This window comes from Corvus moneduloides, chromosome 9, assembly GCF_009650955.1.
Source record: "Corvus moneduloides isolate bCorMon1 chromosome 9, bCorMon1.pri, whole genome shotgun sequence".
Lineage (NCBI taxonomy): Eukaryota > Metazoa > Chordata > Aves > Passeriformes > Corvidae > Corvus > Corvus moneduloides.
Window position 1 is genome coordinate 9588073 of NC_045484.1, and position 144179 is coordinate 9732251.

General features: G+C 39.5%; 3 protein-coding genes and 1 long non-coding RNA gene across 15 annotated transcripts in view; 2 read left to right on the plus strand and 2 right to left on the minus strand.

Annotated features, from left to right (window-relative positions):
- Positions 1-7058: 7058 nt before the first annotated feature.
- Positions 7059-18391, minus strand: ATP6V1G3 (ATPase H+ transporting V1 subunit G3). The gene is made up of 3 exons (XM_032118592.1): positions 18121-18391; positions 10685-10785; positions 7059-7500 (listed from the first exon to the last, which is right to left on the minus strand). Exons 1-3 carry the CDS (start codon positions 18200-18202, stop codon positions 7327-7329), a joined length of 357 nt encoding a protein of 118 aa, XP_031974483.1. The 5' UTR covers positions 18203-18391; the 3' UTR covers positions 7059-7326.
- Positions 18392-26727: 8336 nt separating this feature from the next.
- LOC116448102 lies at positions 26728-38330 on the plus strand. Its single transcript, XR_004241808.1, has 5 exons — positions 26728-26815; positions 31930-32062; positions 35390-35487; positions 36137-36228; positions 37917-38330. It is a non-coding gene; the product is annotated as an uncharacterized LOC116448102 (long non-coding RNA).
- Positions 38331-41883: 3553 nt separating this feature from the next.
- On the plus strand, positions 41884-103187 carry PTPRC (protein tyrosine phosphatase receptor type C). Of its 4 annotated transcripts, XM_032118120.1 has the most exons (31): positions 41884-41983; positions 42069-42186; positions 77013-77039; positions 77482-77631; positions 78422-78508; positions 79840-79872; positions 80094-80315; positions 80863-80991; positions 81806-81958; positions 82604-82738; positions 83917-84075; positions 86498-86694; positions 88363-88423; positions 89119-89227; positions 90785-90816; positions 91942-92057; positions 92597-92687; positions 92784-92860; positions 93090-93126; positions 93560-93657; positions 94509-94634; positions 96087-96244; positions 96719-96854; positions 97406-97555; positions 97992-98082; positions 98410-98543; positions 99388-99522; positions 99847-99969; positions 100397-100575; positions 101252-101387; positions 101933-103187. In XM_032118120.1, exons 2-31 carry the CDS (start codon positions 42120-42122, stop codon positions 102203-102205), a joined length of 3621 nt encoding a protein of 1206 aa, XP_031974011.1. In that variant the 5' UTR covers positions 41884-41983; positions 42069-42119; the 3' UTR covers positions 102206-103187. The 4 variants fall into 4 exon arrangements, with proteins under 4 accessions (XP_031974011.1, XP_031974012.1, XP_031974014.1 ...); XM_032118121.1 differs by lacking the exon at positions 77482-77631 and having other exon boundaries at positions 41885-41983; XM_032118123.1 differs by lacking the exons at positions 77482-77631; positions 78422-78508 and having other exon boundaries at positions 41885-41983.
- A 39042-nt stretch (positions 103188-142229) lies between these two features.
- Positions 142230-144179, minus strand: part of LOC116448143 — a 192386-nt gene continuing 190436 nt past the window's right edge. For 6 of the 9 annotated variants that reach the window (XR_004241824.1, XR_004241823.1, XR_004241822.1 and 3 more), the window contains one exon: positions 142230-143756. Coding sequence is in view for 1 of the 9 variants with exons in the window: in XM_032118212.1 (XP_031974103.1) it covers positions 143715-143756 (42 nt within the window). In the remaining 8 variants the exon portion in view is untranslated. The remainder of the gene's footprint in view (positions 143757-144179) is intronic. The other 3 variants (XR_004241827.1, XR_004241825.1, XR_004241826.1) reach the window with 3 other exon arrangements.

Below are 144179 nucleotides of genomic sequence, written 5' to 3' on the forward strand. Positions count from 1 at the left end.
CATTTTTGTTAATGCTTTGAATTTTAATTGCATGCTGTCTTAACTAGTACACATTTAATCTTACCTTTTCCATGTGGTAATAGAGAATGAATCTCAAATTTAATTTAAAAGCTGGACAAGATTTTGAGGAATGCTGGCATCCATGTTCGTACGTAGGATACAAGTTTGCTCTCCATTTCAAGGAGAGGAAAGATATTTTCACTCTGAAGTACATCAGGGACTTGATTTTACTATCCACAAAGCAATTAATAACATATTAGTATATATGACTGCATTCAATGTTTGCTGACAAGTCCACATGCTTCTGCGTAGAACATATTTTCTTCTGAATACGACATCTTTCTTAACCACCAAAGAGTATAAATATTGGTCTTAGTGCTTGAACGAGTCACATCTCAAACAAGTGAATCATTTCTAAACACCATGCTTTACTGTGGAATTACTGAATTTCTGTGCAGATCAAAGCTGTGACAAATTTTCATGTTTCACTGAACATGGCTGTATCCATTTGTTCTGTTCAAGCAGACTGTGGTCCAGAGGGTATTACGGTGTGTTTCAGAATGAGTTCTCTTTATTAAAGGTATTCTCACTGAAAATAATAGAGCAGCACAATTTTAAGCTTGAGCTGATTGAAAAACTTTTCATGGGAAGTTCTCTCAGAAAGTACCAATTTTCCTGAGAGGCACCCCCACTTTGAGCTTCTCTTTAGTTCCCCGGTGTACCCTTCAGCCTTTGTCATTGACAGTGGGCTATTTTGGGCAGTGAAGTGACTGCACACAGACCTGGCACAAACTGTGACCATGCACATCATCTTTCTTGTGCCTTGTTAGGCTAGCAACCCCCTCCATCACAAGGTGTTCATCTTACTGAATCTAGTTTCAGATAGGAGCAATAGCATCAGCAGAGCAGCAGACGTGCTGGGATATTGTGGAACAGCATAGCACAGAAAGTGCCAGAGACAGATGCAGCACTCACAGATTTTCACTAAACTGTGTTGTTTGCTACTCTGTTGGTATTATCTGACTTCCAGTGATTGCCAGCAGCTGACAGTCAAGTCTTCAGTGGTTTTCTCACAATAGTTCTACAATAAACAAAAGTTTGGAAGGAACATTTCTAGGAAACCTTTAATTGCTTTGGAGATTATTCTCCTCAGTCAGGTCTAAAATCCTTTATGGTGAATATTGGCTCTTTTATGCAGCAATTAAGTGGAAACTGATTAATCATTCAGGCTTAAATTTGACACAAACAAGTAGGAAAGTAGTTTTTGTTTATTTTTCCAAGGTAGGTAAATAATTATGATCAGAACCAGAAACTGAATGAATAATGAAAATTACTTTAAATTCTTGAAAATAAAGGATACATATGGGATGTATTTATGCTCATATATATGTATCAGTCAAAATTGTACAAGTTAGTAGGAGCTGGAAATGGGTGTACTTATGGAAATGGGTAAAGAGTCTGCAAACCCTCTTCACCTTGGAGTAAATTATTGTCTCAATGTCACTTTTGTGGGTGACTTGTTTAAAACCAAGAGAAAAGTGCTGAATGGAAAAGGCATTAGGGAAAATGCTCTGAATGGATTTAGCAGCCTGTGCCATGAGAAACATTACCCATAGCACATACAGACAGAGCAGTTAAGTGTTAATAGGAAACAATACTTTAGTTTTTTTCCTTGCAACTGATCTTAGTAGCTATGTTGTTAAGAAGTGTTAATCTGTTATAAGACACAATTATTTAATTTATTAAACCTTCTTTGCTACTGCTAACACCTGGGAAACCATGAGTAAGAGGTAAAACGTATCCTCCTGATGCTTGGGGAGCCATGTTTTTGGAGAGTCAAGGGTGTGGTTATGGGCTGGTAGAACAGCAGTGTTGGTGTGAGGTGCAGGGCAGACACCCTTGGAGAAGAATTCATGGCAGGAGCAATTCTGAGCACCCACCGTGCCCTGGCAGTCTTTCCTTGCTGCAATGTCTCACTTCTGCACTCGGAGCTGCCACCACACTTCACCTTTATTTCATTTTAAGCACAGGTATGAGTCATCCCACTGCCAGCAATGGGATTGCTCATTTCCCATGAGTAAGTCTGCATGGAAAGGAGACCAACACAAAATGCTAGATTTATTTGCCAAAGACACATACATGGTTACATTACATTTATGTTCTATATCTGGCTTTAGCTATCTGTCTCTTTTCTACAATAAATCAGTTCCACAGGATTGTTAAATAAATATTTACATGAAATATATAGAGAAGGTTATACAAATTAGGTTATATTGGCATTGATGATCTGTTTTATATTAATATTTATGCTCTTTGGTTTGTTTCAACAGAATTCAATTATAAATACTGTGTTTCTTAAAGCAAGGTCTACTTAATAGCAAGTTTTAAGGTCATTTTTCTGGCATATTTTGTGGAAAGCTTGTTTTTGGAGCACAGCTCTGCTCAAAAATCCTGTATTTCCAAAAGTGATATGGAAATTTGGTAGCATATTGGAGTCTGATGTCCCTGGAATTAAATCAGATCTGGGGCCAGAAGAAGTTTCAGGAATCACCCAGGGTCAGGTAGTTCAGTTGTGGCATATCTTTCATAAAAGCAATGAGGAATCGCGGTAAGTTAATAAGCTTGCAAGTCATCAGATTTTCCACATGCAGTCATGTAGTGCAAGTGCAATAGAGTGTATTAATAGTACTCCAATGTAACATTTTCCAAGTGTTTTGTAGTAGTACTGGTTGGGTCATGCACTTCTAACAAGCGTTAACATTCCTTGGGGAAGACTTAGGGTATGAAGTGCCTTATGCTACCATAAAATGTGGAATAATCAAATCTGTGAAGGACAGGCCACAGCAAAGCTGACAGGAATATATGACACTCGTGTATTGTGTAACAGGCATTCCCTCGATTTCAATGATGAGCTGGAGGAAATTATTTTGAAGTATATGCATTGTATACATGAAGCAGAACATAACTTTACATAATGCTCAATTTTCCTACTTAATCAACATGTGGCTGTGGGGGGTTCCTGGAACAGAAAAGACCTGCAATTGCTGCTGTCACCCCAAAACCTTTGCCCGGTATCTTTTCCTCCCCTTATGTTTATTTTCAATAGCACCTGGCTCCTCACTGAGTTGTTGGGCAATCAGGATCATGTTTTTTGCCCTAGGGCATGGAGAAGATGATGATGAGATGCCACATTCCCATGGGTTAGTCTTCTGGTGAGGACATCCTAGAGTACTAGCGTGACTTCTGGCTGAGACTGAAGAAGAATTGTGTCTAGATAACATTTGATTAGTCTGCATGCTGCTATTTTGAGAAAAAACTAAATCCATAGCTGAAAGATGCATCTAATTAAGAGAAATTGCAGTTGAACAGAATGTATTTTCATTAATGGACCACAGAGGCAAGGTTCATTCTTTCTAAGAACTGTTACTGTTGACATGTCTTCATTGATGGCAGTATTACCTGCCTGTCAGTATTGCTAATATCCATTGCTACTGCAAATGATGGAAGGTATAATTTAATAGCCTAACAATGTCTTAATATTTCAGCCCCAGACTCAGTCTGCTCTCTGACCCTGCCTAAATTTGAGCCCAAAGTTTAACACAGCCCCCTGCTCCAGGGGCGATGCTCAACACATAGTTACATCCTAACACATAGTCATCTTTCCCACTTTGTCTGTGGTGGCTCCTGAGCTCTGCAACAGCAGGTCATCCTGCCCCAACTTACAGGGAAACATTCCTCACAGCCCCGGAGCTACAAAATCTTTTAAGTCATGGACCGAAATGTTTGTTCTGTTAAAACTTCACACACACACACTTATACCCTACATATGTTGATTTACAAGAACAACTTATGTTTTACAGATTGTATGAACTTCCAAGTATGTTTTAATATGGAAAAATTTCAGTTAATATCATAATCCATGTAATGGATTAACATCTGGTTCTGATTTCCTAAACCTCGGCTTTCAAACTCTTCAGAAATTAATGGGAAAGTCAGTAGACAGCTTCAACATAGAGCATAGTATTAATTCTTCATGTCTTGTTTCATTTTACTTTATTTAGACTTGAAAGATATTCTGTCCTACTGGCATGAGTTCAGAGATCTTCCCTCATCACCCATGAATGGGAACCACATCACTAGGTCCTCATATATTATAACTCAGAGGAGAATTTTGAGGGAGAACAGCCAGAGAAATTCAGCCCAATCCTTGCCATGAGTTGTATAAAAGAATTCTTGTACTTTCCACTGGTATGGCCTTTTCCACTAGTTGTTATTTGAGATACTTTAATCAGTGGATTTAGAATTTATTGATTAAAACTGCTCTTTATTTCCAGACAGAAAAGCCTTGTTAACCCCTCTCTTGTAAGCCAGTGAAGAATTGGGCCAATCTAAGAAACTCAAGTTTGTTGTTTCAGTCCTAATATCTCACACTGGAAGTTTTACAGTTGATTTCAATGGTAATTTTGAAACAAAAGAGAAGGATTTATACTGGTATGAGTGCTATCTATATGTGGCTTTTTATTTCTTAAAATATGTTTGTGTTGTGGTATGTGAGAGTTGTCATTTTATTTGGCAACTGCGTTGGTGCATATTAGGTAATAAATAATTAGTGCCAGGGCACTGTGAGGACTGGGGCCTCCCTTGGGTGTGGGAATATCCCCAGGAGTTGAAAGGACATTTGTAATCATCTCCGGTAGATGACTGCCAATTCAGTCATCTTTTAAGCATTTAAAAACATTTTGAAATTACGCATCCTTCTTTTTCTTTTGCATGGAACAATTATTTGCCATTACCATGAGTATGTAACTGTCACATACAAGGTGTTTTGAGCACTGATAAATTCAGCATTTATTGGTACCTCGATATTCCATTGCTGCAGCTGGTACTTCACACTCTTCCTTTAAAACCCCAGTATCTTGCCAAATTCTATAAAGTCTAATTTGACCCTTACCTCTGTACATCTAAAAGTAATGGTATGACCAATTTTTTTCTGTCCAGAAGGACTGAATGTAGAAGAGAGTATTTACTCAGTGCTAAAGCTCTCAGATTTATATGTCAAGATCAAAGACCTCATCATATCAAATTCATTCCTTTTTCATGAGCTGTAGCCATGGACTAGCCAGAGTTCAAGAACATAATCATGTCCAAAAAAGTTTGAGAACCTAAGACTCAGAGTGTACCTTAGGTATGCAGATGATAACAAGGATACAGGCAGGACATAGCTGTGACTGCAGGACAGAGGATATTTAAATAAGAGATGTGTGTGTGCCCCTTAGGACCAGAAGGGTACAGACAGCCTTAAAAGCTTTGTAAGAGAAGTAGTTGGTGACAATAGACAGATTTTGTCAAGAATGAGGGAGAGAGGGATTGTCATAAAATGAAGTAGGGTAACAAGGAAGACAAACCTTTATTTCATGTAACTTGGGTGGCTGCCTCCTGAGAAGCTGCTGTTCTATTTTGCTGCCCACCAGGCTGTGGCAATTCTGCTCTCACCATACAGGGGGGTGTGTGTTTTATCCCACACAGCTGGCAATGGAAGTCCCATTGCTTTAGTTCTGCAGCTGAACCTGCAACATTTCTGTATGTTTAGAAGTAATAGCTGGAGGCAAGAGTGCTGAGGTAGCCCAGAGGGAAAGGAAAACAGTCCTGAGCACTGCAGTGAGACCCTGTGAGGTGTTAGTGCCCACCTTGGTGACTGCTTAAGTTCACAGAAGATCTGTGTTTCACAGCTGAGTGCTGCACTGGGACTGCAGCCATGGCTCAAGCTGGAGGCACGTGCCCCCGGGCAATGAGGCAGTCCTGACTGCCCCAAGCTGTGCAGGAAGGTGCCTGCATTGGGTCCTGCACACAGGCTGGGACTGGAGTGCCTTCATCCCCTCAGTAAATCAAAACCTATCGCAGCTTGGTTCAAAGCGCTCCTAAATAAATGAGCCTTTCAGCCGGTGTCAATAGGATTTCCAGTTTCTTTCCCAATCCTCAGCATCCTTGGGTTCCCAGAGAATATAATCAAGCACAGGAGACTGTAACAATCAGGGCTTGGAGATTATGTAGTATCCAGGCACAGCCTTGAGGAGTCATGTTTGCTGACATTAGGTTGACTACAGCTTTACGGTCATTTTACACATGACAGCATGTCAGCTGTGTAAACCTTGCTGGAACAGGAGATTGCCTGTGACTAGCTGCTGTGAAATTGAAATGATTTGTCTGCGTCTATGTGGACTGAAAATCATGGCTATTGTTTGCTAGTCATTGCAATTTCTCAAGCTTCTTTTCTAATTTGGTGTAATTTTGTAGTGGAGACAAGGCATTAAAGGAGCTCATGGTGCCAGGTGTGTGTCAGATCCCCACTTCATCGGTGCCTCCCATCAGCTTCATCCCATCAGACTGAACGAGCTTCACCTTGAGAACACAGATCATATTGTATTTTCCTAACTTCAGCAGAATTTATTCCAAGGGAAATCTGTGCTATTGCAGAGGAAAGTATTACCCAAGGTCGCTTAGAGAAGTGAGCTGTAGCTGATGTGATTTCTGGTGAACAACCTGTGGATTCAGGTACCATTTAGCATAACTGGTGTAGAGTTTGAGCCCCTGGATTCCTGAGCTTTCAGGGTAACTGTACAGATAATAATGGAAGTGCCATTCTGTGCTTTGCACCATAGCAATTTTGTTAATAATGACTATGCCTGTTCTCATTCTTCAGACTTAACAAAGCTATATAAATTTTGTGGTGTAGTTAAATATTAGGACAATACTTTGAGTATGGCTTTTAAGCATAATTTTGTACAAGTTAACTATATTTTGCTTTAAATTACCATAGAAAAATTGAAAATGTTTTGACTTATATTTTTGACCAAAATCTACAGGGTTCCTGTGTGGTTCATAACCTGACCACTCCATGTATCACAGGGAAAGCAGAAATGTTCTATTCTAAGTTTTTGTGATATTCTATTTCATGTAACTTGAAGTACAGTAAAGATTGGGATAAACAGACTTTATGCAACGTAACATCCAAGTACAGAACATTTTAGAAGACAAAAGGAACAAAGACTCCCACTGAAAACCTGCTAGTGTCAAAGAATCATTTATTCTGCTGTTGTTGATTTGCCCCTGTCTAAATGACAGGGGCTTAGCTACAGGAAACAATATTCCAACAAATGCTTGTGATATCCTGGATAATTCCTGTCACATCAAAAGCCTGTGTGGAATGGTGTGCTTTTGGCTTTCGTGCTCTTTTTTTCTCACACATATAGAAACAATACATGAGGAAGTATTTATGCCTATGAAGAAAGAAGGCTACTTTTTACGAACACAGCACATCATTGAATCTTAAACCACAGGTCTGAAGTTTGGGTGAATTTCAGGGCTGATGTCACATATTGTGCTCAAGAGCTTTTTCATCATGCTCTCCATGTTCCTGTGGTAGCTGCTTGTGAGGTTTCGGATGGCTTCTGTTGTTTGCTCTTCTATTTTGGCAGAGAAGTTACCTTGGGAGCCCATTACCTGAAAAAGCAGAAGACCTCTGAGCAAAATGAGAGGCTATATATGACCATGTTTATTGTACTTTTCTTCATCGTGTAGCACAAGCATAACACAAACACACCACAGAGCTTCCGAACAGTAAGGGTATGATCTGGGTTGAGCTGTGTGCATAAAAACAGGATTAAAAGCAACTCTCATATGCTCATTAGCAATGGGAATCTCCCCATGCAATGAAAGTTTCCCAGCTCCCTGAGGGAAAATGTTGTGTGTGTTTTGTCTTTTATATGGCTCATTTTAATTTGTTTTCTATTTTAATGACTAGTCAGCTAAGTTCTATCACCGTGTGCTTCATTTGGCCTCACTGAGAATGCCTGTGAGTGCAGCTAAGGACCAAACATGGAAAAACCTTCCTGAAAATGCATAATTACAGTTTCAGAGTACTTGAAATGTCTTCAGCAGTTAGTGATGTATAACCCTCAACAGGCCTCAGACAAGGTCTTTTAATGTTACATTTTCTTATCTGGCGAAATACCAGACAGCTTCTGGCACAGTTAATATCAGGACATTCGCTTAGAATTTAATTGACTCTAGACTCACTGAACATTTTAGCAAGGTTATGTTATAAACAGATGCACACGTTCCAAATCTGTGACTTTGCTCCCTCCTCCCTCACTGCCCCAACATCCCTTGAATTCTTCCCTTATGGAAAAGTCCTTCAGATACCAGCAGAGAAATTGGTTTCCAGCTAAAGAATTCCATGTGGAGAGAAGAAGACATTTCTGCATGCTGGCAGAATAAGAAAGGAATAAGTAACATATTGTTCTTGTTCCTGCCGTGGTTCTCTGGGGTGGACTAGCAGGTGGAGCTAACCTGTGATATATTAGTGGGGTACCTACAGCATGACCAGAAACAGGGGAGGGGTCATTAACTCTATTTTCCATCTGGTTTTAGCCCAACTTAGTCCTTAGAAGAAGGAAAAGCATCTTTTGCACAAGCCACTTACCCTGTTGCATTTACCAGTACCTGTCAATGTAGTGAGGCATTTGTCCATAATCCACACGTAAAACACTTTTCAATTTGGAAGAAATGTCGGTTGTAGACATAATACTAAGTATTGGGAAAAGATTATAGTTTTCCATAATAGATATTTTTAGCTGACACTTTATTTTATCTTTTAGACAAGTTGCAAGGGTCATGTGTGGGAAAGGTTGTACAGCTTAGACTGAATTTATGGAGCTGATTTTTTCCACTGGGGAAAAGAACTTTCTAGAGATCCCAGATGGTTGCATGTTATCCAGCTACTAAATACTTTTGAAATGTCTCAAGAAAAGTATTATAATTTTAAGAAGAGCCTCCACAGACCTGCTCTCTCAGCTCATGCTAATATTGTAACTTGAGATAGTAAATTCTTACTCTATGTGTTTTTCCCTCTTTTTCTGCTTCTGAATTTGAAGACCTTTTTCTTGCAGAATGAAGGCAATGCTCTGCATAGTTTATGATTTCTGCTGACCTTGAAGGTCTGTCCCTTATTTTGCCCATACAGGTTTTGCACTAGTGTAATTTCAAAGCTGCTAAAATACTACATTGGCTCAGAAACCACAAAATTCAGAACTAGGCTGCACATCTCCAGAGTGAAAACCCCATGAACTTTAGCAAAATTTGTTTGAGATCCAGGCTAAAAATTTTGCATGTTTTGAAAAAATATTTTGCATATTATCATTCTGACCTCTATCGTTATTTTTCTGTTGCTGTTGTTAATTCTGGATGGATATGAAGCATCTCATAGTATGAGAAAATTTGCTCCAGTTTGGATACAAGCAACACAAAGTAAGAAGAAGAATGGCTTTAAAGGAGACTGTGACAAAGAATTAAAAATACCTGTGTCCAAATACCTGGGAAAGTAAACTGATCCGGGCGTCAGAGTTCCCTCTGCACCGGCTCTGCTGAAGCTCCTGACTGCCTAGCAGACACAGGTTAATAATGATGGCATTTGTCTGGGTAGATAAATGTTTGACATAATGGATCAGGGAACATGGAGGAGGACTGCAATGATCTTGAACAACGCCCTGTCATTCAAGGAGCAATATGTGCTCTGTCCTGCTCAGGTGAAATGTTCAGTCGACAAACAGTGGCCTTTCCTGCAGCTTTAATTTTGCTTGTGACAAAAAAATTGAGTTCACAACAAAGCAACATCTTTACTTTTCTGCTATCAAGACCTAGAACAAGAAGTCTGGCTTGACTGAGAAGATGAACAAATTTTAGAGGTGTTACTTTATTTTGGTGTCAGTATACATCTGAAATTGTACATTTGAGACTGTTCTACCTGGCCTGCCTGTGTGACGGTGTGTCTGGGGGCTGGCAGGGTATGGTAGAGACTTTGTGTGTACAGATGTTCTTAAGGGTTGTGATCCCTGCTGGAAAATGTTTTATAGGAAGTGTGACTGAAATGACAGATTTGTAAAACAGATTTTATTTGACCTCTTAGGCTTTTTTTTCTTTTTGTGGCTGTTTTGCACAAGTACTTTCCTTGCCTTTGCATGATACAAGCTGGGGGAAAAAACAAGACCAAAAATGTAAGAGAAAGGTCACCAGGTAAAAAGGGAATGGTTTGTGAACTTTGATGGAAATGCTAGGGAAAAATGCAAGATGCCATAAATGTATAAAACAGCTTTATTCAGATATGAAAATATCCGTCAGATCACTTTTACTATAGAAACATAGTGAAAAACTCCAAGGTTTTGGTGATTTCAGTTGATAAAGGATGCAGTCTTGTATGTAATTAAAAGAGACAGCTGAAGTGGAACAGAAATGGAAAGAAACATTTTAAACCTTTGCTTTTACTGACACATCCACTTTACTGAATCCCCCAGTTTCAGGACAGGAACTAGGTCTGTCTGTGGTTGTAGAAAGAGGACCCAAAAGTAATTTTCCTTAAGGGACATATGTCTTCAAAGCATAAGCATGAACCAAACATGCAATCTGGACAATTTTAGTGGTGAAAGTCCACAATTTGTTCTACAAATGCATTCAAAGCCTGTGAAAAAGTCCAAATGAAGCATATACACACTTTAGATGGAATCCCTGTGTTTAATCAGTATGACCACACTGGTTTGCAGGAGTCTCCATGTAATACTGTTGGAAGCAATTTGGTTTACCATTGAGCAGATTGGTACAAGAAAAGAACATATGCAGGTTTCTAACTTACACTTGTTTCCTTGTTTCTAAATTCCTTCTCCCTCTGTAGTCTGTAGTGGTCTATCTCGGCTGTGGCTTCTTCCTTGGCCTGCTTCAGCCTTTTACCCTTTCCTAGAGGGGCAAGAAAGAGGCACTTATTTCATACCATCACTGTATCCCCAAAGATGAATCTCTCTAAATAGGAGGTGTTTAGCTGGCAGAGTAGAACACTGACTTTGCTGAAAGTCTTGTCCATCAGATTTATTTGCACAAGAATGGTCAGAAAAGACAAAGTGATTTAATTAGAATACTTTTTGACTGCTAGCCAGTCATGCAAGTACCCATCTTCTGAGACCAACTTCCTGTGCAGAAGCACACAACAACTGAAGAGCTTCTTGGTTTGCTGAGAACAGAAGTTTTTTTGCAACTACACGTCTTCTCGCAACACAAATGCTTTTTTTCTAATCACAGATTGGTGTTTAAATAAATATCTATCTTTTCTTCATCAGCAATAGTAGCAGCCAGATAACAGATTTTAGTTGTCATGGATGGGAAAAGACGTTATTCTGTAAGATTTCCTGTATTGATTGGTTGCCAGAATCCCTTCATCCCACACCAACTGGATTCTGCTTAGAGCTGGCAGATTTCCAAAATACTGCAAGATATGTCTTAACCACTACCAAACTGAGTTGCAACTTTCAGGCTTTGTCCTTCTCTTCCCCCACCCTTTTCCACTAACCTTTGTTAAATGCAGAGGTGAGTGATTAAGAGGAGGAGGTCAATGGCATTCTCTGCCAGTATACAGAAACTATGAAAGGGATTAAATTTTTTTTTTCTTTTCATTTTAAACTAGAAGGTGGTCTGTAAGGCGACATTTTAGGGTGAAGTGGAAACCAGAGTCTTCCTCCTCACCAGGCTTGTTTACATACCTAATTTTGTTTGCTGTGAATAGTTACTTTGTTTTAGGTAAAACACTATGGGCTTGTCAAATCAAGAGCACATAAGTAATTTCAGGACTGGGCATAAGGTACTTTCTGGATCTAGTTGGGTTGTCATGTAAAGTATAAGAGTAAATGGTTTGATGGAAATGTGATGTTTAAGGTTTTACATGAAGGAGCTGGTGAGCATGTCATAAAACCCCCATGGGCTTCTCTGTCGTTTATAAAGTCAGTAAAGTTGCATGGATCTCCTCAGGATTCTGCTACACTACCTTGTGAGGAAAAAGTAATTTTCTAACTGTAAACCTCTTGTATGGAATTTGATATGTTATACTTGAGACATCTGGGCTGGTGCTGATTTTTGGGGTCTCTTTCTGCTGCACAGCTAGAATTTTAGGAGGGGGGGAATAAGCTTGCTCCCTTTCTTAACAGGAGCAGTATCTTCAGTGGCTGAAAAACTGCTTAGTTGCTTAAATTAGGATATCACAAGAATGAGAGAGTGGCGGCCTAGGCAGCTGAATGAGCCATCTTGATCTCATGTGGCACATTGATTTATTTACTTACTGTAACAACCTATTTAACATCACTGAGCAATAAGAACCTTTGTATTTTTTTTTTTTTTTGAGCTTTCAATTCAAGCACAGAAGACAAAAGATACCTTTTCTGCTTTCCTGAAATCCTAGGGAACATTCTCTGCCTCGGCTAGGAAGAGGAACATAAATATTTCTGATTTGTTTCCTCCGAGCCGTTCCACTGGATTGGTTACACCAGAGCTGGGCTTCTGAAGCCTTATCAGGTGTATCATATAACAACTTGCTTCCACTGAGCATGGCACAATGAGGAAGCTGAAGCTTGGGAGGAAGACTGTTTGTTCTAATACATCTGAGATTCTGCAAAAGCCTGCGCAAAATACCTGATTCAGCAGGAAATGACTTCACCAGTTGATGGCTCCTTCCAAAATAATTATCTGCAGATGGGTGAGTAGAAGCAGAGAGATGCATGAAATGTGGATTACCTTTTAAGTCTTGATTCCTAGACTGTTGGCTTTTGTGGGTGTGCTTATTGTGGAACCTCGGGGGTGGCACTGTATACAGGCTTTTTACAGGAAGGAGCAGCCTGCTGGGGAACTAGATAGCTTTACTGACCCCCAGTCTATCAGTGCAGGGCTCTCTTGTGTGGTAAATTATATTTCTCAGAGTCCTTCTGCCACTGAGCTACTGTGCTTATGCATAAAGGGGAGAGAGGCTGTTTAAAACCTAGTGGGTACTTTTCTAGTTTGTATTTCTTTGATAAAGGCTGATTTCTCCCAGCTTCTACCACTCACTGTATGAAGTATTGGGACCAGGATGAGTGAACTGACAGATCTGTGTAAGAGCCTGACGTTAAGTCTGGACAACAAAATTTGGAACCAGGTTTAGGTCTGTATTTTGAAGTTTCCCTTATTCTCCTTTCCAAATTTGGAGCTGATCAGCCTTTTGTAGAGTTTCCACTCTGTAGGAGTGGAGCCGGGGGGTGATTCTCTGGAGCTGGCAGTCGGGGGGAGTGACTACGATGAAGCTTTGCCAATTTCACCAGCTGAGGAACTGTATCTCTATAGCAAATTAAATTATTTCAAAATCAGTGGGATTTTAATTTCAAATTCCATCTGGGGGGCCATCTGTAGTAAATATGTTGCATATTTGGCCACCAGATAGATAAATATATCCATTTAAAATGTACAAAATGGAAAGAGATTTACTGTAAAACAACAGTTCCCTTGCCTCTGACAATGTAGATGGTGAACCGAGGAGTACATACATACATACGTGTCAGCTCTTGACAGTGCTCTGGAGTAAGCACAATACATAGGGTGTCACCGTAGGGTGGCAGCCATTTCATTTTTCCATGATGCCTTAAGAATTGGTACAGCAGGAACCTGCTGCTTCCTATTTAATTAAGTGGAAAAGCTGTGAGTAAATTACTGCTAGTTCAACAACATTGTGGACAGAATCGGCAACTGCCAACATATGCGATGGTGCATATGCTGCACCTGATTAAGTTAAGCACAAACTAGAGCTTAACCTGCTGTTCCACTAGAGACAAACCAAAATTAATTAATCAGTCTGTTGTTAACCACTTGTCTGCTACCATAGCTGTGCAATACAGGACTGCCTTTTCAAAGCCTTACTGATCTGCTGGGTTGGGCTCTCTGCAGAGCACAGCCAGGCTGAAATCAACCCTGACACACTGAAGGGTGGAAGACACTGAAATTCAGCCAAAATCGTGCAAAAAGAGGGCAAGAAATACAGGAGGATGGGCAAACCAGCCTGGCCCAATGACATTTCCTCCAGGATCATAGAGGTGAGGTGCAGAAAGCCCCAAGTTTGAAGAGATTTTTGCCGCAAAGGTCACGCTGTGGGGACCAGGTTTGCTGCTGGCCCTCTGTCCCTCTTTCCCGACTTGAATATGGGCAGCAGCAAAGCAGCTGTGCTATGCATGATTTCCTTGTCCACAGCCTATAAAAAAATTCTTAGGCATTGTGTTAAACTGGCCCAATCCTAAAAAGCTTGCTGTGACTAGCCAGTCCTGTATGGGATTTTCTTGCCCAACATGGGAAGGTGTTATTAGCATGGAGAAAGGCTATATTCTTCTTTCTAGGTATTTCTATGATGTTAATGAAACACCTTGCTCTGGTTAGATCCACAAGAACTGGTGTCTTTTAGGTTGTTCGAGTTTTTTAGATCTTGCAAGAAAGACAGTAGGAGGCAAAAATGTTGCATTCTAATTTGTTCAAACACTAAGTTATCTTACTTTCCAAAACTGCAATGCTAAAATGGGTGTTGGTTTTCAAACATATCATCTAGGCTGAATTTCTGCATAGAAATCAAGTCATTTGAAGAAGTTGCCAAAAATTAATCATGTTTTCTTAAAATAGAACAGTTGTCTTTGCTAAATTGCCTGGAAAATGGGATTTGGGGATGTGCATTCTGAAAAAACTATTTTGTACTTTTAATAGAATAGAGGCAGCTAAGCATTATGTACAGCTTTCTCAGTAGATAAAATATGTCTTGGATATTATCCAAGAGAGTTCCATGGATATAATTCTGTTTACAATATCTTACTTTGATTAATTTTGTTTTAATATGATTCCTATTATCTTTCATCTGAGTTTTCTTTTTATTAGGCATGAGAAATTCAAGGGAAGACATAAAAATCTATAGGAGAACAAGTTTTGCTAAGCCCAGTGTTCACAACACATTTGTTCCCCTTGTTTTACCCAAAAGGATTTTCAGGAATTGATGTCTTGGCACTGCTAATGCTCGGTTATTTCCAGGATCCAAATTGTGCTTAAAGTAAAAATGATAGATAAAGCAGCACCATGCTCAAAAGGCCAAAGGATTGCAGACTGGTTTGGCTTGTGTTTAATAAATTTAATAATTTCAGCCTTGCACATGTGCATTTACTAATTAATTAATTAAACTACTAATAATTTTTCAGGTATAAATGATATCAGCTAATGACATCATGCCAGGATAAAGGGTATTGAGCAAGAAGTATGAAAAAGCATGTACAGAGGAGCTTTAGCACTATATTTTTGCTTTGTGTGTATCAATTTAATTTTATTTGCTAATTTTTTTCAGTTACTTAAAGTGGCTTTTGCATTATGAACTGCACATATGTCAGCAAAACCTAGGCCCATTACCTGTTTATATACAATATTATGCGTGTTCACACTACATTTTGATTGGTTATGTGAGTATCAACTGTAAACACCGAAGGCTTTGCATCAGGGAGTTCTGCTAGTCACATTTCCTTGCAAATGCCTTTTCTGGGTGTGTCTCGTGAACAGCCTGCCAGCTGATGTCCCCGTCTTAGCACAGCAGCCAGACTCGGGCACAGTGGTGGTGTGCAGTTCCTGTTTGCGGTGACGAAGGAGGTCATAGGGCTGGGGCAGCAGTGGCACGGCTGGAAGGGTTCAGTGCTTTCCCTGGCAGCCCAGACCTGCAGAGAACAGGCCCTGAGCAGCAGCTGCTGATCCACACTGGTCCTGGGTGGATCTGAGCTGGCTGTTCGGGGGTGAGGTAGCACGTCCTCCCGTGTTTCACCCAGACGTGTGTGCACAGGTCAACCAATCGCACTGCACAGATCTGTTGCATTTCATACATTTCCTTTTGGCTTCGCTTTTATGCTCAAACTCTGCAGTCCTTTGTTTTGATCTAACTGCAGAATCAATGTGGGGAAGAGACTGCTGAAGTAATCCCAATTTAGCATAGCCAGATTTGCCTCTCAAAGAATCCCTTTTGTCCTTGTCCCACAGTATTTTAAATTATGCTGGCATAGTCAGTTACCTAAGGTGGTGTAGTGACATTGCTATAAAAAATACTGAAATTAGGGACAACATGGAAATTTTAAACTTTATTTTGTAGCTTCACTGCAATTCTTGCAATGTTGAATATAATGGTTGTAGAGATTACCTATAGTGCGTGGTTTAGCACAAAATCCAGGGTGGATTTATTTATTTGTTTGCCCTTGATATGGTCTACCTAGGAATAAAATCTTTCTGAAATTCTTGAGGTTTTTCATCGGATCACACTGAACTGCTGAGGCTGGAAGGATCCTATGGGATACACTTCCTGATGGGAGCAATGGCAGCTTGATTGAGGCCATATCCAGTGGGTTTTGAACGTCTGAGAATGGAGATTCCCCAGCCTCTGGGCAGCCTGTTCCTCCCTCACAGTCATTGAGTTGTTTTCTTATGTTTAAATTTGTGAATTGATATTTTAATTTTCCTTAACAATTTTTGTAAATACAAGAAAATTCTGGCCTTAAAAGTAGTAGAAAAGAAAGCCATAGTGATGATTTATTTTCACTATAAATAATTTTACTGATAGCAAAATTCTTAATAGCTGTTTTTCTGTAGCTGGTTAATAACTCCTACCAGTGTGTTAGTGTTGAGGTAAGCATTGGTAGGGGTTTAATTCAAGTTTCTGACTCAGAGGGCTCTGAAGATACTTTATCTGTATGAAACCTTGTGCTTATCACAAGCACTCCAAGTGAGGATGAGGTGCTGACAAGGGAGTGTGTCTTTTGCAGAGTAGAGTAAATGCATCCATAACTGTGTCTGGATTCTGCAAGACATTCAGCTTTGGTCATCACTTTTATGCTATAATGATTCTTTTCAGTTTTGGAGTTCCTTAATTTATGAAGCTTCCTTTTAACTGCCTGTTAAAGGAAAAGCTAAAGTGACTCTTCTGGTTTTAAAAACAAACCCAAATGAAATTAAGGAAAAAAAACCCCTCTAAACCTAAAAGGAAAGGGTAATTCACTTCAAGATATCACAGTTAAAGGCCTGATTCTGCAGTCCGTGTTCAGGCCAAACTCCCTCTCCCTCCACTGGGGCTATGCCTTTCTGGATCATGTGCTCTCTGGGTAGGAGGAGCAGTGTGTTTCCTCTGCCCTGCATGAGAAGGGAAAAACCTCCCAGAGCTCCTGGTTTGGCCGTATAAGAGGTCAAAACACTACTTAACTATCCATTGCTTTCAAGTTTCTGCCTGAGAGAGTTCTGTTTTATGAAGGTGAGGGGATTTGTTTTAATCTCTGTTGTGTCTGCAAGGCACAGGCAGTGGCTGGGTGCTTAGGGAGGGGACTTGCCTTTCTACTTATTTTTGTGTGCTGCTGTACAAATTGATAAAAATTAATGAGCACACAACAATGCTGATTCATGTGTAGAAGGAATATGGAAACTACACAAATTACTCTGTTTAGCTTCCATTCCTCCCTGGAAAACAACATATATTCCTTTAATCACACTCTTGCTCCACATGACATCATTGTCGTGCATTTTCTTCGCATTCTGCAGCACAGCGTTATTTCCTGCTGCTGGTTTCTAAAGCAAGATCACTCCAGAAAACAGTACTAATGTTTCAGGGCTAGTGCAGGTCAATGACTCACGTGGTTGTTACCTGCACTCAGGAGAATAATTACTTGTACCATGTAATAAAACTTCTGTGAATGATCTATTACAGTACTGAGAGTGCTCGAGATTTTACCTGATTTTGATCACTGTCCCAAAGTCTCCCCTTAGTTTTCATATACATTCTTGAAGCCCAGCTTCAACTAGGAGACAAGTTACTGAATTTTGCAAGTAAAGAGGAACACTGAAAAATTTTAGCAAGACCTATAAAGAAAAATAAAGAGTTTGGAGTCTGGTCCTCCAGAACTGGCAGCCAAAGGCACACAGGATTTTAGTTTAAATAGCAAGGCAGTAATGACATTATTGGCATTGAGATGAAGGAAGAACAAATGCAGCTGACAGGATGAATATAACAAAGAAAATCTTTTTTAATGTAGTAAGGCACATGTACATGTACACACAAGCACATGGGATTCTAAGCAAACTCTGAACGTTCACGTTTGAGTAAATGCCTGGCTGCAGTCAAGGCGCAGCACTAGTACATGTACACAGATGAAGTAATCTTTTTCTGTGAGCTACTGTAATTCTGAAGGGCTTGCATTTGAGAAGTACAGTAAAACCAGGCCAGCTACTTACTTTTTTTGGCTTCCTCCAGTTTGTCCTTGGCACGTTTTTCTGCCTGCAAAAGCTGCTGGATTCCCTGAGACTGGCTGGTCATGCTGATTGCTGGGGCTGGTGAACTTCTGTGGAGACTGGAGCTCAGAGGGAGTTTTATACAGCTGCCAGGCTCTTCCTTGTGTTTTTTGTTCTGTGTGTTATTGCAACAAGCTTCCAGATTGTACCAACCCAGCCAGCTGTGCCTGGATTGCTGCTGGGAGCACAGATCTGGGAGTGCAGTCGGAAAAACACAGCAGTGAGGCTGAAAGGAATGTTCTCCTCTCTTCAGGGTCACAGAGAACTTGAAGTGTCTGATTAACACACTAGGGGAAAAAAAGAACTCTTCAAATGGCTTGTAGTTTAATGGGGAATTTTTTCTTTTTTAGAATCTTATTTCTGAAGCAGAATACAGTTAATCTTGTCTAGGAACTGAGGGGAAAAGAATATTTTCTTGGCATTTCCTTTTAATAACAGTTCCCCTCAAAGTGAAGAATCAGGCTCAGTCAACAATTGATTTTGGTTGAACACCAAGAACTGCTTGTAGGCTTCTGTTTAATGTTACTTCTTAACACTACTCATTGGGGTTTTCACTTTAAAAAAATCTTCAATAGGAATTAATTCATTGGGGACTAAAGATTAAAAAAGCATGTGGTGAGTATGTGCCTTGTAATGTGCCATGATGGAAGTGAGTGGACATGAGATGGAGTGAGAAGCTGTGGGCTTAGCTCTAAGATCCGGACTCTTGGAAGGTATAAATGGTGGGCTAGGTTTTACTTTCAAGTCATAACACACGCAACAGTCAAATGAATGCCTGAGCATGGCTGCAAAGGCACATCCCATTCCCTACAGAAGGAAGAGTTTTGTGAGCTACTGCATGAATAAGCAGCATGCTCATATTCTGAATCCTCATAAAAAAACCCAACAAATCCCCCTTGTTACAGATACTTCAGCCATTGCACAGGAGAGGGACATGCCAAGTTGCATGATTAAAATAGATTTATTTTTGTAAAACATTACCTCTTAGCATGACTAAAGTATATTTATTAGAAGTTCTTGACAGAGCTCTGCCAGGACTGGAGATCACCTTCTGATGTAAATGTTCTTTTCCTGCTGCAGTTTAATATACATAGTTACATATTTATCTGCGTAGATATGATTTCTGCATAGATTATAATTAAAATATGTTTATATAAAAATTATTTAGTGCTCTCTGTTAATGGTTCTTATTGTAGTGCCCTTTCTTTCCTGGGGCTTCCCAGGGCAGCCGTGTCTCGCAGCTTCCTTGCTGTGCTAGACTTTTACCTGATCCTGATGAGGAAATATGTGCAATTGGTATGAAGTCTCTTTTTCCCTCCCAAATAGTTGTAGGTTTGAGAGAAAATGGAAGGAGAAGCCTCTTGCCCTATTGCTGTCTTCAGTAGTGCTCTGAATGTCGGTAGCACTGAGACTTGGAAAAGGACTTTGGTTTCTATTCTGTGATATTGCAAAGTCAAATTTCACTCAAGCTCTGCCTTTCTTACAGTGTATTAATCACTGAGTTAATTTCTTCATCCAGAAGCTGTGTGAGATGCTTGCTTGTCTCCAGCACTGAAACCAGGGGTTCACTCTCACTCCAGGAGAGCAGACATGGCACTGCTTTTAGAAGATTTTAATGTATAACCTTGAAGTTTATTTTATTCAGACATAGAAGAAGTAGTGATGATCAATTCTACAGAAAATTTGGAAACTGTAGGGTTAGGAAGCCATTTGCCACTGGGCCTCAGCTACAAGTGATATTACTGGCAAAGAAAAGCAGAAGTGGAAAATGAAAGTAAAAAATGAAGAGATCTGGTTTACTTGGGGCAGGAAACTTGGGCTCAGAACTTTAAAGCAGAAGTTACTTAAAAATTAAATAGGAAGTGGAAATGTCAGGCTCGTCTCAGACATCAAACGTATATTCCAGGCAAAGGGTCTTGTCAAGCAAATCTCATTGCTGCGAGAAATGTTACAGAACTACTGGCAAATTAAACTGTTTCAGTTTCTGGATTTAGCTGACAGCATTATGGGTGAGACCCTTTGAATTTTCAGAGCAGTTCTCAATGCTATAATTATATTATGTGGGCCTCATTAATGATCTGAATTTTGATATTTACAATCTGTTAACTAATATTTCTCATAAAATAGTTCTATATGATGAATTTTTATGGGAAAAAGATCCAATCTTCAAGAGATTATGAAGCTCTTCCATTGTGAAAATATTAATGTATTTCTTAAGCAGATCATTTGAGCTGCATATGTCACAGTTCACACTTTCAATATTTTTATGAATTAAAAAAAATCTCAGTTTATAATTTTCCTTGTGACTGGTTTCCATACAGTGTGGTGGGATGCCATGCTGGCCCTCCTCGTGGCATCAGGCAGGTACTAGTGCACATCTGCAGGGGAGAAGATGATTATTTTGGCTGGTGCTTATATACATTTTCTTAGACTCCACATGAAGTACTGCCACTTAGAACTAATTTCAAAGCTTGTCTGATGATGTTTGTGATGACCTCAGACTATGCTGACATGGCACTTCTGTGTATCCCACCTCATGGATAATTCATTAAAATAAATTAAGTTAAACCACTGACTGGCCAAACAGGCTCCTACTTCATCACACAAACCAGTAAGAAACTTCTCTGTGTCATAGTTGCTGGCTTTCTTTCCAAGTCAGCTCCAGACTCATTTAGTTAGAAAAGAAAAGCCGATGTGGGGACTGGTAATGGGGGCAGGAGAGGTGTTACCAAAGTGAGAGAGGGCAGAGAAAAGGGGTTTGGGTTTTGTTTTTTTAAAGTGTCCTTTTTCTTCTCAGCATTTTGTCTCTCTATCTTGGCCTCCAGAATTTCCTGAGCCTTTTTTCGTTATCCTCGCTGACAGAAAGGGAAAAATAGGCTCAGTTCTGGTGTTCTTACTGCCTCAAAGCAAAGCTGTAGAACAAGAGCTCTTGAAGAGTGCTACAAGGGATGAGAGACCCTGCTGAGCTTTCCCTGCTCACCCACAGCTTGAACAGCAGAAACACTCTAAATCAGGTATTTTGAGTTTAGATGGAGGCTGTGTAGCTGCTGTTTTATCTCTGCAGTGGGAAGGCCAGGGCCAGTGGCTGAATTCACCCGGGGTAATTCAGATTATTTTATTTGGAAAAAATCTGCTTGCTGTAACACAGATTGAGCTTTATCTAGCATGAGTTTACCACCTTCTCAATCCACCTGCTACTGAGCAGTAAAGGTAGTGCTGTGGCATCCTTTTATTGTGGTTTAAGTGTGCACAGACTCTCCTGCATGTAGGAGGGCAGCAGGCAGAGTTTCCACTGAAACGTGTTTAACTTGAAGGTCTCCCATGCATTTTCTCTGTGGCTGTATTTCCCAAGGCATACAATTTTTTAATCACTTTTTAAAAAATTATGAACCGAATTATTTCCAAATGAGCTGCTAGAACTGCTAAGTAGCACACTCTGTTCAGGCTACAGCTTCAAAGCAGCGACATTGATTCACTGATAAAGCCTTAAGATCAGCAGTGTGTCAGGCAGGGCAGCTGGCTCGGGTGCTTTTCTGGGTCTGTGTGCCTTTTGTTTTGCTGCTCTAGAAAGGCCTAAGCAAGGAAAAGCAGGGTGCACACCTGCATGACTTCCTGCAGCACAGTGGGAGCTGTTCCTCTGATGAAAATGGAGCACCTTCAAATGCAGTAAGATCTGTCATGCTGAGAAAGAATGATGGGCTCCTGTTAGCATTAATAGCAAAAGGTCTTTGTACACAAACTGAAAAGTATGCGGTGAAAACCATCATACATATCTGAAAATCCTGGCCTTTTCTCTCTGAATTCAAAAACCCTGTTTGCTTACATTAGAAGAAAAAGCTATGAACTTTGTACTGAAGTTGTAATTATGTCTACAAGCTAAGATTCTTGCTAGTGTTTTCTGAAACGGACAGTTTCACTCTGTTGACATCACCACAGTTGACCTCAGCAGCCTGAGTTTCACCTGTAGGCCTGAAAAATATGGGAACAAAAAGGTATGCAAAGATGAATAAATATTAAAATATTGCTAGAGGGAGCTTGCTGCCACACTGTCTGGGTGAGCTTATTGACTGCTGGCCAAGTCTGCAACACAGCCCCAGCTTCAGCTGGTGTAGCGCTCTGATGACCCTGTATTAAACACCTCCTTTAAACCAGCTCATATTTTTTCCTAAATTTGGTTTGTGTCTTAATGGAAGTAATTATTTTTGCAACTATGGGGAGTTTAGCATTCAGAGAAAGCCAGTGTGAGCTGTGTGTTTAATTACTTTTCCTAAAGATCTCTTCAACTTCCAGGAGAAAAATTAAGAATAAAAAAAGTGCCCTTTTTTTTTTTCACTACTCATGTGATAATTCAGGTAGAGTAAATGTCAATTTTAAAAAAGTGCAAAAGAAAAAGCAGCAGCAGAAGAAAGCCATAGTTTCTATGGCTCTAACTTTCAGGTTAACTTACAATTTAACTGTCATTATGGTTGTGCTTATTTCCTATTCTCAGTGTATGGTGTGATCACTCCACCCAGCAGATCACATACTCCCCCACAGTGGCATAGGGGAGAGAATCAGAAGGGCAACAGTGAGAAAACTTGTGGGTCAAGGTATGAAAGCAGTTTTAAAAATGAGGGGAAAGGGTAGGGGAAAGTAAAGCGATGCAAAGGAAGTCGCTTCTCACCTCCCACAAGCAGACCAATGCCTAGTCAGCCTCCAAACAGGGGTTCTGTGGAAAGGCTCAGTCCCCAGTTCTGTGGCTGAGCCTGGCCCTGCATGACACACAGCACCCATTTGGTCAGCCTGCGTTGCTGTCCTGGCTGTGCCCACTCCCAGCCTCCTGCCAGCCCCAGCCTGCACCTGTGGGGGACAGAGCTGAGGAGCAGAGAAAGAAAGCCTTGACACCCTGCAAGCCCTGCTCAGCAATACCTCAAACACTGGGGTTCTATCAGCACAATTTTAAAATTGTGCTATCAGCAAGGTGGCAACGTGCAGGCTGTGATGAAGCAATTAACTCCATTGCAGCCAGCCTCAGCACAGAGTGTCATTTCAAATAGTTCTCTCTCTTTTCTTTTCCCAGTGCAGATATTTGCTATCTTCTTTCCGGCTCTTCTGCACTACAATAGTGCCTCCTCCCTTATTACATCCTCTCTATGATTTTCACATGGCTGCCTTTCCCAAAAGAAGTTTGTAGCTTCACCCATGTATTTGCGCACTCAGGCAGGCAGGGAGGGGAAGTGGGGAGCCATATAAGTATATTTTGAACTGTGTAGGCTAACCAACAACTCACACGCATGTCACAGCTCTACATTCACTTGAAGAAAACTGAGTGTAGTATATCAGAAAATTTCAGCTGTCTCAAATTAGACTTAACAAGATCAACACAGATACCACAAATAAAATAGTTAAACTTTGCAGCCTAGAGGAGCTGAACCTGTGGTTCTCTGCGTTGTACTTAAGTACTGCTGCTTTGCATAAAGCTCAAGGTGGTTTGATCAGTTTTCTGACTTTTAATAAAATCTTAATTTTCTACTCAGTCAAATGAATTGTATTTCATTCCAACTCTGAGCGACACCAGCTTAAGCTGAAAGTGAAAAAAAAGAATAAGAATTTCCTTTCTTGTAGTGAAAATATTAATACTTCAATAGGAAGAAGGAAAGCTTTATTTGGAAAGGTAAGACAGAAAACCTGGGGTGGAAAAAATTACAAATACTGGCAACCTGTCTCTTAAGACTAGAGCAGAAGTTGCCTCAGCTAAGATAGTCCCTGTAAATTTTCTTGATGTTATTCTGATCCAGTTCTGAAGGTGAATGAGGTGTTTTTGTCCTTACTTTGTAGAATCTACTTTTAATTAGTGTTCCTAAACACTAACATGTACATGTAATTATGTTAGTACATGTGTGCATTGAGATTTAAAAAGCTCTACTTCACCACTTTCCAGTGCTCTCTAGGTTTTTTGGTGTAATTAAAAAAATAAAAATAGAACTTTTCCTCCCTTCATAAAAGAAATCAGAACGTTAACTAATTTTAGCTTATCCACCACTTTACATCATGTCTCTGGTATTTCTGTTCTCTGTTTCTCTTGCTTGTCATGTGGCTGTGAGAGTAGTGAGTCTTGTGTCTCAGGCAGTTCCTCATTTTAGAGGGGGAAGGAGTTTTTTTGTCAAGCCTTTGCGCAGTTTAAACACTTCCCCCCCCTTTTTTTTGCCATTCTCTTGGTAGCTAGTAGGGTCTTGGGTTTTCCTCTGCAGAAGATAATTCTGATGGTGAGGATCTCTGTATGTTTTAATGTGGAGCATTTGTCCCTCTTACAGGCTTGAACAGAAGGTCAGAATGCACTGTTAGGTTTACTTTTCTTCAAACACTTCACTTGCCAGTAACGTCAGAGCTGAGGGAAGCTAAGCACCATTACAGTGTGTTAAACACGTCCCGAGTTCTGGCGCCAGGCCCCTCCGGCAGCCTGGCTGCCCACATGGCTGCGTGCCGGGCGGTGGCCGTGCCTCACGCCTTGCCTTCCCCGCCTGAGCAGCCTTCCCGCTTTGTCCCACAGAGCTCCCCTCCCCTGGGGCTGCCCTTCTGGGGAGGAGGAGGGGAGGGAAGGCGGCCAGAGGTGCGCTCTGGGCCTGGGTCCAGGTGGTGGGACTGGGGTGGGAGCTGGAGGGAGCCGCCGCGGGGAAGCTGGGCCCTCATAACACCTCCCCGGGCCTCAGCTCCAAACCATGCCTTAGGCCCGGGCTTGTTTGGAATGCTCCTTGACGTGGGATGGGAAACAACAGGAGTGGTGATCCAAAGATAGGTCAGAGGTGGTTAGCGTCATTGTCCTGGAAGTGTAATAGACTGAAAAGGTGCATTTCTGACAAGAATTATGCTTATAATGGTGAACCATGGAGCATGGGCCAACATGGGAGAGCTCCCTGTGGGCCTCCCTCACAGCTCCTGTGTGGGGATGTTGGCTCTATATTTTTGTGGTTATTGCACAGAAGTTCTAAGGGTCAAACTTTGTCTGGGAGAACAAAGAGGAGCAAAAGATTGTACAGAAGAATATCTTGGAAGATCCTTGTCTATCCCAGGGAATATTTTCTGGCCCTGCAGAGCCACGGGATTTCTGGTATCACGCAGCATTTAAAGTAGAGCCTCACTTCTATCTGTGCCATTCTGAAGTCATAGCAAGAATGAGGTGAATAACTTTAAAAAATATATTTCTAATATGAAATGGAACTTCATTTACATGCAGTTAATGTTAATAGGAAAAGTTTGCTCTAGTAAATATGTGGTCTGAAAGGAGCTGCTGGAATCAACAATAAAGGCAAATTATTATCATTTTGGCAGTTCTGAGCAGCTGCCTGTTTCATCTTTGAAATAAATGCCTGGAAAGATTTTTTTTTTTTTTTTTTTAGAGAAAAAATTGGAATTAGGCTACTATGAAAGCACAAAAGTATTCTCTCTATTTCTGTCTGAAGATATTGTGAATATTTGCATTGCTCTTTTTTGACACTATGGGTAACAGCAGAAGCAGCATGGATTAAACCTTTCTCACAGAGCATGGCATAGGCTATAATAGAAGTCTCTCAAAAGAAAAAATCATTGCTTTGAAAAACCTCAAAAGATACATTAAAAAAAAGAAGCTTCATGCTTATGGGTATGGTAACCCTTGATAAAAGGCTGCACAGTCTTGGCTCTCAAAACACTCTTGAAATTAAATTAAATCCATTGAAATTCTTTAGTAGAGGCCTAAGAAGTAATAGCCTTTATTGTGTCAGTGTGCCCTACTGGATCTTTCCCTTCAAAGCCACCTGAGATCCTACTCTTAATAGCAGAAATGACTGTAGATATATGTCCCAGAATTCACAACATTACAGCAGTTCATCTGTCCATTTCACTTGTCCCCCTTTTCAAGGAAGGGGTGAACGCTGTATGCAAAGTACTGAGTCTCAGAAACTACTCTTTTTCTGCCTCTCTCTGGCAACTTGACTCCTCTTTGCCTTCAGAACAAAACCAGGTCTGCTTTTATGAAATAAGCTGTGATAGTATGAGCAGCCATTCTTGCATTTTGCCCATGCCAGCAGCTCCCTCTCAGCGCTGACACCCAGGGCCTCATGTTGAGTCTGACCTCCAGGCAGGCTTCTGCCCCAGCTGCAGGTGTAGCCCTGCCAGCCCTTTTGCTGGCTCCAACAGCCGTGTCTTTAATGAATCCCACATGGGAAGAAGAGGGACAGACATGGTGATGAAAGACGAGGCTTTCTCCTTGCGAGCTTCAGTGAGGTGCGGGGGCAGGCACTCACCTGTATATGTCAAATAAATGTTGTGCTACAGTGTCAAGCATTGTGGATGTTGTGCAAACTGCCTGTAATAACAACAGGTTGATATAGTTTTCATAATGTGCATATTATGTCCCATGTATTCCAGAAAAAAGCCCCAAAAGAAATGTGTGCTATTACCCTGGCGACTGCTCTGAAGCATAATGGTAAAGCACTATCATTTCCTTGAAATTTCCAAGTATAAATTACCTTCTGTCATTTTAATATCTTTGATATCAGTGTTTTCTTCTGAATCTCTCACATTTCTGTTTTTGCAGTTCTGCAGTATGTGAAACACTTATAAGTATTGATGATACTGAAGAAATAACAAGGCTCTACAGCATAGAAACCTGTGACAATAGGTATGTGAATTAGAGTGGGAGGGGAGCTGACGGTAAGAAGTTCAGAAACCTGACTCTTTACAGTAACATTGACTTCCTCTATATGAATTTTTGTTGTTTTGAAGGTTAGATATATAAAGGGATGAGTTGGCTGTGGGAACTTTCCCCTTCCTCAGACAGTATCTGATAAGGTTGTTACCAACAAATCAAAGGTTTGTGTGAAATATGCTTATGCCTGTGTGTTATCCTGTTATTTGGCTTACAGATCTTCATAGCAGCTTTGAAAACTACCTTGTCAAAGAATCTGTTTGTTTTAGAAAACTGACCTGAAAAATAATTTTGCAAGGGTAACCCCCAGAGTTCTCTGCAGGAACATGATTTGAGCACATTGACTGGCACTTGAGAATGAAAATGTTTTAGTTCCACATCTACCAGCAGTTTGCTTGACCTCTGAGGCAGTAGAGTAGTGGTGCAGCAAAGAGGCATCCTCAGCCCCCAGGGTCAAAAGCTGTGGGAGCTATGGCATGACAGGGGCTCTACTGCACAGTCTGTGGACAGCCTGTGTCCTGGCCTGGAGAGAATACAGAGATGACCCAGCCCTTTGCTGCACCCCATGATGTCTCTCAGGTTGTCTAACAGCTGCAGGTAGCAGTGGGGAAAATGTGATGGAGTTTCATTTCTAAGGACTGTTCAAGGCATATAAAGAGGAAAAACTGCTGCATACATCTAGGCTGTAACTGCTACAGTTAGTGTACCCTAGCTTGCACCAATATCCTTGTGGGAAAATGGAGAGGCCTTATAGGCTGTATTTCTTCCCCTGTAATCATCAAGAGCTTATTTAAATGTTTTCAGGCTCATGGTTTGGTCATGTTACTGAATCACAGCCTCTGCACAGAGACCACACAGCAGCAGACTTTAAAATTCGAGCAAAGGAAAGTCTAAGTATTAGGAAATGGCTTGAAGATTTCATTGCATTTACTGCAGTGATTACACAGACTCTGAAAGTTCAGTTTTAGTAGTAGGTGAGTGGCAGTAGGTTCTGTGTTGGAGGAAACCCTCATATTGAAAAGAGTATTTCACAACAGAAGTGTTTCAGGTTCCCATACAAATGGGAAACAGTTAGGATCACTCCAGAGTGGCATAAATGGAAGCCTTTGCCTTGGTTTTGAAATTGTAAGGTAAAAAATTTCAGAATTCACCATCCAAGTGTCCACAAGAAGCAATGTTGCTTCAGAGTCCTAGAATTTCAGTGCTATCTAGTTAATTATGCTGAGAATAATTAGGAAATGCTTGTGTCTGTAATCTCCTTAGTCAGCTATGTAGATTTTGCAGCTAAGAGCCTTGATTTTTTCATAGCTTTTGTATGCTGGGCATGATGTGTAGAAAAACTGATTTTTATATTTTTTGCTCTTCAAATATGCAACATGATTTTAAACAGTCTCAAGCATTCAGCCAGAGTGATTGATTAATTGGGAACTGATTGATGGTCAGTAATATATTTGAATTATTTAAGATAGTTTTAAAAATGAATAAAAATGAGCTCCCATACAAAAATACCAGACATTGTACCACGTTTTGCAGTGTGGAATTTTTTTTTTTTTTCAGTCAATACTGGAGTTATGGAAGTCAGGGAAGAATCTTCAGTGGAAATGTGGTGGTTGGTGTGTGCATGTGCTCAAGCATGCATGTCCACAGCAATGTTGATGAAAAGCTCTACCTGTCCTACTCTGTTACAGAAATACTTTTCAAGTCTCTCCCCTTCTCTCTGAAACATCTCCAGGATGATTGCAGAGATAAGGAGAAACGTAAAGGTGGGATTCAGAAGGCAAAAGTTGTGCATAAACTAGAAGGGAAAATTTAAAAAAAAAATAAAATAAGAACACCCCAAACAAAATAAATGCATTGATCACTTTGAACAACCCAGCTAGACCCTGCTGCTTATGTGTGTCTTCTAGCTTTTCTACCCCTCTCTTTCTGAAATATAATTTTAATAAGTTCACAAAGCTGTTTTGAAACATGCAGCAATAAGGCATCATGGAGTCCTATTAGCTGATGATAGCAAAGAGTGTGTTGGTTTCAATGTATTATAACCAAAAAGAAGAAGGAAGGGACAGGCTTTTAATCTGGATAGCTCTGTATGGAATGGTGCATGAATATACATGCATATATATGTGTCTGTATAGGAACATATTTATAGTCATAGAAATATCAGAAAAAGCTGCTCAAACACATGGTAATAGGTCTTTAGTGTTTATTTGGTGCGTTTTAAATACAATTTTTCTTTCATATGGACTGCATTTCCAAGTTCCTTTTCTTTCTGTCCTTCACCTCACTGGAGCATTCAATTTCTTTGCACGTAAGACCAGCATGAGGTCTGTAAAATTGCTTTTTTTTCAGTAAGAACTACAGGATTTGGCCTATAGTTTTAGTGTAGATGAAAGAAATAATGAATTTCTTTGAAAAAAAACCCAAGGAAAATCGGGACCATTTTGTTCAATACTACATCACTGTTTCCAGTAATTGCCTTGTACAGTTTGCAAGTCTTTCCACTTTATGTAAATACATTAACTTCTGAAAATCCCTTATAGCTGTGAGGTGGGGCCTTTTGAAGGAGGTGTTCTTTTGAAGGTTTGAGGGTCTCTTAAACATACATTTTCTTTCTTCAAAGTAAATCTTGTAGACTCCCTGTCACAAATCCTTCTTGTTAGGAATTCTGCTTGAAGAACTGTTTGAATTTCAATATCAAGTATTTCAAACAAATACATCTAATGCCTCAATACATTTTTCTTATGGTCAGTCAGTGGCCCTAAATAAGAAAGGGAACCTCTGATAATTTGAATTCTATTCCTAGCAACCCTTTGAAGAAAAGAATAAAATAAAATCTGAGGTTTTTTATAGTTACTCCTGAAAACCAAGAAAGGGGAAGTAACTGTAAAGTTCCAATTTTTGAAGCTGCTTTCTGTGCTTCATTTTGTTTTCCCATTCCCTATATTTTTGTAAGTAAGATGAGTGAGAGTTGAAAAACTCTGAAACAGAAAATAATGCAATACCTTAAAGGTAGGTTTTGGTCTTGACTCCTAAACAGAAGAAGTAATTAAGTACAGGCATCTATTTCATTATCAGTTTAAGCCATCAAGTGAATAATAGTTGTATTTGAATTTTCTGTAGTGAAAGCCTGTTCTAGCAAATTTTAATGATTGCAGGACAAGTGATCTGATTTACACATCATGAAGGAGTGAGGATATAAGACTTCAAAGCATTTACCTCTGAATTTTTATTGCAGTTAAGAATGGCTGTTTTCCTTGAGATAAATTTGAAAATTTTGAAATGTTATAATGCAACGATTGTGTAGGCTACAAATAAAGAAAAAGAAAAGGTATTTGTAAAATTTGGATATGAAGAAAAACAATATCATACTCTCAAGAAATTTGCATAATAAAAGTCAGAATTTTGCTCAGTGTCTCTGCATCTATGGATGTGAGAAAGTACATACCTTATCTTGGTTTAAAAGCCTTTAGCTATGACAATTAGGGAAGCATATAGATTTCTTGAATCTGGTTTATGTTATGAGATTACTACAGTCCAAGGACACCTACTTGTTAAGAAAGCCAGAAGTGAACTTTATTCTTTAAGTCCAACCTCATTTTACAGTCAGGGTCTTCAGGAAGTAAAATCATAAATCTGGAATGTTATAAAATATTTTCCCATAATTCAAGGTCAGGTTATAAATCTAAGTTACCATGTCTCTTGCTAGGTATGTATTTACTCTAGTTCTTAGAGCTGAAAGCTTCCAAGAAGTGACCCTTTAAATGCTATTGACATTAATTTTAGCAGCAAATTTGAACACTACCCTTGCTGAGCTGGGCAGAATGAGTTGCTTAAAACAAGTATATGCTCAAAGGTTTTTGTGTAGCATGGAACACAAAACACATAAAGGATCTTCTTTGCCTGATAACCCTTCCATCTAAAAATGACAACTATTCTGCGACTTCATCCATCCTTACATACTCATGTACATGTTCCTATATGTCCCTACAGATACACTGAGAATCCTGCATACCATTGCCCTTTTGGAACACTCCTTTGGACTTCACAAATGCGTTAGAGGCGAGGGTAGGGCACAGCAGCCTGACCTCTAGATGGAGTTGGATGTAGTAGAGCACAGTGCATTGTACCAGTGTCCATGCTTTCTCTGCTGAGATTATTACCAGCATCTTGCTTGCAGACCTCTCAGTGACCACTTCTTGCTTCATGATCTGCTTTTCTCCTCTGCTCTCCTCCCTCTCCTCTCCTTCCCTCCCACACACAGTTACATTGCTTGACCAGAACATGTGCGCTGCACAGAGCTGAGTGCCAAAGGGTGCATTTCCCTGAGCACTGGTATGGTCAGGGGACAGCTGGGGAAAAAAGAAAGACTCTGTCAGTGCTCGTCCCCAGCTTAGGAGAAGGACAACACAGATATCTGCACTAGCAATGTATTTCTTACAATGAGGAAAATGTCTGAATTATTCCAAATAATCCTGCAGAGATGGCCATAAAGTGACAGCTATATGTTTTTAAACAGAGAAAACTCAGCCTCACACTTCAGCAGGTAAGGGGAGGAAGAGTTACTGGTAACTGTGTACACCAGAGGTATATTAAAATATGTGGTTCAACTACAAGCCAAGACACACTGAGACATAAAATGTATCCCATCAAATATACTGCCAGAAAGTGTTATTGGGAGGGCTGTGTAATGGACCATTTTGCTCCATACAGTGTGTTCAAGTCCTGTCTTGTTAAATGGGAGCTATGGACAAGCTGAAAGATAAGCTGGGAGCCAGGGAGCTCAAGAGATGTACTCTCAGTACTCAGACTGGACAGAACTTCAAATGTCTGCACACATCTGCAACCTCTCCCCTGCCCCAGAGCAGGGTTTGTTGGTCCTGCAGCACCTGGGAGTCAGTGTCATCTATGCTTTAGTTCAGTGCAAGCTTCAGATCACCCCATGTATTGTGACAAGAGCTAAGAAACCAGCTTATCAATTGAGAAAAACCTCAGGCATCTGACTCAAAAAGTTTTGCTGAATCTTTAATGTAGTCCTTAGATGAGAATATGGATGGTATTTATCTGTCTCTGTACTTTTCTACTTTCAGTAAGAAAGTGCTGGCACCTGTGGCAGCTAGATTGGTGAAAAGGAGCTTGGTACCTCTGACGTACAGAATGAAATCTGAGATATTAGATTGCTTGTCCCCAAAGGACCAATCTTTTTATCCAAACAATCCAAAGGTAAGAAGACATGCACTCACCTGAAGTGTTTCACTATGTTAAATTGAGGCTGGGGATTGAGGACCAGCATATCAACACTGCTGTTTTCAGCTCCCAGAGTATTCCTCACTTCAGGGACCAGCAGTGGGCTGCATCAAAATGCCTTAGCTAATTTCCAGAAAGCCTATCTATGAAGAGAGCTACCAGAGACAACATAAATGTAATTGTGGCTTCACTGATGTAGCTTGAATTTCACTTAGCTGGAAAAGAAGGTTATATTCAGGCCCTCAGTTATAAATTTTGTGGCTCTGCACCATTTCTGGGCCTTGGTAATTATCATACAGGAACCAGAAAGTGAAACCAGCTTGGAAAAGTGAGAGCAGCGTTGGTTTATGGGCCAAGCTGAGGCAAGAGCAAAAAGCAGCAGTCAGAAATTTTTATTGTTTTACAGTTATAGCTTTATTTGGTCTAGTAGTCCAAATCTGTCAGTCCTGAAAAACACTGCTGGTGATCTTTCACAACAGTAAAGGTATTAAATATGTCTAATGATGCAGTTAAATAAAACTTGTTTCCACTGCATACATTTTTGATAAATACAGCATGAAAAATAATATCAGTATTTTAAGTGGGTATTTTCTGGGATTCAAGATAATCTATTTGACAGGGCTTTGGGGTTTTGGTTTTCCTTATGAGCTCTTACTTGTTCGATAAAGAGTCGTAGGAGATTTTGAACATCGGTAGATAGTTTATAAAACTGATTTCACATAGTTTAACTATTGTAGATTATGAAAACCAAAGTATTTCCCCCCTTAATTAATCTGACTGTTAATGAAAGCATAAAACTGTTTAAAATAGGTAAATAAATATAGATGCATGACCTTCAGAGAGATCACATGGTTATATGGACGTACAAAGAATATGTACATTTTCAGCTTGCTCAACTTTCTAATACGAGCTAGGACATGTATAAAACCCAGGCTTTCTCAAAGCTACTTTTTCTACTTCCTGTTACCTCTTGGCATGGAGCAGTGGCCACAGTGGAAGCAGCAGAGAAAAGCTCTTCCCACCTTGTTTTTGAACTTCTCTTTTCTCACCCTGCTTGTGTTCCTCATGCAAAAATATGCATGGAACTTGTTTTCCTCAGGACTGGTATTGTGGCACCCAAAAATTGTAGTAGTATGTGAAAGGTATTTCCAGCTAGAATGGCATGTATGTAAGTCTGACCTTACAGATTCATGATTCAAGAAGGTGAAGAGTCTGCAAAGAGCAGTGAGACAGTTCAGGATTTTTTTCAGGCTAATGTGGGAAATCTGGAGAAAGGAAGGTTCTGAGAGCAAGGAATAGCACGAAAGATTTTTGGATCAGGGACAGAGGAGAGCAGGCATGTCTTGTTTTGTTTGCTGTCATCTGTCTTTAAATTGTTCCTGTTTATGGTAGAAGAAGAAAAGGAAAATGAACAGGTTATTTGCTTTTCTTAGGCAAACTTATTTGTGAATCTGTATTTTTCCATGGTGATTGGTCTCCTCCACCTAAAATGACTATGTGCTGATGGAGAGGGTAAAGTGTCTCAGAAAATTCACCCCTCCAGAATGTGTCTCCATTGATCAGTGTGGAGCAACTTTCTGAACCTCGGTAAACTGAAAATTAAGCTGGGATATCAAACTAATATGAGGTTCAGATTGCTTAGTATAGCTTTGTCTGAAGGAAAAGCCTTAATTTTTGTTTACCAGGCTACAGGCTTGACAGACTGACTTTGCTCTAGGAACCAGCATTGTGTTTTTGGTTTGCATCAAAATCAGTTTTAAATAATGCCTCTATATTTTAACACAGAATTTCATAAACTCTAAAGAGGATCTTCTTATGAGAAGAAGAGAAAAACAGACAGAGCCTCTTGCTAAATAATTGTTGCATGAGGTTTCATCTTCTGTGATATTTCCTAACTTACTAAGTGTAGGAAGTAACACTTGCTGTAAGGCAGAAAGAGGATGTGCAAATATTTTATGCTGATCTGGGGAGTGAGAGCATATTACCAAATTAGTATATCAGCCTGAGCTTGGTATGGGAAAAATGAGCTATTCTTGATAATAATTTATATTGCCAACATTTTATAACTTTTCAGAGTAAAACTTAAGAAACAGTAGTGATACTAGGGTTTTTTGGGGTTTTTTTGTTTGTTCAGGTTTTTTTGTTTGTTTTTTTGGGTTTGGATTTTGTTTTTGACAGAGACGAGATTTTTGCCAGTGCACACATGAGCACATTATAAAATAGTTGTTGTGAAATTGTGGTATTTCTTACTGTCCTGTTTTATGAGACATGTGAAAGGGGTATTTTTTTCTTGAAATAAATGAATCTGATACTGATTTGCTCCTGTTGTGATTCAGGTGTTTACACACTCTGAGAATTCCAGGTGTTTGTGGAATACCACAACATGGACTGTTTCAGCATGATGGATTACCAGCTTGCCCCCCTCCCCTTCCACCATCCTTTTTTGGCTATTTTTGGCTCTTCCATTGTATGGTATGCACAGACTGTATGTGTTTATAAGGCCTCAGCAATGTGTTCCTTGGGCTTCCTGACCCAGTTAAAATAGCCAATTTGTGCTAAATGTCTTGGAATGTTTATTACAAAATATTCTAAGGTGAAATAGAAATTAGCTATAAAACCCATATTACAAACCAAATCCATTTATTTCAGTGTTTGTCTTCCCAATGCTGTCTTTTCTCTTACCTGTCATAAATCACTCAAGTATTTGCTTAACTCTGCCAAAATTTGTCTACTGTTTACATGATTGTTACTTTAAAAGTGTATTTCCAATATTTTTGCACCTTTGTTAGCTGACTCTAATTATGCCCATTAACAAGAAGTGATAGAGAAATATTGGAAATGGAATGAATGACTTTTGCATAACTCTTTTTCTTTAAAGAAGTTTAGAATTTGCTGCCTTTGCTAAATATTTTATTGTTTTTGTAGTGTGAGATTAAACCAAGACATCCAGTGCATCTTTGGACAGATTTATTTTTTTCAGAGTATCAGCACTATGAACTTGTCACATTTTAAGATGGCTTATAGTGTGTGTGAATCAAATAAACTGAGTTGCTTAGAGGCATGGAAACTGAGGGAGGGAGGGAGGGGGACGTAGACCCTGATGCACAAAGTAAATACATCAGTGGAATCAGCTTGGTTTCCTAAGTGTTTCAAATTCAAAGATGGTTATTGCAAGTTTGGATTATAGAAATCTTCTAGACTCTTTTAGCTTTTGAGCAGTAGTTTCTTGACAAGCCCCTGAGGAAGAAGTAATGCCTGCCACATGCTTACCTTTGGAGACATCTCTCTAACCCTTTTGGACAGCCCCAGAGAGAAAACTCATGTCACAATGAGAAGAAGGGCAGGAGATGGGCTATCAGAAGATGACCGACAGCATCACTGTGAGCAGACCAGCCTTCTAGGTAAAGATTTGTGCTTTATGCTTATAAATACCTTGCTCAAAGGCATTTTTGTGCTTCTATACCATAACGACTACAATCAGCTGTGGGACTTCATTTCCATCCAAAACATCATAGTTGGGATGTTAGAAAAACATTTGCTATAGAGTAATCCTGTGTTTTATTGGAAAAATGCACACAAGTACTCTTGAATATAAGTGTTGTCATCTGACAGATAGTAAAACACCAGGACAACTTGTAGAGCACAGCTAATAGGGTATGACAATAAATCTGGCATCCTAGGTGGGAAACAGTCTGGGTGGAAGCAGGATGCAGTGCTAGAAGCAAAGAATACAGAAGTTAATATTACAGAAGGTACCTGGTTGGGAAAAACAGAAAAGGGGACAGAGAACTTGTTGTAAGCGCAGTTACAACAAGAACTCTCAGAAGGCAAGCTGCTCTGCTCGTTTACAACAGAGACCAGCAAGCAGTTAGCTGAGAGGTAGCATGTGGTAGGAACATAGCCTGAAACATGGGTTCAGTAGCCTACCCTGACCCTGGTCCTGGCCTGCTTCAGCTGAAGTTGAGCCTTAAAAAAAACATAAAAAAAAAGAAAAGCCCACCCTGTGTGTTAGCTTCAGAATAAACAGACAGGTCTTTAAATTTGCTACAGAGCACACAGGAAGCAATGTTCAAGAGATAAGCGAATGTCCAGTGATCTGCAATGAAACCAGAATGGAAACACTTTGGAAAAGACTGCTTCTTGTAAGCACTTTCTTCTTTTTCTGTGTGGGCTCTTTTGTGTTGGCAGGTGCCACTATTGCTTTGATTCGTATTCTGTCAGGCCTTCTGCAAACATGGCGCAATTGTGACTTTATGGTGCAGGTAAGACAGCATTTACTGCAGAGTGTTAGGCAGTAGAGTATAATTCTGCATATAATTTGGGAAAATTAACCAGCAGACACAGATTAGCTAATACCAAGCCATCAGCAAGCAAGTAACCAGTTTTGCTGAAGGCAGGGTGGATTTGGTGAAGGTGATAGGGGAGACCCTGCACAGAGGGAGCTGTTTAGTACCTCCAGCTGGGGTGGTATCCCTGAGTTTCAGCCTGATTCTCAGAGAACAGTGCCCTGCCTGGCATTGTGCTCACTGCCCTTTAAAATTGTGGTTCTTCATTTGCTGAGACAATCTCATGAGTGCCTATACAACCTAAGAAGTTATACTAGGAAATGAAAATTGGGGGGGGAGGGGCGGAGGGGAAACAGAATCGGACTAAGAGAAGGAAAAATCTGCCACTGTTGAAGAGCTCTTCTGAATTAGATTTCAACAAGGAGTGGGTAGCAAATATTCAATTAATTGTCATCCCTCCTTTTCATTTTCCCTTTCCAAGTGAATGATGGAAGGATACAAAGAAAATACACTGTGGGTAAAAGTGTTTATTTGATGTTTTATAGCGTAAAATGATCTCATTCATTGTGCAATATCTGAACACCTTATACAAAGGTAAATCCTGAGCCGTTCTCAGCATCCAGTACTCATCCAAGTTCAGGAGGAGGAGCAGATGTTCAGCACAAATCTAAAAAATCTCAGGGCTTATGGGTATGCTGACACTGTTTAAGGGTAGCAAATTCTAGGTGGGCATGTTAAAAGGAGCTACTAATTTCACAGTAACTGAGCCCAGTGTTATCCTGGGCTCAGTGTAAGCAAGAAGTAGGTGCCTGGCACTTCCAAGAGCTTCTCGTAGACTTATTGCTCATTTTGGGCCAGATTGTGAACAGTGCCTCAGGGATACCAGAATATGTTCTCTGTCCTGAGCAGGTACAGCACAGATCATGCAGGCAACATATGAAGTGAAGATGTCAAATCATCATTGCCTGAGGGTTGATAGCAGCAGAGCAGTATGCTTGCACAAAGAGCTCTATTGTTTACTCTTGACCTTAAAATAATTTGATCCAATATGACACATCAAGTAGAAATGTTTTCTTTCTTCGGGAAATAGTTCTTGGCAATTGAAAACAAGTCTGAAAAAGTATGTGCAAAATAGATCCCTTAGCAAATGTTCAGTGAAATATTAAGACTGTTATAAGATATATTCTCTAGCATGAGCAATGTTTTCACAGTAAGACTGTCAAATTAATTTTACTGGATAAAATGCATAATGCAGGTTTAAACAGAGCTTAACAGAGTTAAACAGAGTTGCCCTTAGGATGAATTTACCCTGTGTCCCTTAGTGTTCGCAAGAGCGTGCGCCCTCAGTTTCTGTAGAACTGCTTAATTCTGTTATGCAGTGTGCTGAGTATCGGTGTAACTGAGCTGAGTCATATGAGATGATTTCAATGCAGGGGAGAGTTTGCAAAACAAAGTCTGCATTACTTTAAATTCAAAAATTGTATGGAGTATGTGGAGAATTTAATTTTTATTTAGTTACATGCTTTGTATTTTATTCTTTCAAGGCCTCTGAACAAAAGGAAAACACAGGTGAGTTCTTGAGAATACATTTATTGAGAAAACTAATACACATACCACATTTTGTAAACACATTGACACAAAACAGCTTTAGGTTTAGGTACCACTGGAGAACACCATTGCCTGAATTAACCCTCACCCTCCATGCTATTAAACCCTCAAAAACCCAAAATACATCCCAGTTAAAATTCTTGGTGATTATGCTAAGTGAAACCATACTGACTTTGATAACCTGGACTTGGAAGTTGTGTTGTGCGAGGAAGATGAATGCTGCAGTGTTATCTGGCTAAACTCTCAGGGAAATGAACACAGGGTGAAACTGAGCAGCACGAAATCATATGAAGAGAAAAAAAAATGGAGTGTGGTTTCACTGGCATATTTCCATCATGGTTCCTATGGCATTAAACCCAGTGAGCACCAGAAATGATTGGTTTTGGGTGGCACAGGCCCCATAGGTGTCAGTGTGCAGGGGAAGTGTGGCTATTGATATCTGATGGCAGATACAGGGTGGGCCAATCTTTGGGGGCAGCCTGTGACAATCCAGCCTGAGACACAAATTTATTTGGCTTGTGGCTATATGAAGTTGCTGTTCATACCCTGATTACTGCTACTGTTGCCTTCCTTTATCCAGTCTGTTTCCTCCTGGCTCAGTAGCACCAGGCAGAGGTAGGGAATGGTTTGGGGAATGCTCTTTGGAGTAGGAAAGGGGAATCTCAAAATAATTTTACATGGTTGAAGAGTTCAAGCTCTCCTTGCCTTTAGGGTAAATAGTAGTGAGTTTTATGGCTGTTCTCTACTTTCCTCTGCCCTTCACTGGAATAGGAAGCAGCTCCTTGGCTTCTCCCCAAAGAATAGTAAGGTATTTTTTAGCTGCATTATCATATGGTGGCTTTGTTCTGGGGCAGAAATGTCATGCATGTGCTTGCCCCTTCCCTCTGTCACACATTGTAATCTGATGCCTTTGAGCGGCACAGCTTACAAAACAGAGTTACAGAAACACCTCTTGGTAGAAAGCAAGTTAGCAGTGACTGTGGGGGCTATTAGAGATCTGGGTGTCTCTCAGCAAGCTCTGAGACTGTTCGGGGTCTGAGCGGAGCTTTTGCACTGTCTAACGTGTCACTGGGCACCTTCAGCGGTTTTGTCTGATGTCTTATGAGAGCCTATGTACAGAGACGGGCGGGTGTAGCGTTTATTGCTTCATAACAATATTTGCAACTCATCTGGAGAAACGCTTTGCTTCTTTCTTCTTTGAATTAACTTTCTTTTCCTCTATATTTCAAGGGCTCTTTCCTTTAAATTTTTGGTAGGAGGAAGGAGGCATGGATTTGTTATCTTTTCCAAAGCCTTCAGATGCAAATTGAAAGCAAAATTGATTATTATTTGGGACTTATATTTTTAAAATTTTATTGCAGTTGTAATACAATTGCCCTTTGAGCTGGTTTTTAATAGCACAGAATAGGAGATATTCATGATAATTTATCAAATCTGTATTTCAAGACAGGTGAATCAGACAAGGAAATATTTGCATCTTATACTGTTTGGTTGGTTTTTTGGAGGTATTGTGGCTCTTTTTATAGCTTACAAAAGAGAGAGACTTCCAAAGAGATGGGTAACTTAAGCAGCTGCACATTTTTAATGTCATTTTAGAAATCCTTGTTAATACAAGTGGATGGTTCTGGCTTTGATTCTTTCCAGCACAGGGGAAGTATACTGCTGTAGTTACATACTGACATAATTATTTTGGCCAATTAAAAATGCAGGGTCTCTCCTGAGAAAGGATTTATTTTAACAGACGATTGTTTAATGTGCAAGTAGAATAAATTAATCGTCTCCCATTCCCTCAAAAGTAAAAGTTTGGGTGTAACCTTGGGAAAGGAGACTGTGGTTCATGTTTGGGAAAAGACTTCACATGTTCTAATAGAATCATAGGATGTTAAGGGTTGGAAGGGGCCTTAAAGATCATCTAGTCCCAACCTCCCTGCCATGGGCAGGGACACCTCCCACTAAACCAGGTTGCCCAAGGCCTTATCCAATCTGGCCTTGAATGCTGCCAGTGTTTGAACATCCACAACTTCCCTAGACAACTTGTTCCTGTGTTCCACCACTTTTACAGTAAAGAATTTCTTCCTAATGTCTACCCTATATTTCCCTTCTTTCAGCTTGAACTTACTACTCCTCGTCCTGTCGCTACAGTTCCTGATGAAGAGTCCCTCTCCAGCTTCCCTCTAGGCCCCTTCAGATACTGGAAGGTTGCGATGAGGTCTCCACATGACCTTTTCCAGGCTGAACAGGCCCAGCTTTCCCAGCCTGTTTTCATAGGGAAGGTACTCCAATCCTCTTACCAACTTCATGGCCATCCTCTGGACTTGCTCCAACAATTCTGTGTGCTTCTTAGGTAAATTTGTAACTTTGGTCATCAATCTTAACAGTTGATGGTTTATGGTTAGCAGTATACCTAGAATGGCGTGATCACTACAGTGTGTGATGTTCTCCCCTAATAATAGATAGGGTATGTTGCAATATTTCAGTGCTGTGGAAGCTCTGTCAATATCACACAGCCAGAAAAGATCCACTCTGCAGGAATTTGTCTTGGGGTCGCAGCTTGAGGAGTTGAGTGGAGGTGGTATAAAACTGCTGGGGAAGGTCAGGTAGGAATGGAGCCAGGTTTTTTTGAGAACCTTTAGGAGAGATTCTCCACAGGATGCCATGCACTCCGCTCATCAGATGGCACACTTCAGCCATGCTGTTATCCTGGTTTTGTCTAAGATAAAAGGGACTGAGATGTCGGTGCTGCAAGCAACGTATAACTAGTCTGAATTTAATTTGTGACAACTCCAGGATGATGAAGTTATTTTATATCAAAATTGGAGTCTCTGGAATGTCAGAGCAATGTCATTGTATTACTTTTGTTCTGAACATATTTACAATATAATTATTATTACAGCCACATTGTATAGAGACATACTGCTTAATGGAATCTAAGATTTTGGCCTGTAGGACTTGACTCAAAATTGTAGAAGATGTGTTTAATCTTATGAGGAGTTTGATTCACACAGGTAATTTGTGAATTAATATGTGAATTTGTGCAACTTTTTCCTGTGTGATACTTAGGTTTCTGAAGGACTTATGAATAGGCAGCACAAAAGTATTCTCTTCCCTTCTTTACCTGTCTTATGACAGGGTTCTGCTGGTTCTTTTAGAACCTCAGAAATCTTAAATAAGAGAAGAAATCCCAACATTTCTTCCCCTTTTAGTCTACTATATAAGGGGCATTTGTTACCAAGTTGTTGAGAACTTCCTCAGTGCATGCAGTCAGGGAAGATGTCTTTTGTGTACCTTGCATCAAGTCCATGAAAGTGACAACAATCCTCCGGCAAAATCATGGTTAAGAATGGTATTGAGTTCTCTAATTCTAAACATTATAGAAAACAGAATTAGACTGCCTCTATCCATTTGTTGTGTATTGCTGTCATACCCAGAAAGACATCCTTGTAGAAAGATTCAGAAATATATCCCACAGAATCACAAAATATTTAGGATTAGAAGGGACTCCTAGAGAACAAGTTCAGCTCCATGTTGAAAGGGTTTTCATTTAATCATCAGTTACTTCACCTGAGGATGCATCTTTTTATGAAGGCCTTGTTGTCAGAACAAGTGTTTTCATGACTCGTGGTTAGGGTTTCTCTTCCTCTCAACAGAAATCTCAAGAAACATACATAACATATAAGGGAATCAGTGAATGTGTGCAGTAGAAAAGTGCATATGAAGAGAAAAAATGACTTGGCTAAATCCAGTCCTGTGAAAAGTGAAATCTTGTGTAGCTCCTAAATACAAAGAAAGAAATAGCTGAAAATAATCTATTTTAGTTGAATTAAGGAAGCTAAGTATTACTGCAGGAACTTAAGAAAAACCCCTTTGACTTCCTGGAAACTGAAAGAAGTTTTTTTGAAGAAGTAATTGTCTCTGACATCACTGAAGTGCATTGCGAGTTTGCGAGTGGTTAGTTAGGGTTACAGAGGAAGCAACTCCTTCACAGATAAGCAGACAGTGCAATGTATGTGCCTAGTTAGTCTCCTTTTGGGTTCAAGTTTGGTGAAGAAATTCTTTGGCAGACAGATAACATTTATTTTGCTTTCCAGAGAGAGACACATGCTGTTTCATAAGGATACACCTGATTTCCAGAAATAACCATGTTTTTGTGGCTTAAACTCTTAGCATTTGGTGTTGCATTTCTGGGACAGGATGCTTTTCTCAAAGGTAGGTCACAACTGATATTTTTTTCTCTCATTTTGATCCCTCAATATCCTCTGTAGATGTAAAACCAATGAAAAGCTTTGTAAAGTGGAGAAATATATTCTTGGTTCAGAAATTAGAATACAATTGTATGCAATGGTGTAAGAACCTAGGTCAGGAAGACTGACACATCATGTACTAGGCTAAAATGTCTTCTGCGTGGTCCTATGTGAGAGTTACACAAACCATTTAAAAAGCCCCACACATTTGTAGCTGTATTTGAAAAAGAATACATTTAGGTCTCTTATGTGAACCTGTTCAATGTAGTTTTTATGTTTAGCTTCATCTCATGATGCAATACTTTGTTTTCTGTGTTTAAATCCTTCAAGAAAAAATCTTCCCATCAATGTTAGCCACTCCCTGATCACAGAATCTGCTTACAGTTCCTCAAGTTTTGATTTTTTTACTGCAGGAGGATTAGTAAAAAATTCTAGAAGTTGTAAACTAATCTCTACAATTGGTAAATTACTTATTTTGTAAAATAGACGTTATTTATTTATTTTGTAAAAATTGCCCCTTAAATAGTCTTTGGAACATTTAATTACCTCACTGCAGGTGAATTTGTTGCTTGACTTTTTTTACTTCTATGAGAGAAAGAACCCAAGAGGACAAACTTGCAAAACATGTTAGATGTGACAGATAAAGAGAGTAGCAAGAAAAGCAATTAATCTCGAGGTAATACTTAATAAAAATACAAAAAAGTATCCATGTGCAGGAAAATATTTTTTCATCAGTAGAAAATGCAACATTTTATGCATATGTATCTTCCATCAGTTTAGCTAGTAATGTAATTTGGGATAGTTGACGGCAGACACAAAAACTTTTCTCTAGAGTAACGTTGACCCTAAAAAGTGGCTTGAAATATTTTTTCTGAAATGGCAGCGAGTTATATTCAGGGCTGAAATCTCTTTTCATTTACATTGAATTTATTCATGCTTCTACCCTCCTGTCACTATAGTAACTCCAGGTTTATACTGATGTAAGCAACAAAATGATCTGCCTTTAGTTGATAACCAGCTAAGAAGAGCGTTTGAAGCCTGAACATTAGCTCTCTTGTCCCTCAAAGTCCCTGAACAGAGACAGCACTGCATAAATCTGGTTGATAGCTGCTGGATATTATAAGAAAACAAGTGAATGCTGCACTGTAGAGGAAAAGAACAAAATCTCTTGCTTTTCCTGTCCTTTTTTTTTATCTGCTGTCCTACTTTCCATTTTATAAGTCCTTCTGAGACTTCCCACTGCTACCTTTTCTTCAGAAAAGGCAGGCTACTGTCTGCTCTCTCAGCCACCTCCACAGTCAGTCAACATGTTAGCTGACAGAGAGGGCTGGAAGACCGATAAATGGGTAATAGCATTTTATTTCAAGTAATAGTTATTTTTCCCTGTTCACACACAGTAGACTAACTTGAGCCAGTTCCTCTTTACATTTACTAAACTGAAGAGCCTTAAGGAAATGATATTTTCACTCCTCTCTACTACACTTAAAGCAATTAAATCTCATGCTGTAGTATCAAGTACACAACTTCATAGACCTTGTTTTTATGATGTTTGGCACAGAGATTGCTTCTCCTGTCAGGGTGACAGAACCATTATACTCCATATTTGCTGTGCAGATTGCTCTGCCTTGTGGCCAAGGGAGACTGGGCAGTCTCCCAGGGAGGGGTTTGTTAATGGAGGAGCAGCACTTCGAAAGGGTGTTCTTGGTTCTATGGCAATCAGTTTTCAGGCACTTGATTGTAAGTGTTGGGTGGGCACTGGGACTTCTATTGTTATTACTAAAATTATTTTCCAATATATCATATTGGATACTCTTGTATCTAGTGATTTTGAAAACTTAGCAGAAGAAATTTTAAGGTTGTCTGACTTCCTCCACAAGCTCAGACATCCTATAGAACACCACTTATTTCCTGTAATCATCACGCCACTTTTAGGAGCATCAAACTACATTAAACCAAACAAAATAGAAGAACTTAGAGCCTGCACAAAGGCCTTTTCAACTCTTTAAATCCTTCAAATAAAAAGCATGAATCCAGCTAATTTTTCTGATAAGGAAAAGAGACATGTAGTGGTAACCAAACACCCCAAAAACCTGAAAAATGCCCCAAAGCCCTCCCCCAAAAACCCCTAACCCAAGCCAAAAAAGTCAGAGAAACACCTTTGCTTCATTTTAGGAATAAGAAATGCTAGCAGAACAAGCACTGTTTCCATTAGATCATTATTTCAAGTTCCCCCTTCCTTCACAAAAGTATTAGCAATCTGACAGCTTTCAAAAGCTTTCACCCACTTCTGAGCCACTTCCTTTATTTCAGGAAACTAAATAATTGCTTGCTGGTTTTGGGTGTGAATGGTTTCTTTCCAGCTTAAAAGTATCAAGCTTCAGCAGGCACACTGTGCTGGTTTTGTGTGGGATAGTGTTAATTTTGGACACAGCTAGCATGGGACTCTGTTTCGGGTTTGTGCTGAAAACCGGGTTGATAATACACGGATTTCTTCTGTATCCCATACTGTTTATGTCCCATGCTGTCCAATACAACATTAACCACTACCTGACTTCCCATCCTTTGGTATAATACACAGATATTATTCCCTTAGCCTATCAACCACTGCAAAGTGTGCATAAAATGTCCACCACCTGCGCACGGAGTCCATTTAGTCCAGGACTGTGGGCTCCATGTTGTCATACTCAGGACAGGAGAGGTGGTTTGTTTCGTGGTTGTTGTGCACCAAAGCCAGCTCTGTTGGCGTTCCTGCTGTGCTTGCTCTGCTTCCTGTAAGGCTTCTCCTCCATTGGTTTGGGTGGTTCTTGTTATAGTATTTCCTATAATATGCAACTCAAATCATGGGTTACAACAATTTAAAGGTATTTCTATTACAATCTCTTACCCACTCCCTATCGGGTTTAACAGTGCAATGAACTCATCCCCTTGCCCTTATTCCAGCTTGGATTTATCCATAGGCAGCAGGCCCTTAGGGTTGTACCTGCTCCAAGCAGAGCCTTGTCTATGAGCCAGTCTCTTCAGGGACACACCAGCTGCTGCATGGATTTATGCACAGCCATAGTTGTGCCACAGTGGCTCTGAGGGGCAGCTGTTCCAGCACGGCCCTGTCCATGGGCCTCAGTGCCCTCAGAAACAGATCCACTCCAGCACGGACTCACCCACAGCCACCATCCCCGCAGAAAGCAAACCTGCCCAACACGGCCTCGCCCCTGGCTGCAGTCCCTGCAGGGTGTTCCTGCTCTGCTGTGGGTTTATCCATGGCCACATGATTTCACGTCCTCCAGCACAGCTTCATGAACAGCCACAGGTGCTTCAAGGTGTGCCTGCTGCAGCACCCACCTGTCCTTGGGCCATGACACCTTCAGGGGTGCACCTGCTGTGGCACTGACACAGCCACAGCCACTTCAAGATGTACCTGCTCTGCCATGGACTTATTAATGGCTAAATAAACTTCAGGATATCCTGCTCCTACGTGGACTCCTCCACAGGTTGCAGTCCCTTTGACTTCAGTTCACACTGGAGTTCTGGAGTGTCCAGTACAGCAGCACAGAAACAGCAGTGATTCCCTGGCCATGTTCCAGTCCCTGTGCATCCTCATGGCTGTCCTCAAAATGTTCCCAGGCATTGCAGAGTGAGGGGATCAGCAGCACAACAGCAGGGAAAGCAAAAAGCAGCCACTGATGAGCACTACACTAACGAACTGTAAAGCATCAAGCCCAGGGCAAGCACAGGAGTCTGCCCAAAGCAGCCAAAGAGCCACAAAGGCTGTAAATTCCATCTAACACATTCCAATCAGATCTGTTGTTATCTGAAACCCTTTGAGCCCTACATTGGGTGCCAAAGAGGGCTGCTGTGGTTTAACCCCAGCTGGTAACAGCCCCACACAGCTGCATGCTCACTGCCTCCTGGTGGGACTGGGGAGACAATTGGAAGGGTAAAAGTGAGAAAAATCAGGGGCTGAGATAAAAAACGTTTTGTGGGTAAAGAAAAACAAGGAATTAATTCACTGCTTCCCCTGGGCAGGCAGGTGTTCAGACATCCCCAGGAAAGCAGGTCTCTATCACTTGTAATTGTGACTTGGGAACAAAAATGCCATCACTCTGAATGTCCCCACTTCCTCCTTCCTTCAGCTCCATATACTGAGCACGATGCCATATGGAATATCCCTTTAGGCAGGTGGGTTACCTGTCCCAACTGTGTCCTCTCCCAACTTGTTGTGCACCCACAACCTCCTCACTCAGTGGGGTGTTACAAGAAGTAGGAAAAGCCTTGACTGTGTAAGCACTGCACAGCAGTAATGAAAACATCCCAGGATTATTATTTGGATTCATCACAAATCCAAAGATAGCCCCATGATAGATAATGTGAAGAAAATTAACTCTACCCCAGCCAAAAGCAGCACATGCATGAAATCTGGCCGTGCAGTCTCCATGCCCAACAGCTGTGCAAGTTTCCAGTTGGAAGTGTTACATTTTCTTTGCAGAGAGATCAGCATAGCTCATCCTATGGCTCCAATTTTCTGTGAGAATCTTTTTCACAGATCAGTCTATCGCCTTGGAAAGAGTCTGGCCAACCTAATTTTTTAAGTAGTGGAACTTAGTAATATTGGTTTGTTTCATGAGTAGGATAAAGTACAAGGGGAATTGCGCTGGCAGGAGAATGTATATTAAGGTAGAAGAAAGCAAACGCTTTAGAGCATCACCACTGATGTTGTCCTCTTATGGATGCCCCAGTGCAGGTTCTGTTTAGGACTGTTCCTTTTTGTTATAGCGGTGCATTTGAGGATTTCTGAAATGCATACCCTAGAGTCCTGCACTCAGGGACCTCTTAATCATTTACAACAAATTGCCTGCTTTACACATTGTGCACCACCCCAGTACTTTATTCCCAATGAACTGAGGCAGGGAGTTGGTGTGCACACAGGTGGCCTGCAGTTCTGCTCGCTCCCTGGGCTGGCCAGACACAAGCAACTGCTAAACTGGAAGCAGTTTAGTTTCATTATGGTGTCATACCTAAGCTACAACCCAGATACAAGTTGGTTGGAGCTCAGCAGCACTCTGGCTGAACTGCTTGGATTCTGGACTGAAATTAGATACTGATTTGGACTAAATATATGATTTTCTTTACTCATTCACCTAAACCTGTGCAAACGTAACAAGCAGATGGCTGAATGGTTGATGTGCTATCAGTATGTCTGTTGATGCAGACAGTACAAGAGACATTGGTTCTGGACTAATGGGTCTTCCTTACATAGTATGGAAAAGACATGTTCTACTCATTTTTATTCACTCACATCAGTATGTTGATATACTAAGAGTATTTTACCAGTGTAGACCTAAAGCCAAAAATACTGCCATGCAGAGACCAGTTCTAAAGAAAGTCCAGCTCTTGGTGGCTTGGTATTTGGAACTACTTCCTTTAGTTTTAATTTGGTGAATTTATATTTATATATTTAGGTTCTGAAGAACAAATCAACAGCAAATGTGTTAGAAACACTGCAGATATAATTAAATAAGGCAGAAGAAATGGGGGGAGGAAACAGGATGAAGTGACTTTCCAAAATGTGTCAAGTGTCAGGAATCAAGCTCTGTTTTTCTGACTCCCATGACCTATCTGCAAAACTGCTTGTTGGTCTGGTAGCCTGTGTATGCATTAAACAAGCAGCAGTCTCCACACTGAAGATGCGGGTATATTGTACATATTCTGTTTTCTTTGCTGTGCAGCTGCATTGTGGTATTTAGTGTATCATGCTGAGAGTTAGGGAAGAACACCAAGTCATGGAAATGTTCTGTCCTCTGTTTAAATTCTCAATCTACTTGAAGAGTTAATATTCATAAGCATAAATCTGGTCCACTAGAAAGGCAGAAGAAATTAACCCCACAGTGACCTCTCTGCATCATGGCTTGACTTTTTGTACATAGTCAACTACCCGGTGTGGTTAGCCCAAGTGTCTCTGCACCGCCCTGTGCAGGGCAAACTTGCCCTGAGTCATTCCCCCTTCTTTGGGAGGCTGTTCCTCCTCTGCTGCCAGTCCCAGGGTGAGAGCTAAAGCAGGGAGAGCGCAGCACGGGGGTAGAACCCAAGACAGCAGAGGAATGAGAAGTGCTGCAAGAAGGTGTGAAGTGCTGGGCAAGGCTTGCTAGCAAGAGTTCAGCTCTGGGCTGTGAGATCCTCTGAACGCCCAGCAGAGCACCCGTGTTACAGGAGTGCAGTGGCTTAGGCAGGGCTGGGCTGGGTGTTTGTGCCTGCTCAGAACAGATGGGCTCACTGAGCTGGCTGCTGGCACTGTCACTGCCAGCGCTGCCTGCAAGACAGCGACTGTTCCCGAGCTCTGCTGCTTTCTGCATCATCCCGAGATACCCATCGTCACACTGATTTATCTTAAATCATATGTAACTAGAAATCAAGCAATTTTTTCTTTCAGACAGACTTACGAAGTACATCCAGTATATTTTGGAGGAAGTAGTTGACTCTCTTCAAAGCTCAGTTTAAGCCCTGAAGCACTTCTGTGGAAAAAAAAAAAAAAAAGGTGAAAAGTTTTAAAGACTGGCAAAACTCTGGCTTCCTCCTGTAAATATCAAGATTAAAATAACAGATAGTTACGAAAGTTGTTTATTTCCCTGCAACTTGACTGTTCTTTCAGCCTTCACGTCCTGATATATTTCCAGGCTAGCCATACACTTGCAAACAGATCTTTTTCACTGGTGTTTCAGTAACTGTTACAGCATTTTATCTATTTCGAGGCTTTTTTTCCCTTTCAAGTAAAGCAGTTTGGGGCCTTCAATGCCAGGATTTTAGAAACTAGCTGTGAGCACTTCAGTGCTAGCTTATATTATCCATAGTGTTGTATAGCTAACAGGATCCACTTCTTTTCTTTTATACCACTACTTTGCAGTACTGTTCTTGCAGTTATTCCCTCTGTGTCAGTGCCTTCTCGGCTGGCCTGCTTGCTTAGGTTTCTATTCTCTAGTTTCAAAGACTTCTCTTACAATCTGTCTGTTCTTCATTCATAATCCCACTGCCTCGCAAAGAGCTCTAGAGGTACCTTTTGTAGAGCATGAATGACTTTTTTGTTGTTTCAAAAATGTGGGCTCCATGGAGGAATATTTTTAATTGCCTTTTGAAACAGATTCTTTTCCTAACAGTAAGAGAAATAATAAAAATAGCTGTCTAATAGAGAAATGAAGCCATACAATGAAGCTTTTTGTAAAATATGTAAGGAAATAGTAGTTCATTAAATGAAGCATATATGTCCTATATGAGTTGAAAGATTTTTATACTCAGAAAAATATATAATACAGAACCTTAGCTGAGATGTTACAAAAATATAGGGCTAGTGATGCCTTTCCGGGTAATCATATATATTGAAAACTTTGAATTGAATATCCAACATAGTATTAAGCCCTGAACTGTTTCCAGAGGCTTGTCAGTTAAGACTATGTAGGTGAAAAATAGGGTAAGATAAATGGCAAAGCCGAGTCAGGCTTCTAGAATAAGATCTAAGAGACAGAAGTCAGCTGCAGTCTAGGTTGTCTTAGAAACTTCTGGTGTGAAGTGTTGCTTTCATTTCTCCAGACCTCAGTTTCATCATCTGTCAAACTGAAGATAGTAACACTTACCTTTTGGAAAAATGTAGAGTCCTAATTCCTTAAATATTTACAGGTATGCCTGTGTCTCGCAACATGTAAACTACCAGCAATTAATGTGGTGAAACTGGCTGTACATTAAAGTATCTTGGGTAGTGTGAGCAAAGAAAGCAAAAGTATGGAGCAAATGACTTGTTCATAAATTTCTACCTTTTTCTCAGTCCCAAAGCACAGGTGTTGTCAATGGGGAGCTGATACTTTTGTGCTGAGTAAGAACGACCCATACTGTGCTTAACTTCAGCAAATCTGAAATTCTGTAAAACACGATCACATCAACTGTAGTCTCTATTTTACCCATTATTGGGTGAAATGTGGGTGAAATAACTGAAGCTGATAAATAAGTTCTTGAGACACTAGAACAGGACCACCAGCCTTTTACTTCCTGTGTCTGTGGATGAGCTGAAGTGTGCTAAACAGATCACAGCTGCAAAGGTTTCATGTTATCCTCCACATTTAAGGGTAAATACAATAGGAAGCCTGTCTAGTAAATGAGACGTTTTTGGAGTCTCAGTGGTAGTAGTTATAAACCTAAGCACCTGCTCTAGAGAAGTGCAGGCCAAGCCGACTTTGTCAGCATATGATTTAAAATCTTATGCTCACATAATCAAAGGAAATATGACCAGTGCTGCTACTGCAGCAGTTTGATTAACCTCTTAAGATAGACTTTTGATGCCTAAAATGAATGCAAAATCATGTGTGTATACACCTTAAAGAAATCTTCCAGTTTTAGTGAGTTTTGGATAGAGTATCTGGAGGATTTCTTAATTCATATCACACTTTCTTGGAAAAATTTAAATGATGAAACATATATTTTTAAAATTATGTGATTTTTTTTTTTTTTTTTTTAATTTGGTCCCTGATGGCAGTAAGAAATTATTGCCCTAGGTCGCGTATACCAAGGAACCTCCTCCCAAAATACAGTGTGTGACTGTTCATGCCTGTGCAGTATGTGTGAGTGGAAGGGTAACATTTGGGATACTTCAGACTGCCTAACAAGTACAGAAAAAAAGCTTGACTTCATTTGCAGCTTCATTAATGCTTCTGTGCTCAACTGTGCTGCCTCAACAAAAGTGAAAGATCTTTCTACATCCTCCACACACCTGCAGTCTGGTGTATTAGTCTGAGGTAAGAAAGATTTGGGGGAAAGATGTGAAAGAGCAGAAAGAAATATGTAGCATTTCTGATTTTGCTGTCTTTGGTAATAAAATGACTTAGAAATAAATGTTTCTGAGAGACATCCAATACTCTTGCTCTTAGAAAAAAAATGGAGGAATAATAACAGCTTAAGCCAGTGACAGCTTCCTATCTAGAGTTTAGAATAGGTTTACAGTGGAATGGTGCTGAATATGAGGGAGGCAGCTCAAGGAAATGAATGTGAAATATATAGAGAGTTATTTAACCTTGACGGTAACAGTAACGGATCAAGGTTTTATAACACTCAGACATGAAACTTTCATAAAATCCAGTGTTGCTTGGCCTGCCAAATTTAGCATTTTATACTTTTCTGCAGACTGGTTGGTTTGGCCATGAGGATTTTGAAGTGATAAAGTAGTTAAGTTTTAATATGTAGTAAAACATTATTTATAGAGGTATACGGTTATGGAACTCACCTACAGATGCCTTTTGAATCAACACAGAATGCATTAAATTAATTAGAAATCATAGAACAGTTCAGGAGAAAAGGTCACACAAAAATTGCAAGATATATGGATCAATTATTCCAAAAGTTAATAAAAAAGCAACAGCTGTGTTTATCTTCCTGGTGCAATTAATGCTGGGCTCAATGGCCTGCTAAGATGCAGTTGTGCACTGTCCTGAATAAATAGAAAAAATTTTGGTGCAGTAGCTGGTTAAAGATTTTGTGTTAACATTGGAAAGAAAACCATTTACAATGTGGATGTCAACAAGTGTGTTGTCATTGCAGGAGGATGCCTTAAATGGCAAGGGAAGGACTGCTTGCACAGCTTCTAAAAACCACACTCCTCACCAAGCAAGGAAGACATTTTCATAACAAAATGCATGCCAGAAATGCCGTTTTTAGCTGCTCTCTCTGCAGCTGATGCTCTCTGTTTCTCTTCACAATAGAATTGCTGCTCACCTGAGTCTCACCTCAGTGGTGATGTCAGTGGAAAGTTTGAAAAAGCTTTCAAGTATCTTACAGAATTTATTTTTCCTTTCTGGTTTTGTTGGTTTGGGATTTTTTCTGTTTTGGTTCTTTTTTTTTTTTCCCCCCCTTTAAACCTACTGGGGGTCTTCAAACTCCAAGATCTGATTTCCTGTTAGCTGCCCTGAGAAAGCTGTTTGGAGGAGATATCCCTGGCTTTGACTGTAAGCTCCAAAACATTTGGGAACTGTTTTTACACAGAAATGAAAAGAAAATGGTCAGATTTTCAGAGGACTTTCATGTGTTGGTCACTGAGACAATGTGAAAAACTGTAGTGTGCAGCTGCAAGTTAATATTTTCTGAAACTTTTCCTGAAGTTGTGAATACTAAATACCTGAAAAGTCAGGAAGGAGCTGCTCCTCTGTTTGGATGTGACCGTCTTACTTCTGTGTTTGTAGAAGGGTTATTTGCTGTAGTTGTGGTCAATCATTCTTGCTGGGCCAGGTGCTGGACAAATGTAGGAATGAAGTATGGTCTTGTCCTCAAAGGATTTCTGATCTGATTTTGAACAGTGTGGATATTTCTTAAAAGGAAATGCTCTAGAGGTGAGAGAAACACTGACAATGGAAAAAGTGATAGCAGTATATGTGGCCAGCCAGAGAAATTGCATAATCCTGTGTGCTATTTATTTCCTTTTCTGAGAAAGGGACATACAACTCCTTATTCAAAGCAACGTGCAATAAATTATTCCCGGGATTCAAATTAAACTCTCCTACAGGAGTCCAAGTATTGCAGGTATCATCACATTGTACTCTTACAACTTTTATACATGTCAACAACTAGTGCAAGTAATCCTGGAAGGTAACTCCTAATGATAAAACTACTGTGGGTGAAAACTTACCGTGCTCCAAAGCTCCTCTCTTGGTATATGGAAACAATAAAAATCAGGTCACATCCAAAGGCACTATATTTATTTGCAATTATTATTTTCTCCAGCTGTTTAATCCTTTCATTAACATATTGGATTCTCCCACCAGTGAGTGAAATACAGTAAACAAATAACAGAATGTGTAGATGATGTGTTACAAACATCCACACACATTTACTCTCTTGTATGGGAGAGCATGTAATCCCACCCTCCTGATTCTCAGTTCTTGTAGCTGTTCCTCTGCCTGCAGGAGATGAGCTAACATGAACAGCATCTGGATTTGGAAGAGAGGGACCACATTCTGTTCAGTACAGTGCAAAAAAATTTTAGGTTGCCCTCAACATTCTCATATCTCAGTGGCCATAAATAGTAATAACAATAATAAATTAATTTTGACATGTAATTGACCTATCTGATTTATTTAGACTGAAAAGAAAAAATCACATTTCCTGAATATCACATGGTGAACTCGGTAGATAAAAGCTCTGGAGATTGCCTGCAATAATTCAAGTGTGATCTGGATCCATAATACAGTACAGAATATTTTTTTAAATATTTACTGAACATTTCAGAGGGTTGAGGGGTTTTGGTTTTGTTTTGTTGGTTTTTGTGGAATTGATGGTTTTTAATTTGCTGTGCTGGATTTCAGGGTCATAAGGACTTTTGGGTTCTAGATGGCTGCAAGTTTGAGTGAAAAGGTTTTGTTGTGAAATGCTAAGGGTTTGGAATGGCTGTTTGCAAATGCAGTAGCTGGTCATAAGATACAGCTTTAAGCAGAGCCTTGAATGGAACTGTATTTTGTAATGTGTGTATAATAACTGTTTATTAATATCATCTTTCTGTAAAATCTGAGCTCTGCCTGTCCTGGCAGCCTTTCCTTGAGATAATGAGTAACCATAGGGGGGAGGAAGCAGGTACAGTAACACTAAACACTTTTTAAAAATCACTTTAAATCTCTAAGGTAGTCTTTGAAGAGCACTGCAGATACTGATAGAGTGGTAAGTCTGATGTATGGCTGATACCAGATCTTTGCAGTGGTGGTGGATGCAATCAGCATCTTCAATGAAAGAAGTTCTTCAGAACTTCAGAAAGAGGTTCTTCCTCTACTTGATTCTCTTTTCTGTGAAGAGAATGAAAATCCATTCAATGTGTTACACCTATGTTGCTCAGTGTACAGTTCAGGCCATATTTACAGAATTGCTATTGAAAACTTTCTACAGCTAGAAATGTTAGTTTCTTTTTGAGCTTTTTGATGCTGCTGCTTATCTTCTCTAGGCTAAGTGCTATGCACATACAGAGTCTCATATTTGTGATGACAAAATGGCCCAAAGAGAAGATCAGTCTGTTAATTGGAAAGATTAATCTACGACAAGCACCCTACTCTTTAAAGCACCTCTTGCTTCAGTTAATCTGCAGTTTTGAAAGGTTACCACCTCTGTGAATCAGATTGGTATAATTAAGAACCTGTTAAATGCAGACCAATTATTAATGATTGCTGCATGTAAAATTTAGTATGAGTAGATTTTGTAACATCATACAAGAATTCTGTGGTGAGTACTGGAATGTAATCCTGTTACCTAAACCTCCATTTTACTACCTAGCTGTGAGATCTCTGTTTTCTCATGGTTCTCTGCCTCCCTAATTCCATGGCTCATGCACAGAATGAGCTCTGCAGGTGAAAGGTATCCTCACCACATGCTCTGGAGCTGTGTTCTATGCTGGACCAAACCAGAAGTCTGCAATCGAAGAATGAAACATCTCTGTGAATATTTGTCTGTGTTAGGAAAGGAAAAGAACTAGGGCTTTGCAGTGGCAGTGCAAATGGTATTTGCCAGCTCTTGAATAATTGCCTTTGCTCCCTGGACAATGACTTTTGGAACAACTTGTGTATGTGTGATTTTATTATAAAAAGTCATTGTACATGGTACATGCTGTGACTTTCCAGGCTGTAATTCTGTGCTGAAGTTCTTCTGCCAGTTCATCTCTTTGCAGAAGCTTAGTGCCAAAGCTACCACATCCCCTGTACCTCTTGACCAAGGGCATCCCATTGGTAACTGTCTTTCCTACTTACTTCTGAGGATGACAATTGTTTCTGTTGTCTTTATGACCATGAAAATGACTTGTATCATGTTGGTGTTATCGTTATTTTTGTATTTTCAATATTACTGTCAAAATGCACATTGCATTTGTTGATGTTATTTATTTGCAAAGCCCTTGCAAAAGACTTAAAATGTTCCTTTATGAGACCTTCCTGATTCTTGCACAAAGGACTGAAATATCTTAAAGTAGTTGCCACATTAAAGGTAAATCACATGAATATTAAGAATATTTTTAACAATCTTCACTAGATCTGTATTTCTACAGGAAATGTGGAATTACAGTTTTCAGAATGTTTTAAGTTTCAGTTTGGACAAAGGGCAGTATAATTCCCATTTAATGGAGCATAGAATTGAGATGGAAGTAGGAAAAACATCTTCTGAAAAATCACTGCACTGTCTCTGTTTTGAGCTGTAGGCTTTATTTTTATTTTATTTTTTTGGACAGTGGATGTTGGTAGGAAACATATTGCAAAATATTGTATAGAAATATTTAATATTTTTGCCCAAGTATAAGAAAAGTTTGAAGAAAGAAAACTGATTTGCTGACTATTTCAGGTCTTTCTAAGATTAATTCAAGTAAATTTTGTGTTACTGCCGTAATGCCAAGATAAGAATTTAATAGTAAAAGAAAATATTTTAGTTTCTTTGAGTCATGTTAGGATCCCTGCAGCACAAACTGATTTCAGTCAAGTGTCTTTGTATTCTTTGCTGAGGAATATGACAGATTTTTTTTTTTTAGTGAACATTTTGAGGATCACTTAGGGTCCTAAATCCCTTATCTGTTTTGGAAATTGTGACCTTTGTAATGGCTTAAAATGAATGTGCTGACTTATTGATAACTTGTAGGGGCAACTGCAGTCCTGATGCTAAAACAAATGGCATGGTTTTCCTTCCCAGTAAATCATGGGGTTTCTTTCTCATTAAAGGAGTAAATTAGTACTGCAGGCACAATCACAGGTCTAAAGAGGATGAAAACCTGCTGGCTTATCTCCAGTATTTCTTCAGTGATAGCATTCCCCCCACCTCTTTTCTCTACTCTTTTTTGTCTTTTTTCTTTTCTAGAACTAGTGCTCAGTGTCCCATGCTCATACTTTCTTATAGCTGCCAGAACTAGTGCAGAAGTCTAGTTAGCCCTTACTGACTGATTTGCTGCTCAGCCTCTTGTCTCCTGCCAGCAACTCCAAAGCCAGGGAAGAGCTGACTGGGGGGACACAGTGGAACAAGCTGCCCAATCTGCTACGATTGTAATTCTGAGCATGCTTGGAAACAGTCATGGAAATAATGCACTTCATTTTCTTAGTGATTATATCTGATCCATTTTGAGGGAAAAGCACTAACACTCTTGAACTGATTCATCAAGATAGGTAGCATCTTCATCTCTAGATGAGTATGGAAAATTACCTGACCTTTGATGGATATTTTGATAAAAGCAGACACACAGACCTAGGCACAGTTTCCAGGAAGTGTAGGCAGAATACTGCCATTCTTCCAGTCTAAGAAAGAGTATAGGCAATTCTTACAGGTGTGGGGGAGGAATTCTGCTCGGAGAAATTATTGTAGTGTCTCTTCAGAAGATTCTTACCTGGAGAAGCTTTCAAACTATGTGAGAGTTTTGCCAAGACAAAATAGCTTGACTTTAAAATCAATGTTAATAAGGTCTTACTGTTTTACTTATTTAAATCTGTTCTATTGGGAAAGCAGAGTTATTCACTAGTTTAAACTTGGTCAAATTCAATTGGATTTCTTATAGTGAAACTAAACTACATCATTATCAGACCAGACACACAAGGCTTGATCTCTTGGCCACCCCATAGACATCATTCAGGATTCACAAACCATGAACGGGCTGCCAGTTTTTACAGTGTGGGGGTTTAGTATGCAAGTAGAAACACAAGATTCTTCTAAAGGATTTAGAATAGACTCCTGCTTTCAGGAATGTACCAAACCTTGATTATTTCACACACATATCAGTGGGTTTGAGTGAAAAATAATGTTAGTGACGGTCACTTTCATATTTTAGGTGAGACAAAGAAATGTGATTTCCTTAAGAGACCTATAAACCATTTTTTAAATGACAGTATTACCTTGCAAAATATTTGTTTCATTAGAGGGAAAAGTTTGCAGAAACCAGACCAAAATTTGTTTTAGTAAGTGCTGCTAAACATTATTTATCAAAGGAAATGCAAAAGAAAAGAGCCTTGAGACACCTGTTCATCATATCAAATTGTCACCTCATAGAGCTGATATAAAATATGTCTACTTCATAAATGGACTTCAGTGCACCTTCATAAATATCTTACTGTTCCACAGAGATCAGAACACTTCAGCAAACAAAAGTTATTATTTCTGTGTTAAATGGAAACATTCAGATAGCTGACTTCTGAAAGGTCACTTGGAAAGCTGCTAAACAAAAAGAAATACTCAACCTTTTGGTGAGTAAGAAGCAAAAGAAAAAAGATCAGAAATTAAGACTAAACAAGGAGCATTTTTTAATCCAAACATTGAAGTTGATTGGTTGTGACTGTAATTTCATAAAGGAAGTCACATACTTTGTAGCAAACTGAAGCAAAAAGCCATATTGAACAACCCAAACCAAGAGTCTAACACTGCTTATTGTATGAAATGAACCATTAATTTAATGAACACTGTTGGTCAATCAGCAGCATGGTAGGAGGCCTGGAAATCACATCAGACGGTTGCAGAAATCCTGGGCTAACCTTCTTCATAAAGTACTTGTCATCCAAGCAAAGGGTGGACACAAGAACTCAATACGATATTTAGCAAAGACTACTGCAGGAGGACTTGATGGCATTAATCCTTCTTCCTGGGAGAGAATTCCTGTCAGAAATTTTTCCACAGAAAATTTCTACCTAATTCCAATCAGAGGTATCAAATTGAGCACAAGTAAAAGGGTCGCTTGGATGCTTGGATCAGGTCAGAGTGTCGTGTTTTTTAATGAACATGAGCAAGAGTAAATCAAGAGCAGAGAAACAACAATAATGTCCCAGTAATTTTGTAGCAGGGCTCAGTATGTTTAGCAGCTGCATTTATTTTGTGATCTGGAATTATTGTGGCACTGCAGGAGGCAAATGCAAATGAGAATTAACATGATCAGAGTGATGATAGGTCTTAGTCAGGCAGATTGTTATAGAAGTTACCATCTACCTTGTAAAATAAATCCAACCCCCAAATCAAAACAGCTCAGCTGTGCTGGTGATGCAGAGACCTGACCCAGGACTTAAGTCAGTGACACATTTCTTTGAGTCCTCTTTCAATCTTTGGGACTATAAGAGCCTTTCCACTGGAGGTGGAAGCTGTTGCAGAATGTGTTGCAGTGTTGGTGCATTCATAGAGGAAGATGTAAAGTCTCTCTACAGGAAATGTGATCATTAGGGAAATGATCTGTTGCAAAATTCATTGTGATGCCACATTTCAGAACAAAAAGTGCTTCAAAGCTTTTAGCTCAAAAACAAGCTCAAATCCAAAATCCCCATGAGTTCTTGTCATACAGAGACAGGAGATTTCACTCATAATAATGCTGGGAATGGCTGACAGTATGTGATGCTGAGTTTTTGAACTGTTAGCTGTTTCTTGACCACAGATTCCATCTAGATGCTTCACAATGTAGTTGCTGGAGGAGAAACCAGTTTGATTACAAATAGATCCTGGCTTGGTCTCTCTGCTCATTATCTTTGTGGTACACTTGCTTTTTGTATTTCTGCTATTGTTTTAATATCCAAAATTCTTTCTGAATTTCAGCTCTTTGATGATTCTTTGCTAAAAATAATTAGATTTAATATTGTTTTAGTGTCCAGTGCTTGCAATCTTACTGGTGAGTGTTTGAATATTGCTGTCAATGGATTTAGTAATGTAATGACCAAATTGGCAAGCACCAGCCCAGCTCATGCCTTCTTCATAGGTGAAGCCTTTCTATGAGGAAGGTAGAGGAAATCAAAAAAGACTTCTTAGTTTCTCAACTCAGATTGGAGTTGTCTGCATGCTACAGAAACAAAAATGAGGTTTAAACATCATAGCAGGCAGATTTTCTAGATCTGGGAGATTCAAAGGATTCTCTGGGGATGCAGGGGTTGTTCATCTTCTGCAAAAATAAATTCTGACCACCTTCTTGCTTACAAAGGCCAGAGGCATTTCAAGGACACTTCCAGGTACATTGCACTAGCTTTGTACCATCAGTAGATTAATAATTAAACAGAACTAATTTTCTGTATTTCTTTTCACTGGCATTTATGATCTGTCAGAGCAACTTTATTAAAATCAACTGTTTTTATGCTGTTTTCTAATATTTGTAATTTTGTTAAGCAGACAATTACTTGTTGGGGTTTTTTTAAAATTTAAATTAGAGAAATTGTATTAATAGGAAACTATTTAAAAACCTTAATAATGCAAACTATTAAATAAAAAAAATCCATGAAAATTATAAAGTGGAAGAGAAATATGGTGTGATGTGCCCAGGTGTAAACATCTTTGCCTGGCTGTCGGCCCTCTGGCTGTCCAGGAAGTCGCCCCTGACTCACGTTGCTGCTTCCATCCCTCCTGCACCTTTAGACTTCCTTCATGTAGAGCCAGTGTGGCAGATGGAAGTGCTTCCTCTTTGGTGTCAGGTGCTTGATCTGGACCTGCAATCTTGGAAACATTTTCAGGTTTGTTGGTATAGTGATATTCATCGATTTCTACTGATGCATGAAGGATGGAGCCTGAGGCCATTTGGATGTCTCTCTTCATGTTAGGCAGTGTGTTATTTTTCCAGTGATTGATTTGCTCTTGCTGTAGTAATTCACCACTTTTTACCTAAATACAAACTTGGTTTAATGTCATGTTTTAATTGATACTTTTTCACAGAGAATTTATTCTACTTTAAGAAAAGCACAGGTAACAATATGCAGATGCAGTGATGGTTTTAATGGTCTGAAAAACCCTTCTCCATTCCCAGTGCTTGGGAGTGAACACTAATTGAGTTTGCATTCTTCTTTGTGAGGACAAGGCACATGTGTACACATTTGTAGAATCCCATTGCAAATACCATTAAGTTAAACTGGAAATTTGGCATATAAAGAACAGAGTTAATTCACTCAGCTGTATCAAGCTCCCAGCCTACCTAACCAAAGGACTCCTTGCACAGTGTAAGGCAGTGGCAGAGATATACCATGAAGAGCTTCATGGTATATCTCTGCCACTGCCTTATCTCATAAATATCTCATTTGGAGTTAGTATTGTAAAAATATATGCACACTTGTATTAAAAAGTGAGAGATGTTAGTAGGCTACATAAATGTAGTGTATTGCAAATATATATGCTATCTTCTGGGTATAATTTAAACAGTAAAAGTTACAGCTCCTTTGAAATCTCCAGTGCTATTTCTGCAGAATATGAGCTCTAGTCTTCTCTGGGAGGACAAGTGTTAAAAGTTAGCCCTGGGAGAAAGGATTTTAGATTGTATGGAAAGAAAGTATACAAATATAAACTGAAATCCTAGAACCTGTAAGGAAATTATGACAACACACTGCTCCAGTGTGTGCCTCAGCCTAAATGGAGAGGGAGCAGTAAAGCCAGAGAAAACAATTAAAGCTGGGTTATGAGTGTTTGTGTAGGTACTAGTGGTGTTCTTCTGAAGATGAAAATCCATCTAAAGCGATGCTATCTAAAGATAATATCAACTACTCTAGGTAAAATTCGAAGTAATTATTACCAAAAGGAAGACATTAATTCAGGAAATCACATAAGCCACAATAAATTAACAAATTACTCCAATGTATGAGAAAAGCTGTGAATAACTTGATGGGTCTGCTAGATTTTTAAAAAGTAATGGAAGCAATAAAACAGAGGACTAAAGTGCCTTTTTACAAAGTTTTCATGCAGTCAGCCCCAGAGAGATTCCTGTTCAGTGCTGGAAAGTATGACAACAGTAGAAAGCAGGGTTGGCTACAATCTGTTAGTGGTGTGGGGAGGGGGCCCAGCAGTTTAACAGCACGAGGTGTTTGCTTCTGGGTGCACTGGGAAAGAGCAGAAATGGGACATGGCACTTTTTTTTCTTTTTAATTAATGCTAGATTTTCTTTTATGAAAGAAAAGCTTATGAATAGACTTATGAGAAAAAGCTTGTGGATGTTGTCTTTAGGAAGTAAGTTTCAGAGCTGAATGTTGTGGAATTCACCCAACATTTCTTGAAGGACTTATGAATATGAAATTCCAATAAGAATAAAAATCAGATGCCTGAGCATCAGCTGCTATGGTAGAAGTAGCCAGGGGATCATCATTTAATGGTAGCTCTTTGGAATTTAGATCAATGAGACTTCAATAGTAAAAGAACACTTGAAACAGTAATAGCAGAAGGATAAAAGAAAAAAGTGCTTTGGATGTTTGTACTGGGCAGCTTGGATCATCCTAGATCAGGACAGTCTCTGGATATTCTGTGCAATGCTCATAGAAGGTAAATTACAGTCTTTTTTCTTAGATATTTGCTGTCTCATAGTGTACCATGAGGTTTGGGTCATTGTGGTGGTTGCCTGTGTAGTGCTTTGTAGCTAAAAAGCACGCTAAAAATGAAAAAAAATGAGTCATTAGGGCAGCTACACTTTCTGGTTCTTTAGTTCTGCAAAATTCTGTGCCTTCAAACAATGTAGGCTGAAGTGTTGGTACTTCTGTATGTTGCTGCCATTCCCCTTACCTCAGTTAGGAAGTTTACTCATTTGTGGGTTGACAGGCAGCCTTGCCTGGGAATGGGAAGGTACTTGCTTTCAGTGCAAGCTGAGAGCTGCTTTGCTAAGTACAGCCCAGTGCTCTACTACATGGAGATAAAATTAAGGCACCCACATCCTGTCACACCATTTAGTTCTTGCAGGCTGCCATTTACCAGGAAATTGAAAGAAGTCCATTAGCTCCAAAAACTGTTAAAAAGCAGCAGTTTAAAAAGTTATGCCTGATTTGCCTTATACTCTTCACAGTTGAAAGCACACCTTGTGAGCTTAACCTGCTGCTTGTGCAACTCTTCCTGGTGGTGGCAGAGGAGGAGCAAAACCTGCTCTGGCTTCTTCTCTGCCATATTAGGTTTGCAGGTGAACAGGAGTAAATTCACATAACTGGTAACTAATGCAACTCTTCTTGTACATCTGTAATCATTATTTGCTGCCAGTTCCTGTGTCCATTCTTACCCTTGTACAAAAGATGTTGAATATGCAGCTGTTGAAATTCAGCTGTGTTTTAGTCTTGAAATACATATACATTTCAGATGAAGTTATAGACTAGGGAAATGGACATTCTCCTTTTATTATTTTGTAATGTTAGCAACTTAAATTTTATTTACCTTTAGCAATAAATTATTAAGTGGGGCTGACTGGATCTATTTTGGAAATGTTATTATCTGAAAAGAAATATAAATCTTAATTAAGGTTCTTAGTTTACCAGAAGTCAAACCGTATTATCCCAGTGAAAACTGCTCAAGACTAGAAAGATAAACAGTGCCATGGTTATACATCACAGGCTTGCTAGGCAAACAAATTTAATACTATCTCTGTAGAAGACTGAACTAATCCTTGTGATCTTATCACCTCTGAATTTCAGAATTTCTGATCAAGTTGTCAGAGAGACAGCAAACTGTAAAGGCATCCTAAAAGGCAATCTAGGTGGCAAGTCTGAAACAGCTCTAAGTTCCTAGTGAAACTCTGGTGTAAGAACATGTCAGTGTTTAGGCTATGGAGGCTGAACACATCTTGCAGATGGGGATATTTGTGCTGTGGAGGCATCATCAGAGCTGTGGGCCAGTTTCCTGGAGTGTGACATAAGCAGATGCATGATGATAAGATAATGAGGAGCCAGGCAGGTAGGGACCAGCCCCTTGAACGTGGGACCATTGCAGCTTAGAGGTTGGCTGATGAAAGAGCATCGAATCAGGAACTCCAAAACATTGGCTGGTAGGAAGGGCAGAAGGCAAAAAAAAGGGGAAAAAAGCAGCCAATCACATATGGCTTTTGCAATTTTAAGCTGCAGAACAGAGTAGCATTGTTGGGTGGATGTGCAGAAGGCAGTGGAGCCCTGCAGGACCTTCCCAACCCCTTCTCTGAGCGCATTTATGTGTCAGCCGTGCTTCATAAGCTGTTGTCAGTGTCAGCATTAATGCAGGGCCTAGGAAGGAACAGAGGCAGACATTTTGCCAAACTTACTACTACAGACCAAACACATTTAACAAGACTTTAATCTACTTTTAAGTGTTAAAATAATTCTTCTGCCCCTTCCTACTGAGGTGGTGGATTGCAGTGGGTTTCTACTGTATGTAATGTCTCTATATCTCTGCCAAACCAAAACTTTGAGCTGACTAATGGGTAAACACCAGCATTGACTCTCAGCCTTGTCCCCTAAGGTCTGATGGCAGAAACAAGATAATGGGAACCCTCCCATTGTTAAGCCACTCAAATCTAACCTGAAGTTGATTTAAACTGAAATGGGAGTTAGACCATGTGGCTGACTAACTGTGGTGACTCATAGCCAAAAAGGATGCGATTACACGGTACAGCAAAGCCAGGCAGAGAGGCCCCTGAACAAGCAGTAACACAACTACTGGAGGAAGCAGGACTTTTACAACCACATTCAGGAATGTAGTGCCAAAGCTCATTAACATTGATGAAGTAGAAGATTACTTTCATTAGCAGCTGCCAGTAACTTAAAACTGAAAGACAAAACAAGCTTGGCAGTTAAGCCATTTTAGCAGTGTGTACCTTTGCACAAGTAAAAACACTTGCACTCCTGGCTGGAGAGCCAACGCTCTGGCAAGAGGCCCATATTCCTCATGTAATGTAGACCAAAGCCATGGTCAAATAGATTACAGTGGTTCTGATTTGAGAAGTTCCTCATGATACCAAGTGCAATGGGATGCCACTGAGCCATCAGCCACTTGTCGCTGCAGAGCCAGCTCCTCTGCTACTGCCAGTTTCCCAATCACCCATGATGGGGGATTGAGCAGGGGAATCTCAGCTCAGTGCAGGAGATGCTGTGGACCTCAGTGCCATTTCTTGCATTCTTTGGAGAATTCTTTTAAAAAGTTCCGTTTCCCTTCATCAGAGAATCCTGTTCCTTTGGGGCTGCTGTCTGCCCCATACATGTGCCAAAAATGAATTGACAGCCTTTAACTCAATTTTCTTTTACACCATCTGCTGTGGCCCTGGAGGATTGGCTATTTGTACCCTAATAGAAACACATTATATCCTTGGTACAGGGTTCCATTCCCTGATCACTGTGTTCCTTATTTTCTTGGAAGTTTAATAATCTTTGTAAAGCTTTCCTTTGACCCTGTCAACCTAAAAAGAAGGCTAGTGGTTTCATGACATATCTTTCATTGCACTTCTTCAGACTGCTTTATGCTGTCGTCACTGCAGGTGATGTTGGTCTGTCCTTAATTTCTTTGGGTCTTATGTAAATGTATATAAGGAATATATTTTATATCCAAAAGGAAAGAAAGATCACACTGTGCTAGCAATGTAGAATTGATTGGGTTTGTAGCAGATGAGCAGAGCATCTATCATGCATCCTTGACCATGGAATTTCCTACAAAACGGTCTTGTGCAGCAAAATGAAAATCCAGAAGCTAGAGTTTTACTTTTTTATAGATTTTTCAAACTTTCTGCTCATGAGGATACTCTTGATAATCTTGACTGATATGCTGCAGTCTCTCTGTCTTTCTCAGTTGCCTTGTTAATGTTGGGCACCATTATAAATTGTCTTTCATAATTTTAATATGAATTAAACTGCCTTCAGAATTTCAGTTTGCAGCATCAAGTATTACAAAAGCAGAAAAAATTGACAGAGTTTGGGTGGGGGTGCTGTAGATTATGCAGGGCATTGATGATAGCTGAGTTTATCCAAGTACTCCTAACAGTGTACATGCTGGTGCAGAGCACAGCATGGAAATCCAGGTGATCCCACACTTGTGTTGTCTCCGTGCACCAAGTGGAGGTACAAAGAAGGCTCACGTGCCTTCCTGAGCCAGCAGAGCTGAGTGCTGAATTAAGCACTGTGAGTCCCCACTTCCTGCTTGTGTTGCTGGGGAGTTATTAAGAGATCTGTTATGTGCCAGACTCTGTAGCAGTCTTGACTCAGATAACCTTTTTTTCAAATTATGATCTTTTATTAACTATACTTAATTCTTACTCAAGTAAATGACAAATGACAAATTTCTGTACTTCCTTGAACACCTACCGGAAGATTTTGTCTTTTTTAGTTTGTTCATACTATCAATTTTGTGGGGTATACGTACGAAATGCTAAATAATAGGTGCTAAATAATATCTTCAAACGCCTTAGTCTATGCAATAGAAAAAAAATCTTAAATATTTCCATATTAAAAATGAAAGAGCAGTAAATTTTACCAGGCCATGTGGCCATACATTCACCAGTATTTCAACCAAATACTGTAAAAGTACAGACTTAGAAAAGTCTTACCCACATTTTCACATACTTGTGTCTTTCTGCTTCAGCTTTTCCATCTGTCCTCACAGCAGAGAGTACACGCTCTGCTTCCAGACTGCTCCATCCATGTGGATGTGTGTATACAAACCAATAGTTGTTTTACGAATCAAATTTAGTTTCTGACCTCCTACCTCCAAGTGGGAGTTGTTGTTGTTATTGTCATTAGATGTGTAATGTTGCTATATACACATTTCTTACTATTAGACATAAGAAATATTTACAGGTCTGTGGAATTTCCTGGCTTGTGCATAGCTGTGCCTATATAAAGAGTGTAAAATTATTTGGAGCATGAAATTGGATGTTCTCTTAACCTTGGCCTGAGGGCTTTCCCTGGGTCCCTATACATTGAAAGGTCCATAAAATTCTTTTCCTAAATAAATTATTGTCTAGCATCCTTATCTAGTATCTTTGATTTTACTTTTCTTTCCCAGACCACTTACTTAATGCTTTTAAAATAAAAAATTATAATAAAAAAGGGAACTGTTCGTGAAATACTAATGAAACTTGCTTGCCACATGCAAAAGATGGAAGCATAGACTATTTATGTTCTTTTTGCTTTGAATTATTTATAAAGATACTGAAATCTGTCTTGTTCAAATCCTGAGGAACATTAGCTTTAGATTTTTGCTCGAATGTGGGGCACCACATCCCTTTGAGCAGAGTGTAATACTACCATTCTGAGCCTTTATTTTTATTTCCTGAAACATTCAGCATAGAGTCTTTTAGAAAAGGTTGATCAGCACAGGATTTAAAGCAACATTAGATTAACTGGTTTTGCCTCTCTCTGCTTGTGATTATCAGGTGGTTTGTTAGTTAAAGGTGGATCTCACATCTCCTGTTTGTTATAATGAAAATAGCAGATGGAGAAAGAGGAAAAAAAAGAGCACATCTGAAATGGAGTGAATGGCCCAGAGTTGGGTACCAAAATTGCTGATCTGATTTCAAGAGAAAAATTAAGAAGGAGAGGGGATCAAAAAATCACTTTCACTTAATGTTTTTATTGGATTCTGGAGGAATTGTTGGACTCAGTTATCTTCTGAAATCCGTTCATCATTGCTTCTGATGTGGCATGAAGTAAGGGCCCCTTCTTGACCTGCTCAGCTGCTCTGCTTCCCTGAAGGGACAGAACCCAGCTTTTGCAATCCAGATTTTGAGATAAGGAGAGGCTTTCATAAGGGTGTGCATAGCATTCTGGGGAGCTCAAGTTCAAGGAGTTTCTCTCTTTGCAGCCTGTTCCTATTCCTGCAATCAGATGGACGTGAGCACATTTTTTATGGCACTTTCAGATCTCTTGTCTGCGAACTTCATCATTTTAAATTGATTTCTAATTGCAATATGTCACTATCTCCACTTTGTATGGGATGTTAGAGAGGCACAGAAATGGAAGGTACATCCAACCACTCATGCAGTTGAGTAAAAAGTGGAATTCCTGGGTAGGACTTGGTCACAGTCCCAATTTTTCTCATTCTGGCTGAGTACAAGATGGATTTCAGGTCATACATCAAATATAGGAAATGTTGATTAATTTAAATAGTGTAATTTCTGCTTTTCACACAATCCCAGAATTAACTAGGTTGGAAAAGACCTTTGAGATCATTGAGTCCAACCTATGACCTAACACCACCTTGTCAACTGGACCATGGCATTAAGTATCACATCCAGTCTTTTCTTAAAAGCCTCCAGGGAAATAATAAAAAATGAATGATAAATTTCAAGAGGCAGCTTTTTGGAAAAGAGTGATTTACTTTTCAAATGATTTTTGCATGAATAATGCTGGTAGAATCTGACCCTTACATGATGCTTCCTATCAACATTTTGTGTGTAGAGATTACTGTGTTTTAAATTGCACCCTAACAAGTATGTTGCTGATTTAGCTGTTGGTCAGTGAATACTGGCTGTCATAGTATTTTATGAACAACAAAAATGTTATTTTATATATATATATATATATATATATATATATATATAATAGCATATTTGATGATGGATATTCAATTCTGATAAATTTTGGCCTGAATGTCTGGAGGAAAAAGAGAAAGTGAAGATAGTAGCCAAGTAAAATCACTGTCCCTTGAAACAAAGAGAGTTTGCTGGCTGCAGCTGGCAGCCCCGGGAGGGTGAGGAAGCTGCCCAGCAGGCAGAGTTGGTATGGGAACGGTTCTCCACTGAGCTGCATGATTTTTTTCCCTCTGTACTCTCTATCCTTTCAAGAAACAGAAGCTAGTTGTCTATCAGCCAGTGCTGGTTAGGATCTTCTCTTCATGCTGGAAGAAATCTGGGTCATAGGAGATGACTGAGACTAGCAGGATAGTTTAGAGCATTGCTGCTTGGAGATGTGAGTCTGGGACTTCAGCTCATGGAGCACAGGGACTGCTGAGGGTTCTGTTAAGCTCGGAGCAAGAAGTCACAGAAGTACAAATGACAGATCACTGGAAAAGGAAATTTTTGTGCCACATCTTTATCCTGATTTGCGAATCTTTCAAAGGCTGAGGCTGTGCAGGCAGAGTAACTGGGCACAATAAAACCCAGCACTGTGACTGGAGGTACTGAATAATAGCACATGCATTACTCTGCTGTGGTATAAACAGCTGGTTTTCTTTAGGCCTGAACTGCACAAGCATCAGATAATTCAATTAAAAATGAATGTTTAATTTTGTGAGTAGATAAAGGCAGATCCTCACTCAGATCTTCACTCTGACTCCAATGTGCTCATTTGAACCACGGGACCTGTTGTCATCCAAGACAGCAGCTGACTCCCCCAGCCCCACCATCTGGCTCTGTAACAGGGCCACTTCAGTAGCACCAAGCATCACTGCATCACTCAGACCAACACTCCTTTGAGCCACTTGCCATCTCCTAGAAGTATCAGAAATGTTGTAGTCACAGCCCTGTCTGAAAAGTGTGATTTTTGCAGCAGTACTGAATTACCTTGGTGAGGGGAACAACTATGGGAACAGTGCAGCTACCAGCTGTACATTCACCTGTGCCAGAGGTACTCTGTGACTGCAGCTTTGTGGGGCTCTGGATTCTTTCTGTCCCCAGCTGCTACTGCCAGCTACTACCTGAGGGTCACTCAGGTGCTGTCAGTGTCAGTGCAGCCCCAGGAACACCCCCACTACACCTTTGCAGAAGTTATTCAGTGTTGCTCTCTGGTGGGTTGTTGCTCTGTCATTTGTCACACTCTGGTCCTGCTGGCTTGAGTCTGTGTGCCACCACACAGCCCTGCTTGCCCTGCCCTCAGCCCTTGGCCAAGGTGAAGCCAAGGCACTCCTGTGGTACATTTATGTGTCCTTTATCAGTAAAAAATCTGCAGTGCATAGCAATCAACCAAGTGGTTTGTTAGGGTGTTTAACATAGCAGTGGATCAGAGAAGAATACTACTACAAAAAGGAATAACTCACAGGGAGATGTCATTTCTTGGAAGAAATGTTAATTTCTTTTTAAAAATCACTGGCTGAATCTTTTTGAAAATCGCTGATTAGAGTCCTCACTGATATAATGCTCTCAGTAAGTACAGAGCTGTTGATCCAAGGACTTCATGCTAATTGGACTCTGGCAAACAGAAGGTATTTCTGATTTCAATAGTCTCTATGTTATCAGTGGCTAAAATGGGGATTTTAGAATCACAGACTCACAGAAAGACTTGGGTTGGAATAGACCTTAAACATCATTTAGTTGCAGCCTCCCCTACTTTTCATACAATACTAAATTGTTTATGGTTTGAAGTTTGAGCTAATTAAAGACAGTTTAGAGAAGTATTTCCAAGTTGATTCTGTTTATCAGAGCAAAGGACCCATTTTCTATTGCTGGCAAAATTATATAAAAAGTTATGTGCAATCAGGAAGATCTACGAAACCAGATAATGCTTTAATCTTGAAGGAACTCAGATATCTGTCTCTGAGAAGCAGAGAAGCGAGTCAGATATTTAAGTAAGCCGTGGTCCAATGAAGGGCCTCAAATGAAGGAAGGTTGCCCCTGCCTCGCACTCTCACCAACAGTCAGTCAGTTCTCAGCTGTAGCCTCTTTTTATGATCAAAACTTTTGAGAACTGAGCTGCTTTCTGCTGTCCTCCACAGCTCTCTATGACTAATAGAGTTGGCACTTGCAAAAACCATGGAGTAGGAATGGAGAGGACAATATAATAGGTGTAAGTTCTTTGCTCCTTCTGCTTGTCATACACAATATCCATTCAGCAAATCCAGAACCATCCTATCAGTGCCATTGAGCAGAGAAATATGGAGCAAGTGTTTCTGTTCATGGTCCATGTGGGAAAGGAAGATCAAGGAAGGTGCAGCAGGGCTAGGAAAGTCATGACTCAAGTCAGAGGGACTGGCCCTCGGGAGCAGAGAAGTTCAGCATGGGAACAACATGAATTTGGCTCAAGACTTTGTATGTGCACAAATACTGAAAATATATAAAGGGCAGGGCAAATATTAACAGATTTTTTTTGCATGTAGCACAAAATTGCCAAACAAATATCACAGCCAATCTTCCATTCCTTGTGTATAGGTGTTTCTTAATGACTGCGAAGGGTACCCAGCATTTCACAGCTGAAGGAACTATTACCTCAGGGTTTGATATTCTCCTCTCTTGCAGACAATTCACATGGTGACAAATACTCTCTGCAAAGCAGCCTGGACTTCATCCCAAAGATTGCCCCCCCGCCCCCACTGTGTCATATTAATGAACCTGTACAACTGAAAATAACTACAAATGCAAATGTGATGAAAAGGAGTTTAATAGGGATGTTTTCACGAGTGCACTAGAGAAGTGGTTTAGCACTAAGATAAGTCTGATTGCTTGGGCATGTGGGTGCTATGGTAACTCAGTTTGCATTTGGAAGCACTTAAGCTCTAAACAACAGTATGCTGCACCCTCTTCCTTTTGAGCAGGGTTCTGTAGAAGAAAGGCAGAAGTAAACAGCATGAGAGAAACCACAGAGCAGCAAAGGCGTCGTTAGCTTTAGCTGTGCAAGTGGGTTACCACAAAGTCGTCCTGTGAAGGCTGAGAATGTCAATTAAATATGGTGCAGTTGACAGAAAAGTGCTCCTGACTGCTAAACACACAATATTCCTGGGTATTTATTTTAGGTTTGTAGGAACTGTGTTGGCAAAAAGAATTTAATTTTAGTTTTTGGGTTTTTTTGCTTTTGGTTTTAGTTGTACGTCAGGTTTATGGTTTTGAGAAACTCTACATATCATTGGTAACAAGTATTACTTCCATTAAATTAATATTTCATCAGAGAAATTCTTTTTTGCTCTGTGTTTTTATTTTTCTCTGAAAAAATTAAACTCTTATGTTTATTTTGCATTATCACAACAAGAAAAGTTTTTTTAAAATGGTCAGAAACTTTTTTTAAATGGTCAGAAATATTCAGTTTCAGGTTAGTTGAGAAAAAATATTATCTCAGTATTTTTCTTGTGCCTTTTTTCTTTTCCTTTTCTTAAGAAAGGCTCAGTATGTTTGCGCAAGTTATACTTGGTAATAATTAGTTTTTACCTTATAAACTCTGACAAACTTTGATGTTTGTATTTCCTTCTCTTTCCTGAGTTTGCAATATTGTGCTCCTCCTTGTATCTGTCAGTTATATATTCATAATTCCATCTCTTTGTTCTGGTTGCTCCCCTTGTATTTGACTGCTGGCTAATTTGAATTTTTTGCCTTCTCCGTAGCTGTAAATACTGATTAATGCCTATAGTTGACTCTGAACTTGAGGAGGATAGGGATAACTCCAGTCTTGGAAGGTGGACAGCAAGGAGAGGGATCTAGAACAAGCATTAATTTCAGAGGTCAGTTTTCACTAAAAGCATAATACCACATCCTATCACGTTAGCTGTAGTCAGGCCAGCACTTACTCCTGAGCTGTGCTCTGCAGGAAGACCACGCCTTCCCCCGTGCAAGTCAGGTCTCTGCACTGGCAGGTGTTTGGGAACAGCAAGACCTTTGACTGTCAGATATGTGCTTTAACCAAAGGTTTAAGGTGTAGGAAAGAGTGCCAGGATCAGGCTCTTAGGCTGCCATGCACTGTGTGAGGGAATTGCTATGGGAGGCAATTATTAATGAACTTGTACAAAAAGAAATATTTTGAGAAATCAGAGGGAAACTATTTTAATTATTGTTCTGAAGAGACAGAATGGACATTAAATCCAGGTGTCAAAAGGAAACAATTGGCATTTCTCAATCAGAACATGTTAGAATTTCTGTTAAATTAAAATTTACAGTTTCAACATTTTATCCCTAATTTCTGGTGAAAATAAATACTGTAAATGTTGCCTGTGGAAAAGAAATTAAAATGTTTATTTAGTTCTAATTCCTATGATTGCTATAGGGCTATGAAGACTTTTATCAATTAGATAACGAATAACTTAGAAGTGATTTGATGACTTCATCTTCAATGACCACAAGGGTAGGTTTCTATTTTAGGACCCTCTGAAATGTCTCTGTTACCTGAGAAAGTTCTACACTGTAGACTCAAATGAGTAGTTTATTTTTTGACTCAGAGCATGCAAAATTTCACGTATTTTTAATATGAACTCTGTATGGCATTCTTTTACTCAATTTTCAAAAAGCAGCACTTTGTTCAGAAACTAGGAACAGTTTTAGTTTTTTTCTTCCCCAGGGTTAGTGATAAAGAATAAAGTGTAATTTTGTAGTCTCTGATTATGAAAGCACTTCTGCACATGAGATCCCACCTATAAAATTTGAGGGGTCCTCTGTGGTATAGAATTACTCAGATGTTTAAGTGTTTGCTAGTCTATTCTTAGGTCTGCCCAGATTTGTTTGTAAAGCAGCAATGGATCCCTTCACTTTGTGTTTTTGGCAAAAATAACAGTAACATCTCTGGCCCTGATGCTCTTTTACTTTAAGGTCTCTTTAGCTGGTTCTGGCAGCGCAAGGGAACCTTAAAGTAGGTGTGAACTACGTCCTATCCCACTTGAAGTTTAAAAATAAATCAAAGGGTGGCTGGCAGCATTTTGTAAGGCTTCTTGCCTTACTCACCCTTCACCTCCCACCAGGAGCTGTTCTTTTTTTGCAATTCAGTGTTGGCTTGCAGGGGAGCTGCAATGTCTGTGCTATTTGCTAGGAGACCCCCTCAAAGAGCTTTGCTCCATCTGAACAAGTAGACCACATCCTGTTGCTTTCTGTGCAGATGTGAAGAGCCCTGACCCTGCTGAAGCAGTGTTGTTCAGCTGTGAAAAGAGGGAAGACAGAATCTGGTCCTACACTCGTTGCTTGGTGTAAAATGCTGCCTGGTGGGGGTTGCTGGGGTCTGTCCAATATAGTAAAGGCTGGAGAGATCCTGGGAAAAGGGCAGCAGCTCTGCAGAATCACTAAGCATTTTTCCTGGCAGCAAAACCCGGCTGCCAACTGTTTTACAGACATGAGGCTGAGAGGAAGGATTACTTCCTCGGCCTCCTCCCAGCTCTGGCAAAGACACGAGGAGTACAGCTGGATGTGAAGAGCCAGCTGGTATGGTACCATGCTAGATAAAACACCAAATGCACTATTAGCAGAAGAGGCATCCTCCTTCCCACATTGCTCTATGCTGTGTGTATGGAGGAATGCAGTCCTGCAGCAATCCTGTGCTCAGAGCAGACAGCCTGAGCTGCTGCGATGCAAGTGTAGTCTCCCAGCCAGTCCAGCAGGAATACAAAACCAGGTCCATTTTACTCACTGCACAAATTAAGCAGCAGAATGGAATTAAAATGGATGTTCCCTGTCATCAGCTAATGGATTTTTGCCCCTATAAACGTGATAACATTTTTAGGCTCTTAATGCTGATTCAAGAGGATCTCCATCTTATCAGCTGGAGTTTGTGTTATTAATAGCACACGCACACAGGAAATGTGTGCTGGCACTTCCTTCTGCTTGAGAAGATCAGACCCTGGACTTCCCTGAAAAACAGTATATTTTAACATATTCTGGGTCCTACTTGTCTTCTGTTAAGCTGCTTGGTCCTGCCAAGTAAAAGCACTTTCCTAAGACAGCAACAAGCTGTCTCCTTATACAACTGGACTTCTTCTACAGGTGCAACCACAGTTCACTGCACTGAGCACAGAGTCAGTACTGCAGAGGTGGTACAGCAGCTCCTGTACCTCCAGATGTGACCCAGGCTGTCCTAGGGGTTTGAAGGGATAGGCTTTTTTTTGGTGGCCTGGTTTCTTTCCTGGTTTTTCCACTTGCTCTTCTTGTTGGACATCAAAAGGTTTCTTCATAAGGCAGCAGTCGCATGTTCACTTACAGGGCCAGTACGTCTTTGGGTTTTCAGCAGAAAGAGTGGTCAGCTCATTTGCTTTAGGTGTATTTTGTTGGCAGCCTGTCATTCCATCTCAACCCTTCCTTTCAAGCAGAAGCTGCATTCTGTCTGCCAACTGGTAGCCAGAGAGGAAGGAGAATGAAAGCAATTAGCCAGTCTCCCATCTGCCCGTGGGATGAGCTGCTGGTTATATCTTTTTCCAGGGCATGTGATTAAGGCCAGATTTGCTCAAACATTACTGATGGGTTGCAAATCTTTTAGGTAAGTCAGCAGTAACCAACTGGTGGCCAAAGCAGGACAAGGGAAAGGGAGGCTTAAAAAACTTACTTCAGTAGTAGGAACTTTTTCTATGCTTTAATTCTTCCACTTGGGTTATCTGATGTTATCCTTGGGCTATCCTACACATACCATCTTAAAACTGTCTTATGGTTGGATGCAGTTTAAGCTTTGAGAAAAGTTTTGGGATAGTTCTTGTTTAAACTCAGACCGACTTGCTTAGTTTGGCAATCACCAAGCTTTGGTACTGCACACCGTGTGTTTGGGGGATTGGACATCCTTATTACATTTTAAAGATATTTTTGGATTTCAGCTTTCAAGTTTCCAGAGTTATGTTTTAGAATATAAACATGAGCAGACAGTTTTGTCTTTGAGGTTTACTTTGTTAGCCTGAGGTTAACGCGGACATATTTGTTAGCTCTAGGTCAGGTTTTTGAAAATAAATGAATAGTAGCAATATACCTATTAATCTCAGAGCAACAGAGCCTGGTGTGTTGGGATCCTTCTTGATTTTCCTTCATTTTACCAAGTATCTCCCAATAAGGTTTCATGGGGAAATGTATTTGCTTTTCTTTCTGAGAGGATTTTCTAGTGTTCTGGTGCCACCTATTGAATTCTTTTCAACTGCGTCCTCTTCCATTTTTACAATAAAGCATATCAGGGAAGAGAATCACAGGAGAGCAGGAGACCCTTAAAATGCTTAGAAGAGCATAAAACTGCCATGAAGTTCTGTTAAAATAACACTGCTTAGTTGTAGGGGGAAAAAAAAGGCAATCTAGGACTATTACTTTCCAGACTGTTTTAAGACACTGTTCTGAGCAAGGCAGTGGGACCAGGTGATTTCTTAAAATCACTTCTAACCTGGAGTTCTATGATTATGTGTAATATTTAGCATCTCTCACTGCGAGTGAGCAATAAACTTTACACTCTATTTAAGCTACTAGCATTATTCCTAACTTTACAAGGGGGAGGATGGGGAAAATTATTTTCACAGGAATCTTGAGGAAGTGAATGAGGCAACCAGAAACACAACACCAACAAGCTTATGATCCCCCTTTTCTCATATTATCTCACTTTACTTGGAAGAGGCAGTCTTGATGTATATGTTTTTGTTTCTATTATGTTTGCATTAGAGATCAGTAAGCAGCTTGAAAAGCATTTCTTAATGTTTCACTAATCTGAGCAGAGTTTAATTTAGGACTTTTTCTACAACTTCTTTTTATTGTGTTCTTGGAAAAGTTTTTTAAGTGAAAGTTGATCTGTGTTGATGCTCACAGAAGGTTAATTTTTAGCTTGAGGTATATTTGATGTGTTGAACTAAAGTAAGATTAGGGAAAGGAGGGGGAATAATTGATTCTTCATCTGAGAAGCCATTTGAATAAAGAAAAATCACATTATGGAATTTAGAATGACCAACTGCCAGTTTTCAAACACTGAATTGAAAACCATGAAAGAACATTGAAAATTAATTGTTTATGGCAAATATGAATGAGTATAACTGTTAGCTTTTACAGGGTTCCTTGGCAGTTTAATGTGTATAGCTATTGTTTATGCAATTGTTGTAAAGAAATGTTGCAGATAGGAGATTTTGGATGCTGAAGGTACACTGATAGTTCAAAAGATCACCTATATTTTTGTTTCTTATCTGTAACCTCTTTCAGGTTAGGAAGCTTCATCTGCTAATATTCTGTAGCTTTGAAAAGAATGCAATGAAGATATATAGATATAAATGAATCGTCATGCTAGACCTGTTAATGTAGTGGCTTCTACACCCGTGTTATTCAACCTGTTGTCAGTCTGCTACATTTTAGAGACTATATTCTTACAATTAAGAGCAATGTTATTTTGGCAGTTTCATATGATTTCAAGCAAAGTATAGACAGACCCATATCCTCATCTCATGAAGCAGATTTTAGGCAACACCCCTCCCCACTTCTGTAAAGAAATACTACATTACTCTTTTTAGCTGGAGTTCATTTGACTTCTCTTGATACTTTTTCTGTAAGATATCAGCCTATTGGCTTTTTCCAAATTTTAATTTGTGGTAAGAGATCTTGAATAATATACTGTCCACAACAAATTCAGCTGCTCACTAGACAAGTATTTGCAAGACTTTAGCTTTTGTTTACATTCATATTCATATCATGGCTTAGATACACTTCATGACAGTTCTGAGCACAAAATTGCTCACTCTTTGCAGGTGACGTTGCCATCACTGGCTGTGTGTTTTTAATGGCTGTTGTCAGCTTTCTGAACTGTCCATATGGGGTGCAGAATCCATGGTGCCCACTAAGCAACCAACACGTGTGCTGCTGCTTGTCAGGTCGATAGGGAGAAAATCTCTGGAGTCCCAGGAGAACTGCCTATGTTGATCATCTGTGTCAGAGACGAGAGACGTGGTTTTGATTCTGGCACATGAACAGGATACTTATGTATCCCTCATAAGTATTGCACTTTGTCACATAAACCTGGCTTTTTGCTTTAAAGGTTGAAGGAGTTTATTTTCAAAAGAGTAGAGCTGCAGCAGTTGTGAAGTGCCATGTAGGGAAGCTGAAGTAACAGAGAAATTATAAACAGGAAAGTACTATCTGAAAAACACGTGCCACAAAAAAAAGAAATAAATTCCAAGAAACAAACATAGTGGGAAAGAACTGGTAGAAAAAGTAAAAGAAAGAGCAAGGAAGAACCAAACAAGTGGATGGAAGTTTTTGGGTGGCCCTGAGAAACCTAATCTACTGGGTGGCATCTACTGGTGTTTGAACTAGACGGTCTTTAAGATCCTCTCTAACCCAGACCATTCTGTGATTCTGTGACCACATGCTTGATATTTTGGGGGTCTGATTGTTGCTACATCCACTAAATAATACTTAAGAATGTGTAATTTCCTGGGAAAAGCTTAGCTGATGTTTGGGAGGAAGGAATGTGTCTTTTTGTATTTTTGGCCAATGACGTGTTTAGTTCCTTGAAAGTTTAATTTATAGTTTTTCTATCTCTTTCTCTTTTTCAGGACAGACGATAACAATGACCACACCTGGTAAGAAACCTAATTCACTTGAGAGAACTGCATTGATTTTTTTTCCCTGATAATTTCTTTTTTCTTTTTCTCACACACAGTTACCTCACAGAGTGTATAATGCCACTTCATTCATGCAACAAAATGAAATATGCTGTCTTAATAGGCAATAATATCCGACAAGTCTGGTTTTGAGTCATGTATTTGAGTGCATTTTAAAACACAGCATTTAGCATGAAAGGTGCAGACATAACCAAAAAGGAATATACTCACTGGATGTTCATCTGACACCTGTGAATCCCCTGCACTTTAAATGTTTGCTGTCTCTTTGCTTCCTTAAAAATTCCCAGCACTCCAGTATGAGAGTGCTCCAGCACTGCAGCCCAGTGTTGGGGACAGCTCTGTCCCTCCTTGGCCAGGCAGACGTGAAGCATTAACGACCCTGCTGTACCTCTCACCACAGGTGCCACAGGTGCCACCCTTGCAAACAGCACGCACTTCTCCACGCACACAGCGCCCAGCCCCAGCACGGCACCGAGCACCCCAGCACTCAACAGCAGCACTGCTGCCCTCACCGCACGCACTCCCTCTGCCTTCGGGAATGGTTCAGCAGGTTTGCACTCTTCCTTTGGAAGCCACTCTCTGCTCTCAGAACTCTGGGGGAAAACGAAGTCATTCAGCATCAGGGTAGCCTTTTTCAGCTCATGGTTCCTCAAATCAAAAAGGTGTCTGCAATTTGGCACAGCAGCAATACCAGGATTATTTGCAGGATCTCAGGACCAGGTCTGGTATATGGAGGCCAAGTCTTGCAGTCGTCACAGTAGCACCAAAATGCCAGCTGCTGCCAACAAGGCTGTCCCCAAAGCAAGAGCAATAGGAATGAGCCTAAAAGAGAATATATAAACCTGTCAGTGGTTTAAAAACATGGAGATAAATAATGATATATGGTAAGAAATATAGTGAGCAAGATACATGATCTTGCAAATGAGCACTACCTAGAGTTGCTGTTTGTGAAACAGCACAAGAACTGTTCATAATTGTTTTACTGTAATAATATACCAAAATGTTCTTGTTTTTCCCAGTTCACAAACTGTAACATTTTTATGTTGACTTCATCTTGGATTATGACTAAATAATGACCAAAAAAATTGTCACTGTACATTGCAAAATTCATTTGTAAGGGGTATACTCCTAAAAATTTGCTTTCTATTTACATACTCATTTTTTTGTTTTATTTACTATTTTGACATGACTTTTCTTTTAGCTGTCTTCTCTAAATAACAAAAATCCCCTAAGAAAAAAAGGTGGAGAAGGGCTGTAGTGTAAGACATTTCTGAAGACAAAGCCATATGAAAGAATGAACTTCAGTTTTTAATGCTGATATGTTGTTTATTTTCTTACAGATGATTACAATTCAACATCCTTGCACAGCACCACCTCATCAGTCAGCATGCCAACAAGCACTGGGATCAGGCCCACTCACACAATAGGTGACAAACTTGCACACAGTTACCTCAATTATGATACATCAGGCACAGAAAATGGGTTAGAATGAGACGATTCATTTAGAATGTATCAAACCTAAGCATAAAAATTAGGCATACAACTGCATTAAACTTAAGGATGTTTTTAGGAATCTTTCTAACTATTTATGAGTAATATTAAAGATACCAGGTTTGTTACTTGTCAAGCAAGTGAAAAATTGAAATTATTTCCACACAGTGGCACATAGTAGGGGGATAAATCTGTCAATTATTCTATCAGTACTCCTTTTGTTATTCACAGAAATTCACCCAAGCAGCTCAAAGATGTGAATACATCCAAGATCTGTGTGCTTCTCTGTTTTCCAGTGTCTTCCCTTTTGTTTCACACAGCAGTAATACTTTCTTGGGATGCAGTAGTTCAAACACTTAGAGAGGGTTTAATTGCCATTGGGATGTAAGGAATTACTCGGGTCAGTAACATATAGGTATGTGCTTGTGCAAAGTACATCCAGACCCTTACCATCTTTTTCAACTGTCCTTCAAGTAGCTGTAGGCTGCTGTCTGCTCTTTGACAAACTGAGCTTAGCTTTTACTTGTGGGTGTTCTGCCCAGTCCTGGTGACTGTCCAGTGGCCCTCTCAGTAGGGCCACTATCCAGCCAGGTGACTCCCAGCCTGGAGGGAGGCAAATCTAGGGCCTGCCTTCTCTAAAAAAGAAATTAGATATTTGTGTGTTTTGGTAACATCTTTACCTTAGGATATTTTAAGTAAGTGTTTTCAGGATGAAGTTCTTTGCTCAAGCTTCTGTACAGAAAACACCAGCTAAAATTTTTTGGGGGTATCTCAGTGTACAAATAGTCATTAAACAATCTGTACTGTTGTATAAATCTCTTTCCAAAGGTAAGAGTGGCAGTGCAAAAAGCAGGTAAATTTTGTTTCTTTGGTGACATACGGCTCAGTTACCCATTCCACAGTATACATATCCTGGAAAACTTCTGCAGCTTAGCATACTGCTATGAGAATGTGTGATTATGGAATATTCTTGTGCAACTTTGTACTCAGAAATGTTACTAATAACCAGTTTAAATTCTAGTTCATTGATGTCATATGAAAATTGTGAAAGACACATGATGCCTAAAATAACTAATTAGAGAATGGGGTTATGTGTAGCTGATAATTTCTTCCCTATTTCAAATGTGAGAGGAGTGCTAAATACATGTGCTTGTATTGAATGTATTGAACAAAGAGTTTGGGGCAGTATTGGTCACCCTTCTCCAATGCTCGGTGGGAAAAAACCCAACCTGCTAAGAGACCTTCATGTTGTTTTCTTTTCTTGTAGAAACTATCACAGTGATACCTGAAGAACCTTGTGGTAAGAACCAAACCCCTTATTCTTCTTCAGTCTTGAAATGTGACCAAACAGTAAACTCAAATACAGAAAACTGGTAAAGCTGATAAAGCAGCAAAAAAATAAAACTGATCAATTAGCATCTTGGGTTATTTAATAAAATGTCTTCCAGTTCTGGAAGTAGGATTAAAGTTATTTAACAATTCTGGTCTTTGCACCTCCATTTACAGTGGCTTTTCTTTTAGATATTATTAAAGATATAAAAGACTCTAAGTGCGACTCTGAAATGGCTGAAGTTGAACTGAAAAATTTCACAAAAGACAGAGAATATTTTATATTGGGGGATGGCAAAAGCATAACTGTGAATTCCAGCAACCGTTCAGTACAGCTTCGGAAATGCAAGAGATACACTGTTCAAGTTAAAAACGGCAGGTGTTCAGACAGTAGTTCTTTTTCTGTTCCGAAAGGTAAGTGTACAAGGGTTTCAGTAGTTTATTTTCTTTTTTTTTAAATTTTTTTTTTGATATGCAGTAATTAATCTTCCCCAGGTTTCTTTGCCTATTCTTGTTGCTTCTCAGAGAATCAGACAGAAAGTTTTGATATTTCGTCCATGGTTTGCAAGATATTTTGAAATTGCTCATTAAAACTTCTCAGTATTTTCTCAAAGAATAATGTAAACAAACTGTAATTTTTTCATTGTAAAGAAAAAAGGGAACTTTAACTGCATGTGCCATATGCAGTGTGGTAAACAATAGCAAGAGCAGCCACCACTTCAAAGTCGGTGTTTATGCTGAAGTCTGGACTAAAACTTTATTATTTGAATACCTGTGGGTCTTTATCTCGTGAAGGCTTTTTCAATTTTTACTTTCCATTTCTTATTAAATTCTTTGTATATTATTCTATGCCGATTGTATCTTCATATTGCAGAAGAGGTCAAAAACCATTAAACAAACTGTTATTTAAAGACTCAATATAGCCAATGTCACAATGATGTATAATATTCTTCCTTTTCAGTCGTCAATAAACCTCTTGTAGTCACGGACGTAACCAACAAATCTGCCAGGTTATGTCGGAATAGCTCACTGGCCTGTGCTAATGTGACTGTTACCTGCAACGGGACATCACCTCTAAAGGAGCCTGACAGTGGGTTATTTATTTATTTATCTTCTAAAGTATTGTTGATGTTGTCTTTTGGTGAGAGACTGGCAGATTTAAATTAATTGTGCCAGTCTGAGGGAAGGGTAGTTCAGAATCCCTGGGATCACCAGCTGAGGGACTACCATCCCCACAGAGTGCAGATCTGGGAACCGAGACCTCTTTTGCTGAGTTTACCAGCTTCACAAATTGCAGACTTCTGGAGATTTTGAGGTCCTGTTTGATTTTCTGAAGGGGAGCTGAGCACTTTGGAAATGCTGCAGTCTGCAGCTCTGCTATGAGCTGACCCTTCATAGGCTGCCTGGGCCACTGGCGGTACAGGCTCCTGGACGGTGCAAGGCCAGGCTCTCTGCTCTCAGAGCCAGCCATCCTGAGGACATGATGGCTCAAAGGCACCTAGTGATAGGGCAAATACGAATGCTGAATGTTCTTATGTGTCCCAGAAAATGGGTAATGAACACCTGGAGATTTCCTGCTTCAGGGAGCTGAAGAGCTACGAAGCCATTCCAGGGTTCTGCCACACTCCCCATGACATGTTCTGATTTCTGTAGGAAAGCTGTTTCCTTAGAAAGTCAAATCATATGACCTTTACTGATGAAAATTAAAGATCTATGCAAACTAAGTGTGTAAGAACCTAAAATCTAGTCAGAATAATCAGGTATACATTTTTCTGTTTGGAATATTATGGTAGTTTATTACAAATTATATTGAATAAGTATGGTAGAGAAAATCCTGTTTGAAATAGTGCCACATACTTTTGGAGTTGTGAAATATATTGATAAAACTCTTCTTGTGTCTACAGATTCACAGCCTACACACTCAGGATGTAAACATTTAACTTGTGAAGAACTGAAAAATTTATCACCCTCCCATGAGTACTCCTGCATTGGATTCATACGTTTTAATGAAAGGGATGTTGTCAACCAAAGCTTCTCCATAAAAACAGACTATGACAGTAAGTGTAATGCTTACTTTTGCTTTACATTCCACATATTTCTGGAAACCCCTGCTATGAACCCCATTATCTGTGTTTCCTGGGGCCATCTTCAATGGCCAATTCAAGATACACTTTGAGCAGCATTCTCAGCCATACTCAGGTTCTCCTTCAGCTCTTCCTTCCTGGTCTCCTGCCCTTGTGGTTGTTCTTTGATTGCAGTCACCCTCTCAGTCTTCCAGTCTAAAGCCTTTCTTTCCTTTTATCAGAGACTGTGATAACTTTTTGTTGTTTTTTTGGAGGCTGAGAACATGGTCAACTACAAGGAATTTTGAATGAAGACACACACAAAAAACGTGCAGATCTAGTCTGAAACAAGTTTCAAACTCTTGATTTGAAGAGTGGACAATTTTAGTAAAATGTGATGTTGCTGTAGTCACCTTGTCCTGAATTAATTAATTATGAAATTACTGTAATATGATGCTTTTACATATACTCAGTTTATACTTATGTATAATTTCCTGAAGTACAGTAGAAAAAAATATTACATGTTGTTGGTATCTTGCTTTAGTGTCAGATGAAATTTAATTTAACTAAAGTAGGTAAAAAGAGGAATACTTGCATTTTCATTTATTGTTAATTATTGTTATTTTTCTTTTACAACAGTTCCAAAAGCACCACAACACCTTAAAGTAATGGATATAAATACCACAAGTGTAACAGTTACATGGATGAAACCTGAGAACAATTCAAATGGTCCCATAGATGGCTACTTCGTGAAATTCATCGTGGAAGGCCAAAGTAAGTATATTCACTATTAAATAATTCATTGAATGTATGTAATTACAGAGCACCAAGCATAATGCACTGTCAAGTCCTATTGGAATTTCTTAACACTGCAATTTTTTTTTTTTTTAAACAAACATTTAAATTTCTTTCCTTTGAGGTTGTTCCAGTTGAACTTTCAGTTGAGATTATTCAGTTTACCATGTCAGGACATGACCCTGTCACTGTTCAGTTGGCATAAACATATGGCAGTTAGACATAAAAATGTTTAGATAGGTATAGCCAGGGGATTGTCTTCTGCTAAATGGCCACTCCTGTCAGATATGCTGGTCTAGGCCACCTTACATTTCAATGAATAAATTTGTATCCATTGCACTGGGATCATGTTCTCCAGATGCAAGCTTTTCTTCAAAACAAGGAATGGACAATGAGGTTTTTAAAATCAAGAGCCTGATAATAATAAATATGTACCAGGTTTAAGCTAGACCTGGTTTGATTCACCCTTTAGGCTTAATTCAGCCTTTCTGTTCACGTACTGCAGGTTATGTAAACCTGTGCTGCCACAGGAACCAAAGGCTGTCATGCTCCTGTGACCCCTGATACAAATAATCTCTCCCATTCTCCAATCCCCAAATTTGACCACAACCCAAAGGGGTGGCAGCTTCATGAGCCAGTGTCTGTGATTGGTTTGACTTGGCCAGTGTAGGAGACCGAGACGGTGATGTGTGGGTGCAGGGAGGCCACATCGGAAGCAGGTAGAAGGAAACATGGAAAGGCCATGGCTCTCCCAGTTCCCCAAGCCACCAAAGCCCCAGCTGCATGGTGGGCAGTAGGTTTGCTCATGTTGCTTCTCATGCAATTCCTTTCTGTCCTGTTTGCCACTCCTGAAAGCAGGACCACCACAACGTCTCTGGCATCATACCAGGATAGACATGCTCAGTCTGCAGAGTGATATCTTCCTACTTAGCCCTGCCCAAGCTGAATGCACTTTATATATATAAATACTCTCTATATATTTATATATTTACTCCTCTTCCTGAGCATTCACTTAGCATTAGTAAGCAAAGCAAAGCAACCAAGTTAAAAATAGAATTACACATAACTGTGGTTTCAGGTAGCTCTGATAAAGTGTAAGAGTTCTTGTCCTCCTAATATAGATTTCATTAATTTCATTAATTAATTTCATTTTTCAGATGTTCATGAAAACAGAATCCAAACAACTTCCTATACTTTCAGTGAATTTGAACCTTATACCACTGCTTCTGTATCTGTGACTACATATACAACCAACAAACGCAATGAAACCCTTCGTGGTGGATGTGTAAGCACAAACTTCACAACAAAAGCAAAAGGTAAATCTCTCATTTGCAAACTGTTATGACCTAGGCTGATATAACACAAAGAATATGTACTTCCCTAGTGTAGTTCATTATATTTTATACATGGTATTACTATTAGCCAAGAAAGTGCTTAAAATAATTGTTTTGACATTCATATGTGTCCCTTTTAAAATTACTTAATGTTGAACTATTTTTTCATTATGCACTTGGTATTCATATTTTTCTTATAGATACATAATTTCTAAAAAAATAATATTAATTTGAAATTTTCGTTAAGGTTTTAGGAACCATTATGTCCCAATGTAAAGAACAGATTCAAATTAAACAAAAAGAGAATAAAAATATTTGCTTTTTTCTTTGTGGCGTGAAAGTTACAAAGACGTGCAGACTCTACCTTCTGTTCTGTAGTTACCTGTTTGCTTGAAGCAGACCCAGGCTACACCAACACTGAGGTCTATAATGGATGCCAGTTAGTTTGGATGTGGCTGTACACAGCTTCCAACACTGGGTTACAGACATGCCAACCCTTGTGCTGACAGAAAGGTGTGTGCATCTTTCTGGGGCTATCCTTTCAAATGTATAGTTTGAAGTATACAAGGATCAGAATTGTCACCTGAAGCCCCATGAAAAAAATTAAAAAGCTGATTAATATGTTGATAAATGTGAACAGTTTGATCTGAGACTTAACTTTTACAGAAATTTAAATATGGCTTTAATTTTTAGGCAGCCCTAATTTGAGCATGATCATGATTCTTTCTATGAAAATGTAGTTTGAGCATATTATCTTTTGAAGCCCCCACTTTCTGGGTTCCACTCATATCTTAATAATTCAGGTGAAGATTAAAGTCTACGATATAAGTTTATGGGTGTGAAAACAACGTCATTTCTCTTATTTTTTTGAGAAAATAATGAGTTGCTTCATGAATTAATGGTATTAGAACTTCTCCAGCTGTCACAACAGCTGATAACAGGTCACACAGGAAATGGAAGAGTTTTATGCCTTCTTACTGAAGGATGTATCAGTAGAACACAAGTCCTTGGAAGTAGGAAAACCCTTACATTTTATAAAAGAGGTTTTCATCTTCAACAAACACATTGCCTCCAGAAATGTTCACGTTCTCCTTTTCACAGCTCTTTCAGCAGCACGTGGAATATGAATCTAACAGATCTGCCCTGTGGATAAAAATGATCAGATATGTTGTAACCTCACACTCAGCCAAGTCAAATATCCTGCCACTCCCCACATGGGATATTTGATCTGCTCATAAAGCCTCACAGGTCGTAGCTCTTCACATAAAGAAAAAAGAAGATGCCTTTTTTCTTTTTTTATATGCTGGTTTGCAAGTTAACATGATTTTGAAGAAAAATTTCATGGCGGTGTTGATGCCTTAGGTTTTAACTTTTATATTTTTCAAATCCTGTACTGCCTAGTGTGTAACTCTGAAGTTTCTTGTGGCCTGTTGGCTGCTGTTCTCTCATGCTGGTTAGACATAACAAGCCACTCTAGGTTTGCTCTCCAAGGACACCTTATTGTCCCAGGCCCCAGAATATGTAAACTAAAGCCTTTCAAGAGGAGGGCAAACTTGGAGTAGTTACATCATTAACTGGGGTTGTAATTGGAGAATTGACATGCAAATGGACAAAAGTGTGAAGAGCTCATGACCCAGGGTCCACCTTGGGTGTAGCCTTTTGACTGCCCAGGGTGTACCTTTGAAGGCCCTTCAAATACATACCTACCTTTATTCCCTTATTCTTGTCTAGTCTCTATTTTTAGGTGGCCATCTCCAGGCATCAGTGTTCTACTGAAATGTGGCTAATGGGGTTGCCTTACAGAGGCTGCCTGATTTAGTTTCTGATAGGTTTTATCAGCTCTCAGTGAAAGGCCCCTCAGCTGTGCTCCTCAGTCTGAAGCCTGCAACATTTGCTGCAACAAAAATGAAGTTTGAAACCACAGATTAGACTTAACAGATTCTCTATCATTAAAAAGTTTTTGTGGCTTTAGGCCAGACTTAAGGGACATTGTGCCAAATATTAAAATACACTAGTGACTCCTGGTAGAAAATTAATTTACAGTAGTTTTGAAATGAATATTCACATGGAGAACTCTTTTTTTCTCCTGTCTTGTCTGTTGCCCAGTGTTCCTCAAAAGAGAAAGTGATCTCAGATGTAAGAGAGAGATTTGGCATCATACTATTTTTTCAGTCTGACTCTCAGTAGAGCCTTTTCAGTTCCACTTCACATCTTTTCCAGCTTAGATAAGCCTATGATTAGGTCAAAATTGATTTTACTTATCTTCTAAATTGGGACTGAAATCTTTAAGGAAGAAAATATATGAAGTTATTGACAGAAGATAGGAAACAGACATGAGCACATAGAGCTGTTGGGTTTCAAATGATGAGAATAGAGCAAGTAACCCTTTTTTTTTTGTCTACAGCACCACAAGAAGTGACTGATGTTAAAAAAACATTGACAGCTGATAATGCTGTCCAGATTACGTGCAAAAAGCAAAAAGTGTTTGGGCCACGTACAGAATTTATACTGATTTGGGAGAATGATGGAAAAAGTGAAAACAAAAGCAAGTGTGAATTTAAAAAGGAAAATCTCTTGTACTTAACAAACTATAAATTTAAGGTAAGTTAGCTTATTGTATTAAAAAATAGAAAATATTGCTGTATTTTCAATGTTTAAGCATATTATACTAATTTTAGGAAAAAAAGGCAAATATGGTGGCAGAGGAGTCAATCTATGAATCTGTAGGCTTCAGGTGTAAATAAGTAGCTATTATTTTGGAACTACAATCCATATGTGCCTAACCTATCAAGCAATCCCTTGTGTGCTATTCCACATAGGTTCTGACAGCAAGAAAAATGCAAGTGGAATAGCCTGTTTGTACTTGGCTCAGAGAGAAATTTGGGGGATCGATAAGATTAAAATAGTTTCTTGAGCTTGATTGATATTTTAGTTTTTAAAACATATTCCATTTAATGAATGAAGATTTTTGATTCTTCAGGGACTAATTGGTGTAAAGCAGTTCAGATCCTTTTGCATGTCCTTACATCAGCCTCTTACAAGCCAGTCCTTGTTTCTATACAAAATATATCATCCTCTGTTTACAAGTTTCACTTTCCTGAAGGCTTCCTGCAATTTTCTCTTCACCCTTTTGGGGTTGCCTGCAAGACCAATGATCTTGTGTGATTCTCTTAATAAGGCCAGTGGAAATATTTTTTATATCCTGATAGCTCCTCTCAGTAAAGTTTAGGCAAGAAAGTAACCAGTAAGGATGGAGTTCTCCTACTTTTAGGAAGCAGTTTCATTTATTTATTTCCCACAGTCTTTTCCTCCTTTTCTCTTTTTAGTTGCAGAAATGCAGTGTCAGACGACTTGAGTAGTCTCAGTTTTATTTCAGGATTTTGTATTTTCCCAACAGATTCTGCTCAGAGAGCTCTGTATTTGGAAAATAAAGATGAGGTCCTGTAGGAGGAAAAGATCCTTGCATTGTCCCAGTAGCACAGGATCTTTGTACCATTTAAAGTTTTTGTCCACCACTTTCAGTGAGCAGTTTTCCTTACAGAAGGAATTTGCTTCTGCACCTCTAAATCCTGGCTTCTGCTTTGCACTTATTTTGCTCAATTCTTACCCAAAAAACCAGAGAAAGCCTAATGGCCGTAGCTGGTAATGAAAGGACTCTGATCAAGTTCTAGAAGACTCAAGAGGAAAAAAAGCCCAGTGTGAAGTATTTGATTGCAAGCTGTCTTTTAGATCTGATAGGAATTTCTATTCAGGAAATTTAAAATGTTGAATAAATGTTAAATATATGACAAAACATAAACACAGCAAAACAAAGTTAGTATTTTAACACCATTTAAAGTACCCAAAAGTTAATTATGCAAGAAAATGGTTTATTTAATTAAACTTCTATTAATTACCTCCCATACAGAAACTTGTACTAAAACCATCAAATTCAGTTGACTATTTGTATATTTACTGTTGAGGAAAGATAAAATTGATTTTGAGATGCATCTGATTTTTATTTTGTAAAATGTGTTTCCTATTTTTCGAAATTTTTTTTCCTGTCATCCCTATATTTTTGGATCTCGATCTTGCTGTAACTTGGGTAGAAACCTGAGTTGCACCATAAATGGCAATACAGAGATTGACAGCAGGTACTGCTGTCAGTGAGGTTGTCAATAGATGGATGATTTTCGAATATCCATTGTGCTGTGTTTTTAAAGAATTTTATGCAGAAATTTTTACTTGTCATGTCTTAGCATCTCTATTATTGTCATCCACTGCATGCAGATCTTCGTGAATAATGGACAATTTGATGGGATACCAGTAGTGGGGAGTATAAAAACCAGATGTAAGTAAATATGTACAGTATCTTTACCTTCATATTTAGCATAATATAAATAATGTAAATTGCAAATTCGGTTAAATTGCTCCTAATTAAAAATCCAAACTGCCTGTTTTATAGTTAATATTTGATCTGCATTTGAAAAATATTATCCCCTCTCAGTATTAATGTAACAGATCCTATTGAAAAGTCATTAATCATAATTCAGAATTATTACACAGCTGTGGTTTCTTCAGGAAACATTTGAATGCAACTAGAAATTAATTTCTCTAACTTATATTATTCACTTCAGGATTATTTCTCCTGTGTTCAGATCCTGCATTTCAGGAGCTGAACATCTGCGACTTGGCAGAGGTTCCCAATTCCCAGATCAGGAGCAACTGAGAGCTGCACTGCTCAGGTGTACAGGTCACACAAAAGCAGGAGACAAGCACAGTAATGCTGAACCAGTGAGTTGTAGCATTTTGACAGGTGGACTTGGAGAACTTGTTTAAGGGAAAGTTTTCTTAATGAGAACATAAAATTCCCTCCTCTACTTTGGCATAGTAAGCTTAAACTGAACACTTAAAAATAACAGTTTGGTTTTTTCTCAAAAAAACCCCTCAAACTAAAAATTGATGAGCCCTGGTTCTAGGGAGTATACAGATTTCTTTTTTTAAAGTAATTTTAAAATAATACATGTATTCTTTTTCTGTTGATAGATAATTCTAGAGCCTTGATTATATTCTTGGCATTCTTGATCATTGTGACTTCAATTGCTTTACTACTGGTTCTGTACAAAATCTATGATCTTCACCAAAAAAAGCTTAGGTAAGCTTCATGTTTGTCTCCCTCTCTTCCATAAATGGTGGGGGGGGGAGACTTCTGGTTTTTCCACAAGATTTCACAGTGGGTAGTGGCAAAATGTTACAAGTTTGATGATTCATTAATACTGGAAAAAGATAACCTTTTACCTTTAAATCCTTTTAAAAGAAACTAATTTTTTGGTGTTTGTCTAATAAAACAAATATAATGAAATAGATTTAAAAATCTCTCTGCTCTACCCTTGTTCAAGGCACAGAACAAAATGACTTTTCCCTAGTTTTGTGAAAAATGTTCTGAAATATCTGGAAAATATTTCCTTCATTATTTAAATCAAAAATACTGAAAAAAATCCACATTTTCTTGTAACCCTTTTGAATGTTTGTTCACCCAGAACAATATCTCGGAGAGGTGTTGTTTATTACAGTAATTTCTCGATGGCAACGAAGCAGTTGTGTAGGACAGAGGATGGCAATAGAAGGATGGCCATTGCCTTCCCTGATGCCTGTGCCACCTACCTGCAAAGCCAGGCTGACTGCTGCTCTCCTGAGGGGGCACAGGCTGCTGGGAGAGACACAGGAGTTTGGGAAATTTCTTCTGAAACCTCTCAACCCTCTGGCAACAACAGAACTTGGTGACTCCCCTTCCCTACTCTTCCCCTTAGGGGGACAGGGAGCTGCTCTTGCTCAGATGCAAACTTTTATGTTTAGGGAAGCCAAACTAATTTCTGCTTGTACAGCTCCAGAGAGTCTGACTTGTTATTGGCTACTTAGCATTTAAACTTAATTTCATTATATTTTATGTGTTAGTTTTCTGTCACTAGCAAGAGAAGTGAAGATGGTGTGAGCAGTCACTCCAGTGAAGAAATTAAATATATGTTTGTTGTAGGCGAGATGGGCAAAATCATGCAAGCAGTAAAGCTTTTTGCTCTCCACCTTGTTTCTCTGTTGTGACTGCTGGACTCTGCCTAGCAGGCTGCTGCTCCCTGAGAGCTCAGCCAGGTTTCCTAGGGCCATGCGAGCAGTCGCATCCCAGAGTCCATTTGGGACAGCCCCGCGAGCTGGCTCCGGCAGCCAGCAGCGTTACAGGGCAGGGGGGGTAAAGAAGGCAGAGAAGGGTCTCTCATGAGGGTTTGAGATGGCTTTAATCACATCCTGTCCCCACGACGTTCAGAGGCAGAGAGACAACGAGGTCTGGGTGCGGGGTGGTTTTGTCAGGGGCCCAAGGGCAGTCCCTGGGTGGGGCTGGGGCACAGGAGCAAATAGGGGGAAACCGAGGGAGTGCCCAGGGCTAGGAAGGGAACAGGGGGAACATATGAAATAGGAAAAGCGATGGATTAGCAGATCACCACATTTCTCCACCTCACGGCAGGAGGGTGGGAGGACAAGGATCCCAACCACCTCTGCATAATCCCAGGTATAGCACTCTTGTTTCAAAGACAGCTTGTAATGCAGGCTGCTAGCTAACAACAGCCCTGGTGTTCTCATACAAAACTGATTTTATTTAACTTATTATCATGTATATCTTACTGGTCAAAGCATTTACAGATGCTTCTGCTTCTTACAGCAATTCTTCTGAAGGCGTGAACCTTGTTGCAGGTGAGTATCTTTGTATATTTAGCAAGTGGAAATAAAATTAGTCTCAGGTCTTGCTGTCACCTTTGGATTGTTTGCATTCTAGGTTACATACATAGATTACAGATATCAACACAATAACACCCTATTTGGAGGGAAAAATACGTCAGTAAATACACAGAAGTATGTGTACTTGAATGAACTGAAAGTTCATCAATGTCTGAAAAATTCTTAATTATTTCATTGCAAACCAAATTTTAGTTATCCCAGACACGTTTGTGATGTTTAACACTGATAATAAGTCCAGAATAAAATCCATCTTAAAACAAAATTTCCCTTTTCTGTGCACCTTTTCAAAACAAGAGATTGAACATTAGTCAGTTGTTTTTTACTGAAAACTTTTGAAGGCTTTCAAATCCCTAAGACTGAAACTGAAAATTTTGTGCAACTTTTTGCACAAGATTTCAAAGCCTGTGAAAACAGGATCAGTCAGTACCAGAAGGCTTCAAGACAAAAATAATTTAGAACACTAAAACTCACAGAAACTAACTACATTAAATGGGAAGTAATACTGTGTTGAAACTCAAATCCATTTACTTAGATTCATGGTTATTAATGTAAATGTAAATGAAAAATTAATCTGTGTCTAGTAAGAGGTGTTAAAACTTGTTCAACTGTTATTTTATCATTCAAGATCATATTACAGATTATTGCAACTCAAAACATAAATTGGAGAAAATTTGTAAAGTTAGGCAATACGTGTTGTTATATTTTAATCACTGACAATAACTGATCAGTACTGAAGCAGAAGGTGAGGCCATGTCACTGCTGTGGGCATTGGGGCAGTTGCTGTTTCCTGAACGTGACTGTCACCACATTGTACAAAAGCAGTTAATGTGGTGTCCCTGCATGTAGCCTCCGGAGGTGTCTCCAGTCAGGCAGTAGAGCTGGAAAAGTTCTCTTATTCCCACAGCCTGTTTGCTCGCAGCTGGCTCAGGCAACACCAGTTTTATAAAACAAAAATACACCAAGTTAAAATAAAGAGTTTGGTCCTTTTGTTAATTTATCTGGGAGTTTTAGAATCACATTTACTGGAGTGTAATGTACATTTTCATCATCAGTAACAATAAATGCTTGGCTTATTTACAGTTAAAGATGATGACAAGCAACTTCTCAACATAGAGCCAATACCCTCAGAGCTATTGCTGGACGCATACAAGAGGAAGATTGCAGATGAAGGAAGGCTTTTCTTGGAAGAATTTCAGGTTTGCCCTTTGCTCAAAATATACCACGGCTTTTTATCCCGGTGGTTGGAAGAAGTCTATTCAGGAGCATGTTTGAAGTATATCTACTAGTCAGAAATAAATAACTAAATAATCTAGAAAATTGAGTGAATTCTCATCTAAGGTCAAATATGCCTCAGTTAATTTTGCTACCAATCTCTCCTCATTGTAAGATGACAATAATTTTTTTCCTGAAGGTGTTCTTCAGCAAAAGTATAAAGAACACATTCTAAATATTTCTCATTCTAAAGTACCTTTTAATACATATTTTTTAAACTTTGTCTTACTGCATAGCCATGGGGATATAAATAATATGTAATTCTGGAGTTATATATTATCTACATTAGGGAGAAGAATTTTTTTAACTTTAGATATAAGAAATATAGGAAGTAATATTGTATGAAATAGAATGTTACCTTCCAGATTCAGTAATACAAAATTATTTCCATATGCATTTGACTGTAAGTAAAAGATATTTTAAATTGAGGCTTAACTAATAAAATAAATTTTATATTTTACAGAGTATTCCCAGAGTTTTCAGTAAATTTGCTATAAAGGAGGCCAAAAAGAGCCATAATCAGAACAAAAACCGTTACATTGATATTCTTCCATGTGAGTATCTGTAATAATTTTGACATGTTTTATAAATGTTTGATTTCTCACTGCCTTGAGATAACATAATTATTTTGGTTTAAATTATTTAAACAGACGACCATAACCGTGTTGAGCTCTCAGAGATGCCAGGAGATCCAGGATCAGACTATATCAATGCAAGTTATATTGATGTGAGTAACTTTTACTTAAAAAAAGGTCTTAGATGTTGTGTGGGAAATCCTGTAGTCTGTGCTTTTAAAGCATCAACACCTTTGAGGATTTCCATTGGAATTGTTTTCAACTTTGTAATGTATTTAGTATCATTGAACTGTTGCATACTGAATTTATTTTTAAAGTTGCAAATCTTTTAGATTGTTCATGCTTTCTTCCTAAAAGTTAATAACAATGTACTTTTTACAGGGCTTCAAAGAACCAAGAAAATACATTGCTGCACAAGGTAATTTATAACCTTAAAAGAATATGCTTTCTTTAGTCACCCATTTTCGGCAGACTATTGAAATCCTATTAGTAAGCTTAAAGGAAAAATGAAAATCTGACCTTTTGAAATTTAATATGACAAAGTTGTCAATGTGTTTTTGCTTAGGGAATTTTGTGAAGATTAATCGTGGTACTTCAAAGGCAGGTTTTTCATCTTGTATAATTTTGCACCAAAAGTTTTCAGATTTCATAGCTATGCACTACAGATACAGATGAGACTTTTAAACTGTTGTAGCCTGATGACAGCAGCCATAATGAAATCAAGTGTGTGGCTGTTATTTGCGTGATCTCTGGTTAACTCTTCAGACTGCATGGCTAAGCATGTCAAGCAGGCAGGGTTTTTCTTCATGTGGCTGCACTCCGAAAAGGTCCCTTAAATTATCTCCTTCTAGGCCCCAAGGATGAAACCACAGATGATTTCTGGAGAATGATCTGGGAACAGAAGGCAACAATTATTGTCATGGTGACTCGTTGTGAGGAAGGAAAGAGGGTGAGAAATATCCATCTTTCCCTCCTTCTATCTTTCCATCCATCTTTTTCCTGAAAACAGAGTGGATTGCTGTGCTGAATTACATAGTCTTCTTAGTACTTTTTTTCATTCTTTGCTGTTCTCTCATTGTGGCAGAACCTGTGTTGGAAAGCATGCTAAAACATTGTTGCCTTACGAATTATCAGTCTTATCAGAAAATATCACTTTAGACACAGCTGTAAGTAGCAGAGGGTGAGCTTCCAAAGTACAGCTAATTAATCCAGAAAAGGGCTCAAGGTACAACTGTATCTCCTCATAGACTTGTCAGAAAGGGTATGGTTTCTATTTTTCTTCTGTCTATTCTGGTATCCTGGCAGAGTCTTCAGTAGATCCTAGAAAGAATATTTTTCCTCTGTTGCCTTTATTTAAGCGGAAGGTTGGATGCTTCTGGCCTGCTTTTGTTCCTTATTCCAGGTACAGCAGGAAGAAAGGGAACTGCTGTTTTAGCTGCATTTAAAGATGTTGACAGTCAAGATGATGTTATAGGCAGGCAGGAGCAGCAGCCCTCATTGACTGAAAAAGAAGCCACGAAAGTAGCTGCAAACATTTCTACAGCCATCAGGCAACAGCAGCTGTCACAGTTCATTGTTTCAACTAGTGCACAGGATATTTTTTTTCCCCCTCTTTACATCTGAAACTAAATTCCATGGCCATGAATTTCAGGTCAGAGGCCTGAGTTGTTAGATATTTGGAATTGAGAAGTTGGAAAAGCTATACTGAGTTGCCATCTACTTTAAATTAGGCTTTTTTCTAGCTCTCAGCTCTCTACCACTTTGCTGTTGTGCTGCTGACTTAACGTCATCTCTTCATAGAACAAATGTGCCCAGTACTGGCCATCAATGGAGAATGGAACTGCAACGTATGGGGACATCATTGTAAAGATCAATGAAAGTAAAACATGTCCAGACTATGTTATTCAGAAACTGCACATCACAAATGTAAGTTGACTCAAAAGTGTGAGACTGACTGGAACTGGAGTGTCTATTTGGAGTCTGCATTTTAAGAAAGAAGAGTCAGCTATTAATGGAAGATGCTCTGCTGTCTTTCCTAAGCATGATATAGCTTAAGGGAAAACTTAGATGTAGGTGTCCTTCCTTGCAAAGTTGGATATATATTTCCCAACTTCAAAAGGTATTTTTCCTTAATACATTTAAATTTCCTTAAATTTTCCTTTGATACATTTAAAATTAAATTTCCTTAAATTTTCCTTTAATACATTTAAAATTAAACTATTAATACCTTGACAAGTGGTAAAAAATTAGTAAATACGCTGTGGTTTCCTTATGTATTTAGTTTGTTCTTGAGAACAAAAAAGTTGCTGGTTTGTGCGTATCCCAGTATAACCTTCTGCAACTAAAATCAGTGTGACTCATAGATAACCATTATCTGCCCTCGTGATAATTGTGCCGTGGGACAATTACAAATCCTGGTAATCTCAAGTGCATTTATAAATGTATTTTAAAATCACTATTTAGATATTTTTAGGGTCATCAAGTCTGGTTAATTGCTCTCTTTCACATATCTGAAGTCACATTAGTTGCCCTATGTAATTGAGAACAAAATTTGCCATCAAAGGCTAAATTCTCACCTCAGGCCCTTTGCAAAAATACTTCAATGATGATAAATGGAGCCTAAGTCTTAGCTAAAAAGCCTTCAGACTCAAAGTGTAAATCTGCTGACAGATCTTCAGCAAAGCAACAGAATCCATCCATCTTACCCATTATTACAGTTGGAAATTCCTATTCTGCTGTCTCATATTGCATTAAAATTTATTCAGAAAGTGGTCGGATTAAAAGAAAGTTGTAGCTTCATGTGGTCAGTGAGTAGATCAGGATGTTAAGAATTAACTATTTACCAGGACATTGCTCTGTCGCTTGAAGACTGACTTTAGAAATGAGAGATTGCAGTGGGTTGAGGGCTGATATTTTTCGAGCTGTCTGCTTTTTGTTCAGCTGACATCATATCAGTAAAGATAAAATGGATATTGGTTGTGGAATTTAAGAGTGATTCCCTGGAAGAAAGTGAAGACTTCTGCATTTGTGGTAGAGTAGTGATGTATAATTACTGAAACAATGGCAATTACTGAAACAACTGGATAATTCAACTCTTGAGTAAGAATTTGGGCATTAATTACTAGGATGTGCCTGTACAACCATACTAAATATGGCCAGTAAAAGCATGTCATTGAGGTGTTTTTCTCATTTGGTTTTATAATCAGGGTTGTCAAACCTTAGGTCCTCCCTTTTAGTCTAGCATCAACATACCAAATTCAACTCAAGACTTCACATGCTTTGAGCTTTAATCTAGTCACTTCTACTTAAGTATACATATATATACATATATTCATGTATATATAGATTGATATGTGTTAAAAACAACACTTTTTCTAGGGAAGAGAAAGGACAGCTGGAAGAGATGTCACTCATATCCAGTTTACAAGCTGGCCAGACCATGGAGTCCCTGAGGATCCGCATCTTCTTCTCAAACTCCGACGCAGAGTTAATGCTCTCAGCAACTTTTTTAGTGGTCCGATCGTGGTTCATTGCAGGTAAATATATATTATTCTTTAAAAAATTTGGTAATGTAAATGACTGAAATGAAGCTATTCAGAAAAGGGAGCTGGCAAAAGTGTTTGTCTGATCCCAGATTTTGTGACTTGAACACTTGAAAATGAGGCAGCCAAAGATACACAAGGCCTGTTTTCTGGAGGATATGAAGGAAATTCAGGTTGATAAAACCTGAGGATACACAGACTTTTGAAAAACAGCCAGATAAATGTGGGGCTGCTCTGGCTATAAGCACCATATTTGGCCGTGTTGGCCTTGCTTTCACTAAAAGATACTAAAAATGCAAACTCATCATTGTTTGTGTTGCCAATAAATTTACAGCAAGAAGTGTTTTCAGTTACTTTGAATCCTGTTGTTACACTTTTCCAGTTTCACTCTCTTGTGACTGCTCCCCTCAGAGTGGGAGTGGGAGCTGCCGTTCCCTGTTGATAACCAAATCCCTTTGCACTTTGCAGTGCCGGTGTTGGGCGCACCGGGACATACATAGGGATTGACGCCATGTTGGAGGGGCTGGATGCAGAAGGCAGAGTGGATGTTTATGGCTACATTGTGAAGCTGCGTCGGCAGCGATGCCTCATGGTCCAAGTAGAGGTATGTCCCTGAAACTCCTGTCACTTACAGCTCTCCTTCACTAGGGCTTCAGCAGTATTTCTCACAAGTGCACTGCTCAGTTCAGTTGAAGCTGTTCTTAGAAAATATAGGTCTGAAAAGTATTAAGAGGGAGAAGAACTTCCAACATAATTTTTCAATTTTAGAAACTTCAACTTTTTAAGTTTAGACTTTAGAAGAGGAAGCCAAGGAGAACAGCTTTCTGGCTTACAATTCACAAGTGCAAAATTGAGCTTGCAGAGTCAAACTTGATTTAAAAAATTCTAAAATGCATCTGCCTAAGTGCAATTTTCATTTGAGTTGAGTACAAAAAAAGTTATGGACTGATGCAATACATGTTTTTAACTTATTTCAGCATTTTACAGTTTTAACACTTGTATTTAAGACCTGTTTAATGTTAATGCTTAATATTATTAACACTAATGCTGATATCATGGGAGTAATAGCTTCTTATAATGGTTTTAAAAAGTGTTATGGTTTTCTTTTACTCTTTAATAATGTCATGTTTAAAATCTTCAAATGGCAAACACCAGTCACAGTACATCCTTATTCATCAAGCACTGGTGGAATACAATCAGTATGGAGAAACGGAGGTCAGTCTCTCAGAGCTGCATTCCTGCCTTAATGGTCTGAAAAGAAAAGACCACCCGAATGAGCCTTCTCCACTGGAGGCAGAGTTCCAGGTAAATAAGCCTTGCATTTCAGTTGCCCTAACTTCCCACTTGTATTAGAAAATGCCTTGCACAATAGTCATGAGATAGAGATACCAGAGGTAATAGATCATTTAGATGATATTTTATTTCTCTGACACAGAAAGTTTCTTTACCTTCATGAAATAATCTGTATATGAATGAAGTTTTATTTCTGCTTTGGTGTTAATATTTTTAAGAAAGATGGAGCTCACAGAATTATTACTTGTGTCTGTGTTCATGGTTTCCTGTGCCATTGTGCGTGGGTAGCAGGCATTTTTAAACTGTAGTTCAATGTGACCAAAGTTTAAAGAACTGAAGTAAGGAGTGAGGCACTGTGAGATGAAGACTGGGTGTGAGTGTCCTGAGGAGATGATGATCTCAGGAATGATTTTAATCAAGCATAATACCAAACATCCTCTTTCTTCAGCGATTGCCATCCTATAAGGGGTGGCGGACGCAGAACACTGGGAATCGGGAGGAAAATAAAAGCAAAAATAGGAACGCCAACATAATTCCTTGTAAGTATTTTCCATTGCCTTATTTTATCCCACCTTGCCTTATTTCATCTGTTATCTTCTAGTAGAAAAATTTTGAAAAAATGGGCAAATCACCTTAAAGGGTAGTATTTGATTAGTATTCTCAACACTGTAAAATCAGAAATTTCTCATCGTGATTAAAAAAAAGAGATGAGTTTTTACCAATGTGAATTATTGGGAGTGTTTATTTCAAGCAAGGTGACCTTGGTTCTGCAGTCTGTTGTGAAAGGACTGGCCTTTTCCATTCCCTCCCCCCTCCACAAATGCAGGGGGCCGTGTGCTGTGACGGTGACACTTTGTCTCACACAGATGACTTTAACCGAGTGCCCATCAGGCATGAACATGATTGCAGTAAGGAGAGTGAGCATGATTCAGATGAGTCTTCGGATGAGGACAGCGACTGTGAGGAATCCAGCAAGTACATCAATGCTTCCTTCATAACTGTATGTATTTAGAGGATCCACTATAGGCATTTCGCAATCTTTCAGCTAAAACTCTTTTTCTCTTGTTGGCATCACAATAGAAAAGAATTTAGTTGAATAAGGGGGAAGGATCTGATGGTTGATTGGCAAATCCATCTATGTTTAAAACCATTAGCCTTCAGACTGGCCTCATGATAACATGTATTTCTATCAGTGGGCATCTGTCTACAGGTTAAACCAGATAAATATTTTCCCTGTTAGTGAAATGTGAGTATAGTTATTCACATGGACCAAACCCTACCACTGAAAATCGGAGCAAACAGTTTTTTGGTATCATTATATATCCAAAGAAGAAAAACAGTTATTGGTCACAAATGAAGTAACTGATTTTAATGGAATTACTAGCTAAGTTCCATTTATCTGAATCCTTTGAAATGCTGCACAGTTAGGATACTTACTCAGGGTAAATGTATCTTTATTTTTAGGAAGCTCAGTGTGAACTGACTGGTGCACCAACTTTGTGTGGTATAAACACAATTTCTTAGTGGTAAAACTAAATAGCTGTGTAGAACAGAAAGTTTTACCCCTTAAAAATACGGTTTGCGAAAAATGGCAGGGTGAGGTCTCACCCACTGCAGCACATTGTTGTCAGTCTGAAGTGATATTTTTCTTGGGAGGATTGAGTTTAATGTTATTTGGGTAGTAGAATTCCTTTAAGACCATTACCTACTGTGATAGGCATGTTTTCCATGTAAACAAAATGCTTTGTTAATTTATTCCATGGGGTATTCCTTAAATGACAATGAGTTCTATTGTTTGACAATCACATTTTGGATGAATTGAAGGAAAAAAAATTCTTTTATAGGGTTACTGGGGTCCAAAAGCCATGATTGCAACACAGGGACCGCTGCAGGAAACTATCTCTGACTTCTGGCACATGGTGTTCCAAAGAAAAGTCAAAGTCATTGTTATGCTGACAGAGCTGAAGGAAGGAGATCAGGTGAGGGTATTGTCTGCACACTGACATACTGAGTATCCTCTATGTGCAAAAAAAACATTGCACTGCGCTCTCTCATTCCCTCACTCCACTTAAGAGTTTTCCATAGCATAAGGAATTTGCATTTCCAATGTATTTTGCTCTATGATTTACCTACTTAATTTACTCTCTAATGAATTTTTGATGGAAAAGTGTGTGATGCTATATTTTAAACTACAGTGGAATTCCTCCTACTTTAAAGTTACTAAAATCTGTAAGTGCACATGGAAGGCAAAATCAAAGGAGATTTGAATGGTAATCACTGACTTGCACTTTTATCCATTTTAGGAACTCTGTGCACAGTACTGGGGAGAAGGAAAGCAAATATATGATGGCTTAGAAGTTCAAATGGCAGATGTCAACTCTGGTCCTAGCTATACCATACGTGCATTTGATGTTACACATCTGAAGGTAAAAGTTTTTTTTGCTAATTCCAAAAGGAGGTTTTCAAGAAGATTTTAAATTTAAAAACAAATTTATAAATTTAGCCTCAAAAAAGAGAAGAGACAGTTCCCACTGCAGTTACCTCCTGCTCTAAGAAATGGAAATATTTTTCTCTTCCAGACCAGCAGTCAGTCATGAGAAATGCTAAATTATCTCAAGTTTTCTATTTAGTGAGTTGCTGAGATGGTGGGAGGGGAGTCTCAGGAGATCAGCTGTCTTTTGTACTTTGAACAAAGCTTGGATGTGTACCTCCCTCATATTCATGAGGTAGAACTATCACCCTGCAGTTCCTCAGGAATATAATTCTTCCTTTGTAAATCAGCAGCAATAGAGTTACTATGTGAATCCATATTTTATCCTGAGCATTAACTACATCTCCACTGCTGTTTTCCAGACAAAAGAAACTCAGAAGGTGTATCAGTATCAGTACTGTAAATGGAGTGGCTGTGATGTTCCAGAAACCCCCAAAGATTTAGTCAGCATGATTGTCAACATTAAACAAAAGCTTCCAGCCAGACCAGCCACTGAGGACAACAGGAGAACCCGCAGTGTCCCACTCCTTGTCCACTGCTGGTAGGTCTGAGTTCAGCACACATATTCACCTAGCTCTAAGTTCTGGGTATACATAGCAACCATAATTTTGGGATGCCTGTCTTTTCTCACAAGCCTTTCCATGTGTCTGGAGACTCAACTCCCCCTAGAAGATTCCTTGAATTGCTCAATCTTAACCTTTTGAACTGTAGTGATGAAAAGCAAGCACACTTCTCTTGGGCAAGTGTTGGCACAGAGCAGGTGCTATGAGCAGCTGCTCTTGGCTGGTGCACCTATTTTGTGGGGAAATGCTAGGTCAGAGTGCACTTTCAGGATACACTAGTGAACATCCTGTAGAGTTTTTAGGATCATCTCTTGCTCTAGTATAAAAGTTCACTTTTCTAGGACTGTTTTAGGGAATAGCCTTGCATGCCATCTAAACCAGAAGATAATCCTGCTAACAATAGTTGAGACTGCAAGTCTGACATTTTGAATTTCTCTCTTCCCCTTAAGTGATACTTGAGATCCAGGTACTCTCTAGAAAAACTATGTCCAGTGTGAGTCCTACACATATAATTAATTGTGACAATTTCAGTTCAGTAAAAAATGCTTTGGAAATGTAAATGAGTATAAAGGCTTTAAAACATACCTAACATTTAGTCAGAAGACTTCTGATTTTACATTGTAAATTTACGTGTACATTTTACACATCTTCTAGTGATGGATCACAGCAGACTGGTGTATTTTGTGCTTTAATGACCCTCTTGGAAAGTGCAGAAATAGAAGAAGTAATAGATGTTTTCCAAGTCGTAAAATCTCTTCGTCGCACCAGGCTGGGAATGGTCTCCACCTTTGTAAGTAAATCTTATGAATTAAAAGAAAAAAAGATGAGGTTACTTATCAAGGACACTAATATCCTCATAACCTTGGGCATAATTTCTGTATAGGGAGCACACTCACCAGCATTTGGGCATTGGTCTTAGCTGATAGGAATGAAGGAGTCTGAGATGTCCAGAGCTTCAATTCTGTACCACCTTTGGAAAAGGGTGAATAGTATAAAACTACAAATTGTGTAAATTGCTGTTCCTGCAGCTGGTTCATGATGTACGGGCAGTGTCCCTTCTGCAGTTGGGAGATTAACTCCATTTGCAGGCTGGCAGCCACTGAGTGTTTTGTTTCTGTCACTCCAGAGGAACTGTCTCTGTGTCATATTCACATGAAGTCAGAATAAACCATAGGAGCAGCACTCTCTATGCCAAAAACTGTGGAAGCTGCTTCATATGCAGTCTTGCTTGTCCAACTACATGCTACATGCCTAAAATTTAAGAGAACAGGGAAAGAATGGATTAATTCTTGGGCTCTGAGCATTCCATTCACACTACTTCTCTTTATTTTTAAGGAACATTACCAGTTTCTGTATGACACCATTGCCAGTACCTACCCTGCACAGAATGGACAAATAAAGAAGAACAGCCAGCAGGAAGATAAAGTTGAATTTTGCAGTGAAGCAGGAAAATCAAATCAGGAAGCTGATTTGATCACAACTGGTCTTGCCACACCACTGCCAGAGGAAAAGGAGCCACCTGAAACATGTGATGATTCTAAGGCTGCAGATAGCACTAAGGGAACAGAAAGCTCTACAAATGGCCCCACAACTCCAGTTCTATCTTAGAGCTAGACTAAAAAAAAAGTGCTTTTTCACATGCAAAAAATCTTAAGTAAAAGAAGAGGTATAAGATTTCTTCCTCTTCCCACTTTTTTTTTTTTTGGAAAATGTTTAGTTATTTCAGTTTTTGAAAGGTACAAATTTAAAGGAATACTTGAAACTTGTAGAGAGTGACAAAGAACTGTGGCAGTTTAATTTTTGTGTAGATTAGCATTTAATACTTTTCCAGAAACCTTTTCACTATTTTTATACTTTGCCTTTTAAAAATGTGTACAGTGTAATGCTATGCCGAGCAGTGCGAAGGAAAATTTTTTATTTCTGTAACGAGGGAAAAAGCAACTCAGAACAAGATTATTGTGTTGCAAGAACAGGTCTGTCCTCAAAACTACTAGCAAGTAAGTGAACCTATAGGTAAGCATATACTCTAGTATTTCAGGAGTAATGAGAGCATTAATAATACTCTTGGGACTTGTGGCACTTTGACAGTTTTAAGACCTTATCGTTTACATCATGTGGCAATTCCAAAGAATTCGGATTTACAAAGAGCGTGTAAATCCTCCCATATCAGTGTGGAATAGCAATTTTTGCATTTTTCTGACTGTCCTCAAGGTGTCCTTATTGCTCCACATATATTAATCTGATATTCCAGAGTTAGACTACTATAGGAGTTTGGAGAGCGGATTTGAATCATTGCAACAGTTTTGATGGAAAACACATCCTGTTACTCTTAGAGCTTAAAGAACTGAGCGCTTGCACATTTCATATGCTTACTTTTATTTAAAGGACTACTTCCATAATGCCTCCAACCTTTTTTCAGAATTGGAAAATACTTTGATAATTTTCCTCAAAACTTGTAGATTTTAATTGGTACAGGATTTTTTTTTTCATAATGATGTTTTGTATGTTGCAATTATTATATTTTTACTATTTCTTGCTGGATTTTAGCCTACTGTTTTTAGAACAAATAAAAAAGATAATTAATAGTTGACAAGGTGAAAATGATTTTGTTATCTAGTACTATGGAAACTGATCATTTACTTCTAAAGGTATAAAAGCTTGCACTGTCCCGTACACGGATAAAATTTACAAATGTCGGTAGGAAAACACATAATTTAATTCTTCTAAAACTGTGTGTGTACCCAGGTAAGTGTCATGACTCTCTCAGAACACAGGAAAGAGGCTTCATTTTATTTTGCTTGAAGCCATTAAAGGAACAGTCACACAACAGATTCAGTGCTCCAAGTTTATCACTGCTTATTCCTAATTTCTCATTGCAAAACACAATTGAAAATACTTAGAGAGCTGTCTAAACAACATGTACAGTCACACTTGGTTAAAACCCTAATTTAATTGTACCATTAGCCTAGATCAAATACTTCATTTACAATTATCAGCTCAGACAAGTGCTTGCTGGCAGTCTTGCTTCAGAAAGTGTCAGCAAGCAGACACAGAGCAGGGGGATTCCGCTTGGCTGTCAGCTAAACTCCCTTTTCAATAAGGACTTGTGTTAGGTGATAAACTAGCAAAGCTGAAGGGGGTCATCTGTGGAGGGAAAGCTCTAGGGACTACATGGGAAGGTAATTTAAAAGATATTGTAGGCCCAAAATCTGTTCGCTGGTTTTAAAGGAACTAAAAACAAAATTGCAAATTTAGCATACCTTGAAGATTAAAAGTATAAAGAACCTTGGATGCAGATTAGTTCACTGGTGTTCACTGCATGTCAGAGAACAATAAATTTATTTTCTTTCTTTTAAGATTTGCCAACTGTAAAGGCTCTCTAGCTAGTTCAGGTAGTAAAATAAAGAGGTGAGCGCTGCTGTCTAATCTAAGGCTGTGGAGACAGAGACTAGTCACACTTTTACGAATAACTGAAAGTGTTTCCCAAATCAAAAATTACACCAAACTTTTCTTGTTTTAAATCTGAGGACACTCATATACTTCAATTCCTTGAAAAAAGGTTCCTATGGTTTTTAAGCTCCTGCAGCACCTAGGCTGTAAAAACTGTGCGTGTTTTTGATTTGTTTAATTATTTTCTAGAATGATTTCTGTGGTCTTTTGCTGGTATTTTTTAAAGAGAAGAATGCCAAGTTAACTCTTGATTTGTGCATGTACTTTGAAAGAGAAGTCCTTAACTATGTTAAATTTTGCTTCATGCACATTTTCATTATTAGAGAAATGGAGCTTTACACTGAAACTGCCATCATGTGCCTGGTGTGAACCACTTTTGCAGTAAATTTCTTTACAGTCACAAGGAGGTAAACTGAGCTCTTGACTTTTAATTATTTTCAAATTAAAGAACATATTGTAGAATTAAACCTCATTAAATCCCAGTATGATTGAAGGAGGCTGTCTTAACATAGTTTAGAAGTTCTGGTTGCTTCCAACAATTCTCCATGTGTGTGCCAGGGATGCTTTGTTGCCTTCTCTTTTGTCCATTTCTTTCCAAACATCCATGAGGTGGTGACACAGAGCTTGTAGAAGGTGCTCCTTATGCTGGATGCTCCAGCCACTTGCCTTACTCACTTTTAGGATTAATTTCAGGTTCCCCAGGAACACGGTGAAACATTTTACAGGTGAGACACGAAGCCCAAGCTAGTAAGCTTTGCTAGGAACTGCTTTGGCTCTGTCAGGGCAAGAACAATAGTGTAGCACACTGGAGACTTGGGATAGCCTGAAAGTTGAGAAACAGTCTCAAAGTCAGATGAAAAATGTTTATCTCATGAAGTACAGCTAAACCACAGAAAGCCTGCTAACCACTGACTCAAGCTGAGAGAGCCACTCTTGGAGCATGGTTTAGAATCTGAAGTCCAGGATAAAAACAACTAAGCAACAGATGAGCTGAGAGAGGACTTTGAGCAACAAATGAAGGTAATCAAGTGTTCATGTGACTGGAGTGACTGGATTTCTCCCACAATTTTCTGGGTAGATGCTGACATAAAGGCGGGTATGTAAAAATTACAATGCTGTGTTAGTGGAATCCAGTGTGGGAAGATGGGGGAGAGGAAGAACCCCAGAGTCTACCCAAGATTCTGCTCAGTCAGGTAACTGCAGTGAGGAATGGACTGTGCATGTTTGCTTTTGTTTAGTTTTTTCCTGTTTCTCATGCTCTGTAATGAGCAAGGCAGTTATATTAAAACATTTTCAGAGGCTGCACAATCCCACAAAACAGGGCCAGCATGCAGAACTCTGGCGGTCAGGGTTCCAGGAGATGGCAAAAGCCCTGCTGCTCTCCCACACCCCAGCTCCCACTGCTGGGTTTCTGCTCTTGCAGGGTATGTTTGTGCCTGCTCCTTTCCCACCCACATGTGCAGCCAGTGTCCATGAACTCACCCTCTCCACTTCTGAGCCAGCCAGTGCTGCTGGAGCACATGCTCCAGTGGCACTGAGCTCACTCCCACTGGGAAAGGAAGGGCATTCTGCTCCTTGCTCTGAATGGACAGGCTGAGGGGAGCTGGTGGCCACATGCAGGAGCCAAGGGTCTGGACAGCCCTGGAGGGTCCCCACCTGTCCCACCCCTCTGCTCCCTGTTACCCTGAGGACACTTCCTGTGCAGGAGGGCTGCTGGGGCAGTGAGGCAGGCAGTGAGTTCTGGGTTTTGCTGCAAATCAGGAAAGCTGGGTGAAATCTGGTAGGAGAGGCACAAATTGTGCTGGGGAGTGGGTCTGAGCCACAGGAAGTGCTGGGGCTAAGAGTTACAGAGGGAAGAAAAATGCTACCATCATGAGCTGTTTGTTTGTGTGAGGCAGCAAAGAAAGTAAAGTGAGTAGCGGCTCCAAGACAGGTGTTTCATTAAGCAAGAAATTGTATGCTTTATTTAACATTCCTCAGAAAAACTCTCCAGTAGCAATGCTTATCTCTTTGACAAGGCATCTTGCTTTTGTAAAGGCCCAGGGGTTTTTTGACATGGTACATTCTACAGATTGCCTCTAAAAGAATATCAGAAATTCCCGGATGGCTCTACACAGCTGTACCGCAGCTACTTTTCCATACATAAAGCAACTGTTTTCCAAGGACCAACATGCTGGTTTTAGACTAGGGAGAGCTACAGCAGAAAAGGAAGTTTCAGTTACAGAATACAGAACATTTCTATATACATCAGCTCTGCTTCAGAAAAACCTCAAGTCTTCTGATAAATATCATCCAATTATTTGACAGGTACAGCAACAGAGAAAAGTTTTATACAAAAGCTTTCTAAGTCAATCTGTCTTTTCAATGCAAAAGAAAGAAAAGTGACTACAAAAGTACCATGCAAGTTTATGCTCAAAGATCTTTCTAGTGATAAAAAAATTATTAGGAAGGATAGTACAAGTTATAATAAAATATTACTCTCATTATTTTAGCTTTAAATAGTTACGTCCTCAGACTCAGGATTGCCAGCATCAGCAATGCATAATGTTACTAAAATTTTTAAAATTAAGGTAATAAACCTTTTTCAGAGGAATAGGTATAGATCTATTTACAGCTGGGGTGTCTCTTCAATCCCACATCTGTGCCGTGCCATGGCTGGCAGTGCTAATGTAGTCATAAGTGTGACTGTCTGACACACAGAGGGAAAAATAAAAGGAAGTTTATTTTGGATCAGTTTCAGCACTCAGTTTCAAATTTTTGCATTTTGAGATGAACCCTCCTGATAGCCTGACCTTGCCTGGCAGTCAGCTGGGAGCCAGAGCTCACACATGTCAGTGCTCCAGAGAGTCCTTGGGGAGGCCCTTGTGTATTTTCAGAGCTTCCCGGCAGGCTGTGCTGAAATTCTTCAAACGCCTTTTGCTCACTTCTGAGCCTCCTGCAGTGCATCCAGCTTGCTCCACTTCAGTAACAGGGAGCCATTTGAGGTAATGGAGATGGCATTTGTTTATGCAGCATTGCAGAGATTGTGTCTCCCCAGAACCAAGTTCTAGTTCAGACGCAGAGCATGTGTGTGCGTGTGTGTGCACATGCATCGCTCATTGCCTCAAGTGTGAGATTCCACTCCCAGCCAGAAATTCATGAGCTGATGATTTGGCAGCTGCTTGGCTTAAAGAAAGGAAAATAGGAGAAACAGGGATGACATGGTGGGGCTGTACTAGCTTTTTTTGTGGGGCAGTGCAGCTGGTGGTCTTTATAATAGTGGTTTTCAGGATGAATTTGCAAAAAATCAATTATAGGTGAGGTGCAGGAGACTGCATGGCTACTGAGCACTGGTGTTGTCACAGTCTAAATCAGCACTGGCATCAGTAGTTACCAAATATGTATTTGTCAGCTCTCCTGATGTTGCAATGGAAGTCAGTGTGCGTGTTCTTCAACTGCAGAGAAAAATGGTAAAAAAATGACAGTAGTAAGTTACCACTGGAAGATGGTGTTCTTGCCAAATGCAGACATTTTGCAAGAAATGTCAATTTTGGATATTTTTCTTGAAGAAAAGAATAATGAATAATTTTAATCCTATTTTAATAATGTTAATATGTCATTTTGAGATTAACAATATCTTGTTCTATATTTAGTACTATAGTTCCTTTTACTCCTGCTACTTTCTGAAATACTTAAATATATTATTTTTAATATATCATTATGTCATTGAAACCACTTCAAGACTAAAACAGTTCAGTATCGTTAAGTGTTTCCTTTTTCTAGGCTGCTTTCTTAATATAATTTCTATTCAGCAATAAAATGAAATTCTGACTTCATACATTGATTTAGCATAAATAAAATTCTCACTGAACAGGAATTCAATTTCTTAAATGGCATTAGTAAATTATTCCATAAAGAGTTATGTCTCCTTCCAAAGAGAGCAAGGCATTTCCACTATCAAATAACACCTTGCTCTGCTCCAGTCACAGTGGAAAGACTCACAGGGCAGACAAGGCTCACAGCCCCCTGCAGAAAGCTCTACTCTCATCTTTACAGCATAATTTGTTGAAGTCTCTGACTCTTCCTTCTATAGTTTTTGCTTCAGTTACTGAATTGTGATGTTCTTCTATCTGAAAAATTTTATCAGCTTCCTAGGCTTTCTTCTTATTTGGAAGCTCCAGCATTTCACTGACTTCAAGGCTGTTTTCCACAACAGCCTTCTGTTTCCATCTCCCAGTGTAGCGGGTTTGGTTTGTAACCAGGCGGAAACACCAATTTAGCGTAGTGGTTTGGTCCAAAATACTCATTACTGTTTATCTTCTGTGAGATAAGAATTAGGAGAAACTCAAAGCAGGCACCAAACTTGAAAGAATATAAAGAAGTTTATTAACAGACCTAAAAGAAGACAAAAAAATTATACCTCACCTTCAGATCTCTTCTCTTCCCCCCCCCCCCCCTTCTCCCTTCTCCCACTGACAATGTAAAAAGACAACCCTTGAGATGTTCAGTCTGTTTATCACTTCCATAATAACCTTGTTCAGTCCATTTAGGAAGAGGAGTCTCTCTTGCCCATGCTATGAAAACATTATCACAACGAGACAGCCGCCCAGGTTGGTTCTCTGCTCGCATGTGAGTCCCTTCCCATGACTTGCAGCTTTTCCCACAACTGCTTTCGAGGGTCCACTCTTGAAATTACTGGGGTACAATTTCAAGGTTGAGCCGTTCAGAAACAAAAGTTCTCTTCACCCATCTCTGGGAGCATTTCATCTCTAAGAACAGAAGCCCTTCTCCTTCCCTGGGAGCAAAGGGTCCTCCTCATCTTCATCTTTAGGACTATCTCTGGGAGCATCTCTAGGAACTGAGGTCTTCTCCTTTCCCATTTGGAGCAAAAGTCCTCATCGCTCCCTGTTCAAATTTCTTATGAAATTACAGCTGCTTCAGCATCTGCCTATCTCAGTGCAGGTGCTTTTGCTCTCAAGTACAAGTTAAACGCTCCACCCCCCATGCCTTCATGAAATTACAACGGGTAGTCTGATACATCATAGCTTCACAACTGAATTTCAGCTTTAAGCATCTCCTCTTTCTCTTCCCTCAGGTTTTCAGCTCTCCACAGCACTAAAAGGGTTAATCTCACCTGGGATTAAGAGTATTGCTGTTGGACACATGACCTCTGCCGGACAGCGGTGCAGCTTCAGCTGAATCTTGGCCGCCCTGGAGAGGGGGAGCCGAGCTGCTCCGGCTGCCCACAGCAGGGCTGGGGGGGGGTTCCGCAGGTGGAACAGGGCCCGTCGGCTCCAGGATGGCCTGGCCTGGCCTGGCCTGAGCAGGGCCTGGGCCGGGCCCACTGGCCCCCACACGGGCCCCACAGCCACCTGTCCCAGCACTGGAAGCGAGACAGAGCTCTGCCTGGGGTGTGTCTATTCTTAAGTGTGGATCACAGAGACAGTCACAATTTTAAGTGGCTCAAAGAATTGTCCATATTCAAACTGGCCAGCTGATAGGTTCTGTCAGGTCACAGAGGAAGCTGTAAGCACCCCTTTTTAAGAACATCACTTCTGGGACTATGCTTGCTAACCCATGACACCCAGCCCAGTCCTATCCCCATGCTCCCTGCCCCTTTTCCCACATCCTGGGTGCCAGGAAGCAGCAAGAGCTGTCTGCCCTGCCAGGGAAGCAGAGCCCATCTCGAGGGCAAAGCAGGGGAGGGACAGCCCCTACACTGACACAGTGTCACTGTGCTCCAGCAGGGTGAGCAGAGCAGGGCTGTGACAGTGACCAGCCTTAGTTGTGACACAGTGCACAATTTCATGGGCCCCGCTTTACTGCTTCTGAAGAGTCTTGATATTTTAGGTCTTATATGTGTAGATGACAGAAAAACTACTGATTCCTGTAAAATCAATGCTACAGGTACCAACTGAATATTTGGACTAAAACTCCAAATTTTATTGAGAAAAAGTATTAGTTTGGGATTACCTGTGCAGGTGAGAAAAGCAGGTCGGTTGAATTTATTGGCTTACCGACATGATGCTTGTGGATATTTTCATTCAAGGCCCATTTCCACTCAGAGCTACATCTGCATCTTCTGCATCTGAAGTGAATCCTCCCATCATCTGGTCAGCTGAGGTTTTATTTTGAGAGTTTGTCTTAGGCAAGATAGAAAAGAAATAGCCACAAAGTAGATACCTTGTTCTCTACATTTCCATCATGCAGGAACAGCTTTCTGATGGGGTTTTGTGAGAGCTACAGCTTCAGGCTTGCTAATTTTGAATTCCTAATTCAGTATTTCTAAAGTCATGAACTGTGCACTGCTGCACAGAAATGCATTAACAAGCACCTCTTCTCATTTTCTGGTCTTTTGTTGAAGCACAAAGCTATTTAATGCGCTTTATGAATGATGCTGTTTTCTGAGAGAGCTGTTTCCCTCTTTTTTGCTTTTAACAAATGGGAGAGTTGGGATACCGGTTACTTCTCCTTTTTTCCTCACTTATGCCCAAACAGGGAGGAAAAGGTTCCTTGTCCGAGCAGGTGTATGTATCCAGACAACATCACAACTCATGATAGGCTACACTACAAGCATGTGGTTAAGTTTGGGCTACAGCAATTTTTGGTCTTAATCTGTTTTGAGTTTTAAAGGCCTTGAAGCCTAGGCCGCTGTTCTAGTCTAATATAGAGTTGAGAGGCACAACTATGAACTGACAACATGTGTGAAATCACGGTCTCAGCCCTGTTCACACAGGAAAAGTCTGTTCTGCTGTCATGGCAATAGCAAGGAAAATTAAACTGCTTGTCACACCTGTAGCTGAGCATCATGAATGTAGATTGGTTTTGAGGATATCAGGACCCATTTACGAGGTTGTTTGTACTTGTAAATGTCATCTTTGGTGCATAAACCCCATAGCCTTCCTGTAGGCACCTCCTCCTAGTGAGCAGCTTCCTTAAGCCAAAGCAGAGCAGGCCTGAGGCCAGCAGTGGTGCCAGCTGCATGGCAGGATGCTCCTGGCAGGACTCACTGTGGGAGAAGCAGTGAGGCAGCTTGAACCGAGGTGGCCCTACACTCACAAAGAAATGCTCAGGAGACATCAGATCAATGCTATTAGCAGCCATTTAAATCTCCTCTCCCTTTTTGTCCTCCAGAGTGTTTGGATGGAGCAGGTGGGTATGGTCTTCCCTGTGTTTATGGATTTTTTTGTTTTGCTTTAGTTCTTTTCTGCATTCCATTAAAAAAAATTGCATCTAGCATTCTATTTAAGCTTTTGCTAGTAGCTAAAAATATAAATAAATCAGGAGGTTTTTTTAGTTTAATTTCTGGTGCTGTGAGTTTTTCCATCCGACTGTCATTATGAATCAGTTATTTCTTTGCTCAAAACCATCAAGTACAACAGCATCCAAAGTAAATTCTTAAATAAATCAAGTTTGATAAATTAAGTAATTAGAGCTTCAGAAATCTAAAATAAATAGGAAGGAGGAAATATTTTTATGAGGTTTATTCAGGTTTCCTTGGCAAGACCTTGATCTACAGTAGACATCCCAGCCAGTATTTTCCCTTGCAACCTGACACTCTTGGCTGAGAGACATCACAAACACAACTGAGTGACCATGTGATGGTAACTGTTCTGAACAGCTACAACTGTGTGCCGATGGCTCCTCTGAAGTGGTTCACAAGCAGAGATCACATGTAAAGGGCTGTTTGAAGGTAGCCTGGGTAACCCAGCCCAGGAACGAGAACAGGATATGCCTCCGTGGCAGGGCAGCAGGCTGTATGCAAGAAATGAATGCAAGTGTCCAGCTATTCTGCTGGACTTCTGGACTGGAAAAAGGCACACCAGATTTAGAGAGGAAGACTTCTTTTTTTAGCCAGTTATATCATTTTATAGCAGCATTTGAGGGAAAAATTGCAGTGTGCATTAATTATTTCTATGGCAAATTAATAAAATCATCTGATAGGTAGGAACACATTCTCTCCCCTTGCTCCCTTGTACTGGTTCCCTACTTGCTGCCCTGTAAAACTGAAGCATAAATACTCTGTAAGGCTGCCCCTGATCCTCAAAAGATCAAAGCAGCCTCTTCGTAGAGGACTGAACTGTGCAGGGCCAGCAGTACATGGTACAATAAATATCTGAGCATCCATTGTTTATCAAGGACTAAGGAGAGCAGAAGGTTATATTAAAGAAGAAAAGAGCAAATTTTCCTGCTGTGAATACTTTGAGGTAAAGGACAAGCCCAGTATGTCAGAGTTCAGCACTGGAAAGAAGAGCTCTGGAAACAGAGGATGTCTCTTTCTGTCCAAAGAGGGAATGCTGTGACAGTAAGTGTGTCATCCTAGTCCTCTGTTAAAAAGCATTTTAGATGACGTTAACCAGACTTTGGAGGGCAGCTGTTATGAAGCACAGCTCAAGAAACTCTGCTGCCTCAAGGCCTTGGAGCAGCCTTTTTACTTTTATGTCTTGGCTAATGAATAGGCTGCCCTTTGGCAACTGTTATATAAGTGAGAGCTTTTTAAGCCCAATGCATTTCACATTCTCTTGAAAACCAAAATTTTTGACCCGACAGGATAGTGCGTAAGCAATTCCCTGAGTTATAGCCTTCTCTGCGTTTTCCCAGTGTGGGTTTTTGCTCCATAAAGCACATTGTGAGCATGGGGAAAGCAGTTCCATGGACAACCTGCTTTTGCAATATTGCTTAGAAATGTCCAGTGATGTCAATATGATCACAGCAGTCGTCTGAGCCAGGACTCTGCCCTATATCAACTGAAATTAGTGGGATCATTTCCAATGATTTTGCTGTGCAGTAAGTTGGGATTTGAATAAGAGAAGCAAGTATGACTAGATTATTGCTGACTTTCTGGCGGGGGAAAACATGCAGACAATCAATGTGATTGGTAATGCAAGCTTCATTTATTGGCAATACAGAGGCACTTATATAGTGTAAGTATACATGCTTATCAGTTCTTAATTGGTTCAAACTTACGAAAGCGCATTCTTACTTCCACATAATTGGGTTAGATAAAAGACTACATTTGGCAAGCTTCTATTATTTATGTTTTGTCTTGAGAGATCAAAGACTTTCTTCCCTTCTCATGGTCAGCACATCTTTATCAGAACAGCACTGTACCTCCTAAAAACTCCTTTTTGGTTCTCAGGCCTGTTTCTCACACAGGCATTTTCTCATGGAGGCTTTTTCTCATGCAGTCCTTTGCTTGCAGGCTTTTTCTTGTACAGTTCTGTTATTAATTTGTACCCTTTATCAATAATCCATATCCCTGATCCTCTAACCATTCTCCAACAGATTATATTCAACACACTTTTCTCCTCAGTACCAGAGAAACTGATACTCGCAAATACTGCCTCTGTGCAGAAAGTTTCCCTTCTGTAATAAGCTCTTTCTTCTCCCCAAAAACTAAGGGAAAAACAGGTCATCCACATAAAAATGTGCACTTGGTGCACTACTTGCCTTGAAACAAATCAATTCTTGGATTCTACTGCCCTGTAAGTGGAGAACAGATCTGGGTACTCTTGTGGTTGATGCTGTTAACATTCATGTTCTGCTTCTTTAGGGAAAAAAAAAAGGTAAAAATAATAATCTGTTTTAAGTTTTACCTGGAGTCCACTGTTAAATTGGTCCTTGGCCAATGGCAGTCTAAGAATATGCTTTCCTGCTAATTTGGTTCAGCGATAAGATTCCTTGCCAGTGGTACACAGTGGGGAAAACCGTATGTGGTTAGCCCTGGTTACCTGGCAAACAGGCACACAATTTGAACAGCCTGTGGGGAATTCCTATTTACTTGCTTATACTGTTTCTCAGAGTCATACACCTGCTTCTTTCTCAGTGCTCTCTTCCTCTGCATTAGTTGTTCCTTGGGATTATTTTTTGTGCCTGTAAAAGATCAAAGCAAGAGGCAACTAGAATTTGCTCTTAGAAGTGACTACTGTTACATCAGGAGTGAGTCCAGTAGACTAAAAACTCACAGGTAATTAAAAAAATCCCAAACCCCACCATCACAGATACAACTTCTGGTGCCTCATGGTTTATTTTTGGATAGAGCCAATTACATGAGCATAGTTGGAGGACGTACAAGTACCTGTTACAGTGTCAAAAACAGGAAAGTGTAATTAAATGTGCTGTTCTGGTGGGCTTGAAACCTATTTGCAATCAAGCGAACCATTGAGCTTTTTAGCAGATTTGACTTTCTCCCCTCCGGAGAGGCTGAGAACTGGGACAGGAGCCACGTTTCACTGCTGCTCCTGGCTGAGGCACATTGACAGAGACATGTGTGGGAGTTTACACAGGGTCCACTTGAACCAACCCATGTTCTGGCCAGGATTAATCTCTCATTTTTATGAGCACTAAACTTCACTAACATTCACGTCCAAATTAAAAAAGTATCAAAAACGTATTACTAAAGCAATTTTTTTATATAAATAAATATTTATTTAATCTTTGTTGCCATGGATGAGGAGAACATGGTGTTGGTGCCAAACCCTTCATGGCCTCCTGGATATACCTGGTGTTAACTCTTTGAGACGAAAGGGGAAGCGATGAGTCACCCACTGATTTGCAGGTTTTTTTCCTTCCCATCTAACTCAAGCAAAACTGCCAAAATCTTGAATGTTATTAAGAGTCTGAGTACACTGTATGTGAAATGTGAGATGCAGTATCTGACAGTGTCCTGCAGTGCAGCACAGCACAGGAGCTCCCCAGCTAATGCCAAGCCAGTGTGCTTGGAGCTCAGGAATCGGATGCATCATAGCAATGTTATTCCAGCAGGCTCATCAGAATTAATTAGCCTGGCTGAGAGGCAGGACAGATTTTGCCTGGGCAGACTGCACAGACAGAGCAGCTATAGAGCCTGGTACCTGAGCCAGTTTATCTGGAGCAATGCGGAAGTGCTGTCAGTGCTGAGAAAATTGTACTGGCTTGAATGGTGCCAGATCACACTGTTTATTAGATCAGTTGTCTCAATGACATATGCAGAAGGCTGTATCTGAAACAGGTTTGCTCCTATACTTCTCCTTTTTGGTGCAGATTCAAGAGAAGGAAGAGTATCCTGCTTGAAAAGCCATTCTCTATGAACTCAGCAAAACAGGTTAAGTTGTAGTAAAGCAGTTCCTTCTCCCATCTCATATGCATGTACATCTATTAAGAATGGAAGTATAAGTATGAACACTAATATATATTAAAGTATCAAAGTAGAGATCTCCAAGATTGATCCATACACTCACTAATCTATAATAATTCAATTTTACTTATCAGAACCATTAAAATGAATTTTTGGCAAGCAGTAGGCCTATATTTTATGCCTGAGGTCTACACAGAGAAGTAATAGTTAAGCATATAAACTCACATTAATTAGCCTCCAGGAGAAAGGAATTTGGGAACCTAATCTGATGTTAAGACCTTTCCAGGTAATGTGAGCCTTTAATCTAATGGGGTTCTTGTGTGTATGAGCTATTATTGCCAGGCACAGTAACCCCAGCTATAAGCAAGGACTGACCTGGAGAGTTATCTGCCCACCAGGGAACGCTGGTGGAGGACTCAGCTCCTTCCTCTGCCCTTGTCTTCAGTGTGGTTCTGGGCAAGTCACTGGGAAATAAGATACAAAGGCTGTTTGGAAACTGGTGCATATAATACTTTGAAATAGGGTTCAGTGTTAAGATAAAAAAACATTGAAAGACTGTGAAGTTATCTTCAGTAACTGGGGAACAAACAAGCATTTTAGAAAAAACCCCACACTGTTATGTGGCTTGTTTTTGTGAGAATCAAGGAGGAAGCAGGACAAAAATGTGAGTACGAGAAAGCATTTTATATACACATAAATACCTATAAATGATGGGATCAGTAACGAGGCAGTGCTCTGGTAGGCTAATCCCTGACTGTATCCTTCACACTGTACAGCTATTGCTTGATCCTACAACAAAGTCTGTGTTTCATAGGTGAGACCTCTGTATAGCTATATATGACACGCAGCTGCTCCTGCTGCATTACTGAGTGCTCAGGGCCAGATGCTGCTGTAGTTCGGCAGAGTGAGTACAGAATAGGAATTAGGACGTTCAGAGCTATCCATTAAATTTACATGTCTGTTTCATTTCAGTTAATGGAATAAAAATCCACGACTGAAGACCTCAACTAGGAATCCCTGGAGAAATACAAAGTACGATTTAGGTAGCTCAGAAAGGAGCAGATACTGTCTGCAGTTTTCTGAGCAAAAATGTGCTGTAAAAAGTCTGTGTTACCTAAGGGGGGGGGGGGGGGGGGGGAGGGGGAATAAAAAGAACAACCCAGAAAAAGAACAACCCAAACATTTTTATGAGAAGCAGTACTAATGGGAAGACATGTTAACAGGAGTGCTGATTCATATCATTAATGTGGGCAGGCTGTAACCATGGAGAGTGAAAGATCTGTTAGAACACGCTTTTCTTGAGAACACACCTAAATTAAGAGGCTGTCAGAGACATGTGCTTCATAGTGTTGGCAACCCAGGTGTAACAAATTTCCAAGATGACTATTAGTGAGTACTAACAGCTAAAAAAGCATTTCTAATTTCTTGATGAATATGGAGGCTTAACTGAAAGAGGGAACTGCAAGCAGAAGTGAAGGTCAGTCAAGATACGCATGTGCAGTAATGGCCACTAGCAGGGAACACATAAATGGGGTTCAAATCAAGTGATATGATTTAAGAAAAAGAACCAAGAATGATCAGAGTGGAAAGACCATCTCACACTCTCCTTGCGCAGAACTTTTTGCTTTCTGTGTCAAGCATTTGTCTTTGACACCGGATCTTGGATCCAATTTGTTTTGGCAATTCCTATCTTCCTTGCTTTTCTTTGGATATGTTTTAGAGTAATTATAACTGCCCTGGGAAAAAAAGACACATGCTCTATTACCACTTTCGTTTTCTGAGTGCTACATTTCTTTTAATTTATGGACCAGTTTTTTTTCTGCAATGGAACCAAAGACTTGATAGGATTTTATTTCCTGAATGTGACTGATGCCTGAGAAAACTACTTTTCTATTTCAGTAGGGCTACTTTGAGGAGCAGAAATGGGAATTAAGCATGACTTTCAAGAATTTTGGTCTTCAGCTTCACTAATCTCTCCTTAAAGTTAGTGGCCAATGATCTGCAGTGGTAGAACACTTAAGCACATGGCATAAAGAAAAACAGATATTTGTGTATTTTAATAAATTTTAGGTATCTTTCTACTAAAACATTCAGTCATTTCACCTTGCTGAATTTGAAGTAAGGGTGGAAGACAAAAGGTAGAACTTTTGATACCAAAGATTAAGACAGGGTTCAAGGATGTTTATTTTACCTATTGGCTTATTATTGGCAATATTTATCATGAAAAGCTTAAAGTGACAATTTGGCTACTTTCTTTTCAACAAGAAACCCCACTCCCAGCTGTACTTATGGCATCTAAAGATGTGAGACTGATTCATGATACTGAATACTGAAAAACATTTTCTTGTACCTTAAAGAAGTGTTTTCATGTTAATTATAAAGTGCTGACCCATTCACAAAGCAGGGCATGAAGGCAGGTGAAAATGGTGCAACTCAGACTTTGAAAACTGAAGGTCCCAGATCACATCTGAAATGCACAAAGTGTATTTTCTAGAAAGCACTCTGTCAATCACTGGTGCTGGTGGGAGAACTCTGCTAGCCCCACAGATCAGGTAATGTCAGCTCCATGGTAATCTGCCTTCAACAAATGCTGGTGGGCTTTTTTGTTGCTCTTGCCTTTTTTTAACAACCATTCTGTACTCCACACTTGTGTAATTCTACAAGTTCTATTAATTTATGATTTTATTGATTTTAGGTATCTGATTTATAGTGTTAATTAACATTGTGTCTGGGAATTGTTTGGAAATGCACCTTATTTAGTTATTTAGGAACTGTGTGAAAAATCTCTGAAGGACAAGGGAACATTTATTCCCATGAGTTTTCCATCTGTCTTTCATATGACTGTTTGCAATGTGAAGGAATCTATAGCACCTATATTTGCATTTTTTTCTGGGGAAGAGTCAGCATCCAAAATTGAGTTACAATCCACTGTGTTGCATTGGGTTTGCATGGAAAAGTTTTGGTAGGGGAAGTGTGGGGTATTTCAGAGGTAGCTTCTCTGAAAAGGTGCTGGAAGCTTCTATGGAGCCAATGCCAGCTGTCTCCAAGATGGATCAGCTGCTGGCTGAGGCCAAGCCCATCAGCAACAATGACAGTGCCTCTGGGACAATATATTTGAAAGGGGGAGCACTGTGCAGTTGCAGATGGAGAGAAGAGAAAGGAGTGAGAATATGTGAGAAAACCAGCTCTGCAGACACCGAGGCAGGAGGGGCAGGAGGTGCTCCAGGAACCAGAGCTGAGATTCCCCTGCAGCCCGAGGTGCAGCTCATGGTGAGGCAGCTGTGCCCCTGCAGCCCAGGGAGGTCCATGGGTCCATCTGCAGCCCATAGAGGACCCCACACCAGAGCAGGGGGATGCCCAAAGGAGGCTGTGCCCTCATAGAAAGCCCACACTGGAGCAGGTTCTGGGCAGGACCTGTGGCCCCGTGGAGAGAGGAACTCACACTGGAGCAGGTTTGCTGACAGGAGTTTTGAACCCACCAGGGACCCACGCTGGAGCAGCCTGTTTCCGAGGGACTGCACCGCATGGAAGGGACCCACGCTGGCACAGGGGAAGAGTGTGAGGAGTCCTCCCCCTGATGAGGATGTAGTAGCCAAGACAATGTGTGATGAACTGAAAGCAGCCCCCATTCCCTGTTCCCCTGCACTGCTGCCAGGGAGGAGGTAGACAAATCAGGAGTGAAGGGAATGAAGAAGGGGTGGGGGAAAGGTGTTTTAAGATTTCTACTTAGCCCACTCCAGTTTGATTAGTAACAACTTAATTTCCCCAAGTCAAGTCTGTTCTGCCTGTCACAATGCTCACTGCTGAGTGATCTCTCGCTGTGCTATCTCAACCCAGGAGACTTTTGTTACGTTTTCTCTGCCCTGCCCAGCTGAGGAGGGGAGTGGCTGAGTGGCTCTGGTGGGCACCTGGTGCCCAGACAGAGTCAACCCACTGCATATATGTCTGACCACTTAAAAAGAATTTGTTAATATTGTCTCAGCTGGATAGACAGTAGAGGACTTCTGGGTCCTAATCTTTCCTCTAGTATACTTTCTAGGTAACATTTGTCATGAGTGACTGTTTCTGGTGTCAATGTCAGGCTCACAGAACCTCATGATCCCATGGCTATTTTAGATGGACCCACAAATCACGGTATGACAGGATGAACTTACTTTTTGCTGCAGGATACAGTTTTATGCTGAGTCTGCCCTGCCCATCTCACAGAAGCTTTCTTCAAACAAAATGTCTTTGCTATGCAGGGTGTTTTGACCTTGAACTGCTTTGAGCACAGCAAGAATAAGCACCTGGAGAAGGAGGCAAAAGGCAGGCAGAGAAATGTCTGCATTGAGCTCCCTCAAGCAGCACAGGCTGACTAAAATGAAGGAAAACCCTCATCTGCCTATGAGAAAGGAAGGCAAAAGTACATGTTTTTTGACAGAAATAAAAGCTTTTGACTATTGCCAGGAACTTTATATCACTTGTTGATTGGCATTATTTCTGTTGGCTGTTTGCCCGTGGACCTTAGCTCCAGGATTTCTCCCTCACTCAGAGACAAGAGTTCCCAAGTAGCTGCAGCGGCCTTTACAACACTCACCTCTGCTGCAGGCACAGGCAGTCCAGGAGATGGCTGGCAGGACACCCAGCCCCTGCTTCTGGGCAAAAAGGGGTCAGCAGGCAACATCTAAGTCAGGCAGGGGTCAGGAGGTGAGGCGGGATCAAGGCAAAGACTAGGAAAGCTTATGCAGGTTGACTGTGGAGCAAACACCACGCCTCATGTTCTCAGTGTGGATGTGTTTAGAATGCCTTAAGGCTCTGGACTTAAAAGTATTTTAAAGGGATTGCATCATATATCATAGCTTCTAGTACTTTATGAAGCTATTTATAATAGTAGAATGCCAGGAGTTTGGGATTTAAAAAAAAACCAAAGCAAAAAAACCCCAAAGCAATTCTAGAAGTAGCCTTTCTTTTCTTCAGTCTTGCGGTTTTGTGTCAGATGGATAACACAGACTAGCCATATTACTATTTCAAATTGGCATGTTCTATTGAAAATGAGTCAGGAGCTACCCTGTATTATCTCCTGAATCCAACAGAGCTAATGCAGATTTACACTAACATTACTGAGAGGAGAAATTGGCCATTTTTGGACATCAACGCTTTCTAAGCAAAGGGATATGTTGTACCTCCAATAAGGCTTCATAACCCCTCATTAATGAGATTTATGAAACTTGAAGAGAAAACAGACTGCTGAGCAGCAACTTTATTCTTTGCAATCTGTGTGAGTTAGTGGAACATTCCTTTTATGTTTAATAGCAAAATACCTGCCTGGAGCACCTTTTACACAGCTTGTATGTGCATTGTGTCATAGTATTTTATTCCAATTTATATCAGATAACTCTACTGTCTGTATACGTGAAGAGTATTTACAGTGCTTAGTAAAGCTCAGAGTCCCTGAGACTGGATTTTTGAGTTCTCAAGTAGGGCATTCTCTGCAATAACTTTCCATCACTGCATCCAACATTCTTTGTCTCCTTTGAAAATCGTGGCTGATTAAAAGTCTAATGCAACAGCTGTTTGTGATCATATGATTGATATGTTTTCGAGACAGATGCTGAGTATTAGATGCAGAAAGATTTTTGCAGCACTCAAGAAATTTGGAATTTATATTTTTTTAAAGTCACAGTAGGACAGAGCTGCTAGACAATGTGGATTCCTTACATATGTAATTAAGAGTTGGTGTAACTCAAAAGATTGATCACACCACTTGGAGAAAAGCCCCCATAGGCATGGTTTCAGGAGGTAAAATTATTTTCATGATTTGGAAAGTACTCTGAAAGCTTTTAACAACTCATTATGCCCATAGACTACCGCACAATGTATTTTTTTTTTTTTTTTGCTGTTTAATATCAGAAGTGAACTCCCCTTGTGAAAAAGCTTCCTCGTTAGCTCACATTAACCAGCCACTATGTGAACCACTGCTCCTGGCGAGATCAGGTGGAGCACAAGTAGGGATATGGCAGCTAAACAGTTCATAGTATGGGAGACATTAGGTTTTGTAATCATCTTTAAAATATAAAAAAATCTTTGTGGTCAATCAAGGGCCTGCTGCATGACAGCTACAGCCTGGGGAGGTATCTCAGAGCACGGATGCTCATCCACAGCCGTACCATGAGCCTGGCACTGAGAGAAATGCCTGGGAGAGCCTCACCAGCACCCACTGGGATCACCTGTTGAGGCTCATGGAGTAACTCCTGCAGACCTTGCGCCAGTGCAAAGAACCTGAAGGAGCTTCAGCGGAGGTTTGCATCGTGGCATGGCCCGGGGGTGAGGCTGCCTGGGCTGAGGGGCTGCACCTGGGACCTGAGAGGCTCCATCAGGACCTGAGGGGCTACATCACGACCTGAGGGGCTACATCACGACCTGAAGGGCGGCACCTGAGATCTGAGGTGCTACATCAGTGCCTGAGTGGCTGCACCTGAGATCTGAGGTGCTACATCATGACCTAACTGGCTGTACCTGAGATTTGAAGAGCTGCATCGGGGCCCAGCCCACCCTCAGGCCCCGGTAAAGGCTCTACTGGACTGGTCTCCAGGCAGTAGTAAACTCTTTGTGGAGGGTGTCCCGGTGGTGTCTCGTGAGGAGCTGGTATGTTCAGGTAGGCTGTTCCTGTTAATTTGCCTATCAGACCTGCTCTGCTGCTAGAGTATCTGTGTGGGTGGTGGGAGTAGGGGAGAGGAAGGTTTCCTTTTTGTCTGGAAGTGACTTGGAGTCTGAGTTTTAAAGGTTCTGGCCTCACGCTGAGATAAGGCTGCTGCTGTGTGTGTTTGGGAGAAGCTCCCTGGGTAAGCCCAGTCTCTGCTCTCTTGCCCTCAGGCTCGTTGCTTCACTCAACTGCCCTTGCAGTCTGGGGACACTGTAGCTACGTGTATGTGTGTGACACAGAGAGGAGGCTTGGCCTTTTAAATGGTGTGGACAGGGAAACTAGGGAAAGGTTTTGTCAAAGCAAATTGCAGGCTGACATGATTCCCGACAAGAGTTCTTGAGCAAAGTTTGAACAGTGCCCTTATCTCTTGTATGTGCTCTTGGTATCCTTGGTTGTCTCACAAAGATTTGTTTTTCTGGTGCTGTCACAGATCATGAGGTCAGGTGAGATATTCTTATGCTAAACTGGGGTCAGAAAAGTAGGTGAAGGTATTTAATGCTTTTTAAGGAGCAGAAATCTTCAGTGGTGTGTCTTTCCTTCTGGAAGATGCGTACTGTTGGCAATCCAATTACATATGCGCTTTTTCTTGCTACTAGGAAGATTTTTCCTTTTTTCTCTTTTTTTCCTTACCAGGTCTGCTTAAATTAAAAAAAAAATATATATCACTTATATCTGCAGTATGGACAAAGAAAGAGAATGTGAATGTGCAGTTACTTTATATCAGAGCTGCACCTGAAATCAGTTAGTGGCAATTCCTTGAATTGAGGGTAGTAGGGAGGGAAAGTAAGTTTATTCCAATTTGTGAAGTTAAAGTCTATCTATGGAATTTTTTATGCACTGAGACTAAGGTCAAAATAAAGTTAAGTTTAAGAACCTAGTCTTAAAATAATCAAAAGCTTGAATAGGTGGTGTTTATCCACATCTTACTGTTTTTCTAGGAAGATCACTTCCTCTCGATAGAGGAATTTGGTTACAGAATGAATTAGTGAAGCAAAAATAACATGGTAGTTTACTGGCATAGGCAGGGAGCTCTGAGTCTGAGAAAACTGCAATAATTTATGCTCTTGGCTATCAGTGTGTGTATGCTATGGGAACAAACAAAAACCAGCATATGAAATAGACATTCAAAAAAGGCCTTGTTCTGTGTAATATGCAAGACAACCTGCATGCGTTAAATCTGTGGCTCTTTAACGTAGAACTTAAAGAATATAAATGTTCTCGGGAATCTACTTTTATTTAATGGTGAGCCCAGTTTGGCAGTTGTGGCGTAAAAAGACTTTTAAAGACCCAAATGCAAAACCAAGTCAATTCTTTTCTTGGCAGAACCTGGTACCTGAAGAGGGACAGAAAAGGGTTCTGAAAATATAGGGGACAGGGATAGAAGCCCCCAAATATGAAATGGAGTATTTCTGTATTTGTGAAAGCATGCTTTTGGGACAGATAAAGCTCTGTTTCCTCCATAACTATTGTTAGTTTTCCTTCAAATAGAAACTGATTATAAACTCAAACATACAAAAGAAGTGCAGATGAAATGAAATGCATTCACCTCGTGTCAGCATGCATGCCCCTTCCAGAAAATGAAGGTCAAAAACTTTTAACCGGGAAGTTGAACCAACGTATCACCACATACAAAAATAACCTAAACCAAATACCAATGGAACACCATATAGTGTTGTTTGCTGTAAAGAAAAGCAATAGATTTTTTTTCATTTCAGATGATCTCTATTATAAGCTAGCAAGGGTGTGTGATCTACAAGTACCCATATATTAATTAACTCTTGCTATATCTGTTTATAAGTTGCCTATTTCATTACATAAGTTGGAAATATTTGTACAGGTTCCTGAAATACAAAATATTCTCAAACTTGGGCCTAAATGGTACTTTAATTGAGCTACTTGTAGTAAGCCTAAGCATATGAATCTAAGATTTATTTAGATGATCTATTTTGTATTTTCATTAGGTATTTCTGCTTGCATTAGTAATGTGCCAAGGTTTTCACTCTATTATATCACATTTATTTTGCCTTTAATACCAGAAACAAAGAAAATGAACAGAGTTTGGGCTGTGTGACTGGAATAGTATAATTATAGTCCCTGCAAAGTCAACAGAGTAGTGTCTGTCTTGGGGTTGAGAAACCCCATTGGAGAAAAAAAAAGGAGGTCAAGCTTTACAATAACTTACAGAGAGCATAACTTCCCTGAAAATATTTCAACAACTTTACTTCATTTTGGGTTCTTCTATGCTTCATTGGGATTATTTCTTTTAAGCATGGATGCAACTGTAATTTTTACAGCCTGATGGGATTACTGTGGGTAGATGAAATACAGTAAGTTGGGGAGTTGTTGTGTATATGGAGTATCCACTAATTGTAAAATTCTCATAACACAATCAGGGTTGATTAGCTGGTTGATTAGTTATCTGTGAAAGGAGCATGTAAACATCTGGGCAAACAGGTGGTGCCTCTCCTAAACGCATCTGCAAGGAGTGGAAAGCTGCAGAGCATGTCTGCCCTGCTGAATCTAGGCACTTTGACTGCCCATTAGTGTTCTCCTCTAGCTGGTCCCAGCTTCTGACTCAGGACTGTGTCCATGTCTGGTATTGTAACTCTTTAATATGCCACCTGTGAGAGCTCCAGCAGTTACAACTTGAAAGGGTCTTCCTAAGAGCTTTCTTAACCTCTAGTGGACTGAACACAACATGATTTAAAGCAGGTATTGGATTTAGAACATGGATGGAAAAGCTCAAGAGAAACAAGGGTCCCTATGGAGTAAATGGCTAAATTGGAATGAAGCATTGTATCACAAGGCTTGTGAATGTGCATTTATAGTCTCCAATTTATATATGTATATTCTGCTAGTATGGGTGCAGATGTACTCTGCTACACAGTTTTCTTTATAAAGCAAATGTGTTTTTTGTGGGAGACCTAACATTGTGTTCATAAGGACAGCTTTGCTATAAAGCTGACTCTGGGAACTTGGGGCATATGTTTGTTTATTAATAGTGTACTTTGTACTATGTATATAAAGAAAGGTCATCAAAGAGTGCATTTCTGATTTGTAGCTTGAAATGCAGATCTCTGCTAAAGTTTGTTTCTGTTCCAAATATCTGCTCATAAAGATATATGGGTATGTGTGCAGTTTAGATGTTCTGAGATTAAACTCTCAGAGGCAAGCTTGGCTGCTTTGTTTATTAACGGGCAAAAGCACTGTCTGAAAACTTTACAATAGAGGAGTAGTTCTAGACAGACAGCAAGGCACCACTGTGGGGGCTGGTTGCTCATTATATTTATAGATAAGCATAGAAGCCATGTGTGAAAGATTGCTTTAAGGGCTGAAGTTTTCTAGTATATGATACAAAGTACCAGTGGCCGTTTCTGAGAGCTGTTGAGAATATAGATTTAGACATGGGACCCTGTTTTTAACAGCTGCCTAAAGATACCAAGTCAGAATTCTCTCTTCCTGAAGACCTTTCTTTGAAGTTGTAACACTTCTTGTTGTGTTAGTGAGGACTTTCTTGATTAGCACCTAACTCAGCATGCCTGATGAGGAACCAGTGAGCCTTTAACTAAGGGTTTATTAGCATGTTGCATAATCTAATATCTGGGGTTGCTAATAATCAGCAGCCCTTTGACTTAACCTAATTATTTTTTGATTTACTTTAAATAATGTCCATTTGAATCCTGGTGGGTAATTTGATAAAGAGCTGGCTTCCCACTTGACCAGTTCAACCCACCCTGTATTTAGATAATACTTGAAAGCTGGGTGATCAGTATTATATCTGTGTTTTAACAGGGTCATTTTCTGTGCTTGGGAAGTTCTTAGAGTTATCAAAGAGTAGTAATTTATTTTTTAAGAGGAAGCCTTATGTATCATTAAGTATGATTTGAGACTTCAGACTTTAATTTCCATACCCTATTGAACCTAATATGACTAATTCAACTTAAAAATTGAACTTTTTTCCTGAAGTCTTGCATAGCATTAAAATTGCAGTAGCTGATCCTTAATACGTGCCCCCCCTCCCCCCCTTTACTGTGTTTTCTCTTTTCAAATTTGCTTACCACATGTATTTTTCAGCCCCTTCTGTAGAGAAAGACTGTTAGGGACCATCTTTCTCCTCCAATAATGTGTCAAAATGCAGGCTTAAGAACAGTGTATGACACAGTTATTCTGCTTCCAGAATCAGCATTCAGAATTTGCTATTTGCTCTTTTGTCAATAGGTCTGTTACTTATTTGAGGTTCACAGTAACATCATCTATGTGATACAGTTGTGTGGCTTCTGCTTGAAAAGCTTTGGAGGCTCTCTAGTCTGGAGTGCAAGCTGCCGGCTTTCTCACCCTCACCTGTTGTGGTCTGAGAGCTGACTGGAAGGTTAGCAGCTCCCGAGGTGTTGAGGCACTCGTGGTACTACTGATGGACTGAAACAGTGGCTCTGCACAGCTCTTTCCTGGTTTATGTGGGAGCTGTTCTAGAGCTAAAGGATGCCAGTTAGCAACATCCTGCATAAAGTTCTTTTGGGCTTTCTTTCATAAGGTCACTGCTTGCTAGGTTCCATAGTGATGTTTTTTCTTTGCAAATTTGTTAAGGTGGCCTAAACAGCAAACGTATGTCCTTTAACTTTCCTGAATGCCAGGGTGTTTGGGTGCTGGCTTGCAGGGTGAACTCTCAAATGATGCGGCTGCCTCAGGTGAAACCAGTGCAGGAACTCTCACTCACACCTGGGGCCACTCTGAGTCTCAGCCATGAATAAAACCAGTGTTTTAAAGATGTTATCCTATGTCAGTTTGGAGAAATTTTCAGCTAATTTAATGACCAATTATGCATGAGAAACTCTTCATTTCTACCCGGGTTCATGTGTGACTTCTGTCAGGTTCTGTACATTGTGCTTGTAGGATGTGTTAAGAAACTAAGATTGCTTATTTTCTTGTGAAGCATTGTGTGTTTTTATTTGCCAAGGAATCTGTACCTACAGTCTCATGTTCATTGACTCTTCAGTCTTAAAATCCTCTGAAAACACACCAGCTTCTTCCCACCCCAAAAAAGTGAACTGCAAATTACATTAACTAAGATGAAAATTCCAGTCTGGGTTTCTGATGCCAGTCCATGTTCTACTCTGTGTTCTGCAGATTTTAGTTGTTCTGTGCTCATATGCACTATCATTTGGTATTTTCATATCAAAAGTGTTCAGATAGAATATTTAATTGGGTATTACACATAAGGGAAAAAAGCCTTTTCCAGAAACAGTGATGAAAAGTATTACTGATCTCATTTCAGTTTTCAAATTTAGGGTAAAGGGTAACAGCTTTGGAATGAGACTGAATAAGGTGGGGTTTTTTCCTTTGTAGTGGAGAGCAAGCACATCATGCTACCAGGTTTCCAGTACCCACGCAATTACTTGGAAGAAAACAAATACTGGATCCTTGGAGCTAAAATAATGGATTTCATTTATTTAGTTTTCCTTGATTGTTTTATTACTACTTGCTCAGTCAGGGTGAACTCTCAAATGATGTGGCTGCCTCAGGTGAAACCAGTGCAGGAACTCTCACTCGCACCTGGGGCCACTCTGAGTCTCAGCCATGAATAAAACCAGTGTTTTAAAGATGTTATCCTATGTCAGTCAGAGTTTTCAAAGGTGTCTAAGTCATGTATTCAGTTTTCACTCCTAAAACCCTGGAAATCCAAGTCCAGACAGTAACTGAAAAAACTATAACAGCAAGTTTTCTGTGTTCAACACAGACAGTTGAAATTAAACTCCAAAATATTTTTTTAATTTGCCACAACATTGTATTTCATTCTGTGGCTAACACAGCTGAACCCTGGTTTCATGAAAATAGCTTTGTGGGGCTTGTTTCTATACTGTTTCTTGTGAATGATAAAAGCTTACCTCACTCTCATAAGGACCAACTTTTTAAAATTAGTAAATATGCAAAAAAAAATTAATTTTGAGCAAGGTGCAAGTGAATAAAAATGCTCCTCTATATCACTTAGTGCCACGCAGCATCCCCTTAATCTTGAGGTTATACAGCATAGTTAAGAGATGCTATTTTTTTTTTATTTTTGGTCAGGCTACTCAGATTTTATGTAGATTCTTTCAGGGAGAGACTTGCTCCTCAAAATACCTGGAAATTTTTGAGAGAGAGTGTTGTAATTAGTGAGAAGAGGGGTGTGACTGAGTGCCATCATTATAGTCATATCTTCGCCTTCCCTGCGCACTTCTCTTGGACTCTATTATGATTAAATACAATTTTTGTGTATAGAACAAAAAACCAGATTCTGTTAATGCCTCAGTCTGAAGGAAAGTTGAAACAATGCAGGAAACCCTTTTTGTGTGGACACTGTCTCTTTTTGCTTGTGTTCCTGTGCTTATATTATATTTATAATATATAAATATATAATAATTATAATTATATTATTATATAATATATAAAGATATATATTATAATATTTATAAAGCAAACAGACATCTATTTCCCTTTCCTCAATTGTAGCCTTTAGATCCAATGAAACACCTTGTAGAATACAGTATTTTGTTTTTCTAAGTGGGGACAACAGCAGTCAAGCTTATTGGAGTGCAAGGTGTGTAGAGTGAGCAAGAAAGTCACTCAGGTCTGTCTGAATTTATAGTACAACAGGTCCCTGAAGTTGATGGTTTGTCCCCTGTCAAACTTTTTCTTTAGTGGTGTCCACAGAAGATATATATGGATTTTGTCCCCAACCTACTAGTTTGGTGTATGACCTCTGACAACAGCTAATAAAATCCTAATGAATTTAAAGATATAAATACTGCTTAGCAAAAAGCTTTACAATCCTCCACTTACATATGTGCATCAAAGCACAGATGTTAAATAAAGCCAGACCTTTACAGTTCAGTGATTGAATTAATGCATCTGAAAGGAGAGGGGAAATGGTTTCAGGACAAACCAAACCAGATGGAAGAAGGTGGGGCTTAGCTTTCCTACCAATTTCTTCTGGGTGAACTCAAATACATGGTCTGAAGTTAAAACATTAACTTAAGATTTATTTTATATTTAATCTGTATTAAGAGATTAGCATGTTCAATGTGTTTGCTTGAAAATACTGAATGAAATTAATCTGAGATCCAAATTTTTCCCTGTTTTGATCCATTGATGATGCAGTTTAACTGGAAATCACAAAAGACTTGTTCTACTAAGTAAATGTATATTATGGTTAATTCATTATTTTATTGAGGGGGAACAGGACAGGGAAGTCCAGTTATACAAAATGCTTGGACTATATTGCATGTTTAGCTGCTGTTACATGTTCCTCAATATAGAGGATCTGAGAGAAGAATGATTTCTGAACCCGAGTTGCACTAAATGTCAGGTCTGTCCTTATAAAACAATAAAAAAAGGAACCTGTTGTACAGCTCTTATTTAATTTTCTCCAATGTCTCATTGGTGGGAATTGAATTTTTTGGCTCAATATTCTTTTAAAAAATTTATTGAGATACCAAATTACTGTCTCTTTCCTACATTGTGTACAGTAGTACTAGATTTGGGAGCATTAATTTTTTATTTCAGATAGAATTTTTTATGAGAAAAGAGATGTTAAATCTTTCAGATCAGCAGAAATACCCACTGCAATTCTAATTTTGGAGTCTTGGTTATATGATAAAGGCAATATTCACACATACAAGTTGAGGGAGCTATTTTGATCCCAGTCATAAAAAACCCCTCCACAGGCTGCTGCTATATATGACTGTTTACCCAGAGCATGATGTGTGTGGACAGTTGGAAAGGTTACTGCTGTGGTTATGTACTGAGTTTTGCATAGGAGGCTGCAAAGAGGGATGTAAAAAAGCTACACAGATTGTTTCAAATAGTGGTGAATACTGTGGCTTTGGCTCAACACATTTATGCCTTTCTAGATGAAAGTAGAACATAAGTTTGCTAGAAGCCAGAAGATTTTTTTTATGAACTCTAACAGTCTGGGGAAAAAAAGAAGTTGGCTTGAAGAAAAGAGAACTGAGATGAAAAAATTAACTCCCGGAAAACAGTTTCTGCCGCTTGTAAGAAAATCACAAATGCCTTTATTGTTCATGTGTTTCTATGTTTTTACTGAGTTTTGAGGCAGAAAGCAAAAGCAGTCTGACTATGACTGTCTCAGGACAAAGGAACTTCAAAATAGTATTTCAAGAGGATGAAAGAATTTGGCCAGGAACTGCTGTGACCTGTCTAAAGCCTCCTGGATGAGACCAATCCTCTTGTGCATATAAAAACAGCACAAGGTGAAAAGTTGCTATAGCATAACTTGTGAACATTTCTTAAAAGAAATGAAAGGATCTTGATTAATCAAAGTAGGGAACAAAAATGTGACTATTTGTTTTGATACAGCAGTGCAGGCAACTGCATGGTGAGACATGGGATCAGCAGCTGCGCATGGGCATAGCCGTCTGAGCATGCTGGCAGGAATGGGATGTTCATCCTCAAAAACTCCACCCAGAGACAAAACATTTCAATAAATAAATAGAGCAATGAAAAGTTTTAGGCTTTTTATCCTGGTCTGGCTACAAAAGGACTAATACTGATTTACCAGAATTCACAATGGATTTCTCAGACATTATTTCCCTTCAAAACAGCCAACTCCTTCAATTTGAAAAATACCCACAAGGAGGGGAAGAAAGCCTGGTAGTTTTATGAGCAAAATGTATTTACATTTTGGATCCTTCTAACTCTCAGTTCCTATTGCAATGCTAGAAATAGAAAAGCTTATTTTGAAAGTGATCTAGCAAAGATTCTCCCATGTGCTATATCACTAATGTCTAAATCACTGACATCTTGTTCAGGGAGCAGGGGGAGCTGGACAGGTGGCGGTAGCTGTGTGTAAGGGAATAAGGCCAGTGATGTGCAAGATACTGCCAGTCTCTGGTCCAATACATAAACCTACCTTTGAGTGGACTCCAGTCCAGAGTCTGACCTGTAGAGTCACAGCAAGACAATGGAGCCAGTTTGCTGAGTCAAAAAATGAGTGTCTGGTAAAGATGGATACCTGGGTTCACAGGGCTATTGCTGCAGAGGTAAGCCATTGTCACTATGCCATCTTTGTCTAAACCAAGGGGATTAATGATTGCAGTGGGCTGTTAGCAAATATGGAAGTGAGCAGGAGAAGGGGTATGATAGCTGCATGCCACTTATTGTGTGTCCTTCCATGATCCTTTTTCTGAGATATTTGTAGGCCCACTTTCCCTATTCCTCCAAAATGTCTCAACTCCTTTTGTGGAATTATGGTTTTTAATCTGTGCTGAGACGCTGTCTGATGCTTCTGTATTCTCTCTTTTGGCTTTTTTTTTTTTTTTTTTTTTTCAAGTTTTCATTTTACACAACCTCTCTAAACTTTTTCTTACTGGAATCTGTCTATGATTCTTCTCTATCAGTACTACAATTCCTTAATCCTAAGCATCCCATCTCCTCCTCCCATTCCTATGTGGCCTAATCTGCACCATCATCCACCTGTGCCGTTGGTGTCCACAGTGCCTGGGTCACTCAAGCATGTCCTTGCTGTCCCAAAGCATGACTGCCTAGGGGCCAGCAAAGATGCCGACAGGCTTGACCATGGGACATGTTACTTGTTCCATTCTGCTACTGGTCTGCAGTGAGAAAGTGGGGCCTGTATTTCTGTCTACAGGTCTTCAGTTCTGGTACCTCTGTTCAAGTAATGTTTCTTTTCTACTGCCGAGTGTCCTGTGCTTACAGTGTCAATCATATGTGAAACTCTAGTTTCTCTCCCACACTTTTTCCTGAAAAAATGCCTGAGAGATGTGCTTCCAAGGAAAGATTGAAAAGCTTAGTGGAGGACCGATGTTCTTCTTTCTAGGCATCAATTTTTTGTATCTCTGTGAAGTGGGAACACAGGGTAAGGGGAGTCACAGCATTGTCTGTCTGTTGGATAAAGTTAAATTCCTTGGATTAATATTGGATTAAATGGTCCAACTTTTAAAAATCTCCTGGGATGTAAGGAGAAGGAGTTGTATTGAAGATTTGTAAGGAGCAAACTAAAATTTCCAGTACAATGGGATAATAGGTGCTGTAGGAAACAGAGAAGCAACGACATAGCCTTGTACTTGTGAGGTTCAAGGCAGTTGACAGTTATTTGCCCTCAAAATAAAAAGTTATTGAGTGGTGGTGTGCAAGCTTCTGTCCGAAGTCCAGGACTATTCAACAAGTTCACTGAGAACCTGATGTTGGACTTGAGCATCTTAGTTAACTTTACAACTAAGAATTAAATTGGGAAAAGGGAGCTGCAGATATGTTGGGAAAACATATTGCCCTTCCCCCATCTTTCACAGACTAATATTTGGGACAGTCCTATGCAATTAAACTTCAGAAATTTGGTACTGCTCACTTGTGTTGTCAAACGATTTCATTTTACATAATCAAAATGCTTATGCCTTTATATGGGCCCATGAAGATCTAGTAAATTTATTTGTTCCATGTATATTTGTGGTATTTTTTTTTCTCTCATTTAAAGAAAAATCCTAAGAAATAGTGAGGTGATGTAGTGGTTAAAGAGATAGTGTAAGAATTAATACTAGTGCTTGTCCCAATAGGAGTACATTTCACATCTGTTACTTATGATGTGAAGCACCACTGGGGACAGATTCAGTAACAATGTACATAGTAATACCTTTAATTAGACTAACAGAATAAATACGGCACACAGGCTTTAGGGATCTCATAAAGGCTCTACCCCTGATGGAGAGGAAATTGGTGCAACTGGAGAATGATAACTGTAAACTGGGAAGATCAATATCTCCTAACTTCTTGTGCCGCAAGATTCTTGCAGCTCTTATGGGTAAACTTAAGGTTAAACTATGACCTTTCAGACAAAACCTTCCTGTGAACTTGGAAAGCTTAAGAGTAAAATTTACTTGTCAGTCAAATGACAAACGTCAGATGACCTTCTGCTATCACTATGCTTACATCAAGATTAAAAAATAATCAAATCTCTTATAAGTACTGCAGAGATTAAGTTATTAGAGCAGAAAAATATCTTTACCTGGGACTATGCTGCCTCTCTTCTGGGCTTCACTGCCTGAGGTACAGAGCAGAAGCTTGGGGTATGAGGCTTTGAAGTTAAAGCATAACAGCCTCTTTGTTTTCTCAGTTTTCCTTGCCATAAAGAGCACATAAGTGCAGTGACAGCGTTCAGTGAATAGGCGCTTTACACGGCTGCCCAGTGCAACACCTGCTGGCCGCTGAGTGTGACACCCCTGCAAACTTCTGCCTATGGCACAGGAAGGGACACAGAAACCCCTTGTTAGGCTTCATGTCTTGCAATAGTCAGAAATATACATGTGGTGGGTTGCATTTTCCTCCTTGAAGCCAGTTTTTCCATGTGTTACAGCCAACACAAGTCCTGCAAAAAAGTAAGAATAGTTTTTCAGTTCAGGACTTTAGAAGTAACTATGGCAATGCTACAATTGGATTGTGACATCTTTAGCTTGTGGGGCTGTCTTCAATGTCTGTAGTGGTCTGCAGGCTTAGCTGGACAGGGTATTTTAATAATCTCTGACTGTGGATTGGGCCTTGTAGCTTGTGTCTATCTTGAAATAAAAAGCCAGTGGTTCAGTATCCAGAAGAAAAAAAAAATCAACAAAATGGGCTTTTAAAATTGGATCTTCTCGCAGAGTTGTCACAAATGAAGATTTTCATATGAATGCTTATTGGGGGTAAGGGATCTAAGGTAACAAAAACTGAATAGCACCTTGTGGATGGGATGAAGAATGTACACTCAAAACATGGAATACCAATAGTCTCTGCTGTTGTGGAGGAATAAGTGAAACTACATGAATTACAAGACTGGCTTGAACTTATGTTCTTATTGTTTACATGCCTTGGTCCATTAACATCACTGCTTAACACACTGCTTATCTTCTTACAGTATCTCTCTAAATTAATGTGTTTGTGGGTTTGGTTGTTTTTGTTTGGTGTGTTGCTGTTTTGGTTGTTTTTTTTTTTTTTTTTAATAAAGATATGTTTGTCCCTTGAAGAATTATGGGAACTGCTCTTACAAAGAGCATGTCTTATAGCACCTACCACACATTTTTCTGACTTAATAAATATTCATTTCCAAATGCAAGGTTTGAAAAAGTGGCAAAGCTCTGTATTTTTACAAAATAGATGCCTCTGAGCCATGTTTGATATGAAATAGTTTTTTAACATTCCAATTTTATGTCTTAAGAGTTAATAATTTATCCAGAAAAATTCCACATAGTGAAAATTAGTGACCCTGTTTTGCTGTTCAAAGTTTTATCTGAAACAGCACTAGTGGCTATTTGCCTGAGATGCAGGCTAAAGGCTGAGCATCTACTGCAGTATTTCATTCTCTATTTAGCTTTATTAATAGTTGAGAGCTTTCTTGGTGGGAGATGTTTTGTTAACCATAACATAAGAAAAAATTCTATACACATATAAATAAAACTTGGTGATGAAAAGTAGGTCAGTCCTTCACTATGGCTTTTAGCTACATCTTAAAGATTTTTCTCTGCAGTGATTTGCTGATCCAGTTATTCTTAATATCATAATCCTTAAATTTATAATCCTCAGTGATAGTTAATGATTGCTACCATGTATAATTTTCCTCATCCAGTGTCATCAGTGCCAGTGATGCTTTTGGTCATGTATTTGTAAGTGGCTGTCTGTTTCAGAATCTGTTTTTTTAAATGTATCTGATTTAATTACCAAACAGTGAATACACTGCCTGCAAAAGTCACTGACCTAGAATGTTGCCTCTAAGCTTTTGAGCATGGCTGATAGTGGAATGATGTAAAATGACATGAAAGCTGAAGACATAATTGCTCATTGTGAATCTTTTTTTTTTTTTTTTTTCAGTAGCTAACATTATTCCAAAGATGAAAAGTGACAGTTATGTATTTTTGGCAACGTTTCCCTGTAGGAACGGAACAGGCAACCTACTTATTTTCTCTACTGTTAGGGCTGACTCAAAACTATATTCATACGAAGTTTATTTACTGACATTATAGACTGAATTTTTGAGCAGTCTGTACCCAAGTAGTAATTTAGGGCTCTTATAGTCTAGGTATGTAGTCATGAAAAATGAGCTGTTGGAGGTTTAGCCACAGAATATCACAAGATATTTCTAGGAGCAAATGCTGTGTTTTGAGAGTTTTCAAGAAAATAAACCCCCAAAAAACAAAATTGAAGCACTCAAAATTCAGATGCTGCTTGTGAATATCTGGCTCTACAAAACTTAAAAATGCCATCTGGTGACAGCTTTACCTTCTCTACAGATTCCATCAGACCGCATGTGTGTTGTTCCCATTGCTTGCAAATTTACACTTGTAGCTGATGGGAATTGTACATATGTGAAAGCTTGGAAAGCAGTTACTGAGCAGCCTTATTTCCAAAAGAGCTGACAAAATGTAGCAGCCAACAGTCTTAAAGTGAACATAGAGCCTTAGCACATATTGCAGTGTTCTGTGCAGGCTCTGTGTTCACTTTAACAGAGGCTATTACAGCTTCTGATGATGATAAAGGTGCTGTAACCTCTGGAGTCTGCCTAGCAGGCTGCTGCTCCCTGAGAGCTCAGCCAGGTTTCCTAGGGCCATGCGAGCAGTCGCATCCCAGAGTCCATTTGGGACAGCCCCGCGAGCTGGCTCCGGCAGCCAGCAGCGTTACAGGGCAGGGGGGGTAAAGAAGGCAGAGAAGGGTCTCTCATGAGGGTTTGAGATGGCTTTAATCACATCCTGTCCCCACGACGTTCAGAGGCAGAGAGACAACGAGGTCTGGGTGCGGGGTGGTTTTGTCAGGGGCCCAAGGGCAGTCCCTGGGTGGGGCTGGGGCACAGGAGCAAATAGGGGGAAACCGAGAGAGTACCCAGAGCTAGGAAGGGAACAGGGTTAACAAGCCACCACATAAAGGTACATACATCAGCTGTAGTCAGCTCAGGAACCTAGCAGTCTGTGGGTGAGATACAGGGATATCAACTTCTTTTCTCAGCAAGTTTGGAGGGTCTGCCTGTTCAACTGTGGGTCCTCCTCTTAGAGGAGGATAGTGGCTCCAGCACCCTGTGAGCTCAAGAGTAGCAAGCTGCTAATGTGATCTTACTGATTTGGGATCCAAGCAAAAATTTCTTTGTAGACTTGAGATATATATATCTATCTATCTGCATTTGTGGTAGAAAGAAGGCAAAATAATCTGTTTTGATACCTACAAATAGTCCTTAAAACATTCTCTATCATTTGTAGGCACTTTGGTTAAATTAACTTTTACTTTCAGTTCATCAAAGGCCAGTATGTCCTCCTGGAAAATAATTCTGTCAAGAGTATCCTGAGCTAATCTGATGGTGTCCTCACAGAAAATGAATAAGGCAGAAAGACTTCTATTTCAGGGAAACATAATTCTGGTGCTTCATCTAAGTAGAGAGGCGCCATTAGTGCTAGATACTAAGACTGGAAAGGCACATACCTAAGCTCAAGCAAAAAACCCTTCTGCGCAGGTATGCACATCTCAGACTTGGATTGCTCCTGAGCAATACTCCTGAGTAATTAGCAATAGACACAGTAATGCCTTAGAATCTCAGTACAAGTTTTAAAGCAGAAGTCATATTCCCATACAGATAGGAATCTCTATGAGGAAGGAAATGTAATGTTTGGTTTGGTTTTGGTTTGGTTTATTTTTCTCCTGCAAGTATGAAGTATCTTAAGTGCCTGTCTGCATCCACAAAGGCATCGATGGGGATGGGTGGTGTAGCAATGGAGAGATGAAGAAGGGGAAGGTTTTTTTGTTTGGTTGGCTTTGTTTCGTTTTTAGAATTCACTCCTAACAGTCAGTTTGTGGTATTCACTTTGAGCAGGCCTGTGGTTTGGTTATCTCACTCTTGGTACATGTCAGCTAGTTCCAGAAGGCACTTCCAGTCAGAAGTTACCAGCATTTGTACACGTACCTGCAATGCCTAAATTTTGCAGAATATAAATCATGTCTTGTAAAGGCTGATACAAATCTGAAGTCTGTATGTACCTCTAGGCCAGAGAGGGATGCCAATGAGCACCCAAAATAAAGAAGCCCCTGGGTATTGTGACAGGAGATATTTTAAAAGATGTGATAATGTTTTGCTTGGAGTTTTTTTTCTCAAATGTAACCAATGAGTGGCTTACTTTGCTAGCTCTGTCAAAATAATGGCAAATGATGGAAAGTGCACAATGTGAAGGGAGAGAGAGGAAACAAGCTGCCATTGCTTCAAACATATACTCTTGTGCTGTGGGAGCCATCGTCAGCCAAAAATAAGCTGTGAGCTCTTTCCCACCCACATAGCTCAAGCTTCATGAAGCGAAGGAGACTGTCATGTGGTGGCAAAGGCCAGATTATCATAATGTGGATGAGATGTTTCTGCCCAAAAATACTCTCCTGCCTGTTGTGTTCTGAAACTCCTTATTTGTACCTGCAAAGCAGTAATCTGCACCATTAGAGTAGTGACGTGTCCAAGGGCTGTTTGTGTGGGGCACCCAGAGTTTGTTCTGTGGGCAGAAATGCTCTCTCTGTAGGTGGATATGTGTGTTTTTCAAGTACATGTTCTTTTGTTTCTCCTCTTCCCCCTCGCCCAAGAGTGACATCTACCTCTGCATTTTTCCCTTCATGTAGGATGTGTGGGACCATACTTCTTTTACAGTTCTCTTGTGTGTTGGCTTACCAAATCCTCAGTTTGTACAAACTGGTGTAATTCCACTGAAACTGATAAAAGTATGTTGACTCCAAAACCAGCAGAGACTCTGATTTCATTAGTTAGCAGACAGTGATGCACATGAACTTCTGGAACAATCTACTGCAATTGTTTTGGGGATGTACAGAGATATGAGATATTCCTGGAGAGTCTACAAAGATTTCTTTTAAGATTTTCTGTAGGCCACAGCTGGCTGCTGTCTTTAAAGTACTGTCTCTTTTTTTTTTTTTTTGTTTTTTTTTTTCCTCCTTTTGTCTCTTGACATTCAGTTATATCCTGAATGGCTCACAAAGTTCCTTTAGTTTTGTTATCCCTCAGGCAGTCTGTGGTCTCCCTGAAGCATGTTCACTGTCCCTGCCTGTGGGAGAGCCTGCACGCTAATTTCATCATGTCTGTCAGTCTGGTAACCAGCAGCATATTGACACTGAGTGAACTGGATGGCATTTAAATGTAAATCTATTGTCATGAACTCTAGGCTTATCATGGCTCATTATTTTGAGGCAAGCACAGTAATTAGCACGGGGTGTGCTCTATGATAATTAGGAATGTTTTACACATCAGATGGTGATGTTGACTTTTGAGGGCAACCACCTGGACCCAACTCTCACTAGCTAAAACTAATATTTTTGTATTTCCTTTTGCTTCAGTGTTTCAAAATGCCTGTGATAAAATTCTTTAACTGTTTAATCACTAAATAAGATTCATGCAATCAATTAACTGAATAGTATGATTTATTGGGACAAGTTGCTGGTACCCATAGCTGAGATACATGGTTTATTGCAATTTCTCTTGAGTGCATGGTGAAACTTCCACTATCTTGAAAGCCAGGTGCATGTTGTTTTTCAGCTCTCTCCCCTCTTTACTGGACCTGCTATCTGAACCTTCTGAACACTGGTATCATAGATTTGTGGTATCTGGTCCACTTTTGACTTGTTTTTCATCATAAAGATGTAGTATGACATTCTTAGTGGAGAAAATAATGATGATTAAAAAAACACCCACAAAAAACCCACGACACAAAACACAACCCAGCAATTTATATCATCAGGTCTCATGATAATCTATTTGTGAACTTGTTAGATTAAAGTGGATTTGTTAAAACATCAGAACTTTTAGGATATCTTGGCAGCAGCTGTATCTCATGAAGTAAAATCAGGAAAGATCAGAATATGTATCAGGGACCTATATTCTGTCTGCACAACTAGGGGGCTTATTTCTGATTTACTGTGAAATATAGACAGAGTTTCTGTTCTAACTCATGGCTTGTGTGGATTAGTTTCTGTACCTGAAGCTTTCCCTAGATTTCTGGTGTCAGTTCATATCCAAACCTAGGAGGAGGATTTTTGTTTCTAGTGGCAATGTGAAAGCAGTCTCATAACTAGAAGATGAAGAAGGTGGGCATTTCTGTGTTTTCATAAGAATTGTGTTTGAAAGCTGTGCAATTTGAAGACTTGCCCTGTTTCCTCCTCAGATCAATAATTGCTAAACTCAAACATAAACCTTCCCTCACATGTATTTGTCAGACATATTTGTATTCAGTGTGTGATTACTGGTTGTTATGAAGTGAAGGCTCTACCACAGCCATGTAAATACTGAGCTTGTAAATACCCTTTAGGTGCAGACAGCAGGAAGAGTAAGCTAATCATCATGCTTCTATTGCCTCTTTTGTAGTTTGTACTCTTAAAATAATGTGGGGGAAATGCAAGGGAAAGTTTAAATTTTTTTAAATAGCCATAGACTTCTGCTTGTATTCAAAGTTCATTCCCACTGCTATGTTACCATGTAATTTCTACCTCTAAGTTTCAAAACATTAGTGGATTGGGGGGGAGAAGGAGGAGCTATATTTTGATTAAAAAATTCTCTAACTTCAAAAAATTTCAAGTGTTGCATTTCAAGGGCATGAAATAATCTATTTTAAAGTAGGAAAGAACTTGTGGACACTGTATCTATGGAATAATACCAGATAAATTTAAATGTGTTAGTTGTGTGGTGCCATTACAAATGCTATTTTTGGCTGAAAAGGATAAGTGATTGCTCATAAAATAAAAGAACTTCAGATTATTTCAGCTAGCCCTGGCTGGGCTCTTTGGAATGTGGTCTGTTTCTGGCATTTGCACTTGAGGATGATGTATAGGAAGAAAACAAAAATAGTAAAGTTCAAAAAAAATTATAAACCTAAATAAAAGAGAGGGCAAGATGTAAAAAATTTTGTAGTGGGTGTCACCATGCAACTGCTTGGAAAAATAATTGATTACCATTGTAACTCTGGCAAGTAACAAAGATATACGTTAATAGGGAAAAAAAAAGGTGTTTGGCAAGAAAAATGGGTATTTACATGAGGTAAAAGTCAGGATTGCAGGAGCTTTCCTTTTTTTTCCCCAGGAAGACACGGTTGGAGTCTAAAATTGTCTAGATACTGCTTCCATTTCAACTATAAATGACTTCTATATTTAACTCTTTATCTTACTGTGTGACTTCACCATCTGTAAAGCAAGAGATGTTAGTGTGATGGTGTCAGCTGTGCCAAAAAGCAAGTCTATCATATTCATCCTGCCATGGTCCTGAATATCACAGACTATTTCTATCATAGGAATTCTCTGACTTCTAGTTTTAGAGGTAAAACCAAGTGTCTTTCTGTACTTGCTAAACAGAATTTATAGAATTGATCCAGAAGCTGTTGAGTTGGATGTTTTAAATCTTCTTATGCCACAAGCCAGGGAGAAAAAAAGAACTTAGGGGTAATTAAAAAACCTAACAACTCCAAACCTCATAACAAGCCCTTAGAACCACCTCTGCTGTCCTCAAGCATGGTGATGTGCACACTGGGGAACAACAACGGATCTCTCATGGATGGGGGAAGTGCATTCCCTCTCCTCTTCCTCCACTGCTGTAACACCAGTGCTCCTATTATGTCAAGGTCCATTGCATTTACTGCAACTTTGATATGCTTGACCTAAAAATATTGCTGTGAGTGAATTATTTACAATGACACAGAGGAGCAATTTTCTAGAATGTTTCTATGGCCCGTGGGCATTGTACTGAGTACATATGTATGATATTAACAAAAAACCATGAAAATTACCATGAAACCTTTCCACAGTATATCAGTTATCATTACCAAATTGGAGTTGTGCTGTGGCTTTATAGCATAAGGAAAGATGTGTACAAGCCAACATTTCTTCTGGGGTGGGGAATAATTGTGTTGTTTTCCAATGAATATTATTAAATAAATAGTCTGTAGAGGTCGATTTCAAGCTGTATGAAGTACTGTATATCTGTACACTAAGAAGACATTTTTCTATTTCTATATGGTGTAATTAAAATCATTGATAAATTTCCATGCTAGGCACCATTAAAAAAGACAACTGCTGCAGATTCTCCTGTTCAGAAACCGGTAAAAACTTGCAGTCCAGGTGGGAATACTAGTTTTGTATTTGTAATGGGAGTTGGCTATCTGCACCTATGTCAGTGCTGGCTGAGGTTTCTGCACCCTGATCCAGCAGGTTATGAATTGCTGCTCTTGCATTAGTAAGTGTATGGAACAAAATCATGACAGAAAACAGGAGAGGTGTATTTTGAAGAGAAGTACTGCCTTAGAAAAGGGTGTAACTTCTTGCAGTGGAGTTTGTCCCTCCTCAACACTAATCATTCAGGCACTATCACTTAGCACAGAAAACGTATCTGCAGAAACCACTCATGTTCCTTCCAATGCTGAGAAATTCCAGATTCTTCTGTTTTGATAAGTCTCTCTTAAAAACACATAACACATCTATAACTAGCATTAATAAGTGTTTTGCAAAATGAAGATCTGGTTTTTAATCTTAGTAAAGAACTTTGTTTTGCAGCAAAAACATACTAGCTACAGCTTAATTTGAAAACTTTTCCTTCTAGATAGAACATATGCCTCTGAGTCTTGCTTTTACTATGATCTTTATCTGCTTGCAATAGGTAAGTCTGTAGTAATTCAAATTCTCATTTCTGTAGAAATGGGTAAACCTAAAGATACAGGCTTATCTCTGAAGAGCATTGCTGAAAAATCATTTATCCACAGCAACTCTTCCTTTTAATACTTTACTCTTCTGTCTCTGACCATGATGGTATTCAGTGAACAACAGACCATGTGTGTTCTTCCCCAGTAAATACTGCAATGAAAAAAGATAATCTTCCCAAACACTGACTTTAAATAATGCCCAATTAATTTCAGGATTTATTTTGCTTGTATTCTTGTTTTTTGAGGAAGTTTTTTTCTAAAAATATTAGTTTCACATGTGACAGAGGACTGATCTTTCATGATTGAAATATATTTTTACCATTTAATTAGACTGGTAACAGATCAAAAGTAACTCTAGATGTATTGTCCCATGATAGCCTTGATATTTGTATGCTGTTTAGTTCCTACACAGTGAAACTTGAATAAAACAAGCAAGTTCAGTAAACAAGATAACTTGTGTGACTGATGTGCTGAGGAAACTTTGTAAATAATCAGACTTAAGTACTGTTTATAAACACTCCCATAATGAGGAACAATATGATGGTATGCTGTGAGATTTCCTGATTTTGTAAGCAATTCCTGCTGAGGAATATTTGAGTTGCACTGAGTCTAAAGGCTGAACTTACCTTGGATGATTGTGTGAAGTGAGAAACATAGACTGGTCCTTCTGTGTACCTGCCTAGGTTAATAAAGGCTTATAAAGAAATAAGGAAACAATTGTGAGCTTATTTACACTTTATTTTCTTATTGCAAAACTCAGTGTGACAAAGGTTCTCAGTTTACAGTAATTTTACAATTTAACTGCTTTTCCATTATTATTTCTGGATATACATTTCTGTCATTTTTCAGATCCCTGAAAAAGGCAAATGCAATAATATCCGTGTTCTTAAAATGAGTTTCAAGTAAAATTAATTAATATTTTTTGTTATAACATTTTTATCCATAACTCTTAAATCCCATTATTTTCCCATTTGTATTTGCCATCACAAGTATAGAATAAAATTTTACCTTTTTCACATCGATCTTTTTGAATAAGTTTGGAAACAATGTGAACTAAAAGTTTAGAATTAAATATTTAAAGTTTTAAAAGTAAATGGTCCTCCATTTTATACCTCACAGGTAGATGGCAACCAACAGACTATGGAGATATCTAAACTATCTTAGTCCAGCAGTAAACTGTACCTCAGCAGTTCAATTTGTAGTTAGAGTGGTAGAGGTCATCACAAATTCTTACATGTTTTGCACATCATGAAGTCTGATGTGAGTTACATTTTCTTGGTTGTGCAATACCTTGACCTAATTCTACAACTTTCTTAAACAGAATGGAAAATTCACACCTGAAAAAATGAAACTTAAAATTTGGCGCTACTTTCCTGAGTTTCTGTAACTGGTATGTAATTTGTTTTTACATTCTGTTTTTAAAAAGGATTTGCTTTATTTGCAACTCTTTGGTTAAAATGGCAATTAAATATTCTTTCCTCTGTCAGAGTCCTTAGATATGGATATACAGAGCTTCCTGTCCTGTTATTTTTCCTGCATACATAGTAAATAAGAATTTTCACATTTTCCATGTTATTGAACCCTGTGAAGACAATATTCCAGAAAAAGACGGGTGTTTTCTTTTCTAGTCAGCTAAATAAAACGCGCTCAAAACCAAGGAAGCAAGAAGTGGATACCCCCAAGTATTTTTTTTCCCAGAAAATTGTAGCTTATAGGAAGTGTTTGCTTCTCACTACTGCCTTCAGAGCTGCTGCTCCTCTCAACGGCAACTGTACAAAGTGGGGCCACAGTTGCATTCATTGTTCAGTGAGCTTGTCCACATAGTTAAACCCACCGACAGCAATGAATGTTGATTGTGACCTTTTTGTAAAGCTTGGCAGGGTGGGGGAGAAACATCATGTGATGGTTAGGTTGCTATCTTCGGTGTTAAGGCCTGAAAGCATGAAGTAAGGAGGAGGATGGTTAGCTGGAGGGTACAATCAACGGTCGATGGTTTTCACTTTAATTCCAAACTCACCGACAGCGTTGAATGTTCACTGAAGCAACCACTACAACGGAATTCCATTGACTTGACTGTATCCTCAAATGTCTGAAAGTAGGGGGGGAAATCAAAATTCACACAATGATTTTAATCATACAGATGTTGCAACTTCAATCATTTTTCTCTTACCGACACCAACACCCTTCTCTGCCCATTGTGTTTCAGTCTTTGTGCAAGGAGCTGGCAGTTTCCCAGACTTCTTTCTATGGAAAGAAAATATGTTTCAGTTATTCAGGCTTTAAAAATAAAGGTTAGGGATCCAGGCATGAGTGGATTAATGTTTTCTGTTATTTCATGAGACTGAACTTCACAGTAAAACAAAACATGAGACCTCATAAATGAACAGAGATGGCTAAGTTTTACAAATTAGTGTTGCCAATTAGAGATTTCTCAAGTGGGCAAGATTTCTTTTGCTGATTTGTTTAATTGGATTAAAACTTGGTTAGGATTGATGAAAAATAAATTTTATTTAAAGAAGGCATAAGTTTTCAATAAACACATCAGAGAGACAAGAGCTTTTTTCCTTACAAATTTTCATACATGCAGAACCTGTTGAGATTGTTTTCATGAAGAGAAAAGGCGAATGTATATTAAGGCATGACATCTATTTATTTTCATATTTTTTT

Coding starts and splice junctions, on each gene's coding strand:
- ATP6V1G3 (XM_032118592.1), bottom strand. CDS start 18,202: ATGACCAGCCAGTCTCAGGGAATCCAGCAGCTTTTGCAGGCAGAAAAA. Junction 10,786..18,120: donor ACTGGAGGAAGCCAAAAAAA/GTAAGTAGCTGG, acceptor TTGCCCCTCTAG/GAAAGGGTAAAAGGCTGAAG. Junction 7,501..10,684: donor TTAGAAACAAGGAAACAAGT/GTAAGTTAGAAA, acceptor CTGCTTTTTCAG/GTAATGGGCTCCCAAGGTAA.
- PTPRC (XM_032118120.1), top strand. CDS start 42,120: ATGTTTTTGTGGCTTAAACTCTTAGCATTTGGTGTTGCATTTCTGGGA. Junction 81,959..82,603: donor CATAAAAACAGACTATGACA/GTAAGTGTAATG, acceptor CTTTTACAACAG/TTCCAAAAGCACCACAACAC. Junction 94,635..96,086: donor AGAAACTGCACATCACAAAT/GTAAGTTGACTC, acceptor CACTTTTTCTAG/GGAAGAGAAAGGACAGCTGG.